General features: G+C 51.3%; 36 protein-coding genes and 2 pseudogenes across 38 annotated transcripts, besides 2 other annotated features; 19 read left to right on the top strand and 19 right to left on the bottom strand.

The window, feature by feature from the left end:
* Nucleotides 1-1,132: 1,132 nt before the first annotated feature.
* NCS54_01256400 (Hypothetical protein) lies at nt 1,133-3,399 on the bottom strand (the record flags this gene model as incomplete). The annotated part of the gene is made up of 2 exons (XM_053157792.1): nt 1,133-1,695; nt 1,752-3,399. 2 exons carry the CDS (start codon nt 3,397-3,399, stop codon nt 1,133-1,135), a joined length of 2,211 nt encoding a protein of 736 aa, XP_053013767.1.
* A 6,148-nt stretch (nt 3,400-9,547) lies between these two features.
* Nucleotides 9,548-11,365, bottom strand: NCS54_01256300 (Clr5 domain-containing protein; the record flags this gene model as incomplete). Its single annotated transcript, XM_053157791.1, has 2 exons — nt 9,548-11,018; nt 11,145-11,365. 2 exons carry the CDS (start codon nt 11,363-11,365, stop codon nt 9,548-9,550), a joined length of 1,692 nt encoding a protein of 563 aa, XP_053013766.1.
* Nucleotides 11,366-12,914: 1,549 nt separating this feature from the next.
* Nucleotides 12,915-16,806, bottom strand: NCS54_01256200 (C2H2-type domain-containing protein; the record flags this gene model as incomplete). The annotated part of the gene is made up of 5 exons (XM_053157790.1): nt 12,915-13,741; nt 13,789-14,291; nt 14,346-16,103; nt 16,155-16,286; nt 16,748-16,806. 5 exons carry the CDS (start codon nt 16,804-16,806, stop codon nt 12,915-12,917), a joined length of 3,279 nt encoding a protein of 1,092 aa, XP_053013765.1.
* Nucleotides 16,807-17,885: 1,079 nt separating this feature from the next.
* On the top strand, nt 17,886-19,557 carry NCS54_01256100 (DNA primase large subunit; the record flags this gene model as incomplete). Its single annotated transcript, XM_053157789.1, has 4 exons — nt 17,886-18,075; nt 18,126-18,667; nt 18,716-19,323; nt 19,395-19,557. 4 exons carry the CDS (start codon nt 17,886-17,888, stop codon nt 19,555-19,557), a joined length of 1,503 nt encoding a protein of 500 aa, XP_053013764.1.
* A 4,644-nt stretch (nt 19,558-24,201) lies between these two features.
* Nucleotides 24,202-24,480, bottom strand: NCS54_01256000 (Hypothetical protein; the record flags this gene model as incomplete). The annotated part of the gene is made up of 1 exon (XM_053157788.1): nt 24,202-24,480. One exon carries the CDS (start codon nt 24,478-24,480, stop codon nt 24,202-24,204), a length of 279 nt encoding a protein of 92 aa, XP_053013763.1.
* Nucleotides 24,481-32,953: 8,473 nt separating this feature from the next.
* NCS54_01255900 (Hypothetical protein) lies at nt 32,954-33,625 on the top strand (the record flags this gene model as incomplete). Its single annotated transcript, XM_053157787.1, has 1 exon — nt 32,954-33,625. Exon 1 carries the CDS (start codon nt 33,119-33,121, stop codon nt 33,623-33,625), a length of 507 nt encoding a protein of 168 aa, XP_053013762.1. The 5' UTR covers nt 32,954-33,118.
* A 19-nt stretch (nt 33,626-33,644) lies between these two features.
* Nucleotides 33,645-34,650, bottom strand: NCS54_01255800 (Hypothetical protein; the record flags this gene model as incomplete). Its single annotated transcript, XM_053157786.1, has 2 exons — nt 33,645-34,239; nt 34,286-34,650. 2 exons carry the CDS (start codon nt 34,648-34,650, stop codon nt 33,645-33,647), a joined length of 960 nt encoding a protein of 319 aa, XP_053013761.1.
* A 1,411-nt stretch (nt 34,651-36,061) lies between these two features.
* On the bottom strand, nt 36,062-36,998 carry NCS54_01255700 (Hypothetical protein; the record flags this gene model as incomplete). The annotated part of the gene is made up of 2 exons (XM_053157785.1): nt 36,062-36,909; nt 36,959-36,998. The coding sequence occupies 2 exons, from the start codon at nt 36,996-36,998 to the stop codon at nt 36,062-36,064; spliced, it is 888 nt and encodes a 295-aa protein (XP_053013760.1).
* Nucleotides 36,999-37,369: 371 nt separating this feature from the next.
* Nucleotides 37,370-41,907, top strand: NCS54_01255600 (Proline--tRNA ligase; the record flags this gene model as incomplete). Its single annotated transcript, XM_053157784.1, has 11 exons — nt 37,370-37,372; nt 37,426-37,754; nt 37,803-39,005; nt 39,597-39,661; nt 39,709-39,816; nt 39,866-40,434; nt 40,488-40,612; nt 40,681-40,829; nt 40,881-41,056; nt 41,107-41,290; nt 41,345-41,907. The coding sequence occupies 11 exons, from the start codon at nt 37,370-37,372 to the stop codon at nt 41,905-41,907; spliced, it is 3,474 nt and encodes a 1,157-aa protein (XP_053013759.1).
* Nucleotides 41,908-42,561: 654 nt separating this feature from the next.
* On the top strand, nt 42,562-44,033 carry NCS54_01255500 (Proline dehydrogenase; the record flags this gene model as incomplete). The annotated part of the gene is made up of 2 exons (XM_053157783.1): nt 42,562-43,160; nt 43,211-44,033. 2 exons carry the CDS (start codon nt 42,562-42,564, stop codon nt 44,031-44,033), a joined length of 1,422 nt encoding a protein of 473 aa, XP_053013758.1.
* A 451-nt stretch (nt 44,034-44,484) lies between these two features.
* Nucleotides 44,485-46,417, bottom strand: NCS54_01255400 (Multifunctional fusion protein; the record flags this gene model as incomplete). The annotated part of the gene is made up of 4 exons (XM_053157782.1): nt 44,485-44,660; nt 44,712-45,679; nt 45,734-46,206; nt 46,265-46,417. 4 exons carry the CDS (start codon nt 46,415-46,417, stop codon nt 44,485-44,487), a joined length of 1,770 nt encoding a protein of 589 aa, XP_053013757.1.
* An 850-nt stretch (nt 46,418-47,267) lies between these two features.
* On the bottom strand, nt 47,268-48,632 carry NCS54_01255300 (DAO domain-containing protein; the record flags this gene model as incomplete). The annotated part of the gene is made up of 1 exon (XM_053157781.1): nt 47,268-48,632. The coding sequence occupies one exon, from the start codon at nt 48,630-48,632 to the stop codon at nt 47,268-47,270; it is 1,365 nt and encodes a 454-aa protein (XP_053013756.1).
* Nucleotides 48,633-50,236: 1,604 nt separating this feature from the next.
* Nucleotides 50,237-51,329, bottom strand: NCS54_01255200 (Hypothetical protein; the record flags this gene model as incomplete). The annotated part of the gene is made up of 2 exons (XM_053157780.1): nt 50,237-50,513; nt 50,569-51,329. The coding sequence occupies 2 exons, from the start codon at nt 51,327-51,329 to the stop codon at nt 50,237-50,239; spliced, it is 1,038 nt and encodes a 345-aa protein (XP_053013755.1).
* A 1,188-nt stretch (nt 51,330-52,517) lies between these two features.
* NCS54_01255100 (HET domain-containing protein) lies at nt 52,518-54,635 on the top strand (the record flags this gene model as incomplete). Its single annotated transcript, XM_053157779.1, has 2 exons — nt 52,518-53,267; nt 53,313-54,635. The coding sequence occupies 2 exons, from the start codon at nt 52,518-52,520 to the stop codon at nt 54,633-54,635; spliced, it is 2,073 nt and encodes a 690-aa protein (XP_053013754.1).
* Nucleotides 54,636-54,996: 361 nt separating this feature from the next.
* Nucleotides 54,997-56,138, top strand: NCS54_01255000 (Hypothetical protein; the record flags this gene model as incomplete). Its single annotated transcript, XM_053157778.1, has 5 exons — nt 54,997-55,084; nt 55,162-55,286; nt 55,342-55,377; nt 55,426-56,057; nt 56,108-56,138. 5 exons carry the CDS (start codon nt 54,997-54,999, stop codon nt 56,136-56,138), a joined length of 912 nt encoding a protein of 303 aa, XP_053013753.1.
* A 518-nt stretch (nt 56,139-56,656) lies between these two features.
* Nucleotides 56,657-58,408, top strand: NCS54_01254900 (MFS domain-containing protein; the record flags this gene model as incomplete). The annotated part of the gene is made up of 5 exons (XM_053157777.1): nt 56,657-56,891; nt 56,946-57,143; nt 57,194-57,755; nt 57,802-58,044; nt 58,096-58,408. The coding sequence occupies 5 exons, from the start codon at nt 56,657-56,659 to the stop codon at nt 58,406-58,408; spliced, it is 1,551 nt and encodes a 516-aa protein (XP_053013752.1).
* An 86-nt stretch (nt 58,409-58,494) lies between these two features.
* NCS54_01254800 lies at nt 58,495-60,748 on the bottom strand (annotated as a pseudogene). The gene is made up of 4 exons: nt 60,363-60,748; nt 59,654-60,316; nt 59,057-59,606; nt 58,495-59,010 (listed from the first exon to the last, which is right to left on the bottom strand).
* Nucleotides 58,495-60,748: a sequence feature.
* A 443-nt stretch (nt 60,749-61,191) lies between these two features.
* NCS54_01254700 (Sulfatase domain-containing protein) lies at nt 61,192-62,754 on the top strand (the record flags this gene model as incomplete). Its single annotated transcript, XM_053157776.1, has 1 exon — nt 61,192-62,754. The coding sequence occupies one exon, from the start codon at nt 61,192-61,194 to the stop codon at nt 62,752-62,754; it is 1,563 nt and encodes a 520-aa protein (XP_053013751.1).
* A 534-nt stretch (nt 62,755-63,288) lies between these two features.
* NCS54_01254600 (Hypothetical protein) lies at nt 63,289-63,690 on the bottom strand (the record flags this gene model as incomplete). The annotated part of the gene is made up of 1 exon (XM_053157775.1): nt 63,289-63,690. The coding sequence occupies one exon, from the start codon at nt 63,688-63,690 to the stop codon at nt 63,289-63,291; it is 402 nt and encodes a 133-aa protein (XP_053013750.1).
* Nucleotides 63,691-64,498: 808 nt separating this feature from the next.
* On the top strand, nt 64,499-66,204 carry NCS54_01254500 (Hypothetical protein; the record flags this gene model as incomplete). Its single annotated transcript, XM_053157774.1, has 5 exons — nt 64,499-64,620; nt 64,668-64,869; nt 64,925-65,485; nt 65,538-65,804; nt 65,869-66,204. The coding sequence occupies 5 exons, from the start codon at nt 64,499-64,501 to the stop codon at nt 66,202-66,204; spliced, it is 1,488 nt and encodes a 495-aa protein (XP_053013749.1).
* Nucleotides 66,205-68,965: 2,761 nt separating this feature from the next.
* NCS54_01254400 (DUF1338 domain-containing protein) lies at nt 68,966-70,285 on the top strand (the record flags this gene model as incomplete). The annotated part of the gene is made up of 1 exon (XM_053157773.1): nt 68,966-70,285. One exon carries the CDS (start codon nt 68,966-68,968, stop codon nt 70,283-70,285), a length of 1,320 nt encoding a protein of 439 aa, XP_053013748.1.
* Nucleotides 70,286-71,907: 1,622 nt separating this feature from the next.
* NCS54_01254300 (Zn(2)-C6 fungal-type domain-containing protein) lies at nt 71,908-73,990 on the top strand (the record flags this gene model as incomplete). The annotated part of the gene is made up of 3 exons (XM_053157772.1): nt 71,908-73,301; nt 73,353-73,795; nt 73,845-73,990. The coding sequence occupies 3 exons, from the start codon at nt 71,908-71,910 to the stop codon at nt 73,988-73,990; spliced, it is 1,983 nt and encodes a 660-aa protein (XP_053013747.1).
* Nucleotides 73,991-74,037: 47 nt separating this feature from the next.
* On the bottom strand, nt 74,038-74,445 carry NCS54_01254200 (Hypothetical protein; the record flags this gene model as incomplete). The annotated part of the gene is made up of 1 exon (XM_053157771.1): nt 74,038-74,445. One exon carries the CDS (start codon nt 74,443-74,445, stop codon nt 74,038-74,040), a length of 408 nt encoding a protein of 135 aa, XP_053013746.1.
* Nucleotides 74,446-75,329: 884 nt separating this feature from the next.
* On the bottom strand, nt 75,330-77,129 carry NCS54_01254100 (Protein kinase domain-containing protein; the record flags this gene model as incomplete). Its single annotated transcript, XM_053157770.1, has 1 exon — nt 75,330-77,129. One exon carries the CDS (start codon nt 77,127-77,129, stop codon nt 75,330-75,332), a length of 1,800 nt encoding a protein of 599 aa, XP_053013745.1.
* A 351-nt stretch (nt 77,130-77,480) lies between these two features.
* Nucleotides 77,481-81,584, top strand: NCS54_01254000 (Hypothetical protein; the record flags this gene model as incomplete). Its single annotated transcript, XM_053157769.1, has 3 exons — nt 77,481-77,830; nt 77,888-79,269; nt 79,309-81,584. 3 exons carry the CDS (start codon nt 77,481-77,483, stop codon nt 81,582-81,584), a joined length of 4,008 nt encoding a protein of 1,335 aa, XP_053013744.1.
* Nucleotides 81,585-81,959: 375 nt separating this feature from the next.
* NCS54_01253900 (Hypothetical protein) lies at nt 81,960-83,285 on the bottom strand (the record flags this gene model as incomplete). The annotated part of the gene is made up of 1 exon (XM_053157768.1): nt 81,960-83,285. The coding sequence occupies one exon, from the start codon at nt 83,283-83,285 to the stop codon at nt 81,960-81,962; it is 1,326 nt and encodes a 441-aa protein (XP_053013743.1).
* Nucleotides 83,286-83,717: 432 nt separating this feature from the next.
* On the top strand, nt 83,718-85,430 carry NCS54_01253800 (Hypothetical protein; the record flags this gene model as incomplete). The annotated part of the gene is made up of 1 exon (XM_053157767.1): nt 83,718-85,430. The coding sequence occupies one exon, from the start codon at nt 83,718-83,720 to the stop codon at nt 85,428-85,430; it is 1,713 nt and encodes a 570-aa protein (XP_053013742.1).
* Nucleotides 85,431-86,157: 727 nt separating this feature from the next.
* On the top strand, nt 86,158-88,114 carry NCS54_01253700 (Hypothetical protein; the record flags this gene model as incomplete). The annotated part of the gene is made up of 5 exons (XM_053157766.1): nt 86,158-86,407; nt 86,467-87,077; nt 87,138-87,437; nt 87,524-87,898; nt 87,950-88,114. 5 exons carry the CDS (start codon nt 86,158-86,160, stop codon nt 88,112-88,114), a joined length of 1,701 nt encoding a protein of 566 aa, XP_053013741.1.
* Nucleotides 88,115-88,452: 338 nt separating this feature from the next.
* On the bottom strand, nt 88,453-89,373 carry NCS54_01253600 (Hypothetical protein; the record flags this gene model as incomplete). The annotated part of the gene is made up of 1 exon (XM_053157765.1): nt 88,453-89,373. One exon carries the CDS (start codon nt 89,371-89,373, stop codon nt 88,453-88,455), a length of 921 nt encoding a protein of 306 aa, XP_053013740.1.
* A 729-nt stretch (nt 89,374-90,102) lies between these two features.
* On the bottom strand, nt 90,103-90,588 carry NCS54_01253500 (Hypothetical protein; the record flags this gene model as incomplete). The annotated part of the gene is made up of 1 exon (XM_053157764.1): nt 90,103-90,588. One exon carries the CDS (start codon nt 90,586-90,588, stop codon nt 90,103-90,105), a length of 486 nt encoding a protein of 161 aa, XP_053013739.1.
* A 536-nt stretch (nt 90,589-91,124) lies between these two features.
* NCS54_01253400 lies at nt 91,125-93,066 on the top strand (annotated as a pseudogene). The gene is made up of 8 exons: nt 91,125-91,406; nt 91,466-91,510; nt 91,566-91,638; nt 91,688-91,946; nt 92,000-92,111; nt 92,554-92,683; nt 92,747-92,908; nt 92,960-93,066.
* Nucleotides 91,125-93,066: a sequence feature.
* Nucleotides 93,067-94,353: 1,287 nt separating this feature from the next.
* NCS54_01253300 (Hypothetical protein) lies at nt 94,354-95,523 on the top strand (the record flags this gene model as incomplete). Its single annotated transcript, XM_053157763.1, has 2 exons — nt 94,354-94,729; nt 94,778-95,523. 2 exons carry the CDS (start codon nt 94,354-94,356, stop codon nt 95,521-95,523), a joined length of 1,122 nt encoding a protein of 373 aa, XP_053013738.1.
* Nucleotides 95,524-95,983: 460 nt separating this feature from the next.
* NCS54_01253200 (Hypothetical protein) lies at nt 95,984-96,682 on the bottom strand (the record flags this gene model as incomplete). Its single annotated transcript, XM_053157762.1, has 3 exons — nt 95,984-96,434; nt 96,513-96,591; nt 96,646-96,682. 3 exons carry the CDS (start codon nt 96,680-96,682, stop codon nt 95,984-95,986), a joined length of 567 nt encoding a protein of 188 aa, XP_053013737.1.
* Nucleotides 96,683-97,282: 600 nt separating this feature from the next.
* NCS54_01253100 (Hypothetical protein) lies at nt 97,283-99,515 on the bottom strand (the record flags this gene model as incomplete). Its single annotated transcript, XM_053157761.1, has 10 exons — nt 97,283-97,377; nt 97,430-97,590; nt 97,635-97,762; nt 97,815-98,138; nt 98,217-98,280; nt 98,329-98,587; nt 98,640-98,712; nt 98,765-98,809; nt 98,864-99,408; nt 99,473-99,515. The coding sequence occupies 10 exons, from the start codon at nt 99,513-99,515 to the stop codon at nt 97,283-97,285; spliced, it is 1,737 nt and encodes a 578-aa protein (XP_053013736.1).
* Nucleotides 99,516-100,055: 540 nt separating this feature from the next.
* NCS54_01253000 (Hypothetical protein) lies at nt 100,056-101,253 on the top strand (the record flags this gene model as incomplete). The annotated part of the gene is made up of 2 exons (XM_053157760.1): nt 100,056-100,605; nt 100,664-101,253. The coding sequence occupies 2 exons, from the start codon at nt 100,056-100,058 to the stop codon at nt 101,251-101,253; spliced, it is 1,140 nt and encodes a 379-aa protein (XP_053013735.1).
* Nucleotides 101,254-105,329: 4,076 nt separating this feature from the next.
* Nucleotides 105,330-106,426, top strand: NCS54_01252900 (Hypothetical protein; the record flags this gene model as incomplete). The annotated part of the gene is made up of 2 exons (XM_053157759.1): nt 105,330-105,987; nt 106,041-106,426. The coding sequence occupies 2 exons, from the start codon at nt 105,330-105,332 to the stop codon at nt 106,424-106,426; spliced, it is 1,044 nt and encodes a 347-aa protein (XP_053013734.1).
* Nucleotides 106,427-110,422: 3,996 nt separating this feature from the next.
* On the top strand, nt 110,423-112,549 carry NCS54_01252800 (Fungal-trans domain-containing protein; the record flags this gene model as incomplete). Its single annotated transcript, XM_053157758.1, has 5 exons — nt 110,423-110,743; nt 110,794-110,874; nt 110,925-111,553; nt 111,599-111,787; nt 111,841-112,549. The coding sequence occupies 5 exons, from the start codon at nt 110,423-110,425 to the stop codon at nt 112,547-112,549; spliced, it is 1,929 nt and encodes a 642-aa protein (XP_053013733.1).
* A 183-nt stretch (nt 112,550-112,732) lies between these two features.
* NCS54_01252700 (Hypothetical protein) lies at nt 112,733-114,288 on the bottom strand (the record flags this gene model as incomplete). Its single annotated transcript, XM_053157757.1, has 5 exons — nt 112,733-113,093; nt 113,144-113,527; nt 113,577-113,902; nt 113,952-113,973; nt 114,032-114,288. The coding sequence occupies 5 exons, from the start codon at nt 114,286-114,288 to the stop codon at nt 112,733-112,735; spliced, it is 1,350 nt and encodes a 449-aa protein (XP_053013732.1).
* Between the last annotated feature and the right edge of the window lie 1,809 nt (nt 114,289-116,097).

Below are 116,097 nucleotides of genomic sequence, written 5' to 3'. Positions count from 1 at the left end.
GCAAAGAGATCGACATTGTTACCTCGAAACGCGAGTAAGTCAACAACCAAACTGCCCAGCCATCTCGAGGTCGGATTAAGGTTGGTTGCGAGGCAGTGCCATCGACTCAGACAAATACCACATTGCAGATCCCTAATCATGACTCGTTCTGAAAGTCTATTCACTTGATGAATGAGACATCTTCTGGCATCTTGATCGATTTCACGATATCCTACACGGCATACAGCATATAGCATACAGCGTACACCAAGCATCAACATCTCCAATCATAGCAACCCACCCAAAACCCCCAAAACCCAGGCAAGAGAACATGTATCGAATAACAAGTGAGCCTTCCCCCAAAAGGCTGTAGAAGCGAAAGAAGGTAGAGAAGAGAAGAACGGGGGATGTGTAGAAGTGAAGGGAGTAAAAAAGAAGACAAGAAATAAAAAGAAACAGGTAAATGAAAAGCCGACATGCAGCCTGAACATGTAAAATAGATATAAAAGAAGCTCAAACACCATGTCTATCCATTTTTGGTATAACCTTTTTCTACTCCCAGAAGCTTACGTGTGGTATGATACGAGTTGATGTGAACAAGAAAAAGAGAAGAAACGAAGGAAGTAAGTAGCCAGACAAGAAAGGAAAATGAGAAGAAGAAAAGAAGGACGGGAACGCAGCAACTAGCTAAAACTACAAGAACACAAACCGAACCGAACCATAATCACGAGTAAACCATGCATGCATGAACCAAACCAACCGGCAACACCGTATCCCAGTCCTTTGCCGCTACGTTATCTTTCCCCGGTTATCCGTTAGTTATTCCGTGTCCCCTTGTCCCGTCGTGTATTCATTGACAAAGAAACCCTATGTTTGCCGCCGTGTCTTCGTTGTTGGAGGCAGCTGTCGTACCAATTCCGGGATCCATGGAATCTCTTCCACATCTTTCGTCTTTGGTCTTTCGTGTAAGGTGTTTCGAAACAAGTTGCAAGTCAAGTGTAAAAGCGAGAGAATCCGGCTCGTAGCAGCGGTCAACTCGACAAAGGAGGGGTGTATGAAGTGAGTAGAACGGTTAGAAGTCGAAGCGAAAGTCGAGGGTTATCGAGGTTGAAAACAACGTCGATATTGGTGTGGAGGAGCGATCCGGGTTCAGTTAGGCCACTTCTTCGCCGTCTTTCTCTTCCCTGAATCGCAATCCGCCTTCCACTTTGATGGCATCTTGAACCCAGGCCGTTTTGGCCACCTTTTCGACGGTCCATCGGCCCCTCGCTCGCTTCAACAATCCTTCTGTAATCTCCATAGCGCCCAAGAGGCCCTTCTCCTTGAACTTAGCCTCGTCACCATCGTGGTCAGTGTCGTCTCCAGCGTACTCAACCCATCGCCACTCAACCCTGGCGATGCGGTGGCTGGTGCGGCTGCGCATGCGGTGCGCGTCACTCATGCCTGGGTGGGGATCAAAGGGTAGTCGAGCCTCGAGCAGAGCGTAGAGCAGTACTCCGAGGGACCAAGCATCAGTTGCTCGCCCGTCGTAGGGCTGGCCCATGATAACTTCGGGTGCTGCGTAGTCGTCGGATCCGCATCGGGTTTCGAGCTTCTCGTCGTCGGCAATACGTCGTGAGAGGCCCAGATCGGTTAGGATGACAACTGAGTGAGGATAAGTCGCCCAGTCGATTGACGGATCTGCGAGTTCAGAAGGAGTGAGGTTCACAAGCACATCTGGAAGTATGTCAGTTTCGGTCATTGCATCTCATATCATGGGTCGGGGAACCTACTCTCGAGCTTGATATCTCTGTGCACAATTCTCCTTTCGTGAAGATAGCTCACAGCGCCTACCAACTCGGCAAAGATTCTTCGCATCAGCGGTTCCTTGAGGACAGAGCGATGCGTGGTCGCAACATCGAAGAGATCGCCTCCAGGGCAGTAGCTCAAGACGAGAATTGCCCGTGTAGGTTCAATGCTCCAGGCCTTGAGGTCAACCAGAGAGGGATGGTGGATCGATTGCATAATCTCGAGCTCCCGCTTCAAGCTCATCTCGACCCGCTCTTCGCTGGCGCCGCCCTTAGGCCCATGCTCACACACCTTGACAGCAACTAGTGTCTTGCGGTCAAGGCTCTGCTCGGGTTTCGGTGTAAGCCGTCCATGGTCGACTTCGGGAGAATCCTCGTCAGGTTCTATCTGACTTGTGGCCAACATGACTCTACTAAAGGTTCCTTGGCCAAGTAGTCGTACAGCTCTCCATCGACGACGCTTCCTATCCTGGCGGCCAAAGGCCTCGAAGTATTCGAAACTGGGCCCTTTAGGCTTGCTGGTGCCATCGGCAGAGTCTCGCGAGGACTCGCTTGGGGGAGGAGTGGGAGGTTGAGCGACAGAAGGTGTGAGGCCACGAGACTGGGCAAGGTTGAGCTCTCGGCGAATATGAGGTTCAAGTGGATGTTCCGAAGCTTCAATTTTAGGGTGGGTTCCAGATACAGAAATCTGTCTCTTGGGGATACCCATAGGGTCAGGAATGTATTCACTGACACTTCGGTTTCGAGTATGAGGGTGTCGGGGTTGGCTGGTCGTGGTCTGTGTCGGTACATGCTCACCGGGCTCAAGAGTCGAGTAGATTTTACGCTTGGCGCCGTTGGCAAGGGCGGCATCGATGGATTCGCCGTTGCTGGTGACGAGGACAGAGCCTTCTCCGACGCTTTTGAGGCGGAGCTGCGGAGGTGACGCAGAACCCGCGCTCAGCCTCTTCCAGGGTCCAGGGGAGTCGCCCGACATCAGGGGACTCGGGAGCGGAGTGACGTCGCCCATGGCAGATATAATAGGGCTGGGAACCAAGCTGCTGGTCCCACTGGCGGTGCCGATACTATTGGCCAAGGCTTGTTTGAGGCTCGGTGTTCTCGAGATGGGGCGCAAGCTACTGGCCGAAGCCCTGTGATTCAGCGTCAAAGAACCACGCGATGACGAGCTACCGTTGCCATTGAAAGATTCGCGTCTGGTTGGGGTTGAAGGAAAGGCAGGAAAGTCCGTTGAGATACGCAGTGATCCCAGGGGACTATGAGAGCGTCTGGCAGCAGGTGAAGAGAAGTCTGGAGTCAAGGCAGAGAGCTGAGGGGGCGGCAGTTCGCCCTGCTGGATCGGAGGAGAGGGCGCTATTGTATTGGCACGGAAGTGGGCGAGAGGCGGCGTTGTGACAGATACATCTGGGAGCGTGAAGGAAGCCAAAGGACTAGTGGACAGCACGGCATATGCGTGGTCGTGACGACGGGAGGCGGGCGCAAGGGAGGCGGCAGCGGGAGCGGGAGCAGAGACGGGAACGGGGATAGGGCTAGACCTCAAGGCATCACGGCCTCGATGCGAGTTGTCTGAAGAGTCGCGGTTGTTGGTGTCGATGGGCAAGGCCGTCGTATTTCGGGGGGCGTAGGGCGTGTTCATGGCTCCGCGGTGGGCGTCGGGTCGTCGGAGTCGCTTGGAACCAGGCAAAGGTCAAGCGGGACAGACGAGGCCGCAATCAAGCAGTCGTCGTCGGGGTAAGAGGTTTCGAGGGGCCAACTGTGGTGTAAGTGACGGGATTAGCCTCTTTCCAAGAAGGGGAACCTAGGGACAGAGGATGGACTCGGCTATCTGAGTCGAGGTGGGGTGACGAGTCTTGATATCAAGGCCTCTCCAGTCAGTCGGGAGCAGTTACACTGACGTACCTTGGCACAAGGAAACCGCTAGTGTTGGGCCAAGGGAGCACAAGTGCTAAGGAATGGCGTGGCGTATGGGTACGTCGATGGTTGGCGAGACGAAGGAGGGAGACCGGGGGGGGAAGAAGGAGAGTGAGAAGAGAAATCGACCGAGGGCTCTTCTATAACGCGAACATGAGAGGCGAATCGATCGAAGAAAGGATGGCTGGAGGGCGAGAGGAGAGGATGTGAAGCGGGCTCCGTGTGGCAGTCGCTCAGAAGAGAGCGAAAGTGGGTGGGAGAAGAAAGAGAGAGAAGAGGAGAAGCCAAAGGGGAAAAAGAAGCCAAGATCGACGTCGTTGGTCGAGTAGAGCTCAAGGATGGTTGGATGAGATGGGATCGTGGGTCCAGGCCTTTGGGTTAGACTAGACTCTGGCAGTAGCAATAGTATCTGTAGGTAGGTAGTAGGCTGGCTGGCTGGCTGGCTGTAAGCAGGAGCAAGGGCGCGACTGCGACTGCACTATCGGGCGGGTCCTTCCCTTTTTCTCTCCAGCCAGCTGTGACTCTTGCCGTCTGGTCTTTCGTGCCCCAAACCTGGAACGATGCCGAGTCCACTCTTTCCTTCCAAATGACCTCCAGCGACTGACCTCTAGTGGCCCTTCAGTGGTTCCTTCCCTTGTAAGTTGCGACGGCGGGCGGAAAAACTGGGGCCGTCCGACTCGATAGTTTGGTACCCTTGCACGCCTGGCGAGGCGAGGATGGTACCTGCCTCGGCTTCTGTACGTACAAGCTGCTGCTGCTGTTGTTGTGTCCTGACTGGAGGGAGCCAAGACGGTTGATGGTTGGTTGGGGGAAGGAGCGGGAGAGGCAAGTTGAGTTTGTGCTGGACGCGAACCTTGAGCAAGACTTGGCGTTGAGTGTGGGAAAAAAACTGCCTGAGGCGTTGAGTGCGATAAGGGAATAATTAGAGAAAGGGAAAGGTAAAGAAGATTAAAGTAATTTGTTCGGAAACGAGAAAGCGGAGAAACGGGTGGTTGCTCAGCTGTGAACGGCTTCACAGAAGGGTACACCCCCAAAACAAAAAGCAAGCCAGGGGGGGAGGATGTCAGGTACCCCAGGGCAAGGAAGATGCGATGCGCTGTAGAACTGGGCAACGATGGGGAATGCAATGCGGAAATGGTCTCGTGCAGGTCAATTTGCGATGTGGTCGTCACTCTACGAGACGAGGTGGCCCGAGGCGAGATGGTATGTTTCGCTAGGCGTGGCGTGTTGATGGGCGAGAGCAGCAGCGCCAAAGGAGAGACCCAGGAGGCCCAGGAGGAAAAAGGATGGTCACGCTGTGCCGTGCATGGACGGGGTGTAATTTCCTTGCGGCGGCGCGTGAGGTGTCTCTTTCGTCTGTATCTGGGGAGAACCCAAGGACTCTGTTGATTAATTGATTCTCGATGGAAATGAATGAATGATTCATGGAAACGTTGTTGCGCGGGGGATGAGAGGAGAGGCTGGAGATATTAACCTTGTCATCATGGGGCGGCATCAAGCTTCCCGCACGCGCATGCGATGAGGGATGTTATGCGCGCACACATACAAAGACGACCAACATGAACGCTATTTTCTACTTTGATGGACTCGCTCGGCGATAAAGACACGGATAAGGGATAAGTCTTGGGTCTCGTTTCGCCAAGGTTGCCATCCAAGGTAGGGCGGAACACTGTCATTCTTGTCCGGTTGAACAAGTGAGTCTTTATGACTGTCTGTCCATCCATCTCCTGCAAGGCAAGGTAGGTTGCAGGTAACGTCGGTTCCATTGCTTGGCCCTCTTGCTTCGTTACACCTGCACCACCAATGGATCCAACCATCCCATTCAATCCAACCATCGATCCATAGCCCTTGTCCCATTGTGGCATCCCGAAGCCCAACTGCTGGGGGTCCGGTCCCAGATCCATTATCAAGCGAAACACACCCGGCTTCACATCTGGAACGCACAAACTGAGCGCTATGCAACCGAGTTGCTGCGGCAAAGAGGGAACATCATGTGTAATATCTTGGAGTCTTGGTGCACTCTCGCAAAGCTAGAGTTGATGTTCCCCAACTCGATACTACCTTGTTCCCTCTCCTCCTTTGTTTTTTTTCTTCTTCTCCAACTTCTCAAACCCCTGCCCTCCCAAACCCGTCCCTCTGGGCCAGAAATGCATCATCTCGGCCCCTCCCCTCTCTCCCCATCCATCCCCACCGCAGCCCACTGACTGCCGCTGCACCCAAGCCCACCAGGGCGGGCCACTAGGAGCCCTACAATCGCCCACCCGCGGCGGGCTTCCCTGCTCTATTCCTGCGCGTCCTGCGATCATCTTCTCTCTGTTTTTTTCAATCTTGCTGACAGGTCGCTGTTGATGACGTTGATGCCCCCCCGGGTACAGAAATCATCATGTGCCGCCTCTGCCACCGATGTCATCGCCGTCAATCTCCCGTGCCTTCCGCTCCGGCCCTCCGGCCTCCCCGACTCCCGTCCCGGTCGGGGTCTCGGGAGAACCTCACCCTGGGCAGGCAGGAAATCCCAATTGGGCAGTAACATTCATTTATGCCCAGATACGGAATCCGCGGGCCGTATCATGACTATTGCCTGGAGCGGCAATCAATGCTGCTGCTGCCAAGCGAAGCCGGGGTATGGATCGCATCATGGCATGCATGGTCGGCCGTCAAGTGCTTCGCTTCACGTTGCAACACAAAGAAACAAGATCCCGCCAAACCACTCGCGTCACCGAGCGCTCATCCCTTCCCATCTTTTCCCGCATGGCAGAAAACTCTTTTTTGGCGCCTTCGAAGCCTGCTGGGCACTGCATCTTGTCCTCTACCTCGACCACATGGCCCATCCGGCGACTTCATTGGCTCACCACCTCAATGCACATCTCACCTCAGGCAAAAAGACATGCTGAAGGGTGGCATCATGTGCTAAACCCCGTGACATTGTCTTGGATAGTCGGCACCGTCTTGAATAAACATTAGCTAGCTTGTCTTGACATGTCGCCGATGCCAAAGGTTAATCTGGAGGCTGGTGATGGGACGGCTCGAAGTGTAACTGACACTGTTAGGCCGATACTCGTAAACTGTCCACCTAAAAACCGTCGCATCATGGTCTTCCGAGGCCGAGAGATCTTGCTGTTAGAAGCTTGATATCCCGGATTGACAAACCCCAACCTCGTCATCACGTCTTGGGCGATTAGGACGACTTAGTCTCGATTCGCGGCGTCTAATATGCAAGCCTCAGCATGGAATGTCTCACCCTCCCGCCACAGACAAACCTCGATCTCAATCTTGGCTTCTTATCAATCTCATCAATTGGGGCCCTTCGGTTGCGCCGAGCCTTGATGATGGCAGGCTTCCTAACTCTGCCTCCACTATATGATGCGCAAGTATACGGCGATCATGCAGCATTCCGCAACCTAATCGTGCAGAAACCTGCTTCACTCGTGACAATCAGGTCTAGAGAAGACTTTGCTCCCGAAATCGCCGCGATTAGGACGTGTCTCAATGGTGGCAGCGTTCAAGTCCTGATGCACATCTAGAAGTGGGTACAGTAGTTCTTCTGGCTACAAGTGCCAAGATGTTCGTTTATGCAATCCGTCTCTTGCCGTCGCCGTTTGGGAAGTTGACGAGTTCAATAAACCGATCTAGACCCGTTCCGAACTACCATCAAGATTGCAAGCATGAGCTTGAGTGACCCGACGGCGGGTTAGACTGTCGTTTCCATTCGCATGGCATAAGCTTGGGTTTCCTCACCTCATCAGAAATAAAGACCGTGTGTATGTGCTACAGCATCATCCCGCAAGAGGTAGGCTGTTTGCTGTCCACGAACTGCTTCTCGTCAGCTGCCACACCTTTTGTCCCCAGCAAGGCACAGAACTTGGCTCTACTGATTCAGCCATCTTGTAAATGATCGCCATATGGAACTGGAGTCGAGGATTGGCGTCCCTGTCATGGATTTCTACATAGGTACCTACATATCTGCTTGCTGTTCTGCATTGATATGATGCTTGTTTTTTGCGCACCACGAATGCTTGGTTGTTATGTCTAGCACTCTGTATCTGTGAGAGGAGGAGTGACTCTCACAATACTACACCAGCCCTTGAGTCTAGCGGACATTAGTATCTAGGTAGTTGCACAGGGGGTATGGCCGATATGCGAGTTGATCTGCTTTGGGCATCTGGCGTGACGCTGTGTTTCAATACAGTCGGCCCGTGTTGGATCTCCAGGGGAAGCACAAAGAGTTACTTATTTGGTGTTGCGATGCGGCTTTGAGATGAGAATGAAAGGCTATGTTCTTGGTTGCTGTGCCGCGCACGTTCTCTGTCTCAAGGCTGACTTATAGTAGAATCCAAGAACAAGGACTAAGTCCTACAGGTGCCATCGAGGCTCTGGGCTCAATCTCACTTTCAGGTTAGTTATGAGACTCGCTACGAGAGGTATAAGGATAGGTCAATTGTATATTAAGAACAACCCCAAGTCAAGTCAAGGGGCAAGGAAAGGGCGTGATGGACGATTCCATCAAGCAGAGACGGCAACGCGCTCTCAAGATACCATTGAGCTGAGCGCTTCTCTTCTCAGATATGGAGAGTTTGTTGAGCACAGTAGCAAAAGCACAATCGTGAACATCATATTGGCAATTAGATTGGTACAATGCGATACGCTTCTCGTGCTTGCGCTGGTTATAGCCAACAGGCCTGGTTATAACTATCGTGTCTTTGTTATAACTATAATGTTTGGGTTATAACCACGGCACTTCGGTTATAAGCGTCATGTCTCATTCCTCGTTGTGAAGTATCATGACGGCGCTCGCGAGGGCATCGGCCACGTTGGCAAAAAAGACAGTGATTGTGGATGCTGGCACCGAAACTCGATTCCTTAAAGCGTCGCAAAGGTCTCAGTGGTAGCTATGTTATAACTACCATACGTTAGTCACAACTGCCATATCGCAGCCATAACCACCGCATCTGAGTTATACCCGCCGGGTCTTGTTATAACTAACATGCTAAGGTTATAACATTGATACTTCAGTTATACCTGGGTTATAACCATTGTATCTTGGTTATAACTCTCTTACCTTGGTTAAAACTGCCATGTCTTCAACGCGCATCACGGCCACATACAGCCTGACTCGGCAGACCAGCTTCGTCAGGAACACCTCAGACCATCCAGCAGTACGGTCGCGTGCTGCAAGGCGCACGTGCTGCTTACAAGATGGCGGCATAAACACATGTCGTCTCAGTTGGTGGCCAACCCCGTGTTCAGTCGACAACTACACCTCTCTACCTGCATGAGAAGAGTACCTTTGGAGATCATCCTCTGTCAATCAGGCGAATCACGACATCAAAGGACCCATCGGCACATCTCAAAATAGACAATTCAAAGTCATTATTCGACCACGGCATCTGTCTAATCTCCCTCTCCTGTCCGCTCTCTTGCAGACAACGGTCCGATTCCTTCAAACAAGAGAACAAGTGGCAAAAAATACAGGACCGCAATATGATGCCTCTTTAGTCCAAAGCTGAGGTATCAAAGCCTCCTTCACGCAGGGGCCATGTTGATCCTCCGATCCGTATTTTCCTTTCAGCTCTGTGGCTGTGTAGATTCCCCAACGCTCTCTTTTTTTTGTTCTCTCATCCGTGTGTTTGCTGACCTTTCGTGTTCTCTTCGTCCCTGTTCGGGATGGTCGTGTTTCCTTGGCGTAATACATAATAATCCGTTCGTGGTCGCGTCACGGCTTCAACAGCCGCCCCAAGAATATACAAGAAAAAGACAGGAAATCGCCTCGTCAAAGAAAATCCATGAGTTTCTTCAAAAACAACATGTTGTAATATGTGATGAATAAGCGGGCCACGCAAGCGAAGCGAGCTGGCTAGCTATGTAAGCTGCAAGCATCAGGTCAAGCTTATTAGAGGTCTCCCATTTGGTACCGCGTCACCCTGGCCCCATAACCAATCAGGGGTCTGCTGACCGGAGCAGCTGGAACCGTCGAGGGGGCTGAGCAACGCGGTAGATACCTCGGGCTGGTCGTTGGTCTTGTCCATTGGGTAGGGGAGGCTTGCAAAGGCGCTCGAGTCCTTCGCGAATGCTGATAATCGGCCCAGGCGATAGTGATGTAACCGCCGCGCCTCCTCAAGGTCCCCCTGCTTGTGCAGTGCCGTCTCCAGGTTGGCGAGGCATGTCTCGAGTAAGCGCTCGTCTCCGTCGGGTGTGCCCAGGAGTCGCATTGCTTCTCGGTACCAGTGGACAGCAGAGGAAAGGTCGCCCATGCGGTAGCTGTAGTTGCCCAGCTGGATATCCACCACGGCCTGTTGGTCATCGTCCATGTCGTATTCTTTGAGGGTCTGGAGGCATTGAATGGCCTCGTCGTTCCTCCCTTCAGCGCTCTTCACTGTGCACTGGATGGTGGTTTGGGTAATCGCAATCTCGGATAGCCAACTATGACGTTTCCCAGTCGCATCCATCTTTGCTCGATATCGCGTGGCTACTTCTAATGACTCGGCCTCTTTGTTGTTGCTGACTAGACAGTCAATATGATCGCCGTATAATGTTGTGGTCAATAAATTTGCTGGTCCTATCCGTTCCTCCAGGTCTGGCACGAGGGAAGCGTAGAGTCGTGTCGCGAGCTCGTAGAATTCCGAGAACTCTTGGGATCCTAGAATCTGCCATATCCGGGACATTGGGTTGTTTTGGCCGAGGATGACGGGCACCATTCCAGCGACGTAGCTCATGACGAGCTTGGTGAGGTCCTTTTGGTGATGTCGATCGAGGTACCATACGAGGCAGATTGTGCGAACGACGAAGATGGGGCTCTCTGAGCCTATCAACACCCTGAGTGACTCAAAGGCCGGGCTGAGGACCTGTGTGATGGATACATCGTCATACCGCATCATGGATCGGTTGACGAGACTAAATAGTGTTATGACACGCTCGAATAGCTCCTCGCCCTGATCCCTCGATTTCCGGCTGACGCAGTAGACGTTGTGTTCGTGTTTCCAGGCGCCGCTGGAAAAGGACGCATCGACGTAATTTCTAAACAGGCCCAGGACCTGCTCGACGCGGAGCGTCTCCGGAGGCGGTGGTAATGACGGGCTCGGAGCGGGGGATGGTGTTCGGCAGTTGACCTCTATGTGAGTATTGACGTTGGGCAGTTCGCCAGCACGGAAGCGAGCTACCAGTCCTGGATTCCGTCGGATGTAGCGATTAATGTTGTCGAGGTCGACCTTTTGGCCCCGGATGGTGAACTCGGAAGCCTTGCCTTGGGCGTCTCGCTCCGTCTTGATGATGAGGATGGCCAGAACCTCGTCGCTCTTGAGCTTCTTGTCGAGCCCCCACTTCCATATCCTCGACTTGTACATCTTGACGCTGGAAGGCAGGTCAGCCAGTCAATCCAATGCAATTTACCGTGAGGACGGATAGAATAGCAAGCAAGACCCGGCCAGTGAGGGTCACGTAGAAGCAAGCAAGCAAGGAAAGAAGGCGTTGACGCACGTCGCAGTGAAGCCGTGTTCACGCTGGAGGATCTCCATGACCTCTTTGAGCGGGCGCTTCTCCTCCTGATACAGGCGGGTGATGATGGGCCTCTTCTTCTCCCACTCTGAGCTCGGAATCCGCTTCCCGGGGGCAGAGCGCGGTGTGCTCATGTCGGTATCGTCAGAGTCTCCCGGAGTCGGCCTGCGCCTCGCCGAGAAGACGGTGGAGGAAGCCATCATTGGGGGCTAGATCATTGCCCTCAGTAAGCAAGAGGATTTGAAGGCGCAGGGATAGAAGGGGGTTATAAAGGCTGAGTAGTTGCTGCTGCTGCTTATCAGATGAGGTGGATTGCTGCGACCATCAAGAAGGATCCGTTACTGGGTCTGAAGCTGAATGAATGAGGGCGAGGGAGGGGGAACGTCATATAATACGAGGATGAAGGAAGCATGAAGGAAAAAGGACTCGATGACCCAGCAAAAGTGCGGCCATGACCCAATAAGCTTGGTCGCCTTGACGCCTAGAGACAGGGACCCTGTTCCTCCAGCCTCAGCCCGGCGAGGCAGCCGGAAGGGCTCTCTACAGACTGCCCCTCCATCATGGATGGATGGACCCATCCTGGCACAACGAGGACGATCAGCTGGGGTGGGGGCCGTTTTTGCTGCTGCTGCTGTCGTTGTTGTTGTTGTTGTCTCGCGAGGTGATGCATCTGAGCCAGGGTCTGGCAAGTCTGGGTCGATCTGCATCGACAGATCTCAAGAGACAACCCAACGTGGATCCAATATTGACATCCAAATTGCATCGTCCATTGGGCCGACATTAGACATGCTGTACTGATGCCCCGTCGCTCCGTCCCCGTCCCTGGCGCGTCTTACATGTTCAAGGTGGGTGAGTGAGTGGAGGGAATGAATGAATGATGGATGGCTGCAGAGAAAGAGGCCCATCCATCCATCCTCCATCTCATCTCTCAGGACATGTTTCAGCGCCCGTTCTGTACCGTGCTCTAGGCCATTCAGCCCTATGGCAAGTCACGCATTTCCATACCAACGTCCCCTGCGGCTGCAGCAAAAGTGCCCGCCATGACCCGACTGCGGGCGACTCGGTGGAGGCCCATGGGCCATGGCGCGGTGGAGATGGCGGAGCTGGTACCCGACCGACGGACTTGACGAGACTGGACAGGGTTCTTCTCCGTGCCATACCCTCCTTGAAGCTCTGTCTGGTGTCTTTTCCCGCCGACTTTCAGTGCGTCATATCATGTCTTCAACGTCTCTAGCCGCCGCAGCTTCAGGTTCCCTCCCCCTCCATCCAATCCAATCCATAGCTCCCGTTCTCCTCCCGCGCGGGCGCTCTAGACTCGGACCGTCGATGGCGTCAGGCAACAGAAACCTTGAGGTCACTTGCATGTGGCAATCGAAGCTAGAGCTCTAAACCAAAGCTAAAAAGGCCTGTGAAATGTATCAATTCGAAATGCCTACCTGCAGGCAGATTGTGATCCTTGTCTCTCGCACCCAGATCTCCCCAACTTTTGTCAGTAGCTTTGGGACAAGGTCCTTAGTTCCGGGGCAGTGCTCAAGCTAGCCTCTTGCATGGAGGCCACCAACGTGAATGCGTCGCATTGAAAGAATTGACGTCTTGGTTGGCTGTCCAAGGTATTGCCAAAAATCGACAAGAAAAACACACAATCGCTGTGTATTCATAATGCACCTAGCGCTAGATGCCCCAAAATCATCTTCCTAGAACGCCCAAGGGTATACCCAATCATTACATAAGTCGTTATGCCATCGATCTCTTTCATCGACGGGCTCTTGAAGGATTGTATTTGCAGCGGTCCTCCTCATGCCGCTGTCGGTACCAGTATGAGCTGAGCGACTTGGTGCATCCCAAAGTTTGATAGCTGCAAGGATATGTCGACTTTTCTCCGAACCGGCAGCCCTCCCTGATGTGTTTGTTACGGTTGCTCACACTCGAAAATGTCTTTTCACATTGAGGGCAGCTGGGCTTCCTCTTGGTCGTACTCGTGGTTGCGGTCGTTGGTGGTGTTGTGGCAGCGGATGAGTCGCTGACCGGCAAAGGAGACTCCAGATGTTGAATCTCCTGGCTCTGACATTCTTGCGTTTGAGCTTGGAAATCAAGGTCATAACTCCCAAAGGCCTGGGGATCAACACCCAGAAATTCGGGGTCCTGGAAGTCAAGGAAACCAAGGCCTTGGAAGTCAAGGTCATCCGGCGTCTCGCCTAAACCCAAGCTCTCCAACGTTTCCGCCGGCGGCAAGACAGCAGTCGCCGCCGTCATCGCCGGTGGCGCACCTGAGATGGAACTTGTAATGGCCTCGGTACAGTCCGTTGGCGAGCGAAACCCTGTTAGGCTCGCCAAATTCGATGTCATGGGTGTCATCGACGGCAGCCGAGTCCGCTTCTCACTCGCCTTCCGCATCTCCAGTATGTACCGGCTTACAGAGTTCTTGACAGGTGAGTCCATGCCAATGCCAGAATCATACGAGAACTCGTCCTCAGACTTCAGGCTAAGAAATTCTTCCACCATCGCGCGGGATTGGTTATCAACTGAGAGTGGCGATGCAACGGACTGCGGCTGGTCATCTTCCAGGGTATGCTGGGTCGCTACCCAATTGTTAGTGTCATCAGTGAAAGAGAAGAACTTGACTTACACGATGCTGCTGCGAGAAATACTGTAAAGGCCACCGATTCAAGTAATATGGCCACGCTGGCATGAACGGGCTCTCTGTCTGATGATTCGGGAAGTATTGAGTTTTTGTGATAAGCTGGCGCATCAAAGAAATCCTCGATGCGGATAGACCTCTTCCACAACCCCTCCAGGTCAGGAGATTGAGGCCGATCATCCTGCAAATCCTCGACGCTTTGTGGAGTGTTGTTTTCTTGAATTCGCTTGAGGCGCGTCGGATGCCTCTCGTGAGTCTTCATCTGTCGCTGAATCGACTCTAGCCGAATGCCACGCGACACTGTCCTAGTTGGCTCCAAGTTTTTACAAGAGACGAGTTCCCTCATCAAGTTTCCAAATCCAGACTTGTAGGTGTTCGCAATTGAGACGGGAATGGTGTCAATGTTCCAAGCAGCGCAAGCAATCTTGTCAAACAAGGCCATTTCAACTTGAGTGAGGCTGCTCTTCCAGCGCCATAGATCGGTGACAAATCTGAATACAGTGTTAGTGAAAGGATAAAGAAATTGAGTTAATAAAGCTTCGTACTGAGATATAAGGCCTTCGTCCTGAGAAATTTGGCAGACCAGGGCATCTGCTACAAGGAGGCTGGCGAGAGTCTCAGCGAGGCCGCAGGGCGCGAGGTTATTCATGATCTTGCGGAGAGATCCGAGTCCCAATTTCCAGGCACTATGAGTATTGGCACATCGGTTCGATATCTCGAGATACTCGTGTTGGTTGACGCAGTTACCGCAGACACTGCCCACGATCTGACACCGCCGTTCAAGTCGCACCAGAGAGGCGCGCCCAGACTTGTGACGCTTTCTGTAGCTCTTTGTGTGGCCTATGAATAGAGGGATATCCTTAGGCCGTGCGGATATCGGTAGCGGCTTATCCATCTGACCGAAGCTATGCGGACTGGAGAGCGTAGAGACACAGAGCCCAGTTGGTGACGGCAAAGCGGGAGAGAAGGCTGAAAGTGGGTTCATGACTTCTTCGACTGGGGTAGGCAGACTTGAGTACGTGGCAGGCGTGAAGACGGAAGCAGTAGCCATCGCGGGAGAGTCAGTTGCAGTAATGGATGCAAAACTCTCCCATGGTGGTTGAGCCTCAAGGCCCCAACTATACGCCGCGTAGCTGATACTAGATAGACTCGCATCTCCAAGAGGTGATAGAGGAACTGGTGACGAGTTGATCCAGGACAAGTCCTGCTGTGGCAGCTCAAGAAGCCTTTCCGATAGGCTTTGTGGGGGATACCTGTTCACCATCGGGCCGTACCCAGCCTTCATCTGGGGAGTCTCGCTGAGAGTCTGCATGATAGTCGGCAACCCCACCTCGGTGGCAAGGTGGATGGCCTGTGTCATGCGTCCACAGTATATAGGAGACTGTTTGAACATCTGGATCATATCGGAGCGATTCCATAGGACTGCAGCCAGTAGCGGCGTTAACACGCGGTCAACGCCTGCTTCAAGGTCGTCTGCAATGTACCCTTCAAAAGTTGTTTCTTCAACCACCATGGCTTGAACTGTAGGGTAATGGCCGAGACGAATAGCGACACAAAACGGATCGTATGTTATGTCGGGGTAGTCAGGATCAGGCACATCCACTGCCGTCGGTCTTGTGCGGTCGATGAGATCCAGCAGGTACTGGTAAATATCGAAGAAGTCCTTGTCCAGGAGTTGTCGAAGGAGGTCAGAGTTGAAAAACACCTCGATCTCTCTGGACCTAAGGAGGGGCTCGCAAAATGCAACAAGATCACCAAGGTTGCCCTCCATGGCAAGCTGGTAAATCCTGTAATTCTGGCTTTTTAGGTATTCTTCCTTTTGATGTTCAGATGATTGACCGATACGGTGGCAGATCTCTAGATCAGCCAAGCCAAGGTCGATGCATCTCTCGCGGATGGCATGGATGTGGGTGCTGGAGAGAATACCCTGCTCTCGAAGAGATGCAAGGTCGAGGCCATCGTAGAGGGCACGCTCCAACAGGAGGTCATTGACCAGCAATTCCATTTCTTTGGTCGTATCGCTGTAAGGTTCCCACATGGACAAGTAGGCAGCCTCGGCCTTCAAGTCAGCATAGTGCTTGACAACTGTGTTGAAGTCGAGGGCTAGCTCAAATGGTTTGACCTTGACCTCGGAAACGGCACGTGCAATCGCGCGCTTCAGATCTCTTCCATGCACGGCTATCGTAGTCGTCTTTGTAACCCTATTCTTCTCAACTATGAAAGCGAGAGTGGGCATGTCGCATCGTGAACCGACTGTAACATACTTGCCGGAGCCGGAGGACACGGCTTGGTAGATGTGACCACTGACTTGTTAGCATTGAGGAGGAAGCCCTGGGAGAACCTAGCCTCTATACTTTTGAAATATTTCGATATAGCCCATGTATGGTCCCTCATCTTCTGGAAAAGGGCGAGTCCCACGAGCCGCCCCTCCAAGGCGGCTTCTCTTGAGAGGGATATTGATGGGGTCGGACATGGCCGGGCTCAGCCTGTGCCACCAGCACTAACAAAAGGCGCTGGAGGAAGGGGTCTGCAAGCGTGTCGTCTTTTAACCAGGAGGACCATGGCCCTAGGCCTCAAAAAAAAAAAAAAAACCGCCGTAACAATATTGTGATGGTGTAATCTTTCCTGGCGCAAGCTGGATGAGATGAAGTGAAATAAAAGGAGCTGGGTTTGAAGGCTCGGGTTTGAGCGGGGGAAGAAGGTCCGACCGAGAGAATTTAGGAATCGGCCCCAAGTCATGCGGGCCCTGCAAACACATGGGTGAGACGACGGGTGACAATGACTGCAGAATGGTTCGCGAGGCATCCAAGAACCCAAATAGAGTTCATATGAGAAATCTTGGATATCATCTTCTCTGCGTCAATCGTTATCCTATATCTCTGCTATGCGCAACTTCGATTCTCTCCCGCTACAGGAAGGGCATTGTCTTTTGTACCCAGAGTTGTACCAGTAGACGCCCGAGTCCCAGAGTGAATAATCGGTGTCGGTCCAGTCCTGTGTACTCATCTTCCGCAGAACGTCGCTCCAATATCCCTTTCGTTTTGGGTGATATCTGTTGCAATCGAGACACCAGCTCCAGGCGCGACTCACCCGACCCCGAGAATCAACAGGCCGGAACCGCTGTAGCAAATCCTCCGTCAGGGAGCACGAGCATCTATTTCCCTTGGGGTTTGGTGGTTCTGAGCTCCAGCGAGAGACGTGATGATCGCGATCAGGCACTCGTAGATGGAACAGTTTGGAGGCAGCGAGCATCCTCTTACAGGACAACGCAAGCATAACTCGGTCGATGGGCTGGGCATGCTGGGAGATTTGTACAAGTATCTCAGGGGGAAGCTTGAAAAGTAAACACGAGCTGGAATCAGTCTGGCCAGATAGCTAGCGATACATGGTAAGCCTTGAGCAGGAAGAAGGGGGAGCAGAAGTACGCACAGCTGGGGGGGTTCTGAGAGGAACCATGTATGAACATGTTGCTGGTTCCTGTGGCCTTGATCTGTTCCGGAGCTGAGGTGGCATTTATGAGACAGGTTAACGAAATGATTAGCCTTGTTGTATTGAAAACTCAGAAGTTATAAGGTGACAATGAGATGTAGTTGTGAACTTGTCGTTGAGGTCATGGCACGACACCTCAGGACGCAACCGACAGGTGCCCGCCCACTGAGGTACCTTCTGAACCATCCCCTAGGACTTAGAGATGGATGTTTCGAGACTGAACACCGAAAACAAGACTAACCATAGGTAAACACAACTACGCTCTATAAACTTCTGAACAACAGCCCATATTCTATATCTCAATGCTTTGCCAAGCAACCTCTCCAGTAAGTGATCATGGTCCGCCTACTCGCGTCCCCTGGGGAACCGTGATGGATCCCTGAGGCGAGATCCACAGCAGATGGGGCGCTGGAGAGCAGTATTTAGCGCCTGATGATTGGCCCACAGGCTCTTAAACACGGTCCCACCTCGTGACGCCAGACGCGTAAAGTCGCGTCTCCCACTTTACGCTTCCCCCCGTCATCTCCCTGGCATCGACGCCAGAATTTCACCTTGTGACATTTCTCATAGCAACGCTCGACGAAGACGACGACGACATGTTGCGGCAAGACTTCAACCGAATCGACCCCAAGAGGCGAAATGTCGTCGACTACCGCAAGAAGCAGTTTGCTACACCACAGTACAAGGATCTCGACTATCCTCATCGCCTCAACTTTTACGCGGACCCTCCCACGGCAGACATTACGCTTGAGCAGTTTGAGCAATGGGCCATCGACAGACTTCGAGGCAAGTTCTTTACCTGCGAAGTGAATTGCTTCGTCTCTAACACCAGGTAGTCCTCGCCGAGCTCGAAGCATGCTCGTTCCGCAACAAGTCCCCCGCCGAGACGGCTACGCACATGAAGCCCATCCTCAAGAAGTATCTGAACCTTGAGGCCAACAGCTCGGGCTCGGGCAAGATTTTCGCGCAACGACAAAAAGATCACTACAGCCACTTTATCCTCCGCCTAGCTTTTGCGTCCACAGAAGACCTGCGACGCCGATTCACCCGTGTCGAGACGATGCTTTTCCGTCTCCGGCTCAACGATGACGATCTTGCCGAACGATCAGCTTTTGTCAAGACCCTAGGCCTGGACTGGTGCGAGGATGTGACAGAGGATGAGAGGAGGGAGTACGCTGCTGAGCTGGCCGCATTCAACAGCGGCAGGAAGGGAGATGCCGAAGACGATTCTTGGTTCAAGGTGGACTGGGAGCGAGTCCCCGAGTTGATCGAGAGCCGGAGGGTCTTTTTGAAGGCTGGCAAGGCATTCGTGCCAGGACGTGAACAGACTGGTATGGTCATTGGGGAGTTCAGCTCACGGCTAGAACGCCAACTCGAGGTTAGTTGGCCTATTCGCACCTTTTGGATACAATGCTGACCTTGGCAGTTGACTGCTCGTGCACTACCTCGACTCGACGAAGACGACCGCCTTACTCCTATCCTTAACCACCTTTCCAAGAACTTTATCACTCCAGACTCGGCGTACTCGTCCAACACAGCCGCCGTGCCTGGTGCTCATATCAGCGCCGCCAATATCGACAACCTTTCTCAACACTTCCCGGCTTGCATGTCTCATCTGCATCGCTCCCTGCGCCGTGATGCCCACCTGAAGCATTACGGTCGTCTACAATACGGCCTCTTCCTCAAGGGCATTGGTCTCAATCTGGAGGAGTCTCTCATGTTCTGGAGAAGCAGCTTCCACAAGATTACCGACGATACCTTCAACAAGGACTACCGGTACAATGTTCGTCACACATATGGCGACGTTGGTGGTGATTCCAACCGGAGGGGAGGCGGATACAGCCCCTTCAGTTGCCAAAAGATTCTCACAGAGCACCCGCCAGGCCCCGGCGAGGCTCACGGATGCCCCTACAGGCACTTTAGCATGGAGAACCTCACAGCGCTGGTGCAAAGCATGGGCGTGAATGATCGATCCGTGATTCAGGGTATCAAGGATGATAAGGACAAGCAAAAGTATCACATGGCGTGTAACCGGTAAGCATCTAACCCCTCGACGCGTTCTTTACCAGACGAGTCTTGGTCCGGACTTTTACTAACTATCACAGTGTCTTCGAATATCTACACAAGGCAGAGATGAAGAAGGCCAAGGATGAAGGTGTCATGACCCAAAACCAACTCGAGACAATGGTGCATCCCAATGAGTACTTTAAGCGCAGTTTCTTGCTCAAGAACCTGGGCAAAGAGACGGATGTGAGCATGGAAGGTTGAAGCACGGACGAGTTATGTCATGAACATCATGTGTTGGATCAGGGTCACTTACAAGCCGCGGTATATGATAATTCTCGGATGGGATGGGACGGAACATGTAGGAATATGACGGAGCACGGCGTTGGAGGACATGGTTGATACAGCCGGTGTATTCAACCGTCGAATAGCAATGAAGATGGTATCAGTATACGAATTGGAACATTTCTAGAAGCGAGATAGCAAATAAGCTGCTGACCGCCAAGTCTGACGGCGTGTATTCAGCGCTAAGACAAATATAACCTATCCCACGTCACCACGAAACGGCTCTGACATCTCATCACCGCCTACCTACGCGACCTGCCTCGCTCGCACGCCTCACCAACTCAAGTTCACCGTTTTATCTGACCGGCCCCCCTGTCGACAAACGGCTCCAACCAAAGCAAACCCACACCCGCGGCCGCCCTGTTTCCCGCGTCGATGCAACGTAAAGCAAGCAAGCCTTGTCGCAGGGGGGCGTGTAGAAGGGTTTCGTTCTGCACGATGAGGTCAGCGGACGGGATGACGACAGAGAGACGAGTGAGTGAGCAAGAGGCCAGGGGTCTTGCTCTCTTTTTTTAGGGACCTTCCTGTTGGGAAGGACGGAATGAGGGTATTCAGACACGAGGATGCAACAGGAGAAATTGGCGCATGCACGGTTTGTGTGTTTACATCCATGTACTGGGAATTACGCGGAGAATATGACGCTTTTTCGATGGAGCCTCGAATATCGCGGGTTGCAGAGAGTTTGAAGATCAGACGCTGGATCGTCATGTCGATTCTTTGATGATCTCCCGCTCATCCATGCTCAACACGTTGTGAAACTGCCCTCGAGCACTAGAGCTCTTTAAAGATATCCATCACATCACGACTTTTGACGTCAAAAGAAGGGAGGCTGTCAACAGCTGTCAAGAAGGTGAAAAAAAGAAAAAACCCTTTGCACATGAAGAACCCTCGAGTTAGTTCACTCTAACGTCATGGACACTCTAACCCTTTTTTTTTTTTCTTTCAAATCGACGCTACCGGCGTCTGTGCCCGTCCCGTTATGACATCGTCATGCAGCATTGTAAGCAACGTGCAGTGTGCTGTGCCGACAAGAGTCGGAGCGGGGGTGGTTGATGGGGGTGGTTGGGGGAGACTGGGATATTTTAATGCACGCAAAAGGTGCAGTGCAGTGCGCAGTTACATCTTCACCAGGGAGGGTCCGTTACGGTGGGAACGGAAACGGTTCTACACAGACGGAACCTCAAGTTTGAGCTTTCGTCAGAACTGACGTGGTGGTGAGTGTCGATTTCTCGGGGGGTTCGGCAAGTGAGATTCACCCGTGGAGAGTCTCGGCATCGCTTATCGTGACGGACGACTCGGGGACTCGGAGCAAGGCCGGCGAGGTGGCCGGCGGTGGCCTTCACCGGGCAAGCCAAATCACAACTCAAAATGCAAAATGCATCGGATGGCTGGCTGATGAGAGTTGCCTGTTGTTGCTATCTGAAACCCCATCCTTAAAATGAGACATGCATTTATCTCACCTACCTGCTCCGTACTCCCCGGCTTGTCAAGCTGCTGCGCTGCACCTTGGCCAGCGGCCCACCACCCTCTCCAACAAGAGACACAAGATTCACGGCGCAGCAGCATCAGCCGTAACAAAAAAGACAGCAGCATTTCTTCACAATCTTTCCAATGAACGGTGGCCTCGGCACAGGGCCTGGTATTCGTATCTGCGGGACACACACCCTTGTCTTGTATCTGACTGCTATTTTGGTTCGAGTTTTGACCTTACTCTGTTAATAAACCGGGGCGGTTAAAACGGCTGGGCAAGGGTTACAGGGGGAGAGAGAGGGAAATTGAAACGAAACATGACATAAGGGCGCTCCATCAGGGCTACTGTGGTCAAGCAAGAAAAGCTTGGCAGGGCTTTGGATGGCTTTGGATACCGCCCATATGACAGAATTGCAGCTATCATGGAATTGGATGAATGTCACTGTTGCAGTCTTGCAGCCTCGGTGCCTCGGTCTTCCGGCGCGGCCTGCCAGCCACCGCCGCCACGGACGACGCCCGCTTCTTGACTGACAGGAGGTGAAAGGATAACGGCAATCTGGCCGAGTCCCCCTCTTTCACGAAATCCCACTCCAGCTGAATGGGCTTTTGTGAGATTCCCAGTGCGAAAAAAAAGCCCTCTCGCTTACACGAGTGCAGCCTAGCTTGCTTCTGCATGCCGGCAAAAATGCCCCCGTGAGGCCTTTTAGACTCTACGCCACCATTTCTTTGTCATCGCGGTCATGGTTGTTTGGATTGGGGATGAGTTGATGCTTGGGGACACAGAGGTGCAGAAGACCTGCGTCTTGACCTCTCCTCTGCTACTGTACCGTAGTATTGCTTGTTGGTTGCTGCCGCTTTTCCCCCCTCCCCGCGCGCGGAGCAGGGCTTCTCCCAAAAAAGATGGCGCCTGGCTAGGTGATAATGGCTTGCAGCGGCGCGGCAACGGTCTCTATGGCCCTCTAGCTGCTGCACACAGGATCCAACGATGTGATCCACGTTTTGACTTTTGGCGAGAGGGGGGAAAGTCCAGCTGTTTGCTTGCAGTTGGGGTTTGAAGGAGGGAGACAAGCTTCCCTGCCAAGCGTGTTTTGGCTTTTGTAAGTTGATGTGATGAGAGTAGTAGATTGGCATATCGTCCTGGTGATGATTGACCGGCTGTCCAATGACATGCGCCGTAGCCATATCATGAACTTGCAACGTTTTCGTACTTGCCTCAGTCTAGACCGCCAGTCAGGAAAGAAAGGGATAGAGTCAAACTCAAGATGAGGCGAGCAAGTCTTGGAAAAACTTGACTCAAGATCCACATCCAAACCGAAACCAGTATCAACACAAAAAGTAAACTCGGTCCAAGTGGAGAAAAGGCGGGACAAAAGCCAAACCTGGGGGAGGAGAGAGACACAAGGCACACGCAAAACTAAAGGATGCCAGGGCAAAAGAAGGAAGGTTTTTTGAGACCGCCCAATGTCTCCATTCCCATTCCCACTCTGGGCCAGCAAATTTGCTTTTAGTCCCCCTGTCATTGAGTTGGCATTTTTCGTTTGTTTTTTTTCGTGTGAATTAGCTGGACTTTCTCTCCACTTCAGGCCTCTGTCTTAATTTGCCCTCCCCGGTGAAGCAAAAGAGGAGCCCACGACGTCAGCGGCTGGCCCTGGAGACTAGGATCGGGTGTCCGCGAGACAGCGAGTCCAGGCTGCGACTTGGGCTGCAGTTGAAGTTGACGAATTTCTCATTGGCTCAAGGAGAGCGAAAGACGCCGTTGGGTAAAAAAAATAGAATCCCTGACCCTTGCTGAGCGTCTGCGGCTAGCGATGCAACAGGGCGGTCCGTACGTAGCGCGGAGGGAGAGACGTTGAAGCCAATATGGTACACCTACCTGGTCAGGTGTCAGAACATCCAGGGCATCGTGAGAAGGGTAAGGGCTTTGGCTTGGGCCGAGGTGGACAAGGGCATCACGGAAGCGAGGAAGCACGGTTCAACGGCAAATAGTGGATGAGAGAGAACATGGCATCATATGAAGTTTTTTTTTCAATTCAGTGAACAACTGTCCAATTGGAGACGCCGAGTGGCCATCCCATTGCTATGTATCCATTGCATCTGTGCCAGGCACCAGGCCGTGGTTCACGATGGATGCACAGCCCCATGCCCAGAGTAAAAAAAGAAGATATATCCGAAGCGCCCGACGGGAATAGACAGTGTATTTGACAAGAAAGGTGGGTATACAAGAGATAATATTGATTGAAGTATTGAAACTCCATCCAACGAGAATGAAAAAGATACATGAAAGTCGTGAAGGGGAATAGTATAACAAGAAACACAAGGTTTCTCTCCTGAGTAGAAGAAGCTCCTTGTGAGGGGTTGATTACCCAAGAGGCAGTGATGCTCCGCGGGGTTTCGTCCTTCCCAGCCCAGGCTGGCTGGCTGGCCATGTGCCATGGGTGGTAAGGGAGTTGCTGATCCGGGAGCTGACGAGGCCCTTGATCCCGGACATGCCGCGCCCAATCATGAGGGTTCGCCTGAAGCTCAGCCCAAGGCGGGCGCGCGCGTGTGCATCTCTCTCCCCTCCCCTGCGGCGCATCAAATGTGTTGCGCGCGCACACAGTCAATCCAGATAGGTGACCGGGTTTGTGACCCCAGTCATGTCCGGTTATACCCATTGTGTCGCGGGAAAAAAGAGGTTGGGTTTTTGTGTGTTGCTGCTCGGCGTCCATTTGCCGAATCCGTCCAGGGTGCAATTTGTGATTTGACCGATAGATGTAGCCATGTGCCTTGTTGCCATGTGTCGGGACCGAAGGACTGCCTAGAGCGATGGGGGTGGATGCCATTCATCATGGAGGATGACGGCTGGCGTTGAAGGGTTGCATGCGCGGCAACGTGTTGGTTGAGCTGGTATCCCTTGCGCCGACGGTGGGAAAGAGGGTGTTGGAGATGGAATTGCTGTTTTTGGCATCCGGTATCGCGTGTATTGGTGATGCCTCGAGATGTCATGTCGCAATTGTTCCCTCCACCTCAAGATCCATCATGATGATAAAAACGTATTCGAGTGTCCACTGTGAGTGAACCCGTTCAAGAGGATGGTGTTCCCCTTGGCGCCGTTTACTTGTATCCGACCATCTTTGCGCAGCGTTCGCAGTAGTAGAGGTTGTGGGCGATGCGGACCATGCCCATGGAGGAGAGGTCGTCGGTGCTGGTAGCCTCTACGGACCGGGCGCATCGCATGCAGCGGAGCACCTCGACCGAGGCGATGGGGAGCTGTACTGAGTCCATGCTGTGTCTGTAGCCGGTGGACGAGACGTCAGAGTCGGAGGAGGATGGTGTTGATGATGTTGAGCTGGAAGAACCAAAGTGGTGACTGGAAGGTCTGGAGGAGGACATGGCCGATGTATTATAGATATTTCGAAACTGACCAGGGGTGGAGGGCGGGTCAGGACCTTTTTGTCTTTCTTGGGTGGATGGGGATGTGCTGGCTTTGTGCTTCGCCTTGGGGGCAGGACGTGGTTTGGTTTGAGCGACGAACAAGGGTGGTGTGCCTTGGAAACTCTGGAGCCTTGAAAACAAAGAGAGGCACAAGAACGCAGGAGTCAAGGGGGGCGTGTGCGATTTCTCTCTCCGTTAACCGCGTAAATTGAGCAGGGCGAGCAACCAGCACGGTTCTGCAGGTGGCTGAGGCTTAGTCTGGTTGGTCGCAGCAAGGGGGGGGTCTCTCTGGCGGGCTGCTGGGCTGAAGGATGTTGTTTTGTTATTCTGGTTGCTTGCTTGGATCCGGGAAGATTGAAGGGTCCTTGGTTGGTGCGAGCTTCTTCTTGTTGATTCCTGAGGGAGACCGTCGTATTAAAAGTAAAAGGGTTGGTTGGTGGAGGGGAAGAAAAAGGCTCTGGACGTGATGGCGCTCTTGGGGCGGAATCAACTTTAATAAGGAACTTTTTTCGCTTTTCCTTTACGAGATGAACGGACGAGACGGGGAACTGGGCAAAAATAGCACCGTCTTGGCCTTGTTCGTTCGGTTTTTGGGGTGTGGCCGAGAGTCCAAGATACGGCGCTGGGCTGGCTACGTAGTCACCCAGCCCAGATCGACGATGGCTCACGGAGGTGTCGAGGAAGAGCGGCGCGCCGTGGAGTAATGATCGGCAGCGGGTCAATGTCTTGAACAGCTCAAGCAAGGTCCCATGGTCTGCTGTAAAAAAGGCACACACACACACACACGCCCCCCCTTCCGAGTCCAAGCCGGTGCTCCTCGGAGGGATGAACGAGCAGCATGTCACGGCATCATCCTCCGAACCAAAAGCAAAGTACGGAGTGAAGCAAGCGTATTCTCGGATCAATTGGCACGGCCAGAGATGGCTTTTCCTTCGCCCAGGTTGCATGCGTCCTTAGCTCAAGTCCTCCAAAGAGCTTGGGAGCTTCGTTCACTGGGGGCCTTGGAACTTGGCGGGCAGGGCGGGCTGCCGACTTCTCCACGGCCGTCTGGTTTTCTGGGGGGTGTGTGCCAATGCCCAAAGGGAGAAACGGAACGGGGAGGGGTGTGGAGGATGGGGACTTGGCCGATGCAACGTCAAGCTCTTGGGACCAGGCGAAGCCCGTCTTCTAAACCCCAACATTGGTCCGTCGCTCCGTAACCCTCGCTCTGGGCAAAGGGCTGGCGTTCCGTTTTGGCCAAGGGCCGCGTATTCGCCGTATGCGATCAACGGGGCTCAGACTTTACGGCGTATGTAACCTGGGGGGGATGAGATGGACGGCGAGGGAGGGAGAGTGGTGCCTGTAACACCATCCCTTGTGCTTTGCTGGCGTTTCCGATTTTACAAGACGTCTCCAATTTTCGCCCGCCCCCTTGTGAAGCTGTAAACCATGTCGTGTAGACGAAAAATGCAATTTGGCGTCGTCTTGTTGGCGCTTCTCATCTCGCTGGAACCATCCGCTTGTCTCGGATGCCTCTCACGGAACCAAAAGCTCACATTGCTGACGACGACGGAGCATGGATGGGTTGCTCACGCTCACAAGGCGGCAGCGAAACATGCATGTGCTGCTGCAATGGATGGCCTTGTCGTCGGGGATGGGGGATGCGACGGCAGCTGCTTCGATGCCGTGCTCCGAACTTTCCTATGTCCGTCTAGTCCGGACGGGCTCCTCGGCATGCGGATGCTTCCTGTCAGCGACCGGCACAAAGCTTAATGCTTCGCTTCGCTTCTTGGGTTCTTTTTGTTGTCACTTTGTTGCTCCGGTTCTGGTACTGTAGGTGCGGGCGGGATGTCCCTTGTTCAGCTAATCGCCGGGTGCTTCATGTTGCTCTGCCTCATCTTGATGATGTGTCCCGTGCTCAAACTTGACTTTGTCTTTTCGTCCGTGCTGCCCTCTGTATCACCTTTGTTTCTGTGGCTTGGACCCTGATGAGTTGTTCCCCTGTTGCTCTGGCAAGGTGACTCAAAGGTTCGCCTTGTCAAGCTTTCAAATCAAAGCAAAACCCCGGACAATTGTCCAGCCCAGCTAGGCACGCGCGCAAAGGGCCGACAGGGATAATTAAAAAAGAATCACCGAGCCGAGTCAGATTTGTCCAACCGGGATGCGTGTTGATGCGCTGTGAGGATAGGATGTCAAAGGACCGACATTTCGGCCTCTTTGGAGTTGAGTTTAGTTCGGCATTGACGCTTCAGCCGCCGGCCGGTAGACCTGCCCGGTCGCAATTCCCAGCCATGAGTGATGAATGAATCAAGGCGCTCGCGTCCAGCGGCAAGCAGATGCATACCCGAGGCGTGATGACGGCGGATCCTCTATGGGGTTTCTCTGCCCCGAGGACTTCCAGGCCTATCACAGGCCATTGCCAACAGACAAACACAAAAACGAGTAATTCTGCTACCGCGTTGGACGCCGTTTGTCCATTGGATTGACGATGCTTGCTATCTCCCTGCCGTCTTGTTCAACAGGGTCGGCAGAGCTTCTATTGGGTGCCCAAGACTAAATTGCCTGTTGCAAAGAGGACTCGGGGAACCCAACGAGGGAACCCATCGAATGGAGGTGCGTTTCAAGCGCTGTGGTCCTCACTTACAAGCCTCCATCCTTCAGATCCTGCACTCCAGACCAGAAGACTCCAGCATGTTCCACCGAGGAGCCCAGCTGGACGAACAAAGCCACCATGACGGCCATGCGATCCGAGCTCCAGGGGACCAAATGGACCAACAGGGGAACTGCCCGCGCCTTTCGACGGGGCGCCCTCGCCTGTGGATTGTGGATGGACGGTGTCCGGCCTCTCGGGTCAGCTCAATACTGCGACGCTGCTCATGGGATCCGAGACTGCTTCGATATTGCTGATGGTGATGATGTTGCTGATGTTCCTGCTGCATTGTGCTACCGGTGTTGCGCATGAGGTGCTACGCAGCGCATACCATGCCCAGGCACGTACCCGGCAGCCGCGATAACCTATTCGAAATGAAGCTGTCAGGAATCAAAGGTCCCATGCCCTTGCAAGATGAGGCCTGAACCGGTCAGTTGGGCTGCCTCTATACTTTTTTATCACATCACGCTCGGTTGCCCAAGCACAAATCCACGCCGGGTCTGGTGTTGACCGAGTCTGCTAGTCGATGCTCTGATGCCTGATCTCTGTTGTCTGCGGGCCATCATGGAAATTGCATGATACACGCACATCCCTTGGATCCCCCGGCCTCTTGGCTGGCTAGGCGTGACTCACATGACCCTTGGGCTCAAAGTGATTGCAGCTGGATGTGCCCCGCCCCGTTTATGCATTTTTACTCTTTTACTTCATATTCATATTCAACTAGGGCAAGGGCTGAACGGAGTCGGCGAACGGAGCCAGCTGAAACCCCAGGACGGACAGAGCAACCAAGCAAGGTCCTTCCGTTCCGGTGTTTGAGGTGCTGGCCCAGAGAGGCTTAGCGCCATCGGCCACTCCTGATGGCCTTGCCAATTTCCGATTCCAACACACATCGCAGAACCGGCAAAAAGCAAGTTTCGGTTTGTTACTGTCCCAGTCGGAGCTCTTCCAGACTGATCTAGCTGCTGCTGCTCCGTTTCAACGTCAAGTTGAAGTCAGTCAGTCTGTCCCTGATGCGCGTACGTACACGCGGTTTCACGAGGGGTCACCATTCCCTGTTTCAGTACCCGTCGTGGATCGTCTGTCTGACGTTTTCCGAATACCTTCCATCGAAGCATGACAACACCAAAATGACCAGATTCTTGCGTCTGATGCCATATGCAGAAGCCGGTTTTACTGAGCTGAGCATTGACAGTCCGGCAGACCCAAAGTTTATGATATGGTCTGTTACATTTTGCTAATCTCGATCCGTGATGGCTTCACTGCCCTTGATTGGACTGCTCTGGGTGCAACCGTGGTGCCAAGACCAGAGTGTCCGAGAGGTCCACGGACTTTTGTCTTGAAGTCGTCACCCATCCCGCCATTTAGACTGGAGCAGCATGGCTACGGGCTCAATGACATGGCCCGGAGCAAATCCCGACTTACACCGGCAGCACGCAAGCCCGTCGACCGTCTGCAGCCCATCACGTCCGATCGCAACGGCGCTTCGTCATCCCGGTCCGTCTCCCATCACGCCGTGAATGGGCACTTGCCCTGATTCCTGTCCTACTACCAAATGATGCAATCCTATATCATGGCTGCTGCACCGGTGCCAAGATCCCATCTTATCTCGACACCAGGCAGCGCCCATCACAGCCAATCCGGGTAATCAGGTTGACGTCGCTGGCACCCTCTCACTTACGCAACCCACGTGCCAGTTCTCCTTTCCTTCGCCTTGCCAGGTTGGAAATCCCTTTGATCAGCTGGCGCGAGAAAGGATCGCCGTACCCTTGGTCTAGGTTGGCGGGAGCGCTTGTGAGACCCGGTGTGTCGGCTGCTGGCTCAACACTCTACTTGGTGCTTGGTACCGATGAACAGGACGAGCGGTGGGGATCGTGGGAGGCGATTCTCCAGGGACAGGCCGGTCAATCAAAGGAAAACTGATGAACGATTGACGATGTGACAGGCCGGCCACTGTTTGATCTTCGTCTCATCCCAGAGACCCAGTATCGAGACAGTCTAGCTGGGTACACCACACGCTACGCCGTATCTCGATCCCCATCGTCGATGATCCCCCGTCCGTTGGTTTTGCTCCGTCTTTCTGCCTTGCGGACCGTTTTAAACTGGGTTTGCTGGGCTGAAAGGGATGCATCAAAAGACACAAAACGGCGCCCTGTTGGATTCCCACCCACAATTTCCCCATGTGCCCTTCAGACACCCCCTCACCGTCAATCAAATATCCATCACTGATCAAATCTCCCTTGGGTTGGCGATTCTCCCCTTTTTCGCTCAGAACCCTTCGTCCAGATCGATCTCGAACATGATTTCCGTGGGGTCTTCGTCAAGTGATGGATTCGGATCGAGATCAGCGCCATCGGCCGAGATCCCCTGCCAAACCTTCGATGGCCGTCCGTTATCTCTCCCGAGTCGCAGCACTTAATGATCCAATAGGTCGAGGGCCAGCATTAACTTTGCCACTCCGCGTCGCGTTGCGTTTCACATCCCCAGCAGTCTCACCATCCCGATTCCCACGGTCCCCACCCGAGCGTGCGTTTTCGATGACATTTCCTCAGGCACGCTGAAGAAGCCGTCGTGTCAAGTGCCTAGACGTGGAAATGGAAGCTTCATCATCCCGTCAAGGGATCGGGACGGGATGAGCAATGATCGGTGAACCCCTGAGCTGTCTGTCCAGAGGCTCGGACTGGACTGACCCCTCTCATCTTGTCTCGAGGCACTGCTTCTTTCGTGGAACCATGGCGTTTTGGCAAAGGCTACGGCGGAAGCGACGGAACCATTTACTGCCTCGGTGCTTTGTCAGACGAGCTGCTGGATGAGTCTTTTTGGTCATGCTCCTGCAGAAGAAGGCGTCCTCGGGGCCAATTTGCTCGCTGCTGACTGACAGTCTAGACCCTCAGCGACCGCTCCCTTGGCAGGTCCCCTATTTTACCTTTGGCCGGCGCCTGAAGCCGGGGGTGGGCCCCGAAATCTGAGCCTCGCCCGGGATTACGACGCCCAACTTCGGCAACGTCCACGCCGCGTTTGCCTTACGGTCCCTGACTCGTTCCGCCTTGGCTGCTGTCGCAGTTCTAGAACACGGGCACGGGGGGTTCAATTGTTTATTCGGCCCTGACAAAGCCACATTGCTACATGTGTAACGTTGGCTTACTGCTTACCAGACGTGGGGAGATTGGTAACATGGTGATGTGCGCTATGCGAGAGCTGCTCTCGCCCAGGCTTGCTTGGCTCGGTTCCTGAATGGACTTGATACGAGCTAGAACAACCGTCGACCCGCAAAAGTGCCCTTGGAAATGACTGTGCTCTGCAAGTCCAACAGCCTCATTATTCCAGAACGCCCTGCTAGCAGTCGGGTCCAAATTGTTGAAGCCTCGACCTGACGATCACCGCCACGTATTTGAGACTGGAAGAGTTTTTTCAAGCGGTGAGTCGGCTCCCTGGGCCTCAAGCGAGCCACGATCCGCCCGACCCTTGTGCTTACTGTCTTGCCTATATTGAAGTCAAAACTAATTATTCACGGCAGTCAAAAGAGCTTGACGGCACAGCTCCAAGCTCTGTTCGTGGGTGTATCTTCCTTACATGAGCTAACAAGGGTTGTATGACACGTTACTGCACTACTTGAAATAGCCATTGTTTGGGATATGAACGGTGAAGCTAGCTATCAACCTATCGAAGTTGATGAACAACTCGGCCGATACATTTGTGCACGCAATGCTTGGGTCTCGCTTTCGGGTCTCGAACCCTGTGGAAGAATCCGCTAATTCTGCAGGGTCCATTCGGCGTGCCTGGAACCGCCTGGTGCATTTCGATGGAGAGAATGCATATCGTTGTCGCCGGGCGCCTCTGCATCCGCATACCAACATGTCGGGTACTCGGGAATCAACAATCTCAAAGTGACAGGTGGATTGACCCTGGCCCGTTACCCGCCTTTGCATCGGTACCCAGATGCTTCGCCCTGTGAAAAAGCCGGTCTATCAGATCATACTCCGTATTCTGGGGGCAGCTGCGTATCGTATCGGCCACATCGATGCATTGGAAGCGAGGCTTGGCTCATTGATTTTCCGGTGGAAGCACACGCCTCTCAGCGGATAAAGGGACAACAGAAGGACAGCAAATACAATGCACGGCCGGTTGAGAGACTGTTGGGGTCGACGTGGTGTCCGGATGCAAAGTTGTTGGTCTGGCCCTGGAACTCGGTTTGATGACTGAAGGGTGCATCCAGACACACCCGTCGGTCGGAAAAGACGGGCTGGGCGTTTAAACAACGACGGCCGCCCTTGCCGGGCCACGAGGACTGCTGAACTACTGCATAATCAGCTCGGGCGGACCCCAGCTTGCGCGATATCACGAATTCGAGGGTTGTTGTGCGCTCTTCTCCGTTGCAACTCGCAGGTTGCCGTACTCGGCGGTCCAATGACAATGCAGTGGCGCTCTGCAGAACTCGGCGCTGCCTCTTCTGCTGTCGTCCACTCCCCTCCCGGTATGGCCAAGTCCGCAGCGCCCGGGCTGTGACTCCTCTGTTGCTGCAGTTGCGTTGCTGCTGGGCTGGACCCCCTGTCGCTCACTGGTTCATGTGGGAAAGTCTCGGGAATACCAAGACCGCACTCGCTCCGAGATTCCCGCGTTCCAGACCCCGTGGTTGCGTGTCCTCGTGCCCTGAGCCACAGTGCAGCGCATGTGTGCAAGTCAGCAACCCTTGGCAACGATACCCAACGCGTCGCTGCGCAGGACAGAGGGCCGGGCCCCTCTAGAGTCTTCTCTGCGACCTTTACGACGGAACCTTTTTGGACGGCGGTCTAGACCTTCTGGCGTAAGCCCCCAGACGGCGCTTCTTTTTTTTTATGGGACGGTGGCGCTCGGATACGGCGGGATCGGTATTTCGCAACGGTTTTCTTTTTTAAAAAGGACCGCTAGGTGGGTTATTTTGGGTACATTGGGTTTGTTCCTGGGGGTTCCTTGGGGGTCACGCTTGCAGGGAATGAGTGTTCGCCGAAGATGAAACAGAAACAATTTGGTGGCTGAAGGGGGAACGACGGGCGAGAACGGTCGATAAGAGTGAGTGAGTGTTGGTTGTTTGTCTGTCGGTCACGCGAAGGAAGGACGATGAAGCCATCTAGTTAGTGTTGACCACCACGGATGCCTTGTCTAGAGCGCCATTGGGGGTCGGGTCTGCATTCTTTATGTTGGCGCCGTGTGATCAGGTCGTTGAAGCTGCTCACCCTTGGTGTTTGGTGTTGTCGGGTAGGTTGCCGTTCTTGATACTGATGTTCACTAGCTTTACAGTTGATGTTTCAATGCTTTGGAGAAGTCTAGACTCATGTTACCTAGCTCCATGACAGGATGTGGTCGAGTCAGCAACTGTGCCTCGGAGGATGCCTCATCAGGTCTGGATTCAAGACGCTCCAAGGTCGTCGTCGTAGCTGTAAGTGGGTCTCATGCGGGATCGAAAGTGCACCAACGTGAACGAACATGCACCCCAGGAGCCGCAGGGCTTAGTACAGTTCGTGAGGTCGTCAAAGTGTTGTCGATCACTCGGGGGAGTGCCGATCATGGCTGAAATGGGTGGTGGCCATGAGCCTACCCTACAGGCAGATGAGACAACTTGCCGATTGCGGATTCTTCTTGTCAGGCTGAGAGGGCATGTTTTCCTTGTCGATTTAATGAATTAATTTTATTCTTATTTTTCTCCTGTGCTACCTTGATTGATGTGCTGTGCTGTTCAGTGTTTGTTAGGCATCGATATCACGACTTGGCGATCTTTACTGAACATGTGACCAGGCGGGGTAAATTGTATGCATCTGCCTGTGATGACTACAGACATCCGTGAGGATTAACTGGCTGTACCACGTTGGAGGCCTGCTCAGGAGAGCTTACGTCTCCGTTGTCATACCAGGCGTCATCATAACTCGAAGGCCTCAGGTCTCTTTAACACAAACGGGAGTTCTTCCTCAGGATCCAACTTCCTCAGGATCCATCATGAGCAAAGAAATCGACGACCTCATCGACACCATGTCTATGGCTTCCACGGTCGACGGGTGTCCCACCCCAACACACACATCCGCCACCGAGACGGGTATCGACAACCCTCTGCCGGTCGAGTCCGTCCCTAGCCCCGACGCAGTCTTTATCATCCGGCACCGCGACACGGGCAAAGTCATCACCCTCATCGACGGCGAGCTGCGCCTATGCGAGGGCTTCAGCGCCCGCGGGGGCTTTCACTGGCACTGCGTCGAAAAGGACCGGTGGCTAGGCTTCCGCAATTGCGTCTCCGGAACGTACATCGGGCATAATGAGAGGAAGCAGTTTATCGCTCGGGTCTCTCATCACAGACCGCACGAGTTCTTTACACTGCGGCCGCATCCACAAGGGGGCTATGAGCTTCTGATGAGGCACAACAATGAGCTCTGGAGTATGGATGTTGCAGCGGGATTACTGGTTGAGACCAAGGGCGAGGGGGCGCTGTGGGATTTTCTGAAGACTTGAGATGATGTATCGTGGTCTACTATGTGGTGCCGATCAGTTCTGATACGTATCCTCGGATGCCGCTTTTCTCTTCGTCCGTCAACGAGATGTCGAAATACTTTTCGAGGGCTTCTATCCTCTGTTCCTCAGTCTCGCATATGGTGATGACTTTTGTCTTGCCACCGAGGTTCTGCTTGACCACGCCGTTGACTAGCATCATCTTTCCATATATCTCCTGCTCCCACTTGTACTTTTCGTCCCTCTCTACCGGCCATCGAAGGAACTTGATAGTTAGGGCGTTGCGTCTCTGATGGCTGTCGGGATGCGTGTTGATCCACCAGTTGACAACACCCCAGTCCAGCGCGTAGAACTCGATACCCGGGAAAGAGTAGAATGAGTTCCATTCCTTGTCGACGCTGTTTCGATATTGATAGATCCAGAGCTTTGTTTCCTCTGTTCGGTGTACTTGATGGGGGATCCAGTCCTTTACGAGGCGAATTTGCTGGGTTCCTAGGTTCTCGTGGACTAGACCATCGATGAGTGGCATGGGCATAGTTGCACCGTCACCGCCGAAAGCAACATCGGAGTGATATTTACTTCCGTCAGGGAAGGTAACAATATTGACGATATGGTTCCTCATGACTGGTTAGGATAATAGCTGGCTGAACAGGGCTGACTTACCAGCCGGGATAGTCTCCCTGTGGGACACCCTCAAGTCTACCCCGTGTCCGAACACCGGCCGTATACGCATCGAAGCCGACGGCCCGAAGAATATGGTTGTAGAGAATAGCAATCTCCATGCAGAATCCCCCTCGGCCGCGGTTGTCGGTCACCATCTTCCGGAATAGATGCTGCGGATCCAAGTCGATTTCATGAGCGGCATTGTAGTGAAGAGACAGGTTCTCGTAGGGAAGTGTTGATAGGGTGTGAATATGTAAAGCTTTCAAGAGTTGCGAGGAAGGTTCCGGGTCCTGACGTAGTGCTTGGGGCAAGTCGATGTGGCTGAAGAACTGCTGGAGCTGCTCTTGACTGTACGCGGAAGCCATTTTCCCTAATATGTAGTTGTTGTCTAGTTGTAATTTCCCGAAACTCTATGCAAACTGTTCCAGAGTGCCTCAACGGCTTTTTGGAGTTGAGACTGGATGTGAGTCATTTCAGCCCGACTTGTCGACTCATCTTGGCAGCTAGCATGTCGTGATTTTAGCCGAATATTGCGAGCTGCCGTAGGCATTTGGACCTTGTCCTGGGAAAAAGCCCAGGTTTCTGACTTTTATGGAAGCATGAGTGCCTTGCAAACTGAGTTCATAGAAGTCTAACACAGCGATGAGAAATAAAATAAATGCAGCGGAAACGGATGACCGACGCGGATGACTCTAGAATGGAGGTATAGACTTGTTTTCCGGTGCGAACACCCATGTATATGTGTATCGAGGCAAGCAAATATCGGAATGGCCTCGAGTCAGAGAAATACAAGAGGCTGGGGGATTGTTCTTTGGCTATGTGGTATTTATCTAGGAGTCGGCCATGGGACAACTAAGCAGGTATCAGTGTGATTAATTAATTAGACACCACCTGCAGCAATTTCGGTCAAAAATCACGGGGACTTCTATGCTTTTCGAGGCTATTTGGCTTTATAAACTTAAAGGGCGTGTAGTTGAAGCGTGTCTAGTGCCCTGGATACCAACACGTTATGGTGGCCCAGGTAACTGATGACTTAGCATACGGTTATGGAGTGCGAGAATGAAGAAGTAAGCGTCTTAGTAGACTTATTATATGGAAAATGAACCTAGTAGGCACCCTCATTGGCAACCGAAGCCTTCCAAGACTGGCGAGAGCACTGGGCTTGAAAGTTGTGAACGAGATCTACGGTTAGCTAGATATAAGACCGACAAGGGTACACCCAGAAAACAATTTAAATGCTGTGAAGACCGGCCGTGACTATTGTGGACCATACGGCGGCCAGTTCTAGGAAGAGTAGATAGAGAGGCCACTAGCATTTTGCTAAAGGGAGGCTACTGTATTATTGTCTAACCGCACTGCTGGACTGCATGAAACGAGGAGGATAAAAATCGAGACCTCTTAACCCAGAATCAGACCCAAACGCCCTTGTGGCGTCGTCTCTGTGGCGGATAGCATCCGAAGGGGCACCAGTTGGGTGTGCCCCGGCTGTTTGCCGAGCAAGAACAACATTGTTATAGCGCAGCGGGGAGACAGGTTGCAAATAATTGGAGAGTATGTTCGTATCTCGGAGATGCACAGCTTGAATCGTTTCATGTAATATTTCATTCTTTGGACCCCAGATACGTCTGCTTTACTCTGAGATAGGTGAACGGGGGCAGATGCCAGGAACTCCTAAACTTATGAAGTATGGAAGATATTGAGAGTATATGCGTGCAGAATCCTTGCAGAAGAGGTGATATAAAAGACTAAGCTATCAACTCATACAGAAGCAGGGTATTATTTGGATTCTCCCTTGGACTTGAGACTGTCTAAATGCTGTACCCCATCCATCAATGCTTGTGCAAATGCCACCCGAGCCCCAGCCTTTTCTACAGTCATCAGGGTTTGAATGGTGCATCCTCGAGGAGACGAGATGCTCTCTCTCATGAGCGCGGGATGAGCACCGTTTGACAGCAATGACGAAAGACCAGAGACGCCATTTGCAACAAGTTCCAGCGCATCCTGGCGTCGCAGACCTTGGACAACAGAACCGTCCAAAAGGCCGTCTAGAGGGATGGATAGTGTTGCCAGGCAGGCTGTTGTCAATACGGTGCCTAGGTTGACAAGATGTGTGGGAAGCCACTTGACATTGCCGACGAGACCAAATATTCGTTCTACCATAGCCGAATGCTTCGATGACAGAGGAGGTTCTGTCTGCTCCAGGATCGTGATGGACTGGCGGTAACGGGCAGCGATGTTTGGGATCGCCCGGGCAATAGGCGGCGCCTCTCCGTTACCGGCAGTAATAACGTCTCTGATCTGCTGGCAATCCATACCGGCCAACATGCTGATGATGAGTTTGGCCTCAAGAGCTTGTCGCATTCCTGGAGCTTGGAGAACTTCAGCAGCCATGAATGGCTTGAAGCCAAGGATGACGACGTCTGCTTGCTCCACCGCCGCCTTGTTGTTGGCATGGAATATGTCGACCAGGAAAGAAGATGAAGGGAGCTCTTTATGGAGAGACTGAGCTGATGCTTCAGTCTTGGTGCATAAAATGAAGCGAGACACGAGGGGAGTGGACTCATTGGTGTCTGGCCGGCCAAGAGCATCTAGCAAACCGACGAGGAGGGCTCGGCCCATGTTTCCTGTAACGTGTTAGGGGGTGCCAAGGCTTTGTAGGTATGAATTAATTACCACAGCCTAGAAAAGCTAGAGTAATGCCTTTGTCTTGCATGCTGGGCAGGAGAGTTGAATGGTAAGCGAGAGGACACAACAAGACGGCTAGGGAGACCAGAGACTTCTATTTGATTCTGGAAGAGAAAAATATTCTAATTCTTAGAATAAAAGAAGGCATAGCGTCAAGATAACGACTGAGTCGGACTGGACGGGCCCTGAGACTGGTGGCTTTCACCTTGCTCGGCACTTTGCCGACGGGTAGACATCCGTCGGCTCCTCGACCCTCCACACCGGCTTAGGCACATAGCACCGGCAGACTTTGCTTTTCAGGAGACTCATTGCAAATACCTGCTATGAAAGTGCAGACTCCTCCCCTCTTATCTGCTCCCACTCCATCATTGTTCGCCAACAACCGTCAACTGAAACATCATGGTATGTGGTATCTTCCAGACTACGCTGATACCAATACCAATCTATTATTCTAGGCTCCTCAACCCTCCACGGCAGTCGATAGGAAATCAGACGAACTCATCGGCATTACTGTCTCCAAAACCGAAAACTTCCCACAATGGTACCAAGAAGTTGTCATCAAGGCTGAAATGGTCGAGTACTATGGAGAAGTGGCCGGCCTCTTTGTCCTTCGCCCCATGACTATGTTTATCTGGAGCGAGATGCGCAAATGGTTCCAGAAACATCTGGACGAGATGGGTATCGGGGAAGCGAGCTTTCCTCTCTTTCTTTCGTCCAAGTCACTCGCGAAAGAACAAGACCATATCGAAGGGTTTGCTCCTGAACTTGCCTGGGTCACCAAGGCGTAAGTGCTCAGTGCTGAAGTAGTAACTTGTGCTGACTTGTCTCACAGCGGCGAAAAGAATCTCGATGTGCCCGTGGCCATTCGACCGACGTCCGAAGCGATCATGTATCCCTACTACAGCAAGTGGATCCGAAGTCATCGAGATCTCCCCCTGAGACTGAACCAGTGGAATTCTGTTGTTCGGTGGGAAACCAAACAGACCACGCCGTTTCTGCGGACAAGGGAGTTTCTTTGGCAAGAGGGCCACACGGCTCACCTGACAGAGGAAGAAGCCGGGAAAGAGGTCCTTGAGATCTTGGAGCTGTACGCAAAGATCTATGAAGATTTGCTCGCGGTGCCTGTTGTCCGAGGTCGTAAGACTGAAAACGAGCGGTTTGCGGGCGGTTACTATACCATGACGCTCGAGGGGTATATCCCATCGAACGGGCGTGGAATACAAGGTGCAACTTCGCATTGTCTTGGTCAGAATTTCAGCAAAATGTTTGACATTGCTGTTCAAGATCCAGCGGGCGAGGGACACGTTCACGTGTGGCAGAACTCGTGGGCATTTTCTACACGCGTCATCGGCGTTATGGTCATGATCCATGGCGATGACAAGGGCTTAGTGCTGCCGCCGCGTGTGGCCAAGATACAGGTTGTCATTGTCCCTGTTGGGATTAGCAAGAAGACGACGGCCGAGGAGAAGGATCAGCTGTTGGACCAAGCGGACGAGATACGGGCGACGTTGAAGAAGGATGCCCATTTGCGGGTAGATGTTGACGCGCGAGAGGGGTATACGCCTGCGTGGAAGTTTAACGATTGGGAACTTAAAGGAGTTCCGCTGAGGTTGGAATTCGGGCCTAAAGATGCTATGAAGGGCGTGGTGAGTTATACACAGAGGTACAACAACGAAAAGGGAACGATTCCGATCACCGAAATTACGACCACGGTTCCCAAGATGTTGGAGGAGATACAGAAGGGCATGTACAGCCGGGCTGATGCTACGTTCAAAGAGCACCGACGAGTTGTTACGGCCTGGGACGATGTGATGGGGGCTTTGGATAATAAGGATCTGGTGTTGATCCCGTTTTGTCTGGATGGGAAATGTGAGGATCAGATCAAGGAGTTGACTACAAAGGTTGAGGAGGAGCAGGGTGCGCCTTCGATGGGGATGAAGAGCCTGTGCATCCCGTTCGAGCAGCCTAGTGCTCTCGAAGAGGGGACCAAGTGCTTGAACCCCGAGTGCGAGAAGCTGGCAAAGCAGTGGACAATGTTTGGGAGGAGCTATTGATGGGACAAAGCAGCTAAGCTTTGAGTGAGAGTTGAACTATTCTCCCGTCGATGCTTAGCTTGACACCATGACTCGAAGAAGTTACGATAATAGTGAGAGCCACAATGATGCCATTGGACAAGCTGTAGTGGATTCTCAAGGTCGGCAAAATGGACTATTTATCTTCCGTCGGCAACGGTTCCCGAACGGATACTGGCCTATCCCATCATTGATAGGATCCCCTCTTTACATTGGACCCTCAGCGACTGTATTTGACCTTGATCCGCCAGCTGAGCAAGCCGCTGTAACCGCAAGACATGCCTCCTAATGCCTCGATGCATCATTCTCGCTCATCCCACGCGTAAGCAAATAATCTCCCACGGCTACTGGATTGAATTAAATAGGTACTTAAACCACGCACAGTTGCGAAAACTGTCGACGTCGCAAAGTAAAGTGTTCTGGGAAGCAGCCATGCCCTACATGTACTCGCCTGGGGCTTGAGTGCACGTTTGGAAACATTACCCGGCGTGGATATTCCGAGCTGTGAGTTTGAGATTGTGTTTGTTGGGTGCTGTGAATTGACTGTTGATTAGGTACGTGCAGAAGCTCCTTGATAAGATAAAGAGCCAAGAGGAGCAGCTCAAGGAACGAGCCGGGTGTGGGTTTCTCTGTTGAAGAACGCGGTTTCATGCTTATCGGTTATAGCGAGGTCTACTGTAGACCCAAGTTCAGAGCTGAGTCCCGGTAATGGCGATGTTGTCTCTGATGCAGGTTCCGAGCAGAATCAGTTGGACGAGCTGCCCTTGAGTCCAGGTATGAACATCCCAATCGGTATTGCATTATCTCTCTCTGACTCGAGTAGCTACGGAGCTCGCATCTGGGCCAGCCTTTGAATCAAGGGTGCGGTCAATATTGCGGGATCACGTCGACAACAACAGCCTCAATCTCCAAACATCTCCCGAAAGCTCTGCATTCGTCTCTTCAGCCATCGAAGAAGAGCCTCATGACCATTGGAGGAATGCACTCACGCTAGTCGACGGTATTCCCTCACCAACTCTGTTGTCCAAGCAAGAATCTCGTCGACTGTTTGAGAGGTTCTCCTCACTGATGGGCATCAATCAGCACTTTCTCGACCCGAGAACATTTTCAGATTCCATGGATTTGCTCTATCAGAATGAAACCTCGCGCATAAGGCAGATGCAGACAATGTGGTACACCGAGTACCTTCTAGTAATGGCCATGGGCATGCTCATCGGCTCACCCAGCGAAGGATCAGCAAACCCTCCTGGGAATTCGTTCTTTGCTGAGGCGATTCATCGACTTCCGCCGATGCACAAGCTGGGCTCTCACGGGATTTTGTCTGTTGAGATTTTGTGCTTGGCTAGTCTTTATCTACAATGGTGCGATCGTAAATACGACGCGTACCTCTATGTAAGGCCCCAGGAAATCTTCTTGATCTTACTGAACCTGACATGTGGGATTAGATCGGTAGTGCCGTCCGTCTTGCCATCGCCTTGGGCTGTTCTCTGCCTCACGACGAGCAACAAGGACTCTCTTCAGAGATCACCCACCGTGTGAGAGTATGGTGGACAGCATATATGCTGGACCGGTGAGTAGAAAAATCTGAAAAAAAAAGAAAAAAAAAAAGGTAATATTCGCTAATATTGTGACTTAAAGCCGTCTTTCGGCAGGCCTTGGTCTTCCAACAGGGACTGATGACCGTCAACTCCGGTCAGAGATGCCTCGCCCAGCTGCCGGCTTCCAAAACCCTCTGCCCATGATCATCAACATCAAGATAGCGCAAGTGACGGGCAAGATCACCACATGTAAGATGATTAATCGTGATTACTTGCAATGCTTGACTGACATTGATCTAGCTTTCTACGGCAATGCTGCTCTCACACGCACTGAGCTCGTGAAAAAGATACAAGAGACGCTACAGACTTTACATGATATAGGACGCTCAATACCGAGTGCCCTGTCTATAGATTTTACTGATTCTTCGTCAACAATTGCGAGAACAAGCGCATCTTTGTACCTGATGCTATTCCTGGTATGTCTGCTTAACAAGGGCCTCGATCCTCATCTAATTTGTGCTTCTAGGCCATCATACTGTGCATCCGACCAATATTACTCCAGAGAGTCAAGGAGAAGGTGCAGGCATCAAAAGATAATAGTTCACGGGCACCCGTATCTCCAGCTATAAGCCGTCTGTGTCAGACATGTCAAGAGGCCGCCATCAAGACGATCCGGATACTCTCCGCCCTACGCGAGGATAAAAGTATTGGTGGGTTCAAATTCAACACATGCCGTGAACTATTCATTGTTGACTTATGCTTAGCGTTGTTTGGCTACTTCGATCTCGATGCTACCTTTTCGGCGGCGTTTGTGCTGACCATGATGGGCTTCGTCGAGGGAGACCTCCAAGAACCACCCGAAGGTCTCAAACAAGCGGCAGAGATTCTCAAGTACTTGTCCAACGCCGGAAATTCAGCAGCTCAGCGACGCTTGAACGATCTGAAGCAGTTCTGCCTTCACGTCTGGTCACCGACCAACATGACAGACGACTGGTCCTGGCTCAAGGAGGGAAGCGTATCCAGTCTCGATAATTCACCCGCAAACCGCCAGAACTTTTCCGGAGATGGCGGTGGCAACCCAAACTTGCAAGCGGACGCCATGACGACCTGGGGACCGGCCGCGTGGATATCGTGGCAGTCTACGGCGACGGGTGGCGAGGACGCGGTGCATCTTGACTTTAGCGCGTCTGAGAACTTTCAGATGGATCTGAGTCATGAGGCTGGTGACATTTACTCTAGTTTCAACGATCCGACGCTGCCGTTGACGGGTGTGGATGATGTGGATTGGGCAGAGGTTGGCAAGATGTTTCACATGAGGAATATTTAGACGTGGCTTTGGAATGAAGCTATTTGTTTGAAGGAAAAGCGTCGTGTAGCTGCAAGATTTACGATGTTAATGATATAGGCACAATATGATGCTGCTCGAGAGTTGGCTTTGGCTCATTCAATGCTGTTCTCTACTAATTCTCCGAGTTCACAAAACCATATTATCCATGAATTTTCACGCCTTGACGAACCCGGAGCGTTCTGTGTGTGAACCGAGTTCAACGATAACGATTCCGGATACTTGGCCACGGCTGGTCAGATTGCCGATCGGCAAGTGGCCGCGGATGGCTGGACTACCGTCGGGTAGTTGGCCCATGAACTGTAGCCTGACTCGTGAGCCCATCTCACTGGTCCATCTGGCACGGATGGCTTCCAGAACATGCATGACTGGATCACGGGAACGGGAACGACATGCACTCTTGTCAATGAAAGGGCGTTCTTGGTATCTCGGTCCCTTATCCGTACTTCGCCCTTATTCCTGTCGGCAAGCAACCGAAGGCTCTAACTCGGGGCTTCGCCGAACGATAATTGAGACATGCGCAGGGTTTCCCCGCGTTAGAGAGGGGTGTTTCTCAATGTTGGGTTCCTTCAAAACCCTGGTGCAGTTCGTGGGAAGCAATTGCCATTGCGAATAGTGATGACGCTGGGTTTCACCATGCCTTCCTTACGACACCGTGTATCTCTATTGTCTTCTACCTCACAACGATCTATTGCTTCCTTACGATCAACAGTGAGCTCTCAGAGGCGTAATGCTGCCAACAAAACCCCTGTCTCGGCAACGCCACTGCCACCCCCTCACTCTCTCTTACCAACGGGAATGCTTCTTAGGTCGTTGCTCATTGCAACTGTCTCGAGCCATCGTGCCCTTTTGACGCCATCACTTGCCATTCTGTCCTTATTTTCCAAACCTCGGTCCGCTCTTTTCAGCGTCGAAAAGAACCCGCTGCTACATGCAATCTTCAAGTCAACGCTGTACAAGCATTTCTGCGCCGGGGAGAATGTGGGAGAAGTCAAGACGACGATAAAAAATATCAAGGATATGGGATTTCGAGGTGTCATTCTCACTTATGCCCGTGAAGTTGTGGTCGACTCTTCGACGGAGCAAGAAGTTGGCATAGGAGCTCTGGAGTACAAGGAGAAGGACGCGGCCGGGCTTGAGAAAGAAGTTGCATTTGACGAAGGCATTAAGGCATGGCGATATGGTGTGCTGGAGACTGCTTCGATGCTTGGAGAGGGTGACTTTCTAGCTCTCAAGTACGTGTAGAACCTATAATGTTCTAAACATCGACTGACAAACTTCTTAGATTCACTGGCGCTGGGGCTAAAGTCACTGAGGCATTGGCAGCCAGGAAACCTCTTCCAACTCAGATGCAAGATGCCCTTGACGCTGTTTGTGAGCAGGTCATCAAACGCAAGGCAAGCATCCTGGTCGACGCCGAACAGCAGTTTGTACAGCCTGGCATCGACGACGTTGCGCTGAGCCTCATGCGCACGTACAATCGAGAGCATGCAACAGTCTACAACACATATCAGGCCTATCTTAAGTCAACACCTTCAACCCTACTACGTCACTTGCACTTCGCCAAGGATCAAGGGTTCACTATTGGCGTCAAGTTGGTGAGAGGGGCGTACATGGCAACAGAACCGCGGCATATTATCAACGATACGAAGCAGCAGACAGATGATTCGTACGATTCAATTACCCAAGGTCTACTGGAGGGAAGGTATCAAGATCTGGAGCATGGTTCATCAGCTGGTTTCCCTCGACTCAACTTGTTTCTGGCAACCCACAACAAGCACAGCGCGCTCAACGCATACCAAGTGCAGCAGAAGCGCTCTGAAGAGGGACTGCCGTTGATCAAAGTGCAATATGGACAGCTGCTTGGTATGGCTGACGAGGTTAGCTGTACTTTGCTGCAGCTCGGTGAGAAGGCGGGCTATACGTCCCCGGAGGTGTACAAGTGCCTGAGCTGGGGAACGCTGGGTGATTGTATCTCGTACCTTCTTAGAAGGGCTGTAGAGAATCGGGATGCTGTCTCGAGGACAAAGACGGAATATTTTGCCGTGAGAAAAGAGGTTTGGAGGCGGCTGAAGAGCGCTCTCACGTTTGGAATCGCGAGTAGATAGTTGGCAATAAAGTTTTGCTACCTGTCATTGGCTTCACGCCCATTTCTATTATTTCCTTGCCCCTCCACTCCATCTGGATAAAACATTGAATGCGTAATGGAAAGGCTCTCGCATCTTGGTAACTGAGTTTTGCATGCCATGTTCAATTCCGGTTATCTGGCTGAAAATCGTCGCAACGCAACGTAACTATCGTTTGAAAGAGTCACGGTGAATCGCCGCATCTCTCATATATGACATGCCGGCATTGATCCTGGGAGCCTGTTGCTGCTTTAAGTGGAAGGAAAATGACTCTGGATCATCCTCTGTCATCTCATCGATATACCAGACAGGCATTCACAGGCACAAATGTGGAAACTATTCTCAGAGTGTTGCAACACCTGACTCGGCTATTGAGATCTATCTAAAAACCTTACCAAGTCTATCGTATCCCCATGTTTCGCTGCCGCCGAGTTTAAGACTCGTTGCTAGGATACAAGAATGTCTTTTGAGGGAAGAACTCCTCCTTGATCATCCTGGGGCTCGCAAATCGTCGCAGGGGATCAGAGCTACCGGCCTTGTCGTTTGTACCCGAGGAACGAGCACCACCGAAGGATTGTTGACCGATTAGGGCAGCGGTTGTCTTGCAGTCTGTGATTGAAAGTAGAGGTTAGCAATACGTAAACAGATATCTGGCAGAACTGATTAGGGGGAACTTGCTGATGTAAAAGTTACCGGCAGAGTAACGCAACGCATCTTCTGCCTCACGAATGGCTGCTCGGCTCTTGGCAAAGATGGCTCCGGTTAGGGCGAGACCACCTCCGGCCTCATCAACCTGCTTCAGAATGGAGCCCCATTGAGAATCGGGATAGACATAAACTGCAAATACGGGTCCAAAGATTTCTTCGTTGAAGAGTCTATGGTCTGGAGAGTCGACTTGATACACGGTTGGCTTCACAAAATAGCCAACAGAATCATCATAGGTACCGCCCACTAGTAGCTTCACTGATGGGTCGTTGTTGGCCGAGTCGATGATACCTTTGATCTTGTTGAAGGAGTGCTTGTGGATGACAGGCCCCATGAAAGCTTCAAGCTGCTTATCTGGGCTTCCAATGGTGATCTGTTCGACCTTGGATTTGATGCCTTTGAGGAATTCTTCCGCTCGCGACTGTGGGAGATAAACGCGGGAAGTAGCAGAACACTTTTGACCCTGATACTCAAAGGCGCCACGAACAGTGTGGTTCACAGCACTTTCAATGTCTGCCGAGGGATGGATAAGATGAAAGTTCTTTCCGCTGGTTTCTCCAACCACACGAGGAAAGTCCTTGTATCTTTCCTCCGCAATACCTTGTCCAATCTTGCCATAAATCGATCGAAAGACCTTTGACGAACCGACAAAGTTGATGCCTCCAAAGTCCTTGTGTTTCAGAACCACGTCTGTGATCTCTTCCGCATCGCCGGGGAGGAATTGGATAACGTTTGGTGGCAGGCCTGCTTCGAGGAGGATCTTGTACACGATGGCGCTGGCGTAGACGTTGTATTGGGAGGGCTTCCAGATGACAACGTTGCCCATCAGGGCTGGGCCTGAGATGAGGTTGCCGCCGATGGCAGTGAAGTTGAAGGGGGATACGGCGTAGACGAAGCCCTCGATGGGTCTCCAGTCCATTCGGCTGCGACAAGAGTTAGCAAGGGACAAGCTAAATGTCGTTAACTTCGGAGCATACCTCCACATGCCGTTGGTACCTCGCGTTGGCTGCTTCTCAAGCAATTCGGCAGCATAGTTGCAGTTGAGCCGGAAGAAGTCCGCCAGTTCCGCTGCAGCGTCAATTTCTCCTTGCCAGATATTCTTCCCTTGTCCCAACATAGTCGCAGCAACCAACTCATAACGGTATTCAGTCGTGGCTAGTTCGGCTGCCTTTTGGAAGATAGCTGCTCGATCGACAAAGGGCGTCTCCTCCCAGCTCCTCTTGGCCTTGAGTGCTGCCTCAATGGCCTCTGAGGTCTGCTGGCGGGATGCCATGGGATAATTTGTGAAGACGGTTCCATGCTCTGAGGGCATGACTTGGTCGAGTGACTTGGACGTGGCTTGGATGGTGCCATTGTAGAAGACGTCGGATCGAACGGGGAGTTGTGAGCGGAGCTTGGATAAGGCTTCTTCAAGCTTCTTGCGTTCAGGGGAGCCTTTCCTGTATTCTGGCTGTTGCCGATGCCAGCCAATGTTGTTGCCGGGAAATGTAGCTACCTTAGTCACTCACGTTGGGCTCGTTTCTGGGGTCAGGAAGTCTGAAAGGTGCTGTGACATCGGCTCTCCTCTGGACTGAAGTGCTGAACGGGGCGGCTCGGAGTCCACGAGGGAGTGTCCAGCCTGCACGGCTGACGCTCATTCCGAGAGCGTTGGTGATAGGCATTGTGAAGGATGAGTGATCAGTCCGGAAGACGCAATGGTCGTTGCATCTTGCTAAGAGCTTGAATCCATGACAGCCATTTATCTCCAATCGATACGACGTATCACTGACAGGCGGATACATGGGCGGAAGGGTGCCGAGAGTTAGTTGACGAAAGGGCCGGCAGTTTGCCGATGGCGCCCAGCCGACACACAACGACTTCTCCCCGCCCGGGCGATATCCGTTGGCAGTCCTTGTGACAATTCTAGTCTAGAGCCGGCGTTTTCAAAGCAAGTCTATCAGAGAGGGCGTATCAAACGCCACCGTCTTCCAAGACACAGAGACGGATGATAGCCGGGTCCTGCCCCTGGTGTCCAAGGTATTCACTTACCTATGGAGTATGGGGCGCTGCCATGGTGATAGTTCTCCATATCGAGAGTCAATCCCAACCAATAACATCCGGTATGGTGTAGTGGCTAACATTTCGCGCTCTCATAACCTGAGGGATAAAGTACCGCGGAGCCCAGGGTTCGATTCCCTGTACCGGAGAACATTTATTTTTGTCGTTGCGCTATCATTTTGCTGCTCTCATCAACTGTCTCGCGGTTGATGGTTCACGGATTTCTGGCCTGTGACCAACGGCTCATGAATTGTGTAGCTGCTGAGGTGCATCAAAGCCTTTCTTTCTATTAATAAGTCTTAGTTAAGCAATGGCTCCTTGAATGCATCTCTAATTGCAGGCGTCAAGTGATAGAGTACCTAATTGTTTTTGTAAATGACCAACGTGTGGATCAAGACCATTATTATCTATTTTAGACTATCTACTGTGTACGGTCTATAGGGCCTCATGCCAAAAAAAAAACAGAGCTGGCTATTACAGCTTGGGGGCTGAGGGAGGCTGAATATCCGACAACTCCAGTGTCTCTCCCAGCCGCCAGCTGACGCTTCCTCCCCAGTCGGCGTCACCTTGGCTGGCCTTGGGATCCTTCCACTTCCACCTAGCGGTGGACTGGTCGCCCTGTTCAAGAAGCTTCTTGACCCAAGACCCAAAGATGGGGAAGAACTTGAATCCGTGGCCAGAGTCACCGGTGAGCAAGACCAGTGACTCTGAGGTCTGAGAAACAAAATCGATGATAAAATCTGAATTCAGTGTATCGGCGAACCAGCATAGAGATTTTTTGACCAGAGGCCGATCCGCCAAATATGGGAGAGTCTCGGCGAGAAGCTTTCTCATCTTGACTTCATCATGCTCAGGGACAAACGCGCTGTCTTTGAGTGACTTGGGGGCATGAGAAAAACCAGTTTTTGGATCTGTGTTGATGTAACCACCGCCCATGGGGCAGATCTTGAGAAGATTTGTCTTGGGGTCCGGCTCAAAGTAGAAACCGAGATCCCTAGCATATGTGATGGGGATACCTCGAAGAGCAGAAACTTCTTGGTCGGATAGGTGGACGTGGGCGACAGACCAAGATTTGGCGACGACTTGGGTTCCAATCTCGGGTACCAGCTTGGTGGCGGCAGCTCCGACAGCCACGATGACCAAGTCTGCTGCGTGGAAACCACCGATACCAGTCTTGATGCCAGTTGCTCTTCTTCCATCGGGAGTCTTCTCGTACACAATCTCGGACACTACGCCTTGGGGACCGAGGAAGAACCTCACCCCGCGAGCCTGCGCCTCTCGGTAGGCAGCGGTCAAGGCAGCTCCGGAGTGTGCATATCCGTCGAAACTGTTAAAGTAACCGCTCCATCCTGGAAACGAACCAGTGTACTGCCAGAAGCGCTTCTGGATGTCGCCATCTTCACGGAAAGGAAGTACATGGTCCTTGAGCTGAGGATGGGCGTCGGCTGCTGCCCGGAAGCGACTCAAGGTTGCTGTAGCTTCCTCGGGTGCATTTCTGGAGACACAGTGAATGAATCCAGTTTGATGGAAGAAGGGGGCGTAGAAGGGCGTCTTCCAGGCGGAGATTGCTTGCTGGGTAACATGTGTGTCAACTTTTGCTAGATAGGGGAAATGGTAGATGGCACTTACAATGGTGAGCTCGGTCCAAAAGGGATCCTCATACTCTGCCCTGACGATCTTGTTGAGGTCGTTGGCTGCAGAGTAGCGAGGGGGGATCTGGTCGTCTTGCTCGTAGATCGAAATGTTGGTGTAGCCTGCCTCAGTCAAATGAAGCGCAGTCGAGAGGCCAAAGGCGCCGCCGCCGACGATAGCAATATTGCTAGACTTGGAGATTGTCATGGCGATATACAAAACACTCGAGTACAGGGTACATAGCTGAGGAAGCAGGCTGATTGTCGGGAGCGTCACTGATTGCTGTGATATAGAGCTGGGGCTGGCCAAGCTGGCGGATAAAATCCGAGCAGCTCGGATGGTAGCCGAGGCGATACAAGTGGTGATTGTTATTCTGCAGTACCTAGAATGGCAATAGTTGATGAAACGTTAAAGACGGGATAGGTCCCGAGAAGTATCGGCCGCGAAGCCGGGATTGTCTTGATGATGAATGGACTGAAAGACCATTTAGCTCAGCCCGAGTTGGCATCGGATACTTTCACCCGTCTCATATAAGTTGTTAGAGAGATAGCTCTGAAATCCTTTGGCTTTTGAAGCAAGGTTGGCAATAAAGTCGCGATAGTGGGCGTAGTCTCTCCCGTTGGCACTGAGTCAGGGCCCATCGCTTCCATTACTGGTACAGCGGGAGCCACTTTCATTCATGTTCAATATTAGGGCTAGACTAGATCAAGTTGGTTTGTCTGGTGCTCTAAGATGGTAGAAAATAGTTGAAGTTGAAGCCGACAGGCTCTGGGTTGGTGCTTTCAAGTGGAGCCGTTAAGGCAGATGCTTTATCAAGCAAGTCTCAAGTATTAGAGCTTTCTCTATTGAGTTGTAGCATGTATCTAAACTTCCAAACGTCTCGACTCTTTACCGCTGGCTAAAGTATCTATCTTGTCATCCTTGATGACCCTCTCTGACTACAGCGAGCGCTACTGTGCCCAACACGGAATCGTCTAGGGTATGACCACCTCGTGCTCCAACCTCCAAAACTCAAGATTCTAGAGTTGAAAAGGATTCGAGTTTCATCGCTAATGCGTCAATTGTTCGTCAGCGAGTATGTCAAAACCTCATTTCGTGAGGTCATTGTCGCTTAAACAACGACCAACATGCTGAGCCTCGCAGCCTGCTTCATTAGCTGCCAGCGGCATAAATCCCCACCCTATACCCCTCGCCGAGACCTTTTATCTTGAGTAGAGCTTCAATGGTGCATACTGGTAAGTGCGGCTGTGTCGAATTTCATATTTATTTAATGCTACGTTTATCCTTCCTGGTTCTTTGAAAGCAACTCTATCATGCCTTTCGACAATCACCACAACACCTCCTCTTACAAGCATCAACCTACAACAAAAAATGAGCTCAGGAACAATCTATCATAACCCCGTGGATGTAAGCAAATTCAATCCTGAAAGAAACAAGAAAACTAACCGACGTAGTACCCCAAAGTGGGAGAGAGCGTCATCTTCTCATCGCTCAACGGCATCTGGGTTACCACCAGTATTAGTTGTGCTTACTGCGAAGCTCGATCCCAAACACCTGGAGCCGGATCTAAGATGGTCCCTTTGCCCAATAATGCACATAGACTGCACTATCCTGGATGAGAGCTGCTCTTGTGTCCTGGAGGGTTGTACATAAAGTCCGTCACGGTGGGATTGTGGTGGGAGTGGTTTGGAAACAGCATTAGTATTTTATATACCTAGAGACTTTCATCAAAATTCATGACCGCGTATTAGGTGTATCCCAATCTCTCTCATCATCATCAGCAACACCTCCTATCTCTCATGTCGTAATCATCATGCCCACGTAATAATAAACTCCATGCTCTGGCCGGGTATGCACTTGGTGCCCGGCGCCACATACATGACGACCGACCAGGTACCAGAAGCGCATCGCTGGAAGGATGTACCTCCCTTGTGGCAGTTCCAGTATCCTTCTGGCTTGCAGGCCGTGCCGGGAGTAATGGCGCCAGTAACACCACCGGTAGGTACTGGTGGAGCTGTCGTCGTCGTCTTGCGAGTTGTCGACTTGAGGGTTGTTGACACTGGAACGGTGACAAAGATGCCGCCGGGTCTATAGTCACTGATGTTAGTATAGTTGAACATGAGCTTCTGCGGTGTTGACTTACTTTGTGGAAGTCGGCTTCGTCGTTGTAGTCTTCTTGGTCGTAGCCGGAACGACAGCTGGTTTGGTAGTGGTAGGAATCACAGCTCCAGGACCAGCTGGACACTGGCCGACCGGCGCCCTAGTGTTGGAAGAGGTTATAGAGACATCAGGCCCAGGATTAGGGAACATGAGGTCCGTCATCTCGGTGGTTCCGCAGCCGTTTCCGACATTGGCGACAAACATGGCGGGTCGCTTGCTCATTGGTGTCGAAGGCGTTCCTTTCCCTGCCTTGACGGTGATGGCAGCGCAGTTCATGTACATTTCGCGGTTTCCGATCTTGTTGAACCAGGACCAAGCAAAGAGGGCGACTCCAGCTGGTGTGTCGATCGGCAGGGTGAACATGAAGGATTTCGAGGGTGAAAGGGGGCAGTTTCCGATGTAAGACTGGATGACGGTCCATGTTTTGCCCTTGTCGAAAGAAAGAGAGGCCTGGCAACTGCCGCCACCGTGGTCCGCGCCGCCGGCGATGGTCATGTTATACTGCTGCCCGGCCTGCCAGGTCGCAGTAGGTGCACCGGCCGCGGTGCCCAAGAGAGAGTGGTATCCTTTGCAGGGAAAGTTGCTCCCGTCGGCAGCGAGGGGAGAAGTCATGCTGTAGTCAATGTCCCAACCTGAATTCGGGTTGTACTTGCTCTTGAAAGGAGCAGGATAGGTCATCTCCATGTGGGCTTGGGCTAGGCCAGCTAGTCCCAGGATGGCGGCGAAAGCGTTGAAAGCTTTCATGTTGTCGCAAAGTTGAGAGAGCTTTCGTATGTATGAACAAGTTCTGAGGGCTGTATGTTCAGTCTGTAGTCGGCTTGAGTCGTGAGGATGTGTGGTGAGAAGTCCATGGTTGGGGAGTCTCTCAATCAGTCTTTATAGTCTTGGAGGCGTCTCATTCTCGCGTGTCAAGTGAGCAAGTTGTGACGGAACTAACGAAACCTGTGGGTTTCTTAGCCACGTTGAGGCTCTGAATGAGTTGCGGGCTAGAACGTGTCTGTTGTGGGAGGGTTCAGAGGCCTCGTCAGTACGTGAAGAAGAGACTTTGATTTCTCATTCCAGCCACATGATGGACTGAAAGGAGATGCAGGGTCAATTGAAAAGTGATCATGGGAACGCAAAAGCGATGACATGTCAGCCATTGATGGTGATGGCAGGATGTAAGACAGAGGTTGGCGACAATGTCGGCAGAGGCTGAAAATGACACAGCATGGCGATGGACACTCGGTTTGTCTCAGAAACTGGTCAGTGGGCATACCCGGGGAACAGGTAAATGCCAAGCGAGAGCATTTATTTTAAGCATCATTGGTCTCGATCCAAAGACTAGAATTCAATAGTGGCCGTTTGCGACACCGGATTCTGAACAGGTGCCTGGAAGAAAGTAGCGCCACGCGTCGCAGCAAGAGACAGTCTGCAAGGGGTTTGTTCCTGAGAACAGCATTCCAGAATCCCATGGGATTGCAGACGGGACAAAGTCTTTGTAGTGGCTGAGCAGGAGAAATGGTGTAATCTGTTGGAATGTTGAAGGGGCGGATACTTCGAAAGGGGGATCTTTGGTGGCCTCGACCGTTGCGCCCTGGTAAAGTTGGTCTGGATGCTTCGTTATCCGTTATCGACGTTTTCGACATGAATCTAGATCGCCATTACATTCAACATCAAAATGTTCAACATCTTGATCGCCTACAGATGTCTTGGATTGAGTGTTGTCAAATTAGCGACGTAGGAGAGATTGTGGGTGATAAAGAGAACAATGTGGGTCAATTATAGAGTCGAACATACCGCCGAGATCGAGAAACTAGCAAGGACTGCAATCCTGAAAAAGGAACGTAACGTGATAATTGGCCGCGGGTCTTGGCCAGGACAGGGTTTCGTATGACTTCACTTGATTCAGCGGTTAAATCCCGCACGATCGCGCAGACAGTGAAATCGACCATGACATCACCGGAAAAGATTGATATTGGATCCTCGGCTGGGGCTGCCTTGGTCTACGAGGACGTCGCCTCATTAGACGTTGTTCAAGAGCAGATCCGCATACTGCACCTCGAGCCTGGATGGGGCTCTGCTCCTATCTCCTGCACTATCCATCGCATTTCTCTCACTTCTGATCCGCCTGCGAAGTATGAGGCGCTCAGCTACACGTGGGGTGATCCCAAAGTTACCCGGGAGATCATTGTCAATGGCTACCTAGTTAACGTCACCTTCAACCTCTACTCGGCACTCTATCGTCTTCGTCAAGCTGAAGAGATGCGTGTCTTGTGGGTTGATGCACTGTGCATCAATCAGACTGATGTGGATGAGCGTGGTCAGCAGGTCGGCCTGATGGGCAAAATCTATTCCATCTGCGATAACACCGTCATCTGGATAGATGAACCACCATTCGAGACATGGCCGGCGCATTGGTTCGGTGATGAGAGAGATCATCCGTCACTGATATGGCTGGGGAACGAATTTGTCTATTACTCAACGCTACAAGAGCCAGCTGACCCAGCTTCCGTCGACATTGTCTTCCACGTCTTTGCCAATCTTAGGCTTATCCAAGATTCACATCTTTTTGAACAGCCGCTATTCACAGACTTGACAGGAGCCAACTTTGCGTATCCACCAGACTATAACTCTTACCGCTCCATGATGGCGCAGGCCTTGGCTCCATTTGCAGATAGTCCTTGGTGGACGAGGATCTGGGTGAGTTGTACATATCAGTGACAGATGAATTCTAATCTGAGGCAGACGGTTCAAGAATGTATTCTTCCCCAGAGAGCAACATTCATATATGGACCTGTCTCGATCGAACTGTCATTCATGCTTCAAGTGTTTTCAGCCTTGAGCCGGCATATGTTGGCAGACTGCTGCAGTACAACGGGTGCGCAGACGAACCCAGAACTCATGCCCCATCTTCGCAAGCTAGGCCTCGCCATGAGGCCTATCGACCAACTCAGAAGCGAGCGCAGAGAAGGACCCAAGCTTTCGCTCTGGACGGCCCTGGGTGTTACTCGGTCTCGCTTCGCCACAGATGATCGTGATCGTGTCTTTGGCGTGCTTGGCCTTGTCAACTCGTGGATTAGAGAACCCATCGTGCCAAAATACAGGGCCAAGACTGAAGAAATCTACACGCTGGCAACTCTTGATGAGATACTCGCAACAAACAGTCTATCGCCTCTACATTTTCCGCTGCAAAAGGATATTTACCCAGATGTTCCTTCGTGGGTTATCGACTGGACCGCTGGCAGCAACGTTTCACTTCGACTGAATGTATATCAATGGACTCAAGAACATTATCTTCAGTTTTACGTGTCGCATAAGCAGCCATCTCACATGGTGGCTCGGGATTGCAACCGAGTGCTCGAAGTCAAAGGCCGTCAATGCGATCGAGTTGCCCTTGTTGGCCCGACATGCAAACACGGAATACCAAAAGACAAGCGAAACGTATACTGCCAGTGGTTCAGGCTCTTTGAGCTTGATCGAAACCCTTCAAGGCTGTACAAAACCGGCGAACCCTATTTTGATGCTTTCTGGAAGTGTCTTTGCTGGGATCTTGTCCTTTCGGTGGATGGACCTGCTGAAAAGGCTCACTTTAGGAGATCCAAGGGAACTACGGATAGTTACGAGGCTTTTGTGGCCTTTGCTCCAGTATCACCGTACTCGGTATTCCATCCGGAGGGTCTTTCTCCAGAGGATCGAGAGGCAGCTGTGCACTTTGATCCAAGGTTTGACATTGGCCAACATGCTGGGACGAGGGAGCACACATCCGAAACTTTCATCACAGAGCAGTTAATTGGAGGCATAACTTTAAATACGGCCATGTTTATGACTGAGTCCGGGTACCTGGGACTGGGACCTGCAGAGACGCAGGTTGGGGATGAGGTGTGGTGTTTATTTGGTAGTTGGATGCCTTTTGTGCTAAGGCCGACTGGGAAGACCCAAGAGGTCGTCGCTGGAAAGGGAGAAAAGCCGCTGCGTTCGGTATTGGGGATCTGTTATGTACACGGGGCTATGGATGGTGAGGTTGCCGATGACGAGAGCCTCCCAATCGAGACTGTCTACCTTGCTTGAGATACTTGATTGTGGAAACATTTGGCTTGGAACAATTATTCACAATAAAATACATAAACAAACGACTAATTCTCGGTAAAAGTTAAAAGTTCTTTTGCTAGGGAAATCGGCCTGTAACCGTATCAAACTCCACGCAGGCCGGGTATCTAGCCGCCCTTCGGCCATACCCCGAGAACTAGCCAAAAGCCGTCACCGCTGGCACGGCTGCTCCCCGACGCCCTTCAATCGGCTCTGCCCCACCGAATGATGCGGATCTTTGTGTACAAAACACTCGGCTGGTTTATCATTGTGAATGAGGGGGTTGTTGGTCTCCGTCTTCGACCCTGGTCACTTCTCGCTTTAGTAGCGTTTCGCAGAAACCATGAACTCCGACACGGCCAAGAATATCGCCGCCGGGACCATGGGAGGCGTCGCTCAGGTCATGATTGGTAAGTTAAAGGCTCAATCTGGTCGGAAGCCTGTCTCCGTGCACTGACTGACCCAGAATAGGACAACCGTTTGGTATGGCCCGGAACCCTGACCGAAGTCTCTTCAAATGCTGATATAATAACAACAGATATTGTAAAGGTTCGACTTCAAGCAAGTGGCGGAAATGCCTTGACTGTTACCAGAAACATCTGGCGCCGGGAAGGACCCTTGGCCTTTTACAAGGTATGCCCTCTTTGGCTTGGTAGCCTATGGAAGTATCCTTCTAATTGCTTTCTAGGGCACCATACCACCGTTACTTGGAGTCGGCGCTTGCGTGAGTCAATGAGAGACTCTCAACGGCCCTTGCTGATCAACAAGATAGGCCAGCATCCAGTTTGGCGCATTTCACTTTTTCCGAGAGCTACTGGAAGAACGAAACAGGAATCTACAAGGTAACGCTGACGGAACATTGTCTCTTGGCCAGTTCTACTTGGCAGGAGGTGCTGCAGGTCTTAGTAACAGCATCCTGTCTGGCCCAATTGAGCATGTCAGGATTCGCCTTCAGACTCAACCTCATGGCGACAACCGCCTCTACGCGGGACCTACCGACTGTGTTCGAAAAATATGGAGTCATTCAGGTATCGGCGGCATCTACCGAGGTCAAGTAGTCACGATTCTTCGTGAATTTCACGGCTTCGGCATCTGGTTCGCATCGTACGAAGGTCTCGTCCAAAAGGTCATGGAGCTAGACCAAAAGCCTCGAGCCGAGATTCCAAGCTGGAAGTTTGCACTCTGCGGCGGTATTGCTGGAGAGCTCATCTGGCTTTTGACATATCCGTTGGACGTGATCAAGAGCAAGATGCAGACCGACGGGCTCGGGGCTGAGAAGAGGTATAAGAACATGCGCGAGGCTTTTCGAGTGGCGTGGAAGACTGGAGGAGTCGCTGGTTTGTTTAAGGGGATTGGACCGACGTTACTTCGAGCGATGCCTGTTTCTGCTGGAACATTTGCAGTGTAGGTGATATTCTATATCAGCAACATGAGGGAACGCTAACCGAGGACAGAGTTGAAATGGTGCGCAAGGCACTTGCGTAGAGGAGATTCAGGAGCATAGTTGAAATGGTCGTGTTGTGCTTTGTCTGCAAGATGTGTTAGCTCATGTATTGAACTTGGAAGATTACTCGAAAGTTTACTGATGAACAGCCTCGCAGAGTGATGAAGAAACCTGGAAAGCAAGGATTGGGACGGAAAAAATAGATGGCTTGACTGCAACGCATCCGAAGACCAGAGACCGCTCCCGAAGGCAATACTCTCGGCTGGCCGGATGTCGCCCCCTCGGATGTCGCCCTCGGATCTCGTAGATCGGGAGGTGGATTATGTGGATTCCGGGGTAGTGCAGATGCTAAGCCGGGATATTGGGAATAGACTCGTCGTAACTAACTTTGCAAAGGGGCGGATTGGATCACGGGCCTGAGGAGGGCCGCAATTCCTCAATGATCCCGACTATCACGACATCGAGTTGACCGTCCAAGATATAAACCTCTTGTCTCGGCATCAATTCAGTCAGTAGCAGACACAGCAGCTCTCACCAATCCTCCAACTCATCACTAGTCATGGGGATCTTTACCAAGTTCCGCCTCTTTAACAGGAGGCTTGCCCTCGCTTGTATGCTCATTGCCGTGTCGACTTTCAACTATGGCTTTGACAATCAGGCGTTTGCGAGTACGCAGGCCATGGACCCGTTTGAGAAGCAGTTTGGCCACTGGGATGAGAAGAAGGGGGCATACGCTCTTGAGCCGTACTGGCTCTCGCTGTTCAACAGTCTCAATTACATTGGCTTTGCCTTTGGTGAGTGGAATTGAGTATCCGTTTCCCCACAAACAGTTTGCTGATTAGTGACAGGAGTCATTGCGGGTAGCTTCATCTCGGCTCGCTGGGGTCGAAGGTGGTGCATGTTTGTCATGAGCGTTTACGCTCTTGGTACGGCCACCATTTCTGTCACATCTTTCCACCGCGAGCAGATTATGGCAGCCCGTATTCTCAACTATGTCTACGTTGGCATGGAACTTGGCGTCGTTCCAACCTTCCAGTCTGAAATCGGTAGGTGAGACTTTGCAGAAACACAGAATCCTTCTAACAGTACCACCCAGTCCCCGCTCAAGCCCGAGGCTTCATGGTCGGCTCATACCAGCTCAGTCTCGCAGTCGGTGGCCTCGTCATCAACAGCGTCTGTTTCGGTACCAGCTTCCTCCCCGACAACCGCGCATGGAGAATCCCCCTCGGCTTGTTTTACATCGTCCCAACCATTGTTGTGGCGGGTATCTGGTTTATTCCCGAATCGCCCAGATGGCTTCTCCGCAAGGACCGGGTCGAAGAGGCGTGGCAGAACCTCCGCAAGCTTCGAGAAGGCGCTTTCACTGAAGAACAGATTGAAGCAGAGTTTAAGGAGCTTCGTACCTCTCTCGAACAAGAGGTTGAGCAGGGTCGTTTCATTGAGTTGCTTCAAGGCAACAACCTCAAGCGAACGGCTATCGTCATCGCTGTCAACTTTCTGATGCAGGCCAGTGGTCAGGCTTTTGTGTCGCAGTACGGCGCTGTGTACGTCAAGATGCTTGGAACCATTAACCCGTTCGGCTTCAACCTGATCACGGCAAGTGTCAACATTGTTACCTTGACTTGCATTCTTCTCTGGACGGATGTTATTGGTAGACGGTATATTTTCCCCATCAGACTACCAGCCATCTGCTAACAGAACAAGTATCCTTATGATTGCATCTTCCTGCACAATGTTTGCAGCAATGACCACCATGGGAGGCTTGGGTATTGAGAGCCCCGTCGCCGACGATAGAAAGAAGGGTGTCTTGGCCATGATGGCCCTGTTTGCCTGTGGCTTCTCAATGGGCTGGGCGCCGCTGAGTTATGTCGTCACCACCGAGATCTCGGCTCTTCGACTTCGCGATCTTACCTCGAGAGTCGGATTCACCACCAATGTCATCATGAAGTGAGTTACCATAATCCTTCTCTGGTCGTTGATGCTAACGAGTGCTTCCAGCTTTACCGTCAACTTCATCATCCCGTACCTCATCTACGACCAGTATGCCGGCTTGAACAGCAAGGTTGGCTTCATCTTTGGCGGCCTCATGGGGGTCGCTATCGTCTTTGTGTACTTCTGTGTACCTGAGTGCAAGGGCAAGACGTTGGAGCAGGTTGACTTTTTGTTCAACCAAGGTGTTCCGATCCGTGACTTTGGCAAGACGGATGCTGCGGCTCTGATGCAATCTGTCTTGGAGGAGGACAATGGTAAGAAACGCGACTCTGATGTCGAGAAGGGCTCTGTTGTGGTGGGGTCCAAGCATGATAACTGAGGCTTCGATCACAGATTGCCGCTCCATATAGCCAGATGACGCATACTCCTAGCTTTAGGGGCCTTGATTAGGTCCATAGTCTATTACTATTCTGATCCTATATAATGAGGCACATTTGCATCCGTGTACGCGTTAAGCTGCAGGTCGAAAGGATCCATGGGAAAGACCATGTCATGTTCCCCAAAGACTACATCTGTAGAGCTGGTCAAGTCATAGTTCATCAAATTATAGCTAAGCGGTTGCCCTGAGCCGCTTTGATTTGATGAAAAGACGTCCTGACTGTCGACGGGTAGAGAAAACGGCCAGCTCCCTTGAGTTAATGGATCAATGGGCGTTGCTGATTGGATATCCTCTGCAGCCGGCGGCTCGTCTTGGTTTGACTCTGGGGGATTGACAGCTGGATCGAGCTCCTCTTCGTCGTCTGGGGCGTAAGCGTGTTTGGACCTCCGGTGTAGCTTCTCCTGAAGTCGAAGATTGCCTGTTGGCGGACTGTGAAACGTGTCAGTAGAGGGGCGAATGACGGAGGTTTCTTGGACTTGCGGTGATTCTGCAGACCCTGATCTCGCACCTAGCCTTGGGATAAGCTTCTCGATGTCGGATATCTGATCCATCAGTAAGTTGCCTATAAGACTTGGAGTGATAGCTTACACATGAAGCAATCCAGTCAACCCCAGTTTGGATCCGTGACACAATAAACAAAGCATCCGTCAACTTCTCTTTCACGATCGGTAGTGAGTCATCTCCATGAGCCGGAAGCAAAGAAGCGAGGTGATCAATGATCTTGACGGATTGATACGTAACCACTGCCAACGTGGGCGTCTCAAGGCGACTGCTTGTCTCGAGATGGCGAATCTTGGACCACAAGTCGCAGGAGCCCAGTGCGCTCTGTAAGCATCGCCGTTGGCAGTAGTCAATGTATTCTCTGGGCGTCTGTGCCGCAGCTTCTGGGGAAACGCATTCTCTTATGCCGGGGATCAGGAAGCGGTGCAGGTCGCATCGACAGCTAAAGAGGAGAGTGTGCAATATCGTGTATGCGCGTGCCTCATCAGAATGGCACATGAGCATGAGTCTGTTGTCGTTAAGCTGCAGCTCTTCCGGTAGCGACTCTTCAAAAGACATAAGCTCCAAGTCAAGCGATCGTAGCTGTCCTCGGCTGTGGTAAGGGCTAGAGCCATCCAGAATTACCCGCCTGGTGTACCTTGGACCTGTTAACATCGAGACTGCTGAGAATTGTGTCCAACATACCTCAGAACTCTATCACGAATATCGTACAGCCGCATCAGGCAAGCCAGAGAATTCAGGTCAGTGTCAGTCTCGCTCTTGCTTCGCAGAAACGAAGATCGAGATTGAAGCCCCAGCTGGAAATTGTGATAACTGCTCGGTAGTCGAATGTGCATCCTTTGTGTTGGACAGACTGTCAAATCCTCTATACCCCCAGAAAAGATTTTATCAGTAGCGTAAATAGACCACATCAACCGACGCAGACACTCTTGCTTCACGGGATCCATAGCCGGGCGCTCGTAATTAAGCCGTTTGGTGAATGCCACCCTGGCTGCAATTGAGATGAGCACCCACACGTCCCCGGTGAAACGCAGCGAGGAGAGGAACTTGACAGTGAGCATCAACGCCTGAAGCTTGGGTATTGACATGTCGCCCAAGTGCCCGGCTAGTTCGTTCTGGACTTGCTTCATCCAAGAATATGCCATTGACCTCTCGGCATGGTGGGCTGGCCCGTGTCTGAGCCCTGCTGCGCAAATGGCTTTGAGTAGAGTCTTGTCTAGCTTTCCTTGACTCCATTCAGCGATTGTAGTCGCTCTGTGGAGGAAGACACAATCGGCAATGTTGGATTTGTCAAAGTAAGTATCCAGGTATTGTCGAACGGCGTCTCTATCCTCAGCTTCAAAGAGGCTTGGTGAGTGTTAGTAGTGTTCGCCATCACACAGCCGATACGCACCGAATTGACTCATCGCCCGTAATGCTAGACATGCCAGCCGGTGTCAATTGACTTGGTACCGACCCATGATCGGTCGGTGGAGGGCTAACAGGCGAAGCGAGAGCTTCTACCACACCCTCCAACTGAGGAATGCCTCCATCACCAAACAGACACGCCTGCGCATGAGACCGGCATCGGTCGCAGGGATGAGTCCCAGAACACTTGACCTTTGCGCTCCGACAAGAGGCGCAAGCCCGGAGGATGCGACGCCTCTTGATCCCGGCCTGCGTCAAGTCTTGACCTCGGCTGTTACTATACGACGCGGCTGACTCGCTTGGCAGGTAGCTGCAAGCCAAGTCCAGACGCTCACATCGCACACATCCCGTAGTTCGACGGTCACACTTGACCTGGTTGATCGTCAGCGGGGAAACAGGCACTAGCTAGAATGTGGAGATGTCAAGCCAACCTTTCTCGCTCGACACTGTCTGCACGCGGGCTGCTTAGCCGGCAATGAGGACCCAGGAGAACGGTTCAATGTGTCTGGGCGATTCATCTCGGACGAGGGCGAGATCCGAGCGAGTTCCAGGATGTAAGGGGATGTGGTTCGCGGGGGCGGATCTTGTTATGAAATCTTGGCTGAATGCGGATCACGCAAGTCTGGGGCTAGATGGCGTATAGCGAGATCCGATTAGACGCCGAGGGCGAGATCCGAGGGTGTTCGGGTGAGGCCGACAAATCAAAGACGGTTCCGTACACGAGTCCTTGTGCTGTGTCCAGCTTCCGAGATTAATATGAGGCTCATTTTTTGCTCTCATCATCCTCATTGACATTCTAGACGACTCAAGACACGATGCCCGTCTCTCACAGCATCCCCCCAAAACCCCTGCCCCTGCAGGTCGCCTCTAAGAATGGAGGCGACAAGCCAAACTACATCATCTTCATGCCCGACCAGCTGAGATACGACTCCCTCGGCTGCACGACGGGTCCTGACTCTGGCATTAAAACACCAAACATTGACGCCTTTGCCGCCCGAGGAAGCCTCTTTACCAATTGCTTCACGCAAGCCTCGGTATGCTCACAGTCACGATGTAGCATGTTCACAGGGACGTATCCGCACGTCAGTGGGCATCGAAGCCTTGAGAACCTCATCAAGCCTTGGGAGCCCAACATTTTCCGGAGTCTCAAGGAGTCGGGTTATCATGTTGCATGTCTTGCCCCGCGAGGCGATACCTTTGCGCCCACGGTCACGGAGCTCAGCGTCACAGAATATGGCTTCCTCGAAACACCAGAGTATGTGCCCAAGTTTGGAGGAGGCGAGCGCGAAATCGATGAGAGCATTTGGGGACGACTGTTTTATCGAGGCCTAAGAGACGCGGATAAGGCCATGGATTACGATGAGGCTGTCGTGAGGTCAGCTTTGACTTGGCTGGACTGTCCTCCGACCGACAAGCCTTGGGTACTTTTCATGCCTCTGATCTTCCCTCATTGTCCTTTCCAGGTTGAGGAACCCTTCTTTTCCATGTATGACCGAGAGGGGATTACCAGCATCGAAGCCACGCCGGAAAAGAAGACGGGCTATGAGCCAAGGTACATGAAGTCCATCAGAGAGCGATATGGTACACACCGTGCAACGGATGAGATCTGGAAAGAGATCAAGGCTACTTACTATGGCATGATTTCTCGACTTGATGACCAATTTGGCCGTGTCATGAAGCGCGTGGATGAGTTGGGAATTTGGAAGGATACCGTCACCATGTTCTTTACTGATCATGGAGAATATCTCGGTGACCATGGCCTCATCGAGAAGTGGCCTTCTGGTCTATCTGAGACTCTGGTTCATGAGCCGCTCATTGTCGGAGGTGCAGGATTACCAGAGGGAAGAAAGATCAACGCCATGACAGAAATGGTTGATCTTGTCCCAACCATGTTGGAAATTTCAGGGATTGGCGAGTCGTTCTCCCACAACGGACTGTCCTGGATTCCTCTGCTCTGTGGTGATGCTACAACACACAAACAATATGCTTTCTCTGAAGGTGGCTTCCTGACGTCAGAGGAGCCCATACTCGAGCAGGCGCCCTACCCATACGATTTGAAAGCTGGTCTACAGCACGAAGATACAACCCTGGTTGGAAAAGCCATCTCCTTGAGAGACGAGACCTGGACGTTTGTGTATAGACTGTACGAGCCGTCAGAGCTGTATCATCGACAAAACGACCCTCACGAGCTACACAATCTAGCCGAAGATCCAGATCACAAGGAGTTGGCAGACAAGTTCGAAAAGGCTACTCTGAAGTGGCTGTTGCAAGGAGCCGATGTAATGCCTTGGACGGCGGATCCGAGATTTCCGGAGGTGAAGCTCAAGAGTCCGCGAGAGCAGATGCAAGAGCGGTTGAAGCAGGTTCGGAGTGAATGAAGGCCTGTGAAGTTGGAAGTTGGCTTGCAGGTGGGACTGTTTTTACGCAGGTAGAAGGCCCAGGAAGATTGGCCTCAGCAGTGCGATTCGGTTCTGTCCACACTGTTAGAAGTTGCAACCCGCCTCTAGGCATAGAATCTGAAAGCCAACCTCACTTTCGTAAAGAACCTGATCAAGATCAAAAGAAATCTTTGCCACTTAGCTAGGCCTATGGTAGACCTCCGTAGAGCTTCAACATAGATATTGTGCCCTACTGTTATCTTTCTTTTATACCGAAAATAGAAATGCCTGAGATTCCCGAGTCCAACCCCAGAGAGAGAAGGCAGAAGATATTATAAATCAGATAGAGTTTTGATGTTTTCTACCCCCATTGGAGCATTTTATCAACCATCCGTAGTGACCGAGCCTAGCTCATCAAATTCGAGATGTGTAGCATCCAGACGATCAAGTGTGCAAAAGCTTCCGGGAAAGCACTTGATTCCAATGTGTTAAATTGCTAAAGGCGGACTGTAAACTGCCTCGATCTTGTAATGTCTAAGAAATATATGCCTCAACCTCAATCTCGACAATCATACCCGGGATACCCAACTCCGTAACACCCACACAAGTCCATGTCGGCTGATGATCAGGCATCCACTTGCGAAACTCCTCCACCATAAGATCAAATGATCCAGAAAGAGAAATATGGAAGCTCTTTACAGAGTAGACATCTGCCCAGCCCTTTGCGCCGGCGTCCTTGAGGTTCTTTTCGACGTTTTTGAAGGCAAGGTCAATCTGACCCTTGAGGTCGTCCTTGTCAATGTTGCCCTCGGCATCCCAGCCACCTTGACCGGAACACTTGATGATGTTGCCAACGCGCACGGCTTGGGAGTAGGAGTAGAGCTTGTTGTTGGTCTTGCCGACGCCCTCATAGTTGAAGTAGTTGAGGGTTGACATGATGGCTGGGAGACCTGCTAGAGTCTTAGTGGTGTAGCTAGTCAAGAACGGCGATGAAGCTCACAGGCAAAGTGTGGTAAAATTATTTGGAATCTTTTTCGAGCAAGAAATTAAAGAACAAGATGATAGATGAGACTGCTGGTCAACAGTCTCGGATGCCGTTTTATCTATTCCAGAGCAACACCTGATCTCCCCCCTACATCTTGGCATGAGCATCAGCAAAGCCTATCACTGGACTGTAAATTCTGCCAAGGACTGCCATTGCAGAGTGATTATCGTTGTGTCACGGATGGCCATGAAACATTCCTGATCGAGACTCGGCTGTGCCAGGTTGATCCCCGAGGATGGTCATGATATCTACCCCTTGCTTTACCCCGCCAGATGCCGAGAATTAGCTTGGCTCGCACAATCGACATTTTGGGACACTTTATCCGAAGGGGGCAGTAGGTAACGTCATGTCAATGTGGCCACCTTTTTTTCGCGTCTATTGAAAGCACAAAAAAGTTGCCTATTTGCGTCTAGTTTAAATGATAAAAGAGACGGCCACGCCAAGATGACCCCACCACGGGAGAGATAGTCCATCTTTGATTACCCCTCAGTATGGCCTCAAAAGTTTCCTATCTCGAACATGCATGTGTACTACCCCGTCTTTGCGGGCAATAGCTCGTCCCGATGGGCGTGACTGCATCATGTCTCGTGATCTATTCTCCGAGTCAGCTACGCATCACATTCCGATATAAATTGGACCCCGCAATCGATCGTGAGCTTGTGTCCTCTCAACTCTAGATACCCAATTCACATCATCACCATGGCGTCAACTACTCAAATCACTCTGCCTAATGGCAAAAAGTATGACCAACCGACCGGTCTCTTTATCAACAACGAATATGTTGCTGCTTCTGGTGATGAGTTTGTGGTGACAAATCCAGTGTAAGCCCTTCGAGCGCCCACGTCAAATACACGCTCACAAGCGGCAGAACCGAGGAGGAGGTCATCAAGCTCAAGGGAGCTTCCACCGAAGATGTCGACAAGGCAGTTTCAGCAGCCCGAAAGGCATTCGAGGGAGAATGGTCGGAGCTTGCTGCCGTGGACCGGGGCGCTTTTCTCTACAAGATTGCTGATCTGATTGATCGCGACCGTGAGCTCATCGCCGCCATCGATGCCTTTGATAACGGCAAGGTGTGTACCTCCACATTTCGTGCAAACACGCCCAACTGACGCATCAGCGTCACAGCCCTTCAGCGCGGCTCTCGCTGGCGACTTGGACGAGTCGTACAACGTGTTCCGCTACTACGCCGGTGCTGCCGACAAGATCAGTGGCCGCACCATCGAGACTTCGCCCGCTAAGCTGGCATACGTTCTCCAAGAGCCTCTCGGCGTCTGCGGACAGATTATCCCCTGGAACTTTCCCTTCATGATGCTTGCATGGAAGATTGCCCCCGCCTTGGCCTGCGGCAACACTGTTGTGCTCAAGCCTGCCGAGCAGACACCGCTCTCGGCCCTGTACTTTGGAAAGTTGGTGATCGAGGCTGGTCTTCCGGCTGGTGTTGTCAACGTGCTGCCCGGTCTTGGACCTCAGACTGGCAAGGCCATTGCCGGCCACATGGGCATTGACAAGGTGGCCTTTACTGGCAGCACAAACACTGGCCGCGCTATCATGAAGGACGCTGCGAACAACCTCAAGAACATCACCTTGGAATGTGGAGGCAAGAGTCCTTCCATCGTCTTTGCGGATGCAGAGCTTGACCAGGCCGTCAAGTGGTGCCACTTTGGAATCATGGACAACAAGGGCGAGGTAAGGCTGAACGGCATTGGGTTGTTGGGTATTACGCTAACACATGGAACAGGTCTGCACTTCGACATCACGAATTTACGTCCATGAATCCATCTACGATGAGTTCCTGACCAAGTTTGTCGAGGTCACCAAGGAAAACGACAAGATCGGAGGCCCATTCGAGGACGCCACCGTCCAGGGACCCCAGGTTTCCAAGGCTCAGTACGACAAGGTTGTTTCGTATATCGAGGAGGGTAGAAAGTCCGGAGCCAGGCTTCTCTACGGAGGAAGCAAGTACGGTGACAAGGGTTATTTCTTGAAGCCCACCGTCTTTGCGGATGTAAGTGATCTTCTGGTTGGCCTCGTGCACTACTGCAATTACATGCTGACGGCAATGATGATAGGTCAGCGAGGACATGAAGATCATGAACGAAGAGATTTTCGGCCCCGTCGTGTCTATCGCCAAGTTCTCCACTGAAGAAGAGGTCATTGCCAAGGCCAACGATACTTCCTACGGCCTTGCCGCTGCTCTCTTCACAGAAAAGGTGTCTCGAGCACACAAGGTAGCCCGGAAGCTGCAGGCCGGCATGGTCTGGATCAACTCTTCTGGCGATTCACACTTTGGTATTCCTTTTGGTGGATACAAGTCTTCGGGTATTGGACGAGAGCTGGGTCAGTACGCTTTGGATGCGTATACTCAGTCCAAGGCTGTTCACGTGAACCTCGGCTTTGAGCTTTAGGGTGGTGATATGAAATGTGTAAAACTTTAGCAAGGAGATATATAGATATAAGCATCCTGATTGATTGCCCTGAACGACGTCATTGCCTTGAGAATTGTGTAGATTGACGCCCTATCGACCAACCAGTAACTAGATGGCCTTGAAGATGCGAGAAATGTTGAGCAATCACTGTGCCAACACCTTGGTAGATGACCCAACATATGTTTCAAGAACGTTCCCAAAAGTCTGAAGCCTGTAAGAACTGTAGGTTGTGGTGCTTTTGGCACTGGGTTTCCAATTCCGGCATGCGTCAAGATCTGGGTTCCAGCTATTATGGTGAATGGCTTCTTTGAAGGCGTGATCAAGTTTACAAAAGAAGTCCGCAAGAAGTAATGCTTGAGAAAAGATGGGTGATTTCACATCCAGGGCGAACAGCCCAGATAGAAGAATGGCCAATCACTCTAGTTCATTGCCGCTCTTGATGACAAGTGGGATGAAATCAAATTCCTCGGCCAGAACTCAGAAAATTGCGGACGCCCTGAAAGATCCAGGCAAAACGGGACCCTTTCGAAAGCATCCGGCTGCATCATCACTGTTCTTGGCATCAGAAAGTTTGATCTGGGAGGGAGATGAGCTGACGCCAATACTCCCTTGATGTCCTGACAGCCCCCTGAGCCCGTGACCCCCCGAACCCGTAACTCCCACAACGAGCAGTTTGGAAGGAACTACCTCGACAGCCACTACGGGCACCATGCCCCCCACCTGCCTCGACACGCAAGAAGGTATATCAAGAGAAATAATTTCAAGAGGTACTAAGAGCCCCAGTGATGAGAACTTGTGTCTGAGCTCAATGCGATAACGACGCACAAAATACATCGAAGGAAACCTGAGTGGAGAAGCGGTCGGGTGGGAGGCTGTCTTTTTTGCAGGTTTTATACATGGGAACCGATGACTGGAAACCTGTCCTCTGCCAACAGCTTGTTTTTCTTTTCACATGTCATACGCATGTTTCGATTCTTTTCTGCTGCGTGACCTGCTTGAGGTTGGTGGCTGCATGTGTTGATGTTAGAGAGGTACCTGGACCTCAAGTCACCCCCAAGCAAAAAAGGTACTTCCTCCCGAACACGCAGCACCCAACATGGCGCAGCTGGTAAGAGTTAAGGAAGGCAGGTAGCTACCAGTTGGATATCCATGAGAATCCAAATGGGAACGACGTGGAAACACAGACGACATCTTGTTCGAGGCTCCAGATCATGGGAAATTTTAGTCGTCGGCGCCGAAAGCAGATAGACTTTGCAATTCGAGCGATACTCGGCGGTGCAAAGATACACATAAGCCCATTCCGTATGTATGAATTATTCACACCGAGTGAAGGATTGCACCATCCTACATGACAGGACACCAAAGGGTGCCGAGTCCGTCGCTTCGTCCTCTATCCCGAGGCTCTCGAGGAACAAGCACGTTAGGTTTCTGAGAGTCGGATAATCTTGGGTTGAATTCTGTTCCTATCATAGATTTCAGGGCAGAATCTACCGTTAAAAAGCTTCGAGCCTGAGGCAGACTCCATGAAACCAGGCTCGAAAGACTCGAGGAATCCTGCCTGTTGTAAGAGGGAGCGTTTTGTTGTGTCACCACGTCCAATACAACTGACTGGGTCCAGCAGGTTCTGATACTTGAGTGAGGTCTGCGGCTTGCTAGTCGTATACCTCTCATGCGAATGAAAAATGCGCCAACTGTTGTTGCGCCACTGGTTCTCTGTCTATTCTTGACTGCTGTGGGGTGCGTTGACCAAGTCCTCGACAACGACGAGAACGATGAAAACAGATGAACCTACCAATTGAGTGGTTCTCCTGGGCTCACTATTTCCACTGTTTTCAAATCTATCTGTGTTGGTAAAACAGACTTGGTTTTTTATCCCAAGGACAATGGCAATTGCTCCTGCTTGCTTTCAGTCGTTCCCATCTGCTGTACTTCGACACCTTGTGAATACTTCAGGCCCTTGGACTGATTCAAGCACATTGGTAACATGGATGAAAAGTCACCAAATGCCTTACCTTGGAAATGTTTCTGTGTTGAAGCATAGAGAAAACTAGGTAATCAGATTCACGAGAGCGGGCCCAAGTTAATTGAGGCGACGACGGCGCCGAGGATGGCTCATCCTGATTGGTTGTCCAAGTTGCTAGCCAGAGATACGGCAGCTTCTTATCGCGTTTCGTTTATGATGTAACAAGTGATAAAGGTGATTGAACAATATGTTGACTTAAACAGTATTCTGCCCGTAACTCTTGAGATTTCCATCGCACAGGTCCGAGAATGGTCGTCCGTTGGCCGTCTTCACAACCGCCATTCTCGGTCTTGCGTATGCCCGAGGATCCAAAGAAAACAGGCAAGAGAACCCGGGCATTCCTTATCTGTTACCTAAGATAAACAGCCGGATAAATCAACTGACATGACCGAGCTGCCAAGCTCGGGTTTTGTTGCCCCATGCCCGTATCCGGCCCCGTAAGCATAAAAGCCGGCTTTTACCGTCCCGGACCTCCAGCAGAGATAACGGACATGCAAAGGCCGATATCAGATTGACGTGATGCCAGACGCAGAGTGAGGCGTATCTGCAGTACCGAGTTGCAATGTTATAAAGGAGGCCATCTGGCCATCTCTAGTGATAGACATTTCTAGATACAATCACAGTTGAAGAGCCAGAGCTGAGGCCGATTCACAACTCCATCTTCAATCCTCCCTTATCTTGTATCTTCCCAACATCAGCCCCAACACATCGCCTACCATGACCGTGAAAGAAATCGCTACACCGGATGCCATCCGGGCCTTGTTTTCTTCCGCCCTTTCCAACATGTACCAACGCGAAGTCCCTCAGTACGGCACATTGCTAAAGCTAGTGTCTGACATCAATCGCCAAAAAGATGTCAACATTCAACATCGCATCGAGGTTGAACGTCATGGCGCCATCCGACTCGGAACACCTGAAGAGCTGGCGACGATGCGTCGGTTATTCTCTGTAATGGGAATGCATCCCGTCGGTTACTATGATCTTACTGTCGCCAGCCTCCCAGTCCATGCCACATGCTTCCGACCTCTTACAAAAGAGGCACTCGCCTACAACCCTTTTCGAGTCTTCACATCTTTGCTTCGCCTGGAACTTATCCAAGATGAGTCTCTACGACTACAGGCCGCTGAGATCCTCAGCAAGCGCAAAATTTTCACTCCCCGATGCATCGAGCTGATTGAAATGTTTGAAACCGAAGGCGCCTTGTCTGAGGCTGCTGCCCAGGAGTTCATCAAAGAGGCGCTCGAGACCTTCCGCTGGCACAAGACGTCCACCGTGGACATGAAGACCTACAAAGCTCTTCGAGCCACGCATCCGCTCATCGCAGATGTCGTTTGTTTCAAAGGACCTCACATCAATCATCTGACACCCCGCGTACTCGACATCGAGACTGCCCAAATCGAGATGAAGCGATACGGTCTCGACGCGAAAGATGCCATCGAGGGACCTCCCCCGAGAACCTGTCCCATCTTGCTTCGACAGACTAGTTTCCTCGCTCTCGACGAAGCGATTGCTTTTTCGGAGGGTGCAGAGACTGGCGGAAGTCACAAGGCGCGGTTCGGAGAGATTGAGCAGCGAGGCGTAGCGTTGACACCTAAGGGTCGGCGTCTCTACGACGATCTGATCAATGAGTGGCGACAAAAATCTTTTGATGCATCGCCTGAAACCAAGGAAGAGATTCTGGCAAAGGTCTTTGAGAGGTTTCCTGACGACACGAAGAGCTTGAGGGAGCAAGACCTGGCATACTTCACCTACAAGATCACAGACTCTACATCAAAAGTGTCCAGCACTGACATGGACGCACTGATTGATTCTGGAGCTGTCCAACTAGAACCCATCACCTACGAAGACTTCCTACCCGTCAGCGCAGCTGGTATCTTTCACTCGAACCTGGGAAATGACGGTGGGATGGACCATGTCGCGGCAGCGGATCAGGCGTCTTTTGAGAAGGGCCTTGGCTGCAAAGTCAACAAGGAGTTTGAGCTATACAGGAAAATGCAGGAGGCGTCGATTGGGGAATGCCTCAAGAATCTGCAATAGAGGCTTGGAGATACAGGGTATCTGTTATGTAACTAAACACTGAGCGAAGCGGTCCTTTCATCCATGGAATTGATTATTTTTTTCTACTACATTTGAGAAAAGAAGTGAACAGACTGTAGAATTGAGATACTGATATAAATGTTTCTTGTTTAGGCATCTATCTCGCCACTCTCTCGAGCTTGATAAGATGTGATCTTGGAGGTTGGGACCCTCTTATCTGATAAGGGTGCAAGGTCAGCTCCCTTCATGGTACCATCAGCAATGTCAAGTGTGGTCAATATAGATGCCAATGAGATGGCAAGCGGTGTGGATGGTTTAGCACACTGACAGGAAGTGGACAATGCTCATGGCGCTCATCTTTTTTGCCGGCTTTGCTTGTTGCCTCTGTCTCGTGAGCTATCCGCGTGCATGCTTGACAACTTGACAAGATAAAGGGCGTAGTAGCTGCATATCGGTACCCGAAGTGCGTTCCGCATAAAATTCGTTTCTCGGGAATAGACTAGCGAGTTCGGCCAAGTAATTCCGTCAAAAGGGTTGGGAATATGCTGGTTCATTCATGGCTGACGAAAAGATATTGCAGATGCCAATTAGAAATAAGAACCCTAAGAACGGGAAAAGGGATATCACAACTTTAATCTTTCGCATATAATTAAGAGGTGTTGCCTGTTGGTTGATTATCACGATTCTTATCAACGGTGAAGCTATTTCCGAGTGTCGGGACTACAAAGGCGGGTCGGAAATGTCATGTCCGAAGTGTGGAGGGGGCGAATTGCAACGCCAAGCAAGACGATACTGAGTCGTTCACCGCCCGCAGCATATGTCTGGAAGGAGAAGATGACGTATGAAAAGCCCCAATGGTCTGATAATTACAGAGACTTGTGATAACAAGCATGGTTCAAACGGCGGACTTTGGGCTCAAATTCGCAACAACTCAATTCAAATAAACCACACTAACGAGTGGGTCAGTCTACGATAGTACGATTTAATCGCGAGGAGTGAACATGAAGAATTATAAGCCGTAAAAGGACAAGACTTGGTTAGTGGTCTTGTTAAGGAAAGATATCCCGAGCTCCTAGTCCTCGACAAGGGATGATATAGAAGCCGAGCCTAGTCCAAGCTCCCGAAGCCCATCTCGGGTTCCCTCGGGCAAGGAACCCGAGTCCCACCACGATTGAAAGCCCCGTGTCCCCGCGACCTCCAGCTCCTTTTTGAGATGGACAATTATTACCATGGAGTCGGCATTCGCATCACCGGAGTCTCAAAAGAGACCAAATCAACGAAGAGCATCTCCAAAAGACGACAGCTGTCGCACTTGTAGGATATGCCGCCAGAAGAAGGTTGGGTTGCCAGACTTGTCCTACGTCATCAACTAACAGAGTCTCCAGGTCAAATGCGATGGCCAACGTCCAAAGTGCGGTGCATGTTGCAGAAAAGGGGATGAGTGTGTCTATCTACAAGATGCTAGGCGCACGGCTATTCGCATCAGAAAGGAAGACGTCAGGGCTCTTCAGCGACAGGTCGAGGAGCTCAAAGAGCAGATGCGGCAGAAGGATCTCCAGACCCCATCTCATGACCTTGATTCTCTCAACCGTGCGAACTCATCCCAAGGACAGTCCCTTCCCATGCAGCAATACCCGATAGACGATGTTGGTCCATCAGGAGCTTTTACACCTGCTCCCTCGAGTCATCCACCCACCAGCGTACGCTCTCTCTTGTCTGAAGACACGCCACCGAGTTCAAATCGAGGACCACCCAGCCAGTCTCCGGTACTCACGTCGTCGGCAGCCGCCGCAGTGCTGGCATCTCTGGACAGAGGCGCTGAATCGATCGCTGAGAACCCGTTGCTATCACCCGAACCCACGCAAGGGAGCGAAGAAAACGATGGAGATGGCTTCCAGTTGTATGGTGCCACCAGCTTGCTGCACGATCAGTCGTCAAGAACGCTCTTGGCCGACAGAAAGAGGGAAGGGAGCCAGGAGCGTGCGACATCAAAAGATGCCGTCAGAGATCGACTCGTTTCATACGCTGCCCTTAGAAGACAGGAAGAAGTGGCCCTATACTCATCCCCGAGTATCACATCCAAGATCGACTTTGACGGGGTACCCATGGACACGGCTCTGCACCTATTGGATTTGCACTGGAACCGCCAGCATCTGTCATATCTCCTCACCTATCGGCCAGCCATTATGGATAGTCTCATCCATAATGGACCATACGTCAATAAACTACTCCTGAACGCCATCTACTTCCAAAGCAGTTTGTATAGCGATCGGACCTCTCTGTTACGCCAAGACCCCCAAGACCCGCAGACTATGGGCATGGCCTTTTACGAGCGATTCAAGTCTCTCCTAGTCGACCACATCGACAAACCTACTATACCAACTATCGTGGCTCTCCTAACCTGTGGCGCATGTTTGGTCCCGCGTGGCAAGCAGAGCGCTGGCTGGGTATTCTGTGGCATCGCCTACAGGATGATGACAGACCTTGGATGCCATTTGGATATTGAGCCAACGTCACAGGCTGGACAGGGCTTTAAACTCACTCCCATTGATGTTGAGATGAGAAAGAGGATCTACTGGGCCGCTTATGTTGGAGACAAACTGCAGTCTCTGTTCCTGGGTCGTCCTCCAGCGATACATGAGACAGCAGGTGGTGTCTCTGAAGAATTCCTGGATACTTACGAAGAGATGGAAGAATGGAGACCATACGTGGATCCAGAGGCACGGCCATTTGACAGTAGCCCCCCAGCTTATCGAGGACGACCATGTTATGCGATAAGCACATTCCGATGTTTGCTTCAGCTCTGCCGTATGATATCTCGCATTATAGATGCTTTCTACACAACTGACAACACTGGCCTATCAAAACAATCTGTTGAATCTGTCACGGCAAGCCTGATACAGAAGAGACAAGAGGTTAGGGAACAGCTGCGTCAATTCAGGGAGAGCATCCCCTCATGGCTTCAGTTCGAACCAGGAGTAGATCCTACTCCACCACCGCACCAGGTAACGCCTCAGTATGTATCTCGTCCGATGGCCTTGACATGCATCACTAATGGTACTTGAAGTGCACTCTATTGGGCTTCAGTAATACTCACAGAACTGCCCTTCACAAACCACGGTCGCACAACCTTTGCAAATGAACTCAGCCCATTTCAATCCAGCGACCAAGACGAAAGCCGAAGAAAATGTATTGAAGCTGCACTGCACATCTGGAAACTCGTGGAAGCATACAAAAAGACATTCACCTTGAGACGCGCGCAGTATGGCATATCCTACGCCACATATTGTGCGGTGCTTGTCATTCTTGAACACACTGACCAAAACTGCGATGAGTACATTGAATGCATCCGTTTTTTCTGGCAGGCTTTGTTGGAATTCCAGCGTGGCTGCAATTATGGACTAAAGCGGCCTTTGAGACTACTCAAGTCTCTTATGAGTCGGATCGAGAGAGTGACCAAGAACATCAACATGGAGGCGGCAGCAACAACAAATTGTCCGGACTTGAGCGGTAAGCCGCACACACACCCGTTAGAGTAGCTTTACTCATAATGTTGCAGTATTCCAAGCCGACATGGCATCGTTGTTCGGAACTGGTCAAACTGGCGATGCTTGGAGCGGGCCGTGGGTTGCACAAGATGGTCTTGTGGCGGATAACACCCTGTTCGGCATTGCTGACGATCGTCTTTTGGGAGCATACATGTGAGGTAAAATGCCAAAGCTATTCTCCCCTGTAATAAAACCTTCTGCCACTCAACCCGAGTGCTTCTTCGCATCAACCTCAATCTCAAGCGTCATAGTTGGAAGCGCCAACCTAGTAACCCCAGCAGCCGTAGACCCAGGCCGATGTCCCGGAATCCTCTTCTTAAGCACCTCTGCAATGATTGGTAGGGTGGTGTCGATGTCTGTGTGGTAGGATCGCATGTAGTACACGTCTTCCCAGCCACGCAGGCCAACGGCCTTGAGCACGTCGTCGATGTGCTGGATGGTGAGCTCGACCTCCTTCTGGGGTTCGGATGCGATCTCGCTATTTTCATTCCAGCCGCCTTGGCCTGAGATCTTGAAGAAGCCGTTGCCGAGGTCGATGGCTTGGGAGTAGTGGTATGCCGTGCTCCATTCGGCGCTGGGGCCGGGAGGGACGATGCATCTAAAGGACGGCATTTTGTGAAGTTATGATGAATGTAGTTGATTTTGAAGTGGATAAGTCTGGTGATATGATAGTTTAGCTGCAAATGCAATTTCTTTTATACTAGTGGGTGAGGAGGCGTAACTTTCAGTGTAGTACCAGCCTTTGCTCACCATGACGTATTGCAGCTTACACGCAGCACAAAGGATTTCTCATCACCAACTTGAAGCTGCATCGACTGTAACATCATTCTGGCTTGGCGCTTACGGACGAGAACTGACTGGAAAAGCCAAGAGGCCCGGCGGCCCCATCGTAATATGTTGTATTCTCGGCGCAGCCGATCTGACTTTCTCTATCTGACCTAACACATCACAACATTACCCGATGCGGCCCCGTCCTGGCTTACATTGGTTGCGGTACGAAATCCGGTCTAGCCAGGGGGGGAAACACGGCGCGCAGCTTGCATGAAAGCCCTTCCCTTTCTAGCCATAAAAACCCGCGAGGCCTCACAGTGGCTCAGAATCTGAGGCCTGCCCAGGCGGTTAACCACTCCTCCATCGGGGGGGCCGATGGCCGAGAACCTTGTCCAATCAAGAACGAGAGGGAATGGCGGCATCCGATGAGAGATTCGGAGGCTCGGAGCTCGGTGGTAAGTGAATTGAAGTCTGGTCAGAGTCATCGAAACATGATGATTGTGTATTGGAACAAAATAAATATCGACAGAAAAATTGGGCACACTTGGTACGTATATAGCCTGTTTCAGCCACTATTCATTCGATATAAAAATGCTTCCACAAACGCAATAGTTACAGTAAACTGACCAATATTCTGTATGTACAACCACACTCGCGCCTCCTCGTGAAACCTTGCCAAGCCTTCTTGAACTACATTGATCCCGTTTACGAACCCATAGACACATTCAATCGCCTGCTTCGGAATATCCAAGACTAAGACTATATAGAGGCTCAACTACCCGATTGTAAAATTCCAGTGCATGATTCGGCGGCTCATCCATCGTCTCCGAGGATTGCTCGCTGTAGTCAACACACCAACGTGTCAAGGCCGCGTAGCTTGACCCCATCCGGAACGGTAGGTCTTTATCAACGGTCGATCTAACTCTTTCCCTCAGAATTTTTGCTTCGGGGCTGTGGAAGTGTTTCACGTCTGTTGATAAGGAGGACCGGCTGCTAGATGTTTTCCCACGTTTAGAATCAAACAGACTTGTGAGCGGCGCCCAGATACCAATTTCCAACAGGACAAGTCCTAAGCTGTATATATCATACTGGACCTTGTACCCCTGTGCTGCTTCACCTTGGTAATCAGGGTGACGGTACATGGCAACTGCAGGGTTGCTATTGGCCTTGGAACGGTCGATAGTCTGGGCCTCTGTTTCCAGCCTTGAATACTCGAAGCCACAGACAATAGGTGAAGCCAACTGACCAGGGCTAGGACCCTCTGAGTTTTGATAAGGGAACAGAATATTGTCGCTGCGGATACTCTTGTGCATCCAGCTACTGCTGTAGAGCTGATGGAAGGTTGATGAGATATCGCTTGCTAACCTGAAGCGCTTCTCCAGAGGTGGTCGAGGTTTATACTCTGGCTGTAGTAGATTGTACAAAGATAGTGGTTTTGAAAAATCCCCTGGAGCTTGTCTAGACATTTGGGGAAATTGAAAGACAAGCCACCAGCAGTAGTGCTCTGGGTCGTGAATATAGCCAATCGCCTGTGGGACCTTGAAGCCAGACGATGGAGGCAGGGCCAATAGCGAGATGAGTCTCTGAACCCGACTCCAGAGCATCATCTTTGAGCTGTGGTCCAAGTCTGGTTCAAATGACTTGCGTTCAAACAGACATAGCATGATGGGATCGTCCTTTCTTGCTGCCAAGAAGCGGTTTTGCGTTGCAAAGTCTGATGGGATATCATATTGTGCTAGCCGTAAAGACTTCATGGCAACCTGTGAGACGTTTGCTCGTAACGACCGATCTTCGTTGTTTGCGAGGGACTTTCGATCAATCTTGGCCAGAGTATCTCCATCTCGATCCATGTCAACTGCTTCTCTGATCATGGCTAGAGACTTGTCGTCTACCGCGCTACCGACAACAACGACATGGATGCGCTCGTAGTCGTTGACGAAGCTTCTCCTTTGCGTTTCGGTCAAGAGCTTGTTTAAGAGATCAATCTCGTCGCGAAGGCCAGTGACGAGCTTCTTGAGCTGATCTTTGTCTCTGATAGCCCATCGTACACGACTAGACATGCTGCGAGAGATGCCGCTGTTCTTTCTGGCGGTTTCCGAATCTTCCGGCTCTGCAGTGTCTACTGCTAAGGGTGTTCCTCCGTAGAGTTTAACCCCGCTAGACCGTAGTGACTTTCGCATGCGAGCCACGAAGCTCGACACGGCTTTCGAGGTAGATTCCTCGCCCTCGATCTTGACGCCGTATCGTTCTCGAACCTTGTCCGCGTCTTCAAACATGCGAGAAATGACCTGAAGCTCTCGAAGAAGGACCTCGCTCGCGAGGCTAAGGTGAGGCGCCAGGGTACCCTCAGCCAAACCCGAGTTGGCGCCCCAGGCCTGAAGCCTCAGACGCTCAATCTCGAGGGCCACGGTGAGGGCTTCGGCATCGTCAAAGTAGTGGAGGGCAGTGCCAAAGGCGTCGACTGCCTTGCAGGCCGCGAAGAAGGCGATCTGAGCGATGGCAATTCCTGTCCCGGGGTCCACCATGGTGTTGTACGTGGCAAGTTGTTCTGCCTAGAGAAATTGAGGCTGTGCCTTCGTATGCCAACTGGGATGAGGGTTGGTGCTCGGTCGGTGATAATGTATTTCCGGGGCGGGGTCATCTCATGCAAGGGTTGTGATTGAGGACTCTTCTCTTCTCTATCTTGAACCAAGAAGCCAAGATAACTATTTCCACTACCTATAGCTGGTTAGTTGATCTTGTTGTTTGAAGTTTTAAATACGGCAGTTGATTCGGCACCAGGCCAGCCACTGGCTCAACGTCAGCCAACGACGATAACGCCTCAATCAGCTCATCACACCAATCAGTGCTTGGGATTCAACCACTCGACCTCGATAATGGACTCAGGGTTCTATCATTCCTACTCACTTGGCCAGTCATCAACAGAGTCGTCAAACGTAAGCAATACTTCGGCCGAGACAGCGCGAACAACTCTTCCAGCGCACAACATCGACGAAACCCTCACAACAGCTGGTTTCGTATCATTTGCTTGCCACGTTGCCTTCCTGGAGGAGAGGCTGCGTCGTGGAAATGACACCAAATTCTTTGATGGTCATGAGATACAGACGGCAGCACGCTTTCCAGCTGGAGGTGGTGGCTTCTTTACTGTTGACCGGGCGAGGTTGACAAATCAACCTACTGATGGCAGGGAGATTGTTGCAATCAAGACTGCCCGGGATCAGTCCGGGTAGGTTATCTTTTTGTCCTTCTCGGGTTTATACTAAACAGCGGTCTATACTCTCAGGGACCCCTCGAGGTGGAAGGACATTCTACTTGAAGTACGAGCCTTGCTCCATGAGCCTTTGCGATATCATCCCAACATTGTGCACCTGCTCGACTTTGGATGGTCACATTCTTCGGAAACCGGGTCGCCTTTTCCAACTCTTGTCCTCGAGTACGCCGACTTTGGTACCCTCGACGATCTCCAACTCAAGAGCGAGTCACCGCTACCCTTTCGGATCAAGCAAAAGCTCTGCTACAATGTCGGTCGTGGCCTGTCAATTCTTCACGCCTGTGGTATAGTTCACGGTGATTTGAAACACAATAACATCCTCGTGTTTAGAAACAGAGAGGAGTATCCCCCTGATCAGCCATACACAGCCAAGCTTGCAGACTTTGGTGGAGCTATTATGGATATTGGACGAGACGGTGGCCATTCTTTACGGATGACGACTGTTCCATACGACGCACCTGAATCAGGGCAGGCACTTACTGTTGATGGTATTAAAGCCACCGACACGTATTCGTTCGGAATGCTGATTTGGAGAACCTTCATCGACTGCCAGGACCTGTTGGTCGCCATCGGTTTCAAACAGGCCTCTATACCCTTGTCCGGCGACGAGAGGGCAACACTGAAACAACTCAAGAGATCCGAGTCTTTTCTTCAAATGGCTCTTGGAACAGTAGAAGCATACGGTCAATCACGATCCTTGCCTGGAGAGGCGGTCGACATGGTTACGGACGCGATGAATGCGACACTCACCCTCAACCCAACCTCACGATCTCTAGTCCAGGCTCAGGCCAGGTTACGAGGCATGTCGAGAGAACAAGTCGAAGATTACACATTCGCTCTTGAACGCGAGAATGCCAGTCGAAAGGAGATGGACCGAAACCGCATTCCAGGCCAGCGTGCCATCGACATTGACAGCGTGGGCTATGCCCTTGGCCGGTTTGGCCGGACTTATGACGCTCAGCAGAACCTCCCAGGATGTCGACCAGATCTCCCGGCCCCTGCCCTTGGTGGGTTTATGTTTGATCCATTCAAGCTCAAAAATCTTCTAGACTGGTCTCAGCAAGTTGCGATGGTGAGAGAGCTGGAACAACTTGCTGAGTCACGGTCGTTCGAGGAGGAATCGGCCGAGATTCAGCCCTGGACGGCGTCATACCACCTCTTCCAAGCATGCCTGAGCGGGTTTGGGATGCCTATCAACCTCGAAAGAGCCTGCCATTGGCTATGCAAAGCATCCAAGGCGGATTTCGAATGCGCAGATACTGATTATTTGGCCAAGGCCTGGCTGACCAGACTTTGCCACGCAGCGGGCGTGGCTTGTCCGTTGACTCCAGATGAACAGGTTGACGACTTGTTCTGGAGCATCATCCGCGGGCATCGGCATTGCATTGAGGACAGTGAGTTGGTGATGCCTAATTTTCCTAACCCACACCAAGCCACAGCTGTGCAGTCACGCATTAGACAGGCAGTCTCGGTCAACAGGGAGTTGACGGGCGGAACTGGCATGCCACATTATGCACCCCGCATGATGAGTCGTACATGGGATCTATTCAACTTTGAAGCTCTGGATGAGGATATCCGGATGGAACTCGGTCGCGAGTATGAGTCTTGTCTTCGGTCTACGAATGAATCCCAAGAAGAATCAGAGACATCCAGATTTGACAAGATATACGTCAACAAGCGTGGCCATGGCCTTCTTCACTACGCCGCCGCTGTCGGCAACGTCAACGCTCTCAGACATCTACTGAGCAAGTACAGATGCAACATCAACTTGCCAAACCAGTCATTCTCCGAAACTCCCTTAGTCTGCGCCTGTAGAGCCGGACAGTACGACTGCGCCAAGTTCCTCCTTGAAAACGGTGCCGACCCCAACGGCTCAGGCTCTGGCCAAGAAGCGCCCCTCCACTGGATCTCCAGGTTCGGGAGAGCCGAGATGCGACTCACTACGAAGCGTCTTGTCGACGCTGGGGCAGACATGTCGAGGATGACTGATACGATGAGGAAAGACGTTCGCCGGATCTTTTCCGACTGGGAAGACAGGCTGAACTTACCCCTGACGCCGCTAGGTCGGGCTGTTCTGAATAACAGCTTGACTGCCGTCAAGACTTTGCTCGAAATTGGCTCGGCGGATCCTATGGAGAAGGCCACTCGAAAAGAGGCTGTGAACTTGTCAGCCATTGAGCTTGCGGCCCTACTGACGCTTCCTGAAATTCTACAAGAGCTTCTCAACTATCAAGACGGTAGAGGTGGCCAGGTCAAGGTGCTTGATGAGTTGGATGTGCTCGACATGGCGCGCGACATGTCCGACAAGGGGGCAGCAGACCCCTTGACACTTCACAGCAGACTTGTGCGTTGTGGAGCACGCTACAAAGAATGGCTTTCCTGTACCCTCAGGATTCTTCACAACCGACGTAAAAGCCAGGATTCAGGTTCACAGAGTCAATCAGCTTGGATGCTAAAGAGTGCAAGATGTTTATGCAGGGAAGTTGAGCTGGGCAACCTTGATATCGTTCAAGCCCTCCTTGACCTGGGCCATGATATCAACGGTTTACCAGGCCATCGCCCATTGACTACAGCTGTCCGATCGAACAACAAAGACATGTTCGAGTTGCTCGTCTCCCACGGCGCCAAGCTATCTTTTGGCGACAAGGAAGAGTCGCTTCTTCAAACTTTTGCTGCAAAGCCACGAACATCTCCAGACAATTTGCTCATAGCAAGGTTCTTGATTGAAAATCTAGTCCCAGTTGAAGCAACAGATGGAGAAAGACCTTCGCCCCTCGCATCAGCTATCAAGAACGGTTACTTCCCCCTCGCCGACCTCCTCTTGGCCAACGGTGCTGGTGAGAGTGTGAACCGCTTTTACCAGTGGGAACCCACAGGAGGCTTTATGTCTGTTCTAGGGATCCTTTTGCAGTCTCACACTTACTCCTCACTACTGGCGACTGAGTATTTGGCAAAGAAGCACGAAGAGGGTGTTATAACCTTGGAACCGCTCGTGGACTTGACGAAAGAGCTCAGTGTCGTGCATACGCTTGCTCTACACGATCCAGGCCGGATGAATTCTCGGCAGCAAATATCCTCACGAATCATTCACCGAATACTCGAGCTATTCCCCGCGCCTGAAAGCTTGAAAGAGCATTCTCTTCATCAAGAGCACGGAACTCCCCTCACAGCGGCAATCATGACTGTCAACGTCGATGTCGTGTCGGCACTTTTGGAATCAGACTATCAGAGCGACCTCAACAAGATGGTCAAGCTGCCATCGCTACCATCAAGCCTTGGCATGTCAGATGGCGCGTTGCCCATCGCATTGGTGTTTGCAAGATTTGCACAGAGCGTCCAGGTTTTTCTCGCACAGACCACGATGAACCAGGACATATATGATGAGCTCAAGAACATAGAAAGGCTTGGATACACGCTCTTCAACACGGCATCAAGTCTACAGCATGAGGGCACCTCGGTGGATACTCAGTTGGACCCCACTTCATTACCACAGAGCTGGCAACAGCTGCACGCCCTCATACTGACAAAGAAGTTTCAAATGGAGCACAAGCCACAGTTGCAGAAGGACATGTCTAATCTTTCATTGGGTGATGCAGATGGAGGGTCAGAATCTGATAAACATGAGAGCAATTCTGATGAAATGCCTGTTAGTCTTGCTCAACTGACCAAGGACAAGAGTAGGAATTGGTGGGACACACCTGATGAGTAGATGGTCTGGCTAAGAATGCTTTTCCGGGACAAAGTACAAGGGCCTTTTCAGTCGTCAAGCCGTAGGTAAATCTCGTAAAGCTTTTATTGCATCTCGTTAACATATCACAAGTCAGTGTATCAGGTTCGTGGATGCAGTTAGAGTTAAGGAGCTCTTCTTTTCTAACTAAATGAATGACTAAAGTTGGTTTGCTTTATACTTTCCTTGATAGGGACAAAGTGGGGATCCTTCACTGCATATCTCATCCAAGTCTAATACCATACCTAGATCACACAGCCGCCCTTGTCAGAGTGACCTTAGGGATACTATGTGACAGTATGGCGAAGTATTCTATCTGGCTCCAAGAAGTGGAACACTTTCATCTGAGCACTAATCTCACTGACCACGGCCCTGCTTGTCAAAAACCTTGTTCAACCACGCATGGATCGTCCTCGAAAGCTCCTGCCCAGCACCAGTCTGGCAATGAAAGCCAGCAGCCCCCTTGAAAGTATGCAGAGTAGCCAAGTCGCCCAGGGCGTCCGCCACCTGCTTCGGCTGTCCGACGTAGAGACTCTCTAGCTCGGCGTCTCCAACAAACACGGGCACTTTGATCTTATCAATGAAAGACTCGACGTTATACTGCTTGACCTGGGTGAAAAAATCAGAAGGAGAGTGCGTGTGGAACGCCCACATGCCGTGTTCGAGGCCCCAGGTGGCGCCGGTGGGGAGCTTCCCAGCTTCCAGAGCTGAGAGGACGGCGTCGTCGAATTGCGTGTAGTTGCCCGCCTCGTAGATTTCGAGCATTTCAGATGACAGCTCCCTTGTGTATGCAGCGTAGTTGTCCCAGACGCCGTCAATGAGGACAACCGCGGACAGGCGGGGCTCGAAAGCTGCGGCACGGGCTGCCAGGTAGCCGCCGAAGGAGTTGCCGATGAGTACAAGACGGTTCTCGTCCACGACGTTCTTCTTCTCTGAGAGGACATAGTCCACAACGGGGGTGGCGACCTTCTCCCAGTCGGGGATAAAACCAATGTTCTGGTTACGACGCACAGTTGGCTGTCCTGGGCCTTCGTAGGTGATACAGTTCCACCCTCGGGCTAGGGCGGGCGCGACAAAGTTATGGTAGGAGTCCTCCTGCGCAGCATCGAAGCCATTCCCGATGATCAAGGTCGGCAGCTTCTCGTGCTCGCTCTCGGAAGCAGAGTACCAGATGGCATCGACGGTGAAGTTGCCCTTAGTAGCCGGAATGCGAATGCGCTTGCCAGGGATAGGCAGAGCAGCTATCCCGTTGTCAAACGCCTTAATCTGCTCGTCCCAAATGGTATTGATGAGCGGATTGCTCCAGTTGCCGTGGGTGTAGACATCAGCCCTGCGGAAGTACCCTGCGGCAGAGAACCACGTCTCCCTGACATTAAGAGGATCGTAGGCGTTCTCAGGGTCTTCTGCCTGAGCTTTGGTCTCATTGGCTAGCTTATAGAAGACGTCGATGAAGGACGTCATGTTTCCAGCTTCGATATCTTTGGCTGCGCCAAGAATAGGCCCGACGTCGGCTCCTCCGGTGATGGCCTCGCCGAGAGGGGTCAACAAGTCGAAGTTGAAAGTTGAGTCATTGCTCAACAGTAAGATGGGACTGTTTGTGGTATCATACACCGCTGAGGCTACATGGGCATTCAGCAGAGCGGCAAGGAGTGGGCCAGTGTAGGCAGAGGAATGAAGCTTCATGATAGAGAGAAAAGAAGACTTGAGGGAAATTGCGATGGCCTTTCTTGCTTGCGAATGAGTTGTCTGTTATTTATGAGTGATTTGTCTTGTTTCTCGTCTTCTTTCCATCTCTTTTTATACTTGTTTCTTTCTCTTAGAGTCACTTAGATGTAGGTACTGTACGCGGTGATGATGGCCCCAGTCAGATCGAGGGCGTCCTACGTAATTGGGCCCTTGCCAGGCTAAACTGCATCGAGTGTGCCTTTTTGCGACGGCGTCTTCTCATTGGTTATTCTCACAACCAACTAAGCCCACTGCCGGATGTAACCCGGCTGTGCTGCATTACGATAGCCTATGACGATGCCCCCCCACAGCAGGCTTATTTATTACTGTAACTTCACTTGTCTATCACACCAAGATCCCTCTCTTTGGCATCATCGCTGCCCTGTCACAATGGTCAACCGCGGGCGCTCTGGAGGCTGCGTAACGTGCAAGGAACGCCGCGTCAAATGCGACGAGGCGAAGCCTGAGTGCCGATCTTGCCAGCGCCTAAAGCTTCGCTGCGGGGGCTACAACAGACCTAAGCCAAAGCCCAAGGATGCCAAACTAAAGTTCAGAGACCAGAACTACAAGTTCTGCACCAACACCAACCAACACGACCGGGATGTCGTCAAGGCTGCCACTAGCCCTAGCCCATCGTCTGGGTCTGATGTTCAGGACCGGGAGGTTGTGAGGGCCTTGACTTCACGGCGGCTCTCTGAGCCCGACACCGCCGTGCCCTTCTTTCTCGGTCATTACGCTAGAATAGGCCGCGATATGGGATCCACTCGAGGCTTCTTCGAAATGCTCATTCCGGCCTACTTGTCGCAGCAGCAAGAATCGGCCCTCTCGCTCGCTGTCTCGGCGTTGGCTTCAGAGATCTTGTCCATGTGGCGGGGAGAAGTCAACAGCTTCCGATCCTCATGCAAGTCTTACACCCGGGCAATCACACGCCTTCGGACCGCAATACAGGATCCCACAGAACGTGCCAAGCCAGCAACTATGCTAGCCATACTGGTGCTGCAGACATACGAGAATGCGTCTGCGGTATATGATCTTCGCAGGGCCTCAAGCATGCACCACAACGGCGCAGCGTCTTTGCTCTCGTTTGTGGACACAGACGCTATGGACGGGACGGTGCGCGCCTACTTACGAAAATTCATGCTACACACCGAGGTTTCAACGGCGATGCGTCAGAAGAAGCCATTAAAGAATATCGCATACTCGTGGATTGAGACCAAGGATACGATGGCTGTGCCAGACAACCCCAGCTCAGCTCTGGATGCCATAGGGGCGTCAGTTGCCGAGCTGCAGGCCAGTTATACGCAATTTGTGACACAGGGTGGCTCCGCGATGTCGTTAGAGCGCCTGAAAGAGTGGAGGGCCGAGGCAAGAAGAATTGACGCAGAGCTTCTGGCGTGGGCGGGAAACGTACCGGATCACTGGAGGCCGTTAAGGCTGATGAGTGGTCGGGATATCGATTCGTCCATACCCACCTACCAGTCTATCTGTGAGGTGTATCCTTCGTGCCAAATTGCCAGCATTTGGAACCTATGGCGCTTCCAACGCCTTGTGCTAGCCAAGATCACACTTGGCTCCCTTGATGCATTCTCAGATCTAAGCCGCTTTAGCTCCGCATACGAGCAGTTCCTCGACAACCCAACAGATTTCGTCAACTGCCAGCAAACACTGCAAGAAGTGGTTGACAGCGTGTGCTACAGCATACCCTTCCACCTTGGCAACCGAACCACCCGGTCCAGCCTCGCGGACTTCACTGATCCGACGATTCTGCTCCCTAGTCAGGGTAGTCTCGATGGGGTAATATCGAGCGACGACCACAGACGTCATGTCATCGCGCAAGGGCCGTGGCGTGCCATGCACCCGCTGAGCCGCTGTTTGACGCTCTTCTCGGAAGATGACGGCGAGGTGATAGCGAGCCTGCTTAGAGCTGGACAGCGGGAGTGGATCCGCGACCAGTTCCTGCGTGTCGCCACGCTGCTGAATCTTCCGACCGAGCCGGGCAATGGTATTGAGGTATCGGGATCGACGGGAGAGTCTGCAGATGCCAAGGCGGAGTATCTAGCCAGGGAGATTAGGAAGGGTGCGATTCTTATGAGTGGGCCGTAAAGCTTGGGGTCTGTAGATTACGCTACAAATAGATTCTATAGAGGATATACAGAAGTGCACATCTGGTCATTATCGTGTATTTTCTAGACAAGAGGAGCAGAAGATGTTGATCATGATACCTGCAGAGCACCCGTAGCATCTACATTGAAGGCGCAGGTGCTGACATGTGCGGTATGTAGCTTCGCTTCGTCACATTTTACGCGTCACTGTTTGCAGGTGATGCAGCCTTGTGTTGAACATGAGGAGAAATGAATACAAGCACGAAAAGGGAAAATTCTGTTGCGACGAAGAGGGTTGTTGAATTAATCTTGCGTCTGACTGTGCCACGCTTACGCGCTGCGTACGTTGCGTTCCAGATGCAGCCAATCATAGGCATGCGTCGCAAAAACATGGACTTGATCGAGTTTATTAGTTTATTAATGCTATTTTACGTTGATCTTCGCGGGCTTTGTGATCCTCAATGCCGCTCTCATCGCGCCTGGCTTTCCAGAGAGACATTATAGTATAAGTAGAGATGAGAAGACTGGGATAAGTGAGAAATCCGACTCATCTCAAGACCATCTCGTCGACTTCAGTCATCACCACCACAACTGAGTCTACATGGTCGACCCTCAAATTTGGGCGAGATTTCTGCTTTCCAGTCTGGCTCCAAGTTCGAACGCTCTCCTTTCATTGCAATTAATTAATCGGGGACCTCTAAAGTCAACCAACGAGGCTGTAAGTGTAAATGAAGTCTAGGTTTTTGGCTCTGGGCTCAAGCCCGGTGATTTTCCTGACTCACGTCTCATGGGCTCTCGCCGACGGTCATGGGCATGGTCATGATCATGGAGGACAGGATGAGAGCGAGACAATTCAAGGGATCAAGGACGAACTCGACAACGGTCCCCCGACGTACTTTGCTCTCTCGGACAATTCTGGTCTGATATACTCGCACATTGCACTCATGACGATTGCTTGGATTGTAATCCTGCCAGTCGGTATGTATATGCTTATCTACACAAGAGGTATCACTGACTGACAATCCACAAATTCTCAGCTGTGTTTCTCTCTCTGGCTTCCTCACGGTATACGTTGACAGCTCAGCTTGTCTTCATAGCGTTCAACGGGTTCGGCCTTCTCCTGGCACTATTTTACAATACCCGAACTCCCGATTTGTACCCTAATAATGCTCATCACAAAATTGGCTGGATCATCACGGCAGTCATGGTCGCTCATGTTATTGTGGGCTTCCTGGCACGCAGGAAATCCGCCACTTCCATCTCCGGGGCCCATGGGAGGGCAGAAGAGCAGAGTTTTGTGCCTCTCGCGACAATCACGACCGAGTATAACTACAACGATGCATCGGAAGACGACAACTCCTCCAATGATGGCCATTGCCGAGGCTCTATCGACTCAATAGACGGTGGTTCCGGCACGACTCATGCCGAGGATTACGACGAGGACACGTTCAAGTATTCCCGAGCTTCACAGCCATCTCGCCGCCAAGGACTCTTGTCAGCTGTGATCAACTCCACTACCCGCGTTATTTCTCAAGTCACATCGCTCTCGACTTGGGTGAGCTACGGCTACAGAGTCACTGATCGAATCATCCTACCTTTTGGTTTCATAGCCTTCACTTCCGGGATTGCGACATTTGGTAGATTCTTTGTAAGAATTGTCCGGACAAAACAAAAATCTCAAGCTGCATACTAATCTAGTTTCCTGCAGGAAGGTGACGCTGTCTTTAACGGGCTGGCACACTGGATCAAAGGCGGCGTCTTCTTCTGGCTTGGGTTGTTCAACCTTGGACGCTGGGCGGGCAGCTTCGCTGACCTGGGCTGGGCTTGGAACATGCGACCCAGAAGCCGAAAACACCAGCCTTCGGCTGAATTCGTCGAGAGCTTTCTCATTTTCATCTACGGATCAACCAACATTTTTCTTGAGCACCTGGGCAATTCAGACGGCAAATGGGGGGCTCGGGACTTGGAGCATCTGGCAATCACTGTGCTCTTCCTGGGCGGAGGCTTGGTAAGTGTCGGTCATCAGAATTGATAAAAGCTGAACACACACTTTTCTAATCATGCTCTGCTGGGTCATGACTGATGTTATACCAGTGCGGTATGCTTGTTGAATCCACCAGAATCCGAGATCTACTCAATACGACGCTACATTCACACGAGGCGTTTTCCGGCGAAATGAGAAAGCCGATCCGCACTCCACCAACTTACGGATTCTCCCTCAACCCCATTCCGGCGTTGGTCATCGCACTACTAGGCACCATGATGAGCTCTCATCACCAAACCACAATGACGTCAACTATGGTTCACAAGCAATGGGGCCAGCTACTGCTTGGCGCCTCAGTTGCCAGGTGTTTGACTTATATTATCATGTATATCCGACCCCCATCATCGATCCTGCCCTCGCGCCCACCGACTGAGCTTTTGACATCATTTGGTCTGATTGCGGGTGGCATTGTATTCATGGCTAGCGTGAGTCTATCCTCCTTGTTGCGAGAGTTTTGACTAACACTCGGGGTGCAGAGCAGCGATACTGTCAGGGGAATGATTCATTATGATCTTGACGCCATGTTTTTATACACAGTTACAATGGGCCTCGTTGGGATTCTGATGGCGTGGGAAGTGGTGGTGCTTGCTATCAAGGGAATGGCGATCCGTAAGGAGGACTCACACATGTTTCCATGTTGAGGCTTGGTCACATAGTCAATGATTTGTTGTGTCAGGAGACACCGACTGCAACCTTTGATACTCCTAAGTTCCACGAGTGGAAACGGCCTTTGGTATAGATTGGAGACAATTTGAGGGCATCGCAGTTGAAGTGTTTAATAGAGTTGAAGGAATAATATTGTCCGGGTAAACCCTCCCACGTCAATAGCTCCAACTTACGCATGGTAGATGTTGGAACCGCCGCCTGGCACCTGTTGCATGACGCTCTTGCAGATAATCCTAGCAGTCGGTATTTGCTGCATTTTTGTTGATATTCATATTCAGCCATCTTTTCTCATTTAAATCGTGGTATTTCATCATCACAAGATGATGGGAATAACAGCCGCCGCAACAACAGCCAACGTCAGCGTCAACTTCCCACCGCTAATCGTAAACCTCTGCGTAGCCCAGTTTCCATCGTCATCACCGCTGCTGCTCGAACCCCCGTCTCCATTTCCTGAGCCTCCTGAGGTCCCTCCCGTGGTAGTTGGCTCCGATGCACTGCCAAGGCCCGTCCTCGAAGATCCAGCCTCTGTCGTCGTACTCGGGAGTGCGGTCAAACTAGTGGTTGGCTTCACTACGGCCGCAGCAAGACTGCTCGCAACGCCCTTGACATCCAACTCGCAGGGTTTTGGCTTGGGTGCTGCGTCTTCGGCAATGTGGGCGCACCCAGTCTCGTTGGACTGAAGTTTCACGGCCGTACCAGCCACAGCGCACCCATCATAGTTGGCGATGGCCTCCCGCGGTGATTTCGCTCCCGGGCGCAAGGTGAAGGTGACATTTCCGGTGCGCTTCGGGAAATACCCTCCCATGATCTTGAGAGAACCGTCTGACTCGCGCTCACAGGTGGTGTAGTAGAACAGCTCCCAGGTAAGCACACAAGTATCGTGATCCTGTCTGAAATACTTGAACTGATCTCCCTCTTCAGCCTTCATGAGTGCACGGCTCGCGTTGATGTAAAAGTACGGATCCGAAGGTGGAGGAAGGCTCCGCTCGCCCTGGAACTCGTTGATCCCAAACAACGTGCCTAGGCCGCAGGTGAGCTCCCAGTTGATCTGGGTCGGAAATGAGAGCAGAACTGGGGCGTTCTGGAAGCCAAAGATGACGGGGAAGGGAGCCTCGACGGCGTATGTGTCGTTGCGGGGGAAGACGACGTCAAATTCGCCAGTCGCAGGGAAGGAAACCTGGTCCTTTGCGACGGCGACGCCGCCGAGGGCGATGAGAGACAACAAGCCACGCATGCTTCAGCCACGTTGTGTGTTGGTGTTGTCCGTGGACAGGAGAGGGAATGGGGGTATTTAAAAAATGCCTGAGAGACCGTGGGGCGATTGATGACCCGGTTCAGCCCTGGGGACATGGATAGATCCCTGTTTGCAGCGTATCATGATCGACAAGCAGCAAGATAGCGCGAGCCCAGGCGGCTTAGGGTATAGCTCGCTTTGCTAAGTGTTTCGAGTTTGATTGCCCTACTGGCCTTGATTAATTCAGCGTCGATACGGTACTTGAAAGCCGAAGCATAGACAAGATGGGAAAGGATTGAGCTTCCGTGTTGGTGGTTATGCCTCTCTACGGGGACAAGATTTTGGAGACTGACTATATGGGAGTTAAAACATGCTTTAGTCTTACCTCGCGCCTACTCTTTGGCCGATCATCATCGTCTTTCATGCCCATTGCCCTCGACCGGTCAAGAGTGAACACGGAAAGCAATGGCTTAATTTAACGTGCGTGTTTAATAACCTGACCACTGTAGGTCAACATTCGGAAAGAAGTCAGCTAAATCGACTGAAAGAATTCGCTGTGTTGTAGAAATATAGCCGTGGGCATCGGGGGGGAAACCGGCGAACGAAACAAAACCCCCCTGCCCTCTACTTATGTACAAACCAACCACTCCAACCCTGTTCCAAGCGCAGTGTTCAATCACAGTCCCTAAGCCCTATCCGCCAACGCATCCACTCCTCCTTCGTGTCAACCTAGCCCGGCCGTTCGTTTGGCGGAACGCTCCAGGCAAGGTCCCTTTTCTCCTTCGAGAGGTCGAAGCCCTTGTCCAGATCGGACAAGGCAGCCCTCATCCAATCGATTCGGCGCGCCAATTGTGATTGGCTGGACTGCAGGGGTGCCAGAAGTTTCTTAACTCTGGCATGGTCCCCGAGCAGCATAAACAGGGCTTGGCGGTCGTTATGTTCATTGAGGTATGCCTGGAATATCTTGAGTGCGTGTTCAGTCCTATTGATAGAATCGACGACTCGGCTCTTCAGCTGGAGCTCCTCTTTGACGTGCTTGGTAACCTTGTAATAAAACATCCGGGCATCTTCAATGCCATCCTTAACATTGCCCGCGAGCATGTCCATACCATGAGCCTCGATTTGGAAGCTGATCGAGTTAAGACCGAACTTAACCAAGAGCTTCATGGCCAGGCCTATTAACGGCCCCACGGCAAAGAACTCAACACCAGACATTGGAACGGATGAAGAAGTTCAAAGACTCGAATAGTGAAAGTTTGGTCCAAGTGAATGTGCACTGGTGGCTGTTGAGCAGCCGTGACAGAAATGGCTGTGTGAGCGTCGTAGCGGCCAGGCGATGTTGGGAGAGTGAGGGAAGCTCGGGAGTGTGAAGTTTCAAGCTCTAGATGGGCAAGGCCTGGGTTTTAGAGGTTCTGAGTGCGGTGGTTATCGCACTTCAGGTCAACCTCCTAAGCCGGTACTCACTCCCCTACTGAGAACTTCGTTGTGATAGCTCAGAATCAAGTTCCAGAGGTGGCCGAAACGCCATGGGTCTGCAGGCAAGCACGCATTCGGCTATGGATTTTCAGCGAAGCTAGACCATCGCGAGCTTTCGGCAAGGCATAGCTCCAGGGCTGTGCATCCCCAGCGTGGCCCGGACGGCCTGTCAACTGCCGGCATACCATGGCGTTGATTCAAGCTCCTAAACGGCGGCGTTGTGCTGTACCGGGGATCGACGCCGTCGTCATGCCGGAGGCTGCGTTGCTACAGTGCCTTGGCGCTTAAAGAAGAACACGGAGCTGTCGACACGTCTCACCCGTGAGGTCTTACGCAACAAGTCGTGGGCCCACGCCACCATCCAGTTCGTTTTCAGCGCACCAGCCACATGGGATCCCGCTGTCGTCGATCGATTCGGTCGCCTGATTTCCACCGCGGGCTTCGATAAGGCTGACGGGGCTGGACACGGCACCCACACAGCCGTCGTGAGCTTAGTGGAACCACACGCCACGACAGCCCTGCAGCTCTGCCCAGGGCAATCGTCCGTCACATTGGAGGTTGGTGGCCGAGCATTTCGTTTCTCCCTTGTTGCTAAAGACTGCACTCTATCATGTAGGAAGGCCAACACATCATGGTTGTCGATGTTGGCGCAGGTACAAGCGTAGGGTTCCCGCACCTCGCTTTCCGCTGTCTCGTCTTTGATTGACTGGTGATAGGACTTCTGCCGGCTCCTTATTGGAAGTAACCCACAAGGAATCTCCAAGATGTGTGAGAACCAACCCCCGACTGGTAAGTGGCTCTTGCCCCTGGTGGTGGTGACGCCTGACCAATAGCAAAGGTCTTGAGCTTGGCTCAGGCTATATCGATCAACAATTCGAACGGCGAATGAAGGACATTCTTGAGCCTTACGAGCATCTTTTGGGCTCTACAGCCCAAGAGATTGCGTACAAGATGCGTTGCAGTGCTGAATTTCAGGACTTGAAGCATAGATTTGGGCTACTAGAAGAGGGAAAGAGACGGATTCTCGTCCCATATCTCAAGAATCCCGAGAGCAGTTTGGGTGAGAAAATCCAGAACGGGGCCCTGATCAGACCTGAGTAAGTCATCAATATTAAGCAAAACAAGTGCTTGCCAGACTGATGCCATGTAGGGAGTTGTTGAAGCCCCTGATTGAACAACAGGTGCGCACGATCGAGTCGCACATCTTGGAGTTGGCAGACACGCCGTGGAACATTAAAGCGCAGCGCTCCAAAATTCCCCTGGTAAGGCCACAAATTCCCCCCATCTTAATATCGGCAAGGCTAATAATCCACCTAGGATTATATTGTGCTCTCTGGAGGATTCGGGGGCATACCCTACGTCATGAGGGACCTTATGCGGTTTTATGACAGGGAGAATACCCTTAAATCGGCTAGAGCAGTGGCGTACGATAAGCCCCGGCTAACGGTTTACATGTGCCTCGTCTACCATGCTATCCGCACCCACGAGATCTTTCCTACGATCGCCTGCCGGACGTCATCTGGTCTTTAATGCCAGATCCCGAACGCCCCCTCAGCTGCACAGAAATGGCGATCCATTTTCACACAATTAAAGCAACTTGAGTGGCCTCAGAGCCGAGGACCCTTGGTCGACTGTGCCGACTGGTTCCTCAAGAAGGTGGATTGCATTTCAGGGCTAAGCCGCTGTCTACTAACAAGATTCCAGGGCACTGAGATCCGAACCGGCCAGGAGCTCAAGTTCGAGCAAACGGCATTTTTCAAGCCGAACCAATCTCGAGTGTTCGATTGCAAAATTGTCGTCAGTCATGCCAGCCATCCCTCGCCATTGGAGGAAGGTATGTCAACGGTCCAGCCACATCCACATATCACCTTGACCCGCGCTAACGGCAGTTGATAAGATCTGAATCCAGACCATTTTTTCCTGAAGATCAATCTCTCAAGTGTGAATAATGAGAAGTCCAAGGGAAAGAAGAGCGTCTTCTGGCGCAAAGAACGCCATATCCAGGTCAGTTTCTGGATCAAGGCGCAAGTTGGGCTAGCGCAGGCTCACTTTATCTGCGGTGAGAAGAGTCCCCCAACAGCTTCAAGAACCACACCACTGACTGATGTAGTGGACGAGGGTGGCAATCCGGCCAGCGAACCGGCTCGTATGAGTTTGGCCGATGGCACCTCCTTCATCACTCCGCTCATGGGCTTGGATGAAGTCGAAGAGGACTAATTGAAGGATGGAAGGATGGAGAGACGTCGTCTTGGTGTGTCGGGGGTTCTGTTTCCTGTTGCCGTGGTTTAATCGCAGATGTCTCTTGTTGCATAGATACTGTGGATTGTCTCCCCCCGGGGGCTCATGCTCAAGCCCAGCCTCAGAAGGGTTTTGATGCATTTCCAAGTTTCTAGTGTTGTTTTCTTTCTCAACCTGTGCTTTATGTTAATATTGCTTTCCTGCTCCTCAACACCTTCCCTCTCAATTGTTCTGCTACATTCCTGAGGCTTAGGTATATCTGTGATGCGGGAGACCGGTACCACGACGGCGCTGATATGAAAGATGTGCATGGTGGAGGCCGACGATCACAGGGGCGAGGCCATCGGCTTCGTCATGTAGCAGCAGTACGAGAAGGCAGCTATGAAACCAAGTAAGACGGAACGCAGAAAGGACCTCTACGGATGATGCATCTGCAACAGCGAGCGAGACGGAAGATGGTACGTCGGCCTCATGTTAGACTTTGTCACAAGCACCTTAATTGTGATATTACTCCTGAGCGTGATTTGCGCCTCTTTCTTAACTGAAGAATCCTTCCCTTCTCATACGTTGTTCGAACTCAACGGCAGCCTCGGCAGCGCCACAAGAGCAGCCAGTTACGGTCCTTACATTTCCAGCCATGAGCCATAAATAGGGCGAGACAGTGGTGGCTGTGATGCTGCTAGTGGCTTATACGAAATTCATGCTCCGGGATGTGGGAGACGCCATCCGGCCGAGTCATCCCCACATCGCCCCGAGAGGCTTGCGTGTCCGGCCGCGCCAATTGACCAATGGGGTTCGTCTTATTTGGCAGAATAAATATCCAGATTTGCCTTGCCGGGATCTGGGTTTATTTCACGGCAGTTGTGATAGGTGGCGCTTCTTTGACGAGTGCCCCTTGCGTCAGGGGTGACGTGCCTCGGCTGCACTGCTTAATTCGTCGTCATTGCCGCAGGGCAGAGATTTTGATCTCCCCTGGGCATCTCCGGGGAATGTCCATATGCGACTCTCTGGGCACGGCAACGCGTCAGCGTGTTTCGTTGTTTGTCTCTGGGGGGCGCAATGACTAGCAAGCACCGTGATGTGGGCTGTCTTTGGATAGATTGAATGTAACCTGAGAAGAAGATGGAGAAACTATAAGTAGGCCGTATGATGTGAAGCAATTGTAAAGCATCAACAGCATTGAACGCTTCACTCTTCGGACAACCACTTATCCAATCCTACCAGATTCATCATCCTTCCACCAGTCTCAACTACGCCTACATTATAATGCGTCTCACCACGAACCTCTTTGCCAGCTTCCTCCTGCTGTCGGGAGCCGCAACCGCTCACCCGGGACACAACGTCGCCCAGGAGGCGGCTGAGCGACGCGATTTTCTCAACTCGGTGAAGCGATCCTCACTCGCCCACTGCGCTGAGAAGCTCAAGGCCCGAGGCGTCGAGGCAAGGAATGTTGCTCGGCGCTCGGCGCAAATCTCCAAGGCCCGGCAGAAGCGCGGCCTCAAGAAGCGTGACCTCGAATCTGTCCTGAGCGCTTCTCATAACCAGACGGATCAGGGATATACTCTGAACACGGACGCCAGCACGCTCTTTGCTGGAATCAACTCTTGCGTGTTGACCCCCGAGGTTACCCAAGGGCCTTACTGTAAGAGCCCAGTCGTGTTTTGTTGTGTATGAATTCTAACATTGTCAGATGTGGCCGGAGAATACGTCCGCGAGAACATTGTCGAAGAACAGGAGGGCCTCGGCATTGTCCTCGACTACCAGGTCATTGACGTTGAGACCTGCGACCCAGTCCCCAACGTCTACCTCGAGATGTGGCACTGCAACTCCACGGGTGTCTATTCGGGCATCGTCGCCAGCGGCAACGGCGACAGCTCTGATGACACAAACATCAACAACACCTGGCTTCGAGGAATTCAGCGTACCGACTCGGATGGCGTCGCGCAGTTCGAGTCCATCTTCCCTGGCCACTACACCAGCCGAGCCACGCATATCCACATCATGGTTCACACAAATGCCACTCTCCTGGCCAACATGACTCTGGGCAGTGAAAACTACGCCAGCCACGTTGGCCAGGCCTTCTTCGACCAGGACCTCATCTCACAGGTTGAGGCTCTCGAGCCATACAGCTCCAACACGCAGGAACTCACCGAGAACGCCGACGACAGCATCCTGAGCGAAGAGACAGCCACCGATGGAGTCGACCCTTTTATGGAATACACCATGCTCGGAGATGACATCACCGACGGCCTCTTCGCCTGGCTTGCCTTTGGTATCAACGCCACCCAGTCTCAGTCCATCACCCCGGCAGCTTACCTTTACGAGTCCGGAGGCGTCGCCAATGAGAACTCGGGTGCTGGCGGCCCTGGAGGTAGTCCCCCGGATGGAATGACCCCTGGAGCCGCTCCTGGAAGTACACCTCCGGCCCGCGTTTGAGTTGACTCCTGAGGCTTGTGGCTAAGCGGGAGCATCGATTGAGGCATGGATCATTTTCCGGCTCGCCGGTATTTACCGAGTTGGATCAAGTTGTAGAGTTGTAGCTAAAGTGTGCTGGCACATAAATGTTAGGGGCGCAGAAGTGTACCGAGGCGTCGCTGTAAAATTTGTTTCGTATCAAATAGAAAATTCGCGAAAAATTTGTTATAAAAATTACACAATATTATAGATTGAAGAAAACTCTTTGACCAAGGCACGCTGTTCATGACTGTCTGTATCGGCTTAGTTATCTCGTCAAGGGCCGGGCTTCAACTATAACAAAACCATAATAGCTGTTCATAACACTTACTTCTATCATGACCAGACGAGTTAGTGCCTACTTAAGACTTCATCACTCTCAATAGCCTTTAACAATCTGACCGAACCATTCTAGACGAGTTCCCTTGATACAATCAGCCGATTAGAGAAAGAAGGCTAGAACAAGTCCACCAATTATGCTAACTGTCCAAGTTGCCGCCTCCGACTTTCTGAATTGCGCCTTCTTGTAACCAAATCCCAAGTCAAAGACCAAGTGTCTAACCCCATTGATGAAGTGATACGAGAACGGGAAACCCAAAAGGCCAAACTTGACAGCCGCCTTGACGACAAAGGGCAAAGACCCAAACGCCGACGCTACCGCGGCCGAGTCGAATGGCAAGCCAAAGAGCGGGGCGACGGCATAGGCACAGAGGGTGAGATACGCTGTGCCTCCAAGAGCGATGCCGGTGATTCGGGTCCAGGCCGAGGCGCTGAGCCAGACCTGGCCGATCTTGTAGATGCTGAGGTGGGGGGTGACGGGCCGGCTGAGGCGTTGTTTGACGAGTATGTCGTGGCCTTCTTTGGCGCCCATTCGCACGATGGTCGGTGGGCTTCTAGACGGCATGTTAGACAGCCTTGGACTCAATCCGTTGGAAGGTAATCGTGTCCGGTGTGGGGGATGTTAAGTGTACCGAGAGTGTTGTGACAGTAGGCGGGCGACAGCCAGGTTGGGAACTTCCTGGTTGAAAAAGACATTTGGTCTCGCCATGCCTGATTTAACTTGTCAGCAATTGGGTCAAGACAATGTGCCATTGAGAGTAGTACCACGAATGGCGGACAGGCCGGCTCGTTGTAGGTTCATAGAGGTTGGGTTGAGACGGCAATTAAGGATGCTTCAGAGTCGACAGGAGCTCCGACAAAGCCGAGAAAAGAGAGCAGTTAAAGACATCTGGAGAAGCTCAACCGGAAATATCCCCCCGTCATGTTTCACGTGGTCCTTCCTTCGCCTTCTCGCGTCGTGAATAACCCCCGACGGTCCCTCGTTCTCGTTTAGGTGGGGGGCACGGTCAAGTAAATTGAACAGTCGTTGTTGGCGGGAATAAAGGGAAGGGTATTCCCGACTCAATGCGTTTCTAAGTCGGCCAATCGGCAACAGGGTGGTGGTGATTGGAATGCGATCCTGGAGTCTGATTACCGAGGAGACAATCCTCAAGGGGACTGGAAGGCTTGTCGAATGGGAGGAGGAGCCTATATCTTGGTGTACTACGAAGTATGTAACGCTGGTGGGGATATGAGAGTTGCTCTATGATAAGACCTTACTGACAAGCGAATCTATTCACCTCGTAGCTTTATTTCTGTTCAATCTACTGTTGAGAATCCCCGAGGTACCCAATCTGCAACACAACCACCGCAACAAGAAGCGAAGACGTCACACGCGAAGAAAACAGAGCTCATCCTCAGCCTACTCCTCCTCGACACCATCCAAGCTCATAATCGGTGGTTCGCGAGGTACGGGAACCGTGATCGGCTCACTGATCTTTTTTCCCCTAGCGTCCACTGCTCCGAGTCAGTGTCACAAGTCTACATGATGCTGGGGGTTTCTTCTTACCACACTGGAAATGGGCCTCGGCCAGTCCGATCGTCGCCTTGACCTTGAACTCGACCTGGAGGAAGTACGCCTTGCGCCAGAAGACCTTGCGCTTCTTCTTTACGTCGGCCTCCAAGAGGTCGGCGCGCATGACTTGGTGAGTTGCAATAAACTCTCCAAGCCTGTCAACATGGATGCTCAAGATGTGGTTGGGCTATGGACATACCTTTGGACGGCGGGGGGCCATCCGGCCAAGCTGCAGACAATCTCAATATTGCAAACCCGACATTCGTCTGGCTCAAAGAACACCTTGCGCTCGAATTCGAGCTCGTTCCCGTTCTGGATCTGCTTGCCCTAACCTCATGTCAGCTGGCAGGCGTCTGGTCAAGTAACCAAGCAAACCGACCTTCGGGATGATCCAGTCGACACAATCGTTAAAACGGCTCTCAATCCCCTTGCCTCGTGTCAAGATGGATATCCACGTTCTGTTAGCGGGGGCAGCGCTCGGGATGCGACTGACAAGACTGAACCACGCCCGGCAAGCAATCGTGGGAAAGACGGCCTGGTTGCTGCTAGCGGCGTAGACTAGACCCATGCAGACGGCAAGCTGGGGCTCCTGAGATACCACCAACCTGGCTGATTTGAGCTTGGAGTCATTGTCGCAAAATTTCTCCAGTTGGCACTTGACGTAGGGTGAGCTCCCAAGGCCCCCAGAGAGCAGAAGATAATCCTGTGTAGATTGTTAGCCCGCTGACGGGAAGATGGAGCAAGATTGTAGACTTTCCAGTGGTTCCTTGAGCTGTCTTGCCCGCTCAGAGATGCATTTGGTGATCTTTTCGATCTGTTGGTCAAAAAGGGGTTCCAGCTCCGTCCTGGCTGTATTAGTCTGGTGAGCTATCGTTCTGTACTTAATAACTCACCCAGGATTTACCAACTTCCCGTTCTGAACAAAATCGTCGTGGATGCTGTCGGGATTTTCGAGATGGAGTACGGGGATTGCCTGAGTGTTCGCATTGGCACCTCTGAACTTGTGCTTTGCCTCAAGAAATGCGGTGCTACTGCGCATCTCCCAAGCCACGTGACAAGCGTTGTGGCCCAGGAGATGTTGGTGAGGCTTCAAAATGTCCGTCAGGCCCACCTCGAAGCCATGGTCGATGTACGACGACCCGATGTGCCGGCCTATGGAGTCAACCCTCAGCTGCTGTCATCACGAAAGGCAAAAACTACTCACCCATCGCCGGCTGGTGCTCGCGCCAATGAAAAGCCTCCTGCGCATTGGTCGCAACCTGGACGAGAGAAAAGTCCTGTGCCAAGTCAGCTCGAGACCCAACAGCAGCGAAAGAGGGGGGTCAATACCCCTGTGCCAGCACCAACATCGACAATCATGGCATTGTGCCCTCTCTACACAATCATGGTCAGCAAAAAGTCAATACATGGCAAGATGAGACTGCCTACCCGGAGGTTCGCGACGGGCTTTGGGGTGCAGAGCTCGAAAGCGGCTGTTGCCTGCGGTTCGGTCATGGTGATCTCGGCGGTATGGACGCCACGACCAAGGCGCTTGCTCTGCGCCTTCTCAAACCCGGCCTTGCATATCAAGGTTTTGAACCGAGCCACTTCAGCGGGTTCCCAGCAAGCCGGCGTGCTGAAGACAAAGGCGATGTTTGCGTGCTCCCATGCTTTACCGAGTATTCCATCGCGGACAAACCGCTGTGAAAGCTCGTCATGCAGGTATTTCAGGTAGTCAGTATACAACTTCTCAGCTGCTGTATGATCCGAGTCGTTTCCCCCAAAGTCCGCCTTGAACCATTCCTTGATAGATAGGTTCGTAGTGTTGTTGGGGATGCTGCTCCCCCAGTGGAGGGGCGACTGCGACTGCCCCGTTCTTGCGTACGCGAGCTTCGTAGGAACTTTCGGCATGTTGTTATCAACTCCCCATTCGAGGCAGATGACGTCGCACTTGGCATCACCGGTCTTGTGTTGGCGGGACGCAACACCGGTGCCTGTGTTGATGGGTCAGATGTGTCGGTCTCAGAACCATCGAGAATCAAAGGAAGGGAGTCCTACCGCTCATTCCAACGTCTATTCCGACCGTCAAGTCGACAGCCATGTTGAAGAGTTGGAATCTTGTGAAGGATGAATGATTGAGTCTGTAAGGGGAGTCGTGAAGCTGTGGTTGGGGAGCCCGGCAATACTTGAAGGTCCCAGTCCAGTGCTGACCGACTGTGAGGGTGGGATGCCTCTGGGGTCAACGGGCAGAATGTAAAACAGAGAAGAGAAAAGAAAAGACAACTCAGGCAGCCACGGCATGCCGCATGGCTCCGTTTCCAGTCACATTGCCTGTCTGCCTGTATGCTCCCGCCCGCAGGTGCCAGGGTAGGGAGATTGCTTGTGATGCGTGAGCCACAGGATATGGCGGTCAAGAACAGGTTGTTCAGAGAGGTGTACTTCCAATAATGCCATGGCCAAGGCTTTACCGCGTAGTAAAGACCGCAATAGCGATAGAGAGGTGTTTCAACAGACATAGTAAAGTGTACTTCATATAGTGCATCGCACAGGAGGTACTTGAACAACCTCTGCCATCCATGCACTCCCGTCCTCTCTTCGCCTTCCACTCATCTTCACTCTCACTCTCCATACCTCGATTCGCATGGCGCTCACAGTTGGTCAGGCTATCGGTGTCGGGGTCGCTGTCGGCTTCGCTGGCTCCCTGATCCTCATAGCCGTGATATTGGGCATATCTCGAATCATATCCGCCTACTATGTGCCTCCTAACCGCGTCATCGCCATGCAGCCCCAGTACTCGCCTGCCGTGCTGATTCCACCGCCAGATGCGATCGAGGAAATTAACATTGGTGTGCATGAGTCGTGCCAAATCCAAGACGCTGACAGTCTTGCTTACTACCTCGAGGGTTTCGCCGAGCGTTTCTTCGGCTACAGGTTGCAGCGGAAGCCAGATGTCCCAGAGTCTCTTTTCAACGAATCTGAGCTTGTTCATCTAGCTGGGGAGCCTATCAACGGTGGGACTTGGTCCCGGTCTATCAGCAACGTTTCCACGCGAGTCCCAACCATTAGGTGCTTCCTCGCACAAGTCATCTTCAAGCGGATGCAGCCTACCTGCCCTGTTGATGACTGCCTTCTTCCTCCCGAGATCTCTAGCTGCTACCAGCTTGTGTGCCGAGTCTACGACATTCCGAGAAGTAAGTTGACCCTTCTGAGTAACTTCACAGGGTATTCGTTGTATTAATGGCGACACAGGGATGAGGGCCATCGCTGCTTGGCGCGAAAGCATACTTATGCTCCAGGACTACCCCTGGTCCCTTTTGCCAATCCCATGCAGGCCTTTCAAAGAGGGTGACCCCAGGAAGGAAAGAATTCGGGCCATGGTTCCGGCTATCATCAATGTTTTGCAGCCAGAGGCGCTCAGAACGGACAACCCACGAGATGATCGATTCGAGAACCTCATGTTGGACATACTTGAGATCGCTGCCAACTCTGCAATCGTTCTTCTGGGTCAACCCACAGAGTGGGAGGCAGTGTGGTCTTCAACCAAAAAGGGGTTTATCGTTCACCCCGGGCTGAGGTTTGTCTGGCAGGGCAAGACCAAATATTCGAAGCTGGCCGTTGTGGATGACGAACTTGCCTGGCCGATGCGCCCTGATGACCAGGACCAGTTGCACAGTCAAGCTGAAGAGCAACCAAAGTCCAGTTCTGCTGAAGCGCCCACTCATGATTCCTCGCAGCTGCGTGAGCAAAAGACTGCTGAGCACGGCGCCGCCGAACACAAGGCTGCCAAGGATGGCACCGCTGAGCTCAGCACCGCTGCGTATAGCACTACCGACCATTGACGGAACTGGCCCATTCTTGCTCTTCGGTTCTCACTACAAGATAGTTTTCAGTAGTTCACCTTATCTGTCGTATTTTTGTCAAATCCTACGTCCGTCTCTATGAGAAGAGAAGTGTGTGCCATCGGTGATCGCCGTCTTATGATGCTTTACAGAACTAGATTTAGACCCTGGTATGCGTTAATGACTGCGTTCCTTGATAACGTGGCCGATGCCCTCAGTCAGAGACCAGCATGAGCGCCAAAGTGTCACGGAACTTGAGCACTCAAGTCTTCAGTAAACGACAGAAATCCACACCGCCTCTATCCCACCCCTTCTTGGGCATTCATTTCCATGGGCCGCGCCGGTAATAGTCATTTTTCGTGTTCCAGACTCTCATATCAATGTGAGAGGTGCAGGGGCCAAGGCAATGTCACCGGCCGGCCGTTTGCATTTCCCCCCTGGCAGCCATCGGAGAGATGCAGGCTGCCAGCCACCACGTCACTCACCCTAACCTCAACTATTGGACCAAATCCATAATCCGGGAATTGCAGGGGCTAGGCTGCTACACGGGTGACATTTGCCCCGGCTTGAGGCAAGAGGCGGGAAAGGGCAACCAACGATGACTGCGCACTGGAGATGCGGCATGTCACAGGGCTCACTGACGGTAATTTCCAGCATTGGATCTTGATGCTGCCAAAGTACTGCGCCCTTTGACATTGTGCCTAACGCTTGGCACCACCGACCACAAGACTCATTCTGTTCAATGCGTGGGAGTGAAGCGATGGGTCTACCCGATGGATGTATCGGAGAACGTCATCAAGTGGCAGCATTCCCCACTCGCCAGCCCCGGGTCTGAAGGAAAAGAAACGACGCACAGGTCGGAACCTCTCTGCCTGTGGTGAAATGGGCTAAGCAGAGAACCGGGCAGGGGTATGAGAGGGGTAGTCAAAGAGTCAGCCGAGATGGCCTGGCCTGAGTTGAACGAACCCTCCCTTCTTTGAACCATGACACTTATTGAAAGGCTGTAGTGTTAATTCTAGTCCATTTTTAGCATTCGATATCCTCCTTTGATTCGAGATGGGGCCTCTGATGGGTGACAGCCTCTAATCAGTTGTCATCTTTGTGTCTTTGAGAGCTGCCCATCCCCCCTCAGCTATGACTATTCTCGTCTGGTATCAGGTTTATCAAATAGACGACTCTCTCTATCTGTTACAGCGATAAGATCACACACAGAAATCTACTACACAATAATCCATTACCCAACACACACCACATTCCAGACAAAAATCCGGTCATAAGCACTTACTACCACCTCGATTGCCGTCGTCGCTTTATTTGCCATCGCAATTCAGCACAGTCAACCCTTTGCGCCACCTTCCAAATCATCACCATGACTCGATTCCAGGGACTCCAAAATCTCCTTCGGAAGCTCATTCCGGCCAAAGACACCGCGCCCGTCTTAGATATGCCCGTCTTGGCGGAAGTAAAAAGGGGTCGTCCGTAAAACTTTCTATTATAGGGTAGACGGCGAATCTGTCATCGCTTACGGAGTGTGGTACGCAGCAGAGCATGAAGAGGTGCGTCGTTGTCAGCTTAAAGAGGTTCCCAATGCTCAGGCAGCCAGGGAGTGGTTCCAACACGATCTTCACAAGTCTGGAGTTCCTGGCAAAGACCCAGATCGGGATGCAGAAATAATCGAAGCAGTCCTTGACGAGTGGAAGTCCCTTTCTAAGTGTGTCTGGGCTCCTCTCGCAATCGAAACCAAGTGGGAGGTCGGTGAAGACACGGGAAAACCCCAGAAGATGGAACGTTGCCCTGGGCGGGCAGCACCTCTGTAATAGCCCTTCTTAGCTATTGTAAGAAGGTCATTAGCAGCTGAATTCGCCACGGGGGCGCGAGGGGTGGTTTGGCGTTCACCGTGGATGGAGAGTTATCCATGTCATGAGGCTGGACCTTTTGGCTTGGATTTGTATTTACTTTATACAGAGAAAATTAGAGAACGAGAACAAAAAAAATAGAAAAAATTGGGGAGCCTAGTCTTCTTTTTCTTTCATGATGCCACGCGTTGACAAAAGACCCTCAGCCAAGAGCTCGAGGCCGAGTGCTCTTCAATCGCGAGCTTAGATAACATGGTAGAGTGTGATGCCAAAGCATCTCCTGGGCTTGTCAGGTAGGCGGCTTAGCCAACCAGAACCGGAATTTCATTGTCAGGGATAATTTTAGAACGCAAAATCATATTGGAGATGTAATTCTAAAAAAGATTAGATCTGTTGACTTCACAGGTAGCCACACCTTGGTGTCCATCTGCACAAGAGTTGACTGGGCAGCTAATGATGCAACCCCTTCGCTCCTGGCCTATTATTAAAAGCCAGTAAGGCCCGTAGAGACCGGAACTGACCCGCTTCATGATCGGCTTGCACCTTGCCTCCACTGATCTGCTGTCAGGGATTCCACACACGACCCCAAAGGCGGCCCTGTACGGGAACTGCGGGAAGAGACCAGGACCTCGTAGGGCATGGTGGACCAGACCACGACAAACCGACAGTCGTGGATCGTCGGAGGTGACAGCTTTAGTCACGTTGTGCTCCTCGCGACCAAACTTCGTGCATACCTTTTCGATCTCCTGCTTGACATAGGTGGAGCTTCCCAGGCCCCCAGAGTGTAGGACGTAATCCTAGAAAAGTCAGCCCAGCTGGCAGCAGAAGTGGAACTGCCCTATAAACTTGCAATTTGATTTCTGTGGTCATCTCTGTGGGCCTTCAACTAATGAACTGATCTCACGACATGCTGTTCCAACAATTTCACCTGGGTGCCGAAGAGCCCCTGCGTGTCGAGCCTACGAATATGGGCAACGCTAGGATCTCGGCCGTTCTTCATGGATCACCGACCTATCGAGAACAAACTTCTCATATCGTAGTGGGCCGTCCAGGTCGTCCATGTAGTCCGAGACGGGGAACGGATAGGACAGAACTTGGGAGGAGTCGAACTCGTGCTTCACATCTTGGAATGCGGGGCTTCTGCACATGTTCCACGCAAGATAGTCAACCGCGGAACTTAGGCCTGGCTAGAGGGGCTCGAGTGCCTGTTTAGCTTTGAGCTCAAACTCTTCGTCAACGTAAATGGACCCGATCGCGTTGCCTGTCAGGACATCTGGTTAGCAGACCGTCCCCAGCCGGGCAAGCGTAAGACATACCCAACAGCATAGCGATCTTCTGGCTCAGTTAACCCATCAAGGGCCGGGCTTCAACTACAACAAAGAACACATTGTCAACACATCATAGCATCATATCCTAATGCTAACACAGTGGCCTTTTTTTTTTTCAACCTTCTGCCGCCTGCAGTAGAAGCCACAGCATAACGTTTCCCATTCTGGCCCTGCTAGACCTCCAACAAGCAAAATTCCTATCGCTTGTTAGCCTAGATACGCGCAGGAGAAAGGGTGCCTTGCTCCTGTTCCGCCGCCAGCATCAACAACGAGAACCACCTCACCAGGCTACGACCCTGTCGTCAGCAACATCTCGCTAGGGATATCTGGACCTGCCTACCTCGAACCTAAAAGTGACTTCTTCGTAGCAAAATTGGAATGCAGCGACAGCTTGCGGCTCGCTCAAGCCAATATCCAGACTGTGGCCGGAAGGTCTGCCAAACCCCGCGGCGGGGGCGAAATGTTGGAAGACTTCGACAGCACAAGCGTACCAGGTGGCCGGGACGCTAAAAAGAAAATGGATTCTGGCATCTTCCCAAGGCGTCTTCCTTAGCATCTTGGAGCCATAACAACCTGAGATCTCTTGGTAGAGACGTGTCATGAAATCGATGTAAAGTGGCCATGCGTGTCAGAACGACCAACCACGTTTCCTAATCAGGAAGAGCCAGAGGAGGCGCACTGGGAGGTGGCCACAGCGAACAACAATACCAATGAATAGAGGAAAACATGCAAGCCACAGCGTTGATGGGTGTTGGCCTTCTCTCTTGGCACACACCAGCCGTCACCCCATGAGCATGGCCGATTCGAGATGCTGCACACTTACTTAAACCCCCTTCCCTTCCCCCAGGTGTTGAGAACCCATCAACCAGGCACATCGAGCCCATCCCCTCCCATGGCATCTTCTACTGAATCCTGCTCTTCCCAGAGTCTCACCACGGCCCAGGCCATCGGGGTCGGGGTCGTCGCTGGTTTTGTTGGGGCCGTGGCTCTTGTCGTGGCTGCCCTGTACTTGTTCAGCCACAGTCGCTTTTCTGGAGGAGCCACTTGTACGGAAGCGCACATCCCTTCTCAGGCATCTGCCCCCGACTCTCCAGACCATGACAACGAGCTGAGCTCCCCGCCTCCAGTACCCCGGACTGGATGGGACATCATCGTCGAGAATAAGTGGAACGACCTCTCGACTCGCCCTGATACCTTGTGCGGCCCGGTGGCAATCTCAAAGAATGTTGGCTTTGAGTATTGCATCGAAACCTTCGTGTTCAACTGCATCACAGGCAGGAACCCTGTTGGCAGAGGGGAGCCTGTCCAAGAGTCCATCTTTGACGAGAACCAGCTCATCCAGCTTGCAGGGGAGCCTGCCAACGGCGCTTCCTGGTCCGGATTCATTTCGAACCCCGACGCTCGCGCTCTGGCCATTGTTTGCTTCTTTTCGCGAGTCCTATACAGACGCATGAACCCGTTCGAGGATATTGAGAAATGCTTGCTGGCCCCCGAAATCACCGCCTGCTACCGCATCATGACTGCGCACACTTGTACCAACCATCATGGAAGTGAGTGTAGCCGCCCGTGATGTCTGTCTAAAACCCAAGACCAATCGACGCAGGGGATGATATGGTTGGGGAGTGGCGACAACTCGTCTACGCCGTCAACAAGGGCTCGTATAATATCAGGCCTCCCCGCTCAACAAGCTTTTGGAGGGACAGCATGAGAGCGGAGAGGACACATGCCATGGTGCCCCCCATTGTCGAGGCCCTAAAACTGAACAATTTGAAGGTGGATGAGTATACCAATGATGTAGTGGAGGCCCTCAAGCCCATATTTGAGCATGCGGCAAACTCTGCCGTAATCCTCTTCGGCCAGCCGTGCTTGTGGGAAGCTGTATGGGAGTCGGACACGCCGGGCATCGTTGTGTTCCCTGAGATCCGCTTCATGTGGCACGACATGCTCAAGAATTCGAGACCGGCCAAAATGGATTCCAGACGGGTGTGAAGGTAGAGGTGACGGCTGGAGAGTGTACAAGGGAGTCACAGATGTAATTAATGGTAGATAGCGATTGATGGATGCCACAGGTACAGATTGCACAGGGACCACCGTCTTTATGGGATTAGTTTGTTACGTATTACCCGTTGGCTCATGTGGGCCAAGGCCCAGGCGAGCCAACCTAGCAAGCTAGGTTGGCCACAAAATTGTGATATAGCCATAAAATTGTGATATAGACCCCGCACTTGGTGATATCCTTATTTATATATAATTACTACTTATTTTAGCTATATTTTATGATATTAACTAGTAAAAAATACCTCTCTTATATCTATCTTTATTATGCTAAGTAATATAAATCTTAAGGCTACCTAGGAAGTTATAGTATTATATATATAGTATACCTAGGGCCTCTATTATAGTACCTCTGCTAGCATAACTTAATTACTCTTACTTTATGCCGCTAATATATGCTACCTTAGGTCTTTTTTTGCCTTTATTTAGAGGATTATAAGAAGGCTAGAGACTAGATCTATGCCTTATTAAGTTAATAGACTATAAGTCTTTATAGATAAAGAGGATAAAGTTATTATTACTTTTATTATATAGATAAAAAAGTCTAGATTTCTTGCCTTTAAAGCTAAAATTAAGGATATTATTATAACCCTTTATTAATATAGGAATCTTAATATTAATCTAGTTAATAAGATATAGTATTTTTATTTTTATACTAATTACCCTAAGCTTAAGTAAGTATTTCTTAAGGTAATAAAATAATCTCATGAGTCTTAGGAAGCTAGCGGTCTTTATGACTTTTAATAGTAATTTAAAAGCTTAACTAAGACTATTTAGAGTTATAAGATTAGCGCCTCTAAGTGCTAGAATATTAATTAGGCTAGTATTAAGATTAAGATCCTTAGGGAAAGTATTAAAGTCTTTATTATATAGATAAAATAGAGAATAAGAAAGTAGGTTTTTTTTAATTATAAGACTTATACCTTTATTGGTATAGGTAGCGCTGCGGGTAATATAATGCCGCTATAGCTTATCTTTAAGATATTTCTAACCTTAGATTAGGCGTATATAAAGGCTAATCTTAATATCTGCTTTGCCTAGTCTAATATAGCTTTCTTTAATAATAAGATAACTCTTAAGTAGATAATATATTTTAATTAGTATTTTTAGGTAAAATCTTTTATAGCATAAAGTCATAGAGTGACTTTTAAGAAGTAGTTTAGTTGTAATAAGTTCTTTAGAGATTCTATATATAAGCATATTTAATATAATATTCCTCTTATCTTTTATACCCTTAATATAATAATTTAGCGCCTTATTATCTTTAATAGGTTTATAAGATATAAAGTTTTTACTATTAGAGAATATTATATGAAATTTTATATTATTATAGCTCTTTTACTACCTTATTTTATATATATATTATAGCTAATAGATATTAGAGTCTTTTAGCCGCTAAAGAATATATACTAGAAGTATCTTATTAAGTAGCTTTAAAAGGGAAATATTTCTTTTTCTTATATTAATTTTATTTATAGCTTTTAAGTAAGTTATAAGTTTCTTTTAATATTAATATAATTATTAAATTAAATTATAAAATAGTAAGTCTTTAAGGAAGGATTTATTATATATAATATTATCTTAGGGTTTAAGAAGTTAGGTATTTATTTATTAAATCTTAAGCTAGTAATAATATACCTTACTAAAAAGTAGCTTTAGGCGAAGTAGGCTATTAACTTAGCCTTTATCTTATTCCTTCTTTATAACTCTTGCTTCTAGATCGCTATAGATATTATTAAATACCTTTTAGAGTACTATAGTAATACCTTTAGCTCTTTAATGCGTGCTAGGCTTTATTAAATATATAAGGTTATTATAAAAGCTATAATCCTTAAATCTATAGTTATTACTTATATTAATAATTGCTAGGCTTAAATTAAGAAGAGATATAATATTAAGAAGAGAGGGAAAAAAGTAAAACTAATTAGCGATTTTAGTTATAATATTAATCTATAAGAGATTTAAGAGTAATAAAAAGAGGTTATTACTAAAACCTAGTAGAAAGAAGAAAAGGCATAGGTCTAATCTACTTATAGCCTTATTATATAAGAGATAAAAAAAATAAAAGATCTTTAGTAATAAAATAAAAAGATTATAATTAATAATATAAAAAGAAAGGTATTATAGGCTTAATAGCTAGAGTATATAAGAAAGGATATTAAGTATTATTTTATAGAGATATAATACTTAATTATATATTAGATCTTCTCTTAAAAGCCTAATAGTTTTATAATAGATATATAATTACTATAAGAAGTTAATAAAGCTATTTATAATATTAGTTTTACCCTAAAGCCCCTTAGTATAATAAATTAGACCGCTCTTATAAGAAGTAATAATAATATTATTTTCTACCTTAATTTAGCTCTTATTAATAAAGAAAAAGAAAAAAAAGAAGATAATAAGAAACTCCCTCTATTTAAACCTCCTCTATATCTACTCGAGATACTCTTATCACCGCCGGTTATAGCCTTATCGCCGCGGCTGCTATCTTTACTATCTAAACTCCTTTCTACGCTATGCCTAATATAGCCTTAATACTATATATTAAGAATATAAAGGATTAAGAGTATTATTATAAAAGTAAGAGCCGCACGAGAAGCTAGCCTAGGGGGCTAAAGAGATAATCTTATAGCTAAATTTATATAGCGAAGTATCTAGAAAGGTAGCGGCCTTAGAGGCTTAGGCGGCGGCTTTTATTATAGATATTATTAATATTATTAATATTATTATATTAGGTATCACTAATTGCTTTAACTTGCTCTTTTTACCTTTAAAAATTACTCTTAATAGCTTCTAAAACTTAGAGGATAAAAAAGGCGGCTTTTTAAGGGGGAAATTAGGGCCCCATAATGTATTACAATTTTGTGGCTGTATTATAATTTTGTGGCCAACCTAGCTTGCTAGGTTAGCTCGCCTGGGCCTTGGCCCACATGAGCCAACGGGTAATAACCGTATCCTTTGCTATTGTGGTCGATGGCCACTTTCCAACGTGTCACCAACACCGATACCAACCTGGAACGCATGGGGAGATACTTGTCAATGTGGAGGCTACCAGCGAACGTATTGTATTGTGAGCGTGTAGTCGCGGTGCGTACTCAACCGGTTTACATGCTCATGGAAATGGCTGTGTGCTATAGGCTGTCGCGGTGATTATATACCAAATTGTACGCATCTGTTCCCAACAACCCCTCAGGGCGCTGTGGCGGAGTGGTCTAACGCGTTAGACTGTGAGTAGTGACGCTCAAATACAAAGGAATCCTCCACTAACATAACTAGTGAAATCTAATTCCTTCGGGAGCATCGGTTCGAACCCGATCGGCGTCGCTTTCTTTTTGCATTTTTTGCACTTTTTTTTTTTCAATTGTCATTGTCATTCCTCTCCCATGCTTTCTTCCTCTTCAACCGGCTCTTTTTTCCGGTCGGTGCCCTGTGGAGCTGGGGAGCCCAAGATACCCTGCCATCAACTTCCCACCGTACCTATACAGCGACGTCCTTCCACCAATCCCATGGTCATACCATGGACGAATGGCCAGGCCTGGACCATCAGGTCTGTCAGTGCCCTTTGTCCGTCACAGTAGCTTTGCAATTGCCCCCGCATTGCGGACCATTGCCGGTCCGAGAAGCTTGAATAGCCGAGCAGAGAGAAATTGCGGGGGTGGATCTCGTTCGCATGAGAGAGGGCAGTCCAGCTCTCCAAGACCATCTAATTACTTGTTCTTGTTCCTGATTGTGACGATACTTGCCTTTTGCCCCCATTTACTCATACTCCCAGTCAATAACAGCGTGGGGGCTCGGCTTAGCTACTACTGTACCCACCCCCATTACGTGTGTCTGTCTGTGTGTGTGCCGAGCCTCGGCTTCCACCACAGTCCACAGACTGCCCACAGCTCTCTGCATCGCTGGCTTTGCTTGGCCAGACAAATAATAATGTCGGACCCCAGGGCCAGGGCTCCCTTTTGCCAGTCAGAGGCCCTATTCTCAACCTATCCCTTTCTGGCTCTCGACGACCTGTCTGGTCTCCCTGAGCAGGATGTCCAGTTCCTCGAGCTCAACGGGTGCTTCCACCTGCCCCTGCGTCCCATCCAAGAAGAGTTTGTCCACCAGTACTTTTTGTATATCCATCCCTGCTATCCCTTGATGGACGAGGGAGAGTTCTGGTCCATGTACCTGGATCGAGACCGTCATCGTGGAAGGGAAAAGACCATGTCGCTTCTCCTGCTCCAGGCCATGCTGTTTGCAAGTTCTGCCGTAAGATTGTCCTGCACTCACTATCCTCTCCACTCACTGACATCCCGCAGTTTGTATCGCCTGCTGTTCTCAAGAATGCTGGATACTCTGGAGTAAAAGTTGCTCGAGGCATCTTTTACCGACGGGCCAAGGTGGGTGGTCTTCAACCTGCCGTATTCATCACTTCTAACAATGCACCAAGCTTCTTTTCGATTTTGGTGTAGAGAGCGACCCCTTCACAAAAGCCCAGGCGGCCTTACTCTTGACATTTCAGTTCTCAGCCGCTGAGCCGCACGCCGGGAGCCTCTGGCTGAGCACGGGGATACAGAATGCGATCGTCGCTCAGACGCACACCTTTCAAGCCCCCGGATCGAGCACCGCCCTCAAGAGGCGCAACAAGAGGCTCTGGTGGTCTCTCTACTGGAGGGATAGAGTGTTGACCTTGGGGCTACGGAAACCCCTGCAGATAACTCCTTCCAGCTTCAACGTCCAGCTCGACCTCCTCACCCAAGATGATATGATAGATGAGGCTCACCACTCCTTTGTCTATGATCCTAAGACCAAGCGACACCTAACGGATATTCTGACATTCCAATGTCGTCTGGGAATTCTCCTGACTGAAGTGCTCGCCCTCACCTACGGCCCGAGCTCTTTTGATCCTACTTACTCCCTCGACCACTTTGAGGCTACGCTTTCACAGATGAGGACTGCAAGAGCTAGGCTAGCTCGGTGGAAGGAGGATGCCGAGGCTGCATTTTACGTCTTTCTCGGCGATGGCCACACTCATCGGTCCCTGACCCTATTTTCAAGTTTGATTTACATCTATGCCTAGTAGGTCAGCCATGGCGTTCGTGTTACTAGTCTAACTTCAAACAGTGCCGCTCAAATCGCACTGGGAAACCACGAGGCTTTGATTATCGAACGGATGCAGAAAGGCGTGACACTCCTCGATGATTCGGCCCTGAGGAGTATCGGCGAGGAACTAAGCCATGCGACGACCGAGACGACGAGGTTGGTCAGGCTCATTGTCAAACAGGGCCTGACACAGCATCTCCCCATATCTGTGTATGTGAATCCATACTTTCAGCCAACTACAAGTTTCCTAACTTTGCCTATAGCATCGCATATATTGCTTTCCCTCTCATGCTCAGCTCATTGGACGACAAGATATCCTCAGACGACGCACAGACTGAATCTGACCGGTCCCTTACGAAGTATCATGCACAAGCAATGCACCTATGCAGCAAGCGATTTGAAGGAGCAGAGGACATAAGCAGAATGATTTCTCAGATTCTGCACTCAGCACCGATACAGCTACCAATCCGGGTTGTCCAGCCTAGATCGAGCAATCAAGCAAAAGGGCCAAATGGAAATAGTCCTGGACTTGGAAGCTCTGGCTCCAAAAAGATGGGGACACGCTGGGATGAAATTTTTGTCACGCGTCTTTATATGCGTCTCCGCTTGTCTCTCGACTATGCCCTAGTTACCGGCAAGCCACCCACCGAGGCGGATCTTCCGGCTTACATCCTTCAGGGGGCAACGAAACGGTTGACCCTCGGGCCTGTTCACAGCCTGTCCTCGGCCATGCTGGGCACATCACCGGGTTCTTCAGCGGGGTCTGTTGACAGCAACCCCAGAGTTGTCGAATTGGACGACAAGTCACAGGACGGTGAGGTAGACACAGATATGGCCGATTCTCCGATGCCAGATGCTCAAACCGCCGTCCAAGCTGGGGAGAGGGCGAGAATACTTCGAAGCTCATGGGAATATGATCCAATCTGGGCGGCAAACCTGTTTGACGAAATGAATGATGTACTCTGGAGTTGATGCGGACTAGTGGATGAGAATTGCGATCTGAACCCTTTGTATGTAATACCAACTGTGTTGACCTATTCTTATAGACTATTATACCACTCCCTAGCTGACAAAGAATCAAACTAGACAGAAATATGCCATTGCGCCTACTTGCATTCCCTAAACTCCGGCACGTCAACGATGCCGGGCCACTAGTCAGCTAATGTTGAGCTCCCCAACAAGCGCAACCACCGAGGCGAATCCAGCATCAGCAGTCGGCTTGATGGAGAGGACACCACTGCCCGAATTCCACTCGGCAAAGTGAGCAGCCCCTTCGGTCGCCTGCTCCGGGTTCCCGTCTGGCGTGGCCGGGATGCCAAGCACTCGCACCACCCCGCCCGCCTCTTTGGCCTGGTCGTACTTTTCATCGATCTGCCTCGCCAGCGTGGCGTCTAGGACGCTGACCTTGAAGCCGAGATTGCGCACAACTACTAGGTAGTCTGGGAAGGCGAGGTTGCGCGACTCCTGTGAGGCGTTGCTCTTGAGCTGATATCGTCGTCCAGGGCTGGGGACGTTCCTGCGAGGTGTAAGAGAATTGTCAAGGAGCTTGGATTGGATAAGACTCACCATTGGCCAGCATGGATAGCAACTGTTTGGATCTCGTCGTATGAGAATTGAACATCGAGGCCAATCTCTGCATCTACACCCTCATGAGAAACACCAACTTCCTCAGAGCTCCCCTCGGCAGTTGAAAACGAGATCCAAGGGCCATAAGAGAAGCCGTCTGTGGCCGCATGTCCAAAGTCGGACTCGCTGACGGCCTGCCCGTCCGAGACGTCGATGCGCGTCGAAGAATCTCCGTCACCGACGCCGTTGAGCCAGTGCTCGATCTGGTACGTGTACTCGTACGAGTTGAACTCGGGAACATATGTGATGGCGTGCGGTGTGCGATCTTTGTTAAGAAGACCTCGAACTATTTCGGGAGAAGCGTGGCAGGCCGGCATGGTGATGCTGCATCGTCGTGAGCGTTGTATAGACGTAAAAGATGTGGAAAACTTACCCCGGAACTGAGTTGCCCCCAACCAAAGCCTGGACAATCTGGTTAAAGTCCTTGGCGAGCATGCCGGCCACAGGCCCGCCGATCTGGCCAAGGGCAGCTTGATAGGCGGCGGCGGCGGCCTCGACCATCTGCTTGGCAGCTGCATATGCAGGGGCGTTGGATGGCCACCACTGGGAAAAGTCCATCTCGCCCGTCATGCCGTAGCCTTCCTGTTGTTCGAAATCGTCTAGAGCTCGATCGCGCTCGGTGAGAGCCTTGTCGAGGGCGGCGGTAAAGTCTTTGCCCGCCATTTCTATCCGGGCTTGCATGGCTGGGTTTTCATCGCCCTATGGTCTGTGAGAAGGGGACTACGTTTGTACTAATTGATCAACCTACGACTTTGACAGATAAAAGATACCTGGGCATGCTGCATAAGCTTCATCCATACACAGCTGCCACCAGAGAGTACCACTTACTCAAGCAGACACTGGACATATGTCTTGTGGTGCGAAGGGTCAAAGAACAGGTCATTGGTCTGCAAGAGATTGTTAATAATGGCATTGATGCCATAGTTGGTATACGAAGGGTCGATCGTCTGCGATGCGACCGGCGCCTTCTGGGCCTGCTTGGTGAAGAACAAGGCTGGCTTGTGTCCAGGGAGGCCACCAACGGCGTTCTGCACCACCTTGCAGTAAGCCAGCCAGAGCTGCTTATCAACGTCGCTAACAGACATGATGAGAGACAAATATCGAAGCGAGAGTGTGTAAGAAGGTCAAATTGGTGGCAGATCTTGACGAGACAGCTCCACCGGCGATACTTGTATATATATACGTCCCTATTCTCCAAGTCCTGTTGCCCCCCAACCGCCTTTCGATCGCCCACTCGGTTGCCAATTCCAGAGCCCCCTCGCTCAGGGGGGGATTGAGTTGCGGGAGGTCATTGTGATAGCGCCAAACTCTAAGACAGGCTGAGCCCAGCTATGCCGTTCTCGACGTGTTTGCCCAGCCTGTGGCTGAGAGCTGCATCGCGCCCGAGCGCTCGGAAGAGGACAAAGCCCCCGGGCGCGAACGACGAGGTTGCGGCCGTTGATGGTCTTTGGAATCTCTTGCCGAGTTTCATCTGTGATTCATCATTCCCCCATCCGTTTCCAAGAGGTTTCGGAAGAGACACTCATAGCCTGATATTTGCATTAGCACCCACGAGCTATTGATCAAAAAGAGGTCAAAGAGCCAACCTCCAAGAATCCTCGTCAAATTCCCACAAAGATGCACCTGGCGCAGACCCTGGCAAACCATTGGCCAAAGACGAAGCGTCGCTCAACAAAAAAACACTTTGACATTGGAGGCTGAGCCTACGTCAACCTTTTCAGCCAAGCCGGTGCCACCATTCCACACCGGGAGCGCTCCCCGCAGCCGAGCCTGTCACTATTTTGACAGCCTGGTAGTCCGCGTCGCTTTATAGCTAGCGGTCTGTGAGCGGCTGAAGCCGGACGTCGCATGCAGGAACACGGGAATGGTCTATGGGGGCTGGATGGTGATCATGGCGCCACGCTTCGAGGGAACAATAGCAATGTCGATATCGAAGACGTCTGGATGATTATTGTCTACCAGAAGCAGAGAGGAGAGTTTATCTGGTCTTGGCAAGAGTTCTGTACTCATAAATAGTAGCTTGGCGCATACTGTTCATCTCTCCTTTTCCTGAACTCTATACTGCAAAAGCACATCAATAGCATCTATCTCAAATAACAACGCCACCCTCCCAAGGCTTCCAACGATAACGCCAGTTCGGCAGTTCCAGACTCCCGCATCCCTACCCATGGAATAACCTGAGCGCCACCCACCTGATTAATCATCAGATAAAAATCCCAAGGATCTGGGATTCCTCTAACCGAAGTGAAAACTACCCGGAAATGGTTTGAGCCCGCAAGCCTAGCGTGGCGATAAGATTTCTCGGGACGAATCGAAGAACTGTGACCCACCACATTCGCAATGCCCCCCCCTCCCTCGGGTCGGGTTTATCGCTGTTTAGCTTCTTCTAGAGCTGTGGAGGAAGATGTGTTGAGTTCTCCGAGGAAGAAGGTCAAGTCGTGTCGTCGAGCTTTGGCGCCTTGTTTGACTCTTCTGCCGCTGTTTCGAAAGAAAACGCTGCAAAGAGTTGTTTTTAGTTTATGACATGCCGCCGTGGACTGCTAAAACTCGCATCATAGGTTCAAACGAATTAATCGTTTTGATTTTTCTGAGCCTCGGCCAAATGGTCGAGTCATCTATAGTTAGTGATTCTCTGGTACCAATCAACGTGTCATCATTGCCACCTCCATCAAGATATCATCGAATGTCGCGTGTGTGATATTCAACGGGGTAAATTCAAAATACATCCGACGGGTATCATGCTTGATAGGCTTTTAATAATCTTAGGGGGTGGCTTCAGTAAACCCAAGTTGCAGGAGAGCCAACATCCACTGTTAGTTAAATCAACCCTCAGGAATTCTAGAAGAAGAAAATCCATAATCACAAGAAATATCTCGTGTAAGCCATCTAAAGAA

Source organism: Fusarium falciforme, chromosome 10 (assembly GCF_026873545.1).
Source record: "Fusarium falciforme chromosome 10, complete sequence".
In the NCBI taxonomy this organism is placed as follows: Eukaryota; Fungi; Ascomycota; class Sordariomycetes; order Hypocreales; family Nectriaceae; genus Fusarium; species Fusarium falciforme.
This window is presented reverse-complemented; position numbering and strand designations above follow the sequence as displayed.